This window comes from Haematobia irritans, chromosome 3 (genome assembly GCF_050003625.1).
Source record: "Haematobia irritans isolate KBUSLIRL chromosome 3, ASM5000362v1, whole genome shotgun sequence".
Taxonomy (NCBI): Eukaryota; Metazoa; Arthropoda; class Insecta; order Diptera; family Muscidae; genus Haematobia; species Haematobia irritans.
In genome coordinates this window covers 81528105-81672283 of record NC_134399.1, presented here as the reverse complement: position 1 = coordinate 81672283, position 144179 = coordinate 81528105, and positions in this window count along the sequence as shown.

Here is a 144179-nt window from a genome sequence, read left to right as displayed (position 1 = left end):
TTGCTTTTCGCTGTAAGGAAGTGTATTTGGAAGAAAAGTATATACTTTTTGTGATAAACGTTTATTCTTTTCCAGGATGTAAAAACAATTTCATAACTCAAAAAAAAAAAAACATTGTTTTCTTGCTAATTGCATTGTCCCTCACATCTTTCTCACATCCACGAGGATTTTTAGTTCTTAACCCCTTTTCCTGTAATACCAACAATGTAGAAGAAATTATACGATTTTATAAATTTTTAAAATTTTTTTTACCTTTCGCCTGGACGGAGAATCGAACCGCGGACCATGCACTTTGTAACCACTGAGCTATGTACCTGTTATGGTCATCAATAGATAAATATCCATATAAGTTTTATTTATATAGCATAGCTTGCGGCGCCCACGAACCGAATAAACAAAGTTTATTTAACAGAAACAAACATTTAGTTTTGCACCGTGGAGCAGTGGTTGCTACGTCCGACTTGCATGCCAAGGGTCGTGGGTTCGATCCCTGCTTCGACCAAAGTTTTTTTGTAGTTGTTTTTTTTACATATATTCTAGATATGTTCGGAAGATTCCGAAAAAATGTTCAACATTACATTGTACTATATTAAATTTTGAACTGTAAAATGTGTCTTATTAAAGACCTAAAGTCAGAAAAGAACAGTGTTTGATATAAACGAAATGGACTATGTTGTTGTTTCAAAAATAACTTTTTTTATTGAAGAAATAAAAATTTTGTAACAAACGAATTTTTTTGGTGATAAAAGTTTAAAATTTTCGAAAAAAACTAGGAAAAACACGACTAATGTACGCGTTAGAATTGTTGTTGTATCCTGGAAACCAGTTTCTGTAAATTGTCACATGTTGTAGTTGACTGTAGAAACAATAAGCATTGTTCGACTGTTCACCACTTAGGTGAATTCTAACAAATTAGCTTTCTAAAAATAAATTTCGTGTTGTTGCATTACTATGTAATAAAACGAAATAAAAATAAGATTAAGGGACTTGTAAGTTATATGAAAAGATGATGTACAGTGGGAGAAAAGATGATTCAGTTTGTAAGAGGAAATTTCCCAAATGTTTTCTCCATAAGGAGTGAGCATAAAGGGCCCAAAATTGAGTTATCTCTCCCAGCCAGATCTATACTAAAGGCTGCGGAAAGGTTCATTCGCCCGCACCGAAACATGTACAGTCCAGGCGTGTATAGATTTGTATCTGGCGTTTCCTTTTCAATGGCTCTATTAACCATGTTCCCTAATCTATATCTGTCCATAAAGCTCGAAAAATAATTGTATAATTAGATATAATACATTTGGACGTCAATTGCCTGTTTCGGTACCAGGCTAACATGAAATATAATTTTCGACGCAATTCAAAAAATTCTAACAAAAGAAAAACGTTTTCGGTACACGTTTTCCAAACGTTTTCTTTCTTTGCGTGTATGAAGAGTCATCGAGTCATCTTATGCAAATCCTCATCTAAATGCTCGAGAAATAAAAATGGGAGTTCGGTCAACATTTAGTCAAGAGATAAAATTGACTTGTTGATCAAAATGCGTTGCTGTTCCGATATGAACTCTATTCTATATGTACGAGCTATGGGATATATTTTCAAAATCAGTGATGTACGCAGATGAGTCCTTACGAAATAATTTCACAATAGTAAAAAATTTCATAGGAAAAAGAGTAAATTGTAAAGAAGCTCTTGGGCCATCCAAATAAATTCCGTGGAATAAAGAGGAGGAAAGTTTTTTTTTATTTTTGAGAATCTCTGTACTTCATTAAGCCTATTTTAAGGATGTAGAAGTAAAGAATTTCATATAAACCATAGTTCTTACTCTGATAATTATACTGAACAGATTTCGAAAATTCCCCAAAATTTGTGGAAAACACCACCACCTCCTCCCCAAATCCCCAACTCAAAAATTTTGTCCCCATCCACGAAAAAATCGGAAGATCGATCCATAAATGGGGGCTATGCCAAAATATGGACTGATACACATCATATTCCGCTCACCTCGTTGTGGTATTAAGCACCTATAGATACAAAATTTCAGGCAAATCGGATAAAAATTTTTAAAACCTGAACCGATGTAGCCCATCAACGAACTTGACTTGTCTGCAAACAAAAAACTAATGTGTGCTCAGATTCCAGGACGATAGCGCTATTATTGAAGGCTGTAGCGTGGTTCTACACACCACAACGTGCTGTCGTGCTAATTGGAATAATGCGGGTAAAAATCTCCAAATTTCAATTAAACGAATTTACTTGTAGACCCATTATATCCCAGCAAAAAAAAAATTGGAAGTTGTTCCACAAACATTTCTTATAAATCGCATCTCAGAATCCCTCATCAATCATTTTCCACTTCCAATGCAGTCCTTTCGGACAAGTCCACAATCGTTTCTTTTAAAGCGCATCACGGGATCCCCTCCAGATTTTTTCCACTTACGATGCAGTCCTTTTAGATAAGTCTTAGAAAGTACGGAATTAGGCCGTTTTAAATGAGAATTTAAGTTTTGAAAAATTAAAATTCGTAAAAAATAGAAAATTTAAAAAATGTCTTTTCTTACTTTAAACTTCTTCTAAACACTACCATCCACAATCGAATTACTTGAGTTGCGGTAACGCTTGCCGATGGCAAGGAATCTTAAAACCTCCTAACACCGTCTTCTAAATTGTAAGTAAGTCCATACGTGGTATATATTAAATTAAAACAAGTATATACGGCCGTAAGTTCGGCCAGGGCGAATCTTATGTACCCTCCACAATGGATTTCGTAGAAACTTCCTCTAAACACTGCCATCCACAATCGAATTACTTGAGTTGCGGTAACGCTTGCCGATGGCAAGGTATCTTCAAACCTCCTAACACCGTCTTCTAAATTTTAAGTAAGTCCATACGTGGTATATAAATTAAATAATTAAATAATTATTAAATTAAAATAGACCGATTAAAAACGTATATAATTCAGTTTGACAAAATTTTCTATAGAACTAAAATTTTTACAAAATTTTCTATAGAAATAAAATTTTTACAAAATTTTCTATAGAAATAAAATTTTGACAAAATTTTCTATAGAAATAAAATTTTAATAAAATTTTCTATAGAAATAAAATTTTAACAAAATTTTTATAAAATCAAAATTTTGACAAAATTTTCTATAGAAATAAAATTTTGGTAGATTATTTTTGCCTCGAGTAGCAACTATAATTATGAACCGATATGGACCAATTTTTGTGTGATTGGGGATCGGCTATATATAACTATAGACCGATATGGACCAATTTTTGTATGGTTGTTAGCGGCCATATACTAACACCACGTTCCAAATTTGAACCGGATCGGATGAATTTTGCTCCTCAATGAGGCTCCGGAGGTCAAATCTGGAGAACGGTTTATATGGGGGCTATATAATTATGGACCGATATGGACCAATTCTGGCACGGTTGTTAGAGATCATATACTAACACCATGTACCAAATTTCAGCCAGATCGTATGAATTTTGCTCCTCCATGAGGCTCCGGAGGTCAAATCTGGAGAACGGTTTATATGGGGGCTATATATAATTATGGACCGATATGGACCAATTCTGGCACGGTTGTTAGAGACCATATACCAACACTATGCACCAAATTTCAGCCAGATCGGATGAAATTTGCTTCTCTTTGACCCTCCTCTTTGAACCGATGTGGAACAATTTTTGCATGATTGTTAGAGACCATATACCAACACCATGTACCAAATTTGAGCCGGATCGGATGAAATATCCTTCTCTTAGAGGCTCCGCAAGCCAAATCTGAGGGTCGGTTTATATGGGGCCATACGTAAAAGTGGACCGATATGGCCCATTTGCAATACCATCCGTCCTACATCAATACACGGATGAAAAAGACTGTTTTTCATATGTTTGGCTATAAACATTATATGTTTGGAACACAAATTTTTAAACACAATATTTTTAAGTGCAAGCATATAATGTTCATAAACTAGCATAAAATGTTTGGGACATATATGTTAATATGTTAGAACATATCATGTTTGGGACATAAAATGTTTGTAAATATAATATGCTTGGATGCAAACATATATTAATTTAGAAATAGCCTATAAACATATATGTGTTTAGTAGCTTGGAGCGCTATTTAACAGGGAGCGATATTGAATTAAGTTGGTGGTTGTTGCTTGTTATTACAAAATTAACATTTTATTTTTCCTTGGGCAATTGATCAGCTACTTCTTTGATCCTTACAAACTGTGTGGTCCGCTGTTCGAATCCCCGTCCGGCAAAAGGTAAAATTAAAATAAAAACAAGTATATACGGCCGTAAGTTCGGCCAGGCCGAAGCTTATGTACCCTCCATCATGGATTGCGTAGAAACTTCTTCTAAACACTGCCATCCACAATCGAATTACTTAAGTTGCGGTAACGCTTGCCGATGGCAAGGCATCTTAAAACCTCCTAACACCATCTTCTAAATTGTATGACAAAATTTTCCATAGAAATAAAATTTTAACAAAATTTTCTATAGAAATAAACTTTTGACAAAATTTTCTATAGAAATAAAATCTTGGTAGATTATTTTTGGCTCGAGAGGCAACCATGATTATGAACCGAATAAAATTTGAAATAAAATTTTGACAAAATTTTCTGTAGAAATAAAATTTTGACAATGATGAAAATTTTATTATGAACCGAATAATATTTTAACAAAATTTTCTCTAGAAATAAAATTTTGACAAAATTTTCTATAGAAATAAAATTTTGATAAAATTTTCTATAGAAAAAAATTTTGGTAGATTATTTTTGGCTCTAGTGGCAACCATGATTATGGACCGATTTTTGTGTGATTGGACCAATTTTGGTATGGTTGTTAGCGACCATATACTAACACCACGTTCCTAATTTGAACCGGATAGGATGAATTTTGCTCCTCCAAGAGGCTCCGGAGGTCAAATCTGGAGAACGTTTTATATGGGGGCTATATATAATTATGGACCGATATGGACCAATTCTGGCACGGTAGTTAAAGATCATATACTAACACCATGTTCCAAATTACAACCGGATTGGATGAAATTTGCTTCTCTTGGAGACTTCGCAAGCCAGATCTGGGGATCGTTTTATATGGGGGCTATATATAATTATGAACCGATGTGGACCAATTTTTGCATGGTTGTTAGAGACCATATACCAACATTATGTACCAAATTTCAGCCGGATCGGATGAAATATGCTTATCTTAGAGGCTCCAGAACCCAAATCTAGGGATCGGTTTATATGGGCGCTATATATAATTATTGACCGATGTGGACCAATTTTTGCACGGTTGGTAGAGACAATATACCAACACCATGTACCAAATTTCAGCCGGATCGGATGATATATGCTTCTCTTAGAGGCTCCACAAGCCAAATCTGGGGATCGGTTTATATGGGGACTATATATAATTAAGGACCGATATGGACCAATTTTTGCATGGTTGTTAGAGACCATATACCAACACCATGTACCAAATTTCAGCCGGATCGGATGAAATATGCTTCTCTTAGAGGCTCCACAAGCTAAATCTGGGGATCGGTTTATATGGGGGCTATATATAATTATGGACCGATATGGACCAATTTTTGCATGGTTGTTAGAGACCATATACCAACATCATGTACCAAATTTCAGCCGGATCGGATGAAATTTGCTTCTCTTTCAGGCTCCGCAAGGCAAATCTGGGGATCGGTTTATATGGGGGCTACATATAATTATGGACCGATGTGGACCAATTTTTGCATGGTTGGTAGAGACCATATACTAACACCATGTACCAAATTTCAGCCGAATCGGATGAAATTTGCTTCTCTTAGAGCAATCGCAAGCCAAATTTGGGGGTCCGTTTATATGGGGGCTATACGTAAAAGTGGACCGATATGGACCAATTTTTGCATGGTTGTTAGAGACCATATACCAACACCATATACCTAATTTCAGCCGGATCGGATGAAATATGCTTCTGTTAGAGGCTCTACAAGCCAAATCTGAGGGTCCCTTTATATGGGGGCTATACGTAAAAGTGGACCGATATGGCCCATTTTCAATACCATCCGACCTACATCAATAACAACTACTTGTGCCAAGTTTCAAGTCGATAGCTTGTTTCGTTCGGAAGTTAGCGTGATTTCAACAGACGGACGGACGGACGGACGGACGGACGGACGGACGGACGGACGGACGGACGGACGGACATGCTTAGATCGACTCAGAATTTCACCACGACCCAGAATATATATACTTTATGGGGTCTTAGAGCAATATTTCGATGTGTTACAAACGGAATGACAAAGTTAATATACCCCCATCCTATGATGGAGGGTATAAAAAATCATAAAATTGAATAATTTCTTCAACAATGTTTGTATTACAGAAAAAGGTGCTAAGAACTAAAAAATCTCGTGGAAGTGAGAAAGATGTTGGGGAATATACAATTGCACGGTTGAAAAAGACTGTTTTTCATATGTTTGGCTATAAACATTATATGTTTGGAACACAAATTTTTAAACACAATATTTTTGAGTGCAAGCATATAATGTTCATAAACTAGCATAACATGTTTGGGGCATATATGTTAATATGTTAGAACATATTATGTTTGGGACATAAAATGTTTGTAAATATAATATGCTTGGATGCAAACATATATTAATTTAGAAATAGCCTATAAACATATATGTGTTTAGTAGCTTGGAGCGCTATTTAACAGGGAGCGATATTGAACTAAGTTGGTGGTTGTTGCTTGTTATTACAAAATTAACATTTTATTTTTCCTTGGGCAATTGATCAGCTACTTCTTTGATCCTTACAAACTGTGTGGTCCGCTGTTCGAATCCCCGTCCGGCAAAAGGTAAAATTAAAATAAAAATAAATCATAAAATTGAATAATTTCTTCTACAATGTTTGTATTACAGAAAAAGGTGCTAAGAACTAAAAAATCTCATGGAAGTGAGAAAGATGTGGGGGAATATACAATTAGGCAGAAACAAAATTTTGAGCATTCAGGTCGAAAACCTATGTTGTTAGCACCTATATTACCTGTTTATTTTCATAATTCATTATGAATGTAAATATATAAATAAATAAATAAAATTTTGAGCACAATATTATTTGGGAGAATTTTTTTAAGCATATAATATTTTTGGGTGCAAAATGCTTCCAAACATTATATGTTCACATAATAACATATTGTGTTTTGGAAGACAACATTATTGAATTTGGATGCAAAAATACAGAATGTTTGGAACTTAGACTACCCAAGCATATATTGTTTAGACCAATTTGCTTTCAAACATATTATATATTGGAAGAGATCAAACATATAAATGTTTGGGCAATACCCAAAAATATATATGCTTGAAGCAAAATATGTTTGGGAGTATATGTTACAGAAGCGATTTTTTGTGAGCGTGTGGGCAGAAACAAAATTTTGAGCATTCAGGTCGAAAACCTATGTTGTTAGCACCTATATTACCTGTTTATTTTCATAATTCATTATGATTGTAAATATATAAATAAATAAATAAAATTTTGAGCACAATATTGGTTGGGGGAATTTTTTTTAAGCATATAATATTTTTGGGTGCAAAATGCTTCCAAACATATTATATGATCACATAATAACATATTGTTTTTTGGAAGACAACATTATTGAATTTGGATGCAAAAATACAAAATGTTTGGAACTTAGACTACCCAAACATATATTGTTTAGACCAATATGCTTTCAAACATATTATATATTGGTAGAGATCAAATATATAAATGTTTGGGCAATACCCAAAAATGTATATGCTTGAAGCAAAATATGTTTGGGAGTATATGTTACAGAAGCGATTTTTTGTGAGGGTGTAGCAACTACTTGTGCCAAGTTTCAAGTCGATAGCTTGTTTCGTTCGGAAGTTAGCGTGATTTCAACAGACGGACGGACGAACATGCTTAGATCGGCTCAGAATTTCACCATGACCACCACGATCTTAGAGCAATATTTCGATGTGTTACAAACGGAATGACAAAGTTAATATACCCCCCATCCTATGGTGGAGGGTATAAAAATTATAAAAATTATTTAATTTTTTAATTCCATCCAAAACTCTGAACCCGCATCATACCTTAAGAAGTGATGCAAATTTAGTCCAACGACTGTTGAAATTGTGGAGATCTGTCCTATTACAAGCCCATGTCAAATTAATTCTGCGCCAATTTTGCACCACTTTCGGCTTCAAAAAGAACATTTTCATTACTTTTTTGGCGACGCTTGTTTGCTGGGTGTATACCCCGGTTTTGCTGTGGTGGTGAACGAGTCTTTATTAACAACCAACTCCATCTAACTAATCTCCCACTGTGGCGAACAATTTCGCCCCAGCAAATATTTGTCACACTAATTTAGTTCTGTTTTTTGTGCTCCTATAAAGGTGGAGAGTACATTCGAAATAAAAACAGATCATTACGAGTGTTGGTAGATATCCACTCATGTATTTTCACACATAAGAAGATTTTTGTAGTATTTTTTCTTTAAATATCTTTAACGATTATTTTGTCACATAAAAACGGAAAATATAACAAATTAACCAAATACGATCGCATGAGTTTGTGGAAAAAGATCGATCGAAACTCAGACGACGCCACAACTGGCACATTTCTACCCATCAAAAAAAAGAAATGGGCAATGGGGTTGGTTGATCTCTACTCCGGTGATGGCTAATGCTGAATTTTGTTCACAATGAGAACAATATAATCTCAAGGTCCATGGTTGGATTTGAAAGGCCTTAGAGTTCATTGTTTTTACAATTGGGTTGGGCCCCAAAGTGGTACATATTCGATTACTAGTCTTCTAATATTTAAAGTTTAATTCCAAAGATAGTTATTGTTTGTTTGTTGTTGAAGCTAGCATTTGATATGGGGTAGATTTTTGATTTTTTTTTGTATGGTTCCATATAAATAGAATAAAAATACGATATAGTTATAGTTATAGTTTTTTTTTTTTTATAATAAAATTAACATTTTCACAAATAATTGATTGTACCGCATATTATAGTTACTTTAAGTATTGAATTTAAAAGGGTTTTATTCTAATGATTGCCTTGGAAATTGGCGTAATGTATCACTAATGGACCTATCACAGGACTCTAGTACTTGGAGTCCAGTACTTTATCGCAATTTTTACACTTTTATACAATTTATTGATTTAGATACTCTCTTGATATTAACGTATAATGGATTTACAAATTTTCTGAAAAATCAAATTTTTCTCTTTCGGATGGAGAGTTTATCCCAGGTCCTTTGGTTTGGGCGTTAACCCAAAGAATACGGAGCTAGTGGTCTTCACTAGAGCAAGGAAAACCACCGGGTATAAGGACCCACAATTTCAAGGGACGAGATTGAGTCTCTCCACATCGGCCAAGCATTTGGGAGTTATTTTGGACTCTAGACTGAACTGGATGGAAAATACTGCAGTCCGTCAAAAGAAGGTATATGCGGCACTTTTCACGAAAAACAATACGCTGGAAACATGTATCGCCATCTTCAACATATATCTGGCGATACATTTTTTCGATATGTCCATTGAAGACGTACCGATAAAATCTCCATCGAGTAATCAAAAGCGTCAAATCATTTTGTAAAACTGGACCAGGGTATAGGACATCATTCAGGCTAAGACCACTTGACGACGGACAAGACGCATTGAACACTACTCTTACTTTAGTCGAAGTACTTTGGGGCTTAACAACGGCATGATGAGGTAAGTAAAATGATGTATCCGAATCCTACTGCTGCTTGACCCCAACCATATGACCAAGAAGTGCAAATTCACCTAATACCTCATCGTAAATTTTCTTCAATGCCGGTCGTTTTAGTAGCGAAGTCTCGTTGCGAAAAACTTGACGACACAAGTGACACAACATAACGGCCGTTCGGTAGGCGTTTAGTTGTCCAAACGTAGTAATCTTCATAATATTCATCTTCTGCTGTGACCCGCGATGCCATCGGTGGTTCCTCCAATTTCCAAAACTTCTCCAACTGCTTATCTAGATTTACACTCGTACAAAAAGAAACGCAGGTGGTGAAAATTGCACTCCGACACTCTGTGCCATCAATCAATGGCCCTGTCAAAACCCATCCAAATATTGTACTTTAGGCAACGAGAGACCCCAAAATATCGCGACGGACTCCATCCAGAAGAATCTGAGGAATCTGTGTTTATGCAAGCTTGTCGGGGAACACTGGGGGATAAAGCCATTCCTATTCTACTTGCTTTTTACAGCGGTTATACGACCAGTAGCCACCTATGGCTTCCACGTCTGGTTGACCATTACGACACATCGGAACCATATACAGAAATTCAGCAGGATAAACAGTACGGCTCTCATTTACATGACTGGTGCGATGAGGACAATGGCCACTTACTCGGAAACACGGTCTGCAAGCACACTGAACTTGTTGCTTCAGTTTGACAACGCTTAAGGACGGACTATATGATGACTCGGCATGTATATGAGCGCAAGCTAAGATTGATTATCCCAAGTATAGACGACTGGAAGGAAAAGCTTATACTTTATGTAGAGCTGAACATTTATACGGACGGAACGAAGATGGCTGAAGGCACTGACAGTGGTATCTACTGCGAGGAGCTGGGAATCAGGGAGTCATATGGAACGGACAACACATTGCCAAAGCTGCGGAGCTGCTGTTGATGAGGCCGATATTCAGACGCGATATCTGCTTTTTCACCCACAGTCAGGCAGCAATGAAGGCCTTAGATAATACGAACATAACGTCGAAGGTAGTCAGCCGCTATCGTAGAGAACTCAGAGAAACTCTGTGCTGGGTACCTGACATTATGGAATAAGGGCAATGAGGAGGCAGATGTGCTGGCTAAGGAAGGTGCACGCGGCATGGATAACATCGTCACGGACGTTTTTCTCCCGCTATCTTTATATACTTACAGGGTCAAAGTTAAATATAATGATCTGTGGAAAGAACGATTGTCTTCTTCTGTGGGTTGCGACCAGACCAAGCTGATATGGAACGACAAGAGTAGTAGGAACTGAGGATTTCTAATGGCGACGAATAGATGGGATTTAAGACCTTTAATAGGAATTATAACAGGACCCAAAACACTTGGGAAGCATATGGTAAGGATTGCCTTAATGGCCGATGATATTGGTAGATGGTGCCTTGACCCGGAGGCTACAGAAGACTCTTACCACTTTCTGTGTCCGGCATTATCTTTTAGAAGAAACAAGATACTGGGTTCCATTTTCTTTCCTTATTACTGAGGTACGGGACTGTAATCTAAAGGATATACTCGCCTTTATCAAGGCTTCTGGATGGGAGACTTAGTGAACCGTATTCTTTCAAGAACGCAAAGGAGATGTGACCAACGCTGGCAGTGGAAGACAGATGTCGAAGAGGAAAGAGGAAACAACCATGAGGAATCACAATGGACCAACATGGTCTAAGTGGACACCATTTTTCCTTTCTACGGATTTGGTGTCATCCTCTATAACCTAACCTAACTTAAGTTGTGTCAGGACATGTCTTTTGGAATTACTCCAAGACGTGCCCTAAAGTGTAAAATTACCCCGTCAATGACCGATCAATTAGATTGACCGGTCCCTCCCATACGTTTAGACCAGAACTGGGACTGGTGTATACATACCAGGAACTAGACCTCTACATGTCCTATAAACCGATTCCAGGATTTGCCTTAGGGAGCCTCTTGGAAGAGTCCACATAGGTCAATTTTTATATATAGACCCCATATAAGCCGATCCCCAATCGAACTTCGGAACCTCTTGGAGGAGTACATGTTATCAGATGAGGTTGAAATTCGGTGATGGTAGTATATGTCAGCTAAAAACCATTCCTAAATAGATCAAAATGAGGTTCCAAATTTGACTTTTGGAACCTCATTTAAAAGCAAATTTATTGCTATTCGTTTGAAATTTGGTACGTGATGTTAGTATGTAATTGATACAATTAATTTTCTAATCAAATTAAATAGAATTATCCCAATTAACATTTTGATTTAATGTATTTAATCAAAAATCGTAAAACCGAATTGTTATTAAAAGTTGAGGTCCGAAAAAAATCCCAGCAAAAAATAAAAAAAGTTTAGTTGAGTTTCGGTATACGATAAAGTAGGCAGTGCATCTACACGGCATGAATCGGTGGCAATAACATAAATGAGTAATCAAAGTATCTTATGATCATTCGTTTACGTTATTGCAACCAATTCATGCAGTATAGATGCATGAAAGGTAGTGCTGTTTTCATTCACGCCAACAATGCTTTACTCAAGATTACATATCACTTCTAAACAATATTTCTATTAAAATGAGCAATTATATCAGCCCTTTGTAGAAGCTGCTCTAAATCGGGACATCGCCCAAAAAAAGCTGCGCTGATTCGGTTGTTTTGTAAGCAGTTGGTACTGCATCTCTCCCTTACAATCCTGCTGAACTATTGCTCCATTTTTTTCTGAGTAAATAAAATAAATTTCAAACAATTTTTTTCGGGAATAATTCGTTTCTATATACGTACTCTTCATTGGTTCATTACAGAAAAATCCAACTATAATTATAAACAAGTATTTACGGCCGTAAGTTCGGCCAAGCCTAATCGTATGTACCCTCCACCATGGATTGCACAGAAACTTGTACTAAAGACTGTCATCCACAATCGAATTACTTGAGTTGCGGTAACACTTGCCGATGGCAAGGTAAGCAGAAAAAAACATCACCAGAATATTTCCAATTAAAAAGTTAATTGAAGTTGAATGTTTTTTCAATTAATAAATTAATTGATACAATTAACTTTTTAATCAAGGTAGAAACATTAGGTTAATTAAGTCAATGATTGAAAATTTTAAAATTTTTAATTAAAAAATTAATTGATAGAATTAACTGTTTAATCAAATTCAGAAGACGAAGTCAGTTAAAAAAAGCGATGAACATTTCTTAATCAAAATAAAAATTCTAAGCCACTTCAGAAAGTAGTTGAAAATAGTTACCTTTTTAAATAAAAAATTAATTGGGGTTTGCATTCAAAATCAATTAAATTTTTAATTGAATCAATTAAAAAATGAATTGAAAATTGCTAATGACATCAATTAATATTTTAATCAAGGATTTTTTCTATGCCCAATTAAAACTGTGATTGATACTATCATTTTCGTGATTGAAGACATTTCAATTAAAAAATTAATTGGATCAATTAATTTCGTGATTGAATCAGAAATTATATATTATATATAATATTTTTTTTTGTGTATCTTAAAACTTCTTAACACCGTCTTCTCAATTATAAGTTAGTCCATACGGTGTATATATTAAACAAAACAAGTATATATGGCCGTAAGTTCGGCCAGGCCGAATCTTAAGAGGGATCGGACTGGTATGGACCAATTTTGGCATGGTTGTTAAATATCATATACTACCACCACGTACCAAATTTCAACCAGATCGGATGAATTTTGCTTCTCCAAAGGGCACCGGAGGTCAAATCTGGGGATCGGTTTATATGGTGGTTATATATATTTATGGACTGATATGAACCAATTCCTGCATGGTTGTTGGATACAATATACTAACATCACGTACCAAATTTCAACCGAATCGGAGGAAGTTTGTTCTTCCAAGGGGCTCCGGAGGTCAAATCTAGGGATCGGTTTATATGGGGCTATATATAATTATGGACCGATTTCGACCAATTTTTGCATGGGTGTTTGAGGCCATATATTAACACCACGTACCAAATATCAACTGAATCAGATGAACTTTGGTCTTCCAAGAGGCTCTGGAGGTCAAATCTGGTGATCGGTTTATATGGGGGCTATATATAATTATGCACCGATGTGGACCAATTTTTGCGTGGTTATTAGAGACCATATATTAACACAATATACCAAATTTCAGCCGGATCGGATGAAATTTGCCTTTCTCAGAGGCTCCGCAAGCCAAATCGGGGGATCGGTTTATAGCAGGCTATATATAATTATTGGCCGATGTGGACCAATTTTTGCATAGTTGTTAGAGACCATATACTAACACCATGTACCAAATTTCAGCCGGATCGGATGAAACTTTCTTCTCTTAGAGGCTCCGCAAATCAAGTCTGGGGATCAGTTTATATGCCAAATCCGGCCAAAACAGTACGGAACAACCGTGTTTCTTCAGGAAAGACAGCAACCGTTTATTCAAACACTCTTTCACGTAAATTTCTTGGTTGACAGTCCCGGCAGCTATGAAAATGCTGCTTTTCAAGCCACAGGTACATATGGCTTGCGAACTTTGACAGTTTTATGTGCTTGAAAATATCTGTTACCTTTCCCCTTCCTTTTGCCGTATAAAACTCCTGTCTCGGAAGCTGCTTGTAGTCGGCTTTGACGTAGGTTTCGTCGTCCATTACCACGCAGTCAAACTTCGTCAGCATCGTCGTGTACAGCCTCCGGGATCGCGCTTTGGCCGTCGTATTTTGTTTATCATCGCGATTTGGAGTCACTACCTTCTTGTAAGTCGATAGTCCGGCTCGTTTTTTGGCTCGATGCACGGTTGTAGACGATACACCCAGCTTATTTGCGGCATCTCGGAGAGAGAGGTTAGGGTTTCGCTTGAAACTACCGGCAACTCTCTTTGTCGTCTCAGCGGCTTCCGGTTTTCGATTTCCCCCCGATCCAGACTTCCTGGCTGTCGACAAACGTTCCCCAAACACTTTAATTACATTTGTAACGGTTGATTTGGCAACTTTTAGCGATTTTGCCAGCTTTGCGTGCGAGTAGCTCGGACTTTCGCGATGCGCGAGCAAAATTTTGATACGCTGCTCTCCTTGCTTGGGCGGCATTTTGACAACTGAAGAGTGAATTCCAAAATCTAAATAGGAGCAACATTCTACACACACACACCTTCCAAATGAGGGGTGTTCAGGTTTTTTAAATGCAAAATTGAAAGAAATACGTCAAGTTTATATTGACCAAATTTTGACCTTATCACCCTTTACAAAACAACCGAATCATCGCTGATTTTTGTGGGCGATGTCCCGATTTAGAGCAGTTTCTACATAGCGCTAAAATAAATATCTTTATGCACTGAGAATTAAAACATTTTCATTAGTAAGAGATTGAAATAGTATCTAATCACATAGTTTTGAAAATAATATTAAATTAAATTAATATTAATTAAAACAAGTATATACGGCCGTAAGTTCGGCCAGGCCGAATCTTATGTACCCTCCACCATGGATTGCGTAGGAACTTCTACTAAAGGCTGTCATCCACAATCGAATTACTTGGGTTGCGATAACACTTGCCGATGGCAAGGTATCGTAAAACTTTTTAACACTGTCTTCTAAATTGTAAGTTAGCCCATACGGGGTATATATTAAACAAAAAAAGCCGATTAAATACGTATATAATCTAGTTTGACAAAATTTTCTATAGAAATAAAATTTTGACAAAATTTTCTATAGAAATAAAAATTTGACAAAATTTTCTATAGAAATAAAAACTTGACAAAATTTTCTATAGAAATAAAATTTTGACAAAATTTTCTATAGAAATAAAAATTTGACAAAATTTTCTATAGAAATAAAAACTTGACAAAATTTTCTATAGAAATAAAATGTTGACAAAATTTTCTATGGAAGTAAAATGTTGACAAAATTTTCTATAGCAATACAATTTTGACAAAAATTTCTATAGAAATAAAATGTTGACAAAATTTTGTATAGAAATAAAATTTTGACAAAATTTTGTATAGAAATAAAATGTTGACAAAATATTCTACAGAAATAAATTATTTACAAAATTTTCTATAGAAATAAAATTTTGACAAACATTTCTATAGAAATAAACTTTTGACAAAACTTTCTATAGAAATTAAATTTTAACAAAACTTTCTATAGTAATAAAATTTGACAAAATTTTCTATGGAAATAAAGTTTTGGTAGATTACAAAATTTTCTATAGAAATAAAATTTTGACAAAATTTTCTATGGAAATAAAATTTTGACAAACATTTGTATAGAAATAAACTTTTGACAAAACTTTCAATAGAAATGAAGTTTTGACAAAACTTTCTATAGTAATAAAATTTGACAAAATTTTCTATGGAAATAAAGTTTTGGTAGATTATTTTTGGCGATATGGACCAATTTTTGTGTAATAAGTCATCGGCTATATATAACTAAAGACCGATATTGACCAATTTTTACATGGCTGTTAGAGGCCATATATTGACAAAATGTACTAAATTTCAACCGTATCGGATGACTTTTGCTCCTCCAAGAGGTTCCGGACGTCAAATCTGGGGACGGTTTATATGGGAACTATATATAATTATGGACCGATATGGACCAATTTTTGCATGGTTGTTAGAGACCATATACTAACACCATGTACCAAATTTCAAGTGGATCGGATGAATTTTGCTCTTCCAAGAGGCTCCGGAGGTCAAATCTGGGGATCGGTTTATATGGGGGCTATATATAATTATGGACCGATATGGACCAATTTTTGCATGGTTATTAGAGGCCGTAAACTAACATCAGGTACCAAATTTCAACCGGATCGGATGAATTTTGCCCCTCCAAGAGGCTCCGGAGGTCAAATCTGGGGATCGGTTTATATGGGGGCTATATATAATTATTAACCGATATGGACCAATTTTTGCATGGTTGTTAAAAACCGTATACTAAGACCACGTACTAAATTTCAACCGCATCGGATGAATTTTGCTCCTCCAAGAGGCTTCGGTGGTCAAATCTGGGGATCGGTTTATATGGGAGCTATATATAATTATGGGCCGATATGGACCAATTTTTGCATGGTTGTTAGAGGCCGTATACTAACATCAGGTACCAAATTTCAACCGGATCGGATGAATTTTGCCCCTCCTAAAGTCTCCGGAGGTCAAATCTGGGGATCGGTTTATATGGGGGCTATATATAATTATGGACCGATATGGACCAATTTTTGCATGGTTGTTAGAGACCATATACTAACATCAGGTACCAAATTTCAATCGGATCGGATGAATTTTGCTGCTCCGGGAGGCTCCCCAAGCCAAATTTGGGGATCGGTTTATATGGGGGCTATACGTAAACGTGGTCCGATATGGCCCATTTTCAATACCATCCGACCTACATCAATAACAACTACTTGTGCCAAGTTTCAAGTCGATAGCTTGTTTCGTTCGGAAGTTAGCGTGATTTCCACAGACGGACGGACAGCCGGACAGACGGACAGACGGACGGACGGACAGACGGACAGACGGACGGACGGACGGACATGCTTAGATCGACTCAGAATTTCACCACGACCCAGAATATATATACTTTATGGGGTCTTAGAGCAATATTTCGATGTGTTACAAACGGAATGACAAAGTTAATATACCCCCATCCTATGGTGGAGGGTATAAAAAGGCCGATTAAATACGTATATAATCTAGTTTGACAAAATTTTCTATAGAAATAAAATTTTGACAAAATTTTCTATAGAAATGAAACCTTGACAAAATTTTCTATAGAAATAAAATTTTGACAAAATTTTCTATAGAAATAAAAATTTGACAAAATTTTCTATAGAAATAAAAACTTGACAAAATTTTCTATAGAAATAAAATGTTGACAAAATTTTCTATGGAAGTAAAATGTTGACAAAATTTTCTATAGCAATACAATTTTGACAAAAATTTCTATAGAAATAAAATGTTGACAAAATATTGTATAGAAATAAAATTTTGACAAAATTTTGTATAGAAATAAAATGTTGACAAAATTTTCTACAGAAATAAATTTTTTACAAAATTTTCTATAGAAATAAAATTTTGACAAACATTTCTATAGAAATAAACTTTTGACAAAACTTTCTATAGAAATGAAATTTTAACAAAACTTTCTATAGTAATAAAATTTGACAAAATTTTCTATGGAAATAAAGTTTAGGTAGATTATTTTTGGCGATATGGACCAATTTTTGTGTAATAAGTCATCGGCTATATATAACTAAAGACCGATATGGACCAATTTTTACATGGCTGTTAGAGGCCATATATTGACAAAATGTACCAAATTTCAACCGTATCGGATGACTTTTGCTCCTCCAAGAGGTTCCGGACGTCAAATCTGGGGACGGTTTATATGGGAACTATATATAATTATGGACCGATATGGACCAATTTTTGCATGGTTGTTAGAGACCATATACTAACACCATGTACCAAATTTCAACTGGATCGGATGAATTTTTCTCTTCCAAGAGGCTCCGGAGTTCAAATCTGGGGATCGGTTTATATGGGGGCTATATATAATTATGGACCGATATGGACCAATTTTTGCATGGTTATGAGAGGCCGTAAACTAATATCAGGTACCAAATTTCAACCGGATCGGATGAATTTTGCCCCTCCAAGAGGCTCCGGAGGTCAAATCTGGGGATCGGTTTATATGGGGGCTATATATAGTTATGGACCGATATGGACCAATTTTTGCATGGTTGTTAAAAACCGTATACTAAGACCACGTACTAAATTTCAACCGGATCGGATGAATTTTGCTCCTCCAAGAGGCTCCGGTGGTCAAATCTGGGGATCGGTTTATATGGGAGCTATATATAATTATGGACCGATATGGACCAATTTTTGCATGGTTGTTAGAGGCCGTATAATAACATCAATTACCAAATTTCAACCGGATCGGATGAATTTTGCCCCTCCAAAAGTCTACGGAGGTCAGATCTGGGGATCGGTTTATATGGGGGCTATATATAATTATGGACCGATATGGACCAGTTTTTGCATGGTTGTTAGAGACCATATACTAACATCAGGTACCAAATATCAATCGGATCGGATGAATTTTGCCCCTCCAAGAGGCTCCGGAGGTCAAATCTGGGGATCGGTTTATATGGGGCCTATATATAATTATGGACCGATATGGACCAATTTTTGCATGGTTGTTAGAGACCGTATACTAAGACCACGTTCCAAATTTCAACCGGATCGGATGAATTTTGCTGCTCCGGGAGGCTCCCCAAGCCAAATTTGGGGATCGGTTTATATGGGGGCTATACGTAAACGTGGTCCGATATGGCCCATTTTCAATACCATCCGACCTACATCAATAACAACTACTTGTGGCAAGTTTCAAGTCGATAGCTTGTTTCGTTCGGAAGTTAGCGTGATTTCCACAGACGGACGGACAGCCGGACAGACGGACAGACGGACAGACGGACGGACGGACGGACATGCTTAGATCGACTCAGAATTTCACCACGACCCAGAATATATATACTTTATGGGGTCTTAGAGCAATATTTCGATGTGTTACAAACGGAATGACAAAGTTAATATACCCCCATCCTATGGTGGAGGGTATAAAAATGAATAAAGTTGACCAAAAATGGACTAAATTCCGTTTGGTCCGACTGTCGGACCAAATTTAAAAATGCAAAATCTTTTGGACCAATATAGATCCAATCGGACCATATGGCAACGCAGGTTGGGGATATACTCAGTGTTGCCATTTTGGTCCGATCGGAAAATTGGTCTAAAAAATTATTAAATTTTAAATTTGGTCCGATGGTCGGATCAAATGGAATTTGGTTAACTTTGGTTCATTTTCGTCAAATCGGTAATTTTTAAAAAATTGGACAAAATTTTCTGAAGAAATAAAATGTTGACACAATTTTCTATAGAAATAAAATTGTAATAATATTTTCAGTAGAAATAAAATGTTAACAAAATTTTCTATAGAAATAAATGTTTGCCAACATTTTATACAGAAATAAACTTTAAAAAAAATTGTGTATGTATTTGCAATTATGCACAAATGTTTTAAAAATTTTATTTAGAAATAAAATGTTGGCTACATTTTCCATAGAAATAAAACTTTGGCTAAATTTTCTATAGAAATAAAATTTTGTCTACATTTTCTGTAGAAATGGAACTTTGATTAAATTTCCTAAAGAAATGAAATTTTGTCAACATTTTCTTAGAAATAAAATTTTGACAAATTTTTCCATAGAAATAAAATTTTGACAAAATTTTCCATAGAAATAAAATGTTTACAAAATTTTCTATACACAGAAAAAAAAATCACGAAAATTTTTCCAATTAAAATGTTAATTGAGTTTTAAAAAATATTCAATTAAAAAATTAATTAATTCAACAAATTTTTTAATTGAAACAAAAATCAATCACAAAAATTAATAGTATCAATTAATTCTTTAATTGGATCAATTAATTTTTTAATTGATACTATCATTTCTGTGATTGAAGACATTTCAATTAAAAAATTAATTGGATCAATTAATTTCGTGATTGAACCAGAAAAACATTTTTTGTGTGTAGAAATAAAATTTTTACAAAATCGTCTAAAGAAATAAAATATTGACAAAATTTTCTATAGAAATAAAACTTTGACAAAATTTTCCATAGAAATAAATATAAATAAAAATTTGACAACATTTTCTATCGAAGTAAATTTTTTAAAAAAAATTTTAACTTTTAAAATAAAATTTTATTTAGAAAAATGTTCCGCTGGTACGAATTTTGGTCCAATTTTGGAAAAATGTTGGTCCAAAATAAAAATTCATTGTGGCAACGCTGGATAAGCTGCAAATTAAAATCGTAGACGAGTATTTGACAATGTGCGTGAGCATGAATGTATTCTTGCATATACATACGTTGTATGTGTGAGTGTGTGTAAATATGTTTGTCATAAAACGAAAAAAACTTAAAAAAAAAATAAACAAATAAAAAATAATCCAAAAACGAAACAAACACAACAGATATCACCAATAAATGTTTATTTGTCTTGGCACACGAAATAGTAACGGCAAAAAAATCTAAAAAACCGACATCATAAAGAAGGAAAGGGAAAATGAAGATGTGCCGCTCCATCTTCGTCCATTGCATTGAAAAGGGTAACGACATTGTAGCACCCTAAATAACTTCAAGTGGACGGTAAATCCGAATAACCACCCAGCAAAAAAGAAGTCGCCAAAAAAGTAGCGAATATGTTGTTTTTGGATCCGGAAGTGGTGCAAAATTGGTGCAGAAGCGATGAATTTATCATGGACTTGCCATAGGACGGATGTCCACCATTCCAATAACCGTTGTACTGAATTTGCATCACTTCTTAAGAAGTGATTTGAATTCAGCGTTTTGGATGTGAATTAAAAAATTTTGTAATATTTTGCCAAATAAATAATTTTTATACCCACCACCATAGAATGGTGACGGGGGTATAATAAGTTTGTCATTCCGTTTGTAACACATCGAAATATCGATTTCCGACTATATAAAGTATATATATTCTTGATCAGGGAGAAATTCTAAGACGATATAGCCATGTGTCGTCTGTTCGTCTGTCTGTCTGTCTGTCTGGCTGTCTGTCTGTTGTAATCACGCTACAGTCTTCAATAATAAAGCAATCGTGCTGAAATTTCGCACAAACTCGTCTTTTGTGTGCAGGCAGGTCAAGTTCGAAGATGGACTATATCGGTCCAAGTTTTGATATAGTCCCCATATAAACCGACCTCCCGATTTGGGGTCTTGGGCTTATAGAAACCTTAGTTTCTATCCAATTTGCCTGAAATTGGAAATCTAGAGGTATTTTAGAACCACAAAGAGGTGTGCCAAAAATGGCGAGTATCGGTCCATGTTTTGGTATAGTCCCCATATAGACCGATCTCCCGATTATATTTCTAGGGCTTCTAGAATCGGTAGTTTCTACCCAATTCGCCTGAAATTGGAAATCTAGAGGTATTTTAGCACCATAAACACGTGTGCCAAAAATGATGACTATCAGGTGATATTTAGGTATAGCCCCCATATAGACCGATTTCCCGATTTTACTTCTTGGGCTTCTAGAATCCGTAGTTATTATCCAATTTGCTTGAAATTTGAAATCTAGAGGTATTTTAGGACCATAAAGAGGTGTGCTAAAAATGGTGAGCATCGGTCCAGGTTTTGGTATATCCCCCATATAGACCTGATATGGGGTCTTGGGCTTATAGAATCCGTAGTTGTTATCGAATTTGCCTGAAATTGGAAATCTAGAGGTATTTTAGAACATTAAAGAGTTGTGCCGAAAATGGTGAGTATCGGTCCATGTTTTGGTATAGCCCCCATATAGACCGATCTCCAGTTTTAACTTCTTGGGCGTCTAAAATCAGTAGTTTTTATACAATTTGCCTGAAATTAGAAATCTAGAGGTATTTTAAAACCCTAAAGAGGTGTGCTGAAAATAGTGAGTATCGAACCATGTTTTTATATAGCCTCCATATAGACCGATCTCCAGATTTTATTCTTGGGCTTATAGAAACCGTAGTTTTTATCCAACTTGCCTCAAATTGGAAGTCTAGAGGTATTTTAGGACCATAAAAAGGTATGCCGAAAATGGTGAGTATAGGTCCATGTTTTGATATAGCCATCAGATAGACCGATCTCCCGATATTACTTTTCTTCTTCTTCTAGAAACCGTAATTGTTGTCCACTTTGCCTGAAATCGAAAATCTGGAGGTTTTTAGGAATATAAATAGGTGTGCAAGAAATGATTTTATTTTTTAGGCTTCTAGAATCCGTAGTTTTTATCTAATTTGCCTGAAATGAGAAATCTAGAGATATTTTAGAACCTTAAATATGAGAGCCGAAATTGGTCCATGTTTTGGTTTATCTCCCAAATAGACCGATCTCCCGATTTTACTTCTTGGGCTTTACATGACATTTTAAATCTAGAAGTATTTTAGGAACATAAAGAGGTGTGAAAAATGTTGAATATCGGTCCATGTGCACTGATAATGAAAATTGCTTGAAAACTGAATTATAGTTCCAGATTTTACTTCTGGTAATCACTTAAAAAATGGGGGTAAGAATCTACAGATGTTAGATTTTAAATCAAGGCGTTACTTCATCGTTTATGATTCCTCTAAAACTCTAACAAATGTGGTTCTTATAAATCCAGAATCTGATCTAGTCGTCATAGGTAAAATCTTTGAATTTATCTTCGGGAAGTGTACTGGTTGAGCTGATCTGCTTGTCATCAAATCCCCCAGAAATTTTCACAGGAAACTATAATATTTGATTCATGGTGGTGGGTATTTAAGATTCGGCCCGGCCGAACTTACGGCTTTATATACTTGTTATAATTTTTTTTATGATATTTAAAGCTTTCTACTGCTTGTCTGAAACGTTTGACCTTAAATATTTTCAAAAATTTGCAAATTTTCAAGACTGGATTTAGCATTTTCGTCGACAAAATTTTAATAATTTGTACCATTGTATTAATTCGTAATCTGTTTTTAACATATTTGAGACAAAAAAAGTTACAATTATGCATGGAAAATATAAAAAAGCGAGTTATAAAAAATTGAATTAAAAGCACTTCTTGCACCGAAAAAAAATATTGTCGTGAGGCCAACGATTTCATGTCCTTAAACTACGAATAAAAATTTTGCTAAGCATAGAAGACGCATTTTTCTAATATAACGTTTTTTTCTTTGTTCAAAAGTCAAAGTAAAATTTTCAATGAAGTCGTATTGTCCTTACAATTAAGTGATTTGACTTAAAAATGGGTATTATAACATCAAAGAAAAAACTTTTGGGCTAAAGTCAACATGCCTTTAATAATTAAGAAATTGTCTTTAAATTTGTTGCCTTTTTGGAACTTGACTACAAAGCAAAAAATCGTTCATAAATAGGACATGTTTTCCAACACTTTACTTTAAAGACATTTTTACTTCAAATATAGCATAATTTATACTGAAAGTCGAGTCTGTATTTGGAAAATAAAGTTGTCGTTAACTGGTTTTTAAAGCACTTTGATAGCATATGAAGAAAAAAAGCTGAACAAGTATAAACGGCCGTAAGTTCGGCCAGGCCGAATCTTATGTACCCTCCACCATGGAGGACTGTCATCCACAATCAAATCACTTGGGTTGCGGTAACACATGCCGATGGCAAGGTATCTTAAAACTTCTTAAAACCGTCTCCTCAATTGTAAGTTAGTCCATACGGGGTATATATTAAACAAAACAAGTAAGGAAAGTCTAAAGTCGGGCGGGGCCAACTATATTATACCCTGCACCACTTTGTAGATCTAAATTTTCGATACCATATGACATCCGTCAAATGTGTTGGGTGCTATATATAAAGGTTTGTCCCAAATATATACATTTAAATATCACTCGATCTGGATAGAATTTGATAGACTTCTATAAAATCTATAGACTCAAAATTTAAGTCGGCTAATGCACTAGGGTGGAACACAATGTTAGTAAAAATATATGGGAAACATTTAAATCTGAAGCAATTTTAAGGAAACTTCGCAAAACTTGATTTATGATTTATCGCTCGATATATATGTATTAGAAGTTTAGAAAATTATAGTCATTTTTACAACTTTTCGACTAAGCAGTGGCGATTTAACAAGGAAAATGTTGGTATTTTGACCATTTTTGTCGAAATCAGAAAAACCTATATATGGGAGCTATCTAAATCTGAACCGATTTCAACCAAATTTGGCACGCATAGTTACAATGCTAATTCTACTCCCTATGCAAAATTTCAACTAAATCGGAGCAAAAAATTGGCCTCTGTGGGCAATTGAGTGTAAATCGGGCGAAAGCTATATATGGGAGCTATATCTAAATCTGAACCGATTTGGCTGATATTTTGCAAGTTTTTCGAGACTCATAAAATATTCGGATGTACGGAATTTGAGGAAGATCGGTTGATATACACGCCAATAATTATAAATCTGAACCGATTTTTTCCAAAATCAATAGGGATCGTCTTTGAGCCGAAACAGGACCCTATACCAAATTTTAGGACAATCGGACTAAAACTGCGAGCTGTACTTTGCACACAAAAATACATCAACAGACAGACAGACGGACAGACAGACGGACATCGCTAAATCGACTCAGAATTTAATTCTAAGCCGATCCGTATACTAAAAGGTTGGTCTATGATTACTCCTTCTTGGCGTTCGGAAGGACATGCTTAGATCGACTCAGAATTTCACAACGACCCAGAATATATATACTTTATGGGGTCTTAGAGCAATATTTCGATGTGTAACAAACGGAATGACAAAGTTAATGTACCCCCCATCCTATGGTGGAGTTTTTATCTAATTTGCCTGAAATTTGAAATCTAGAGGTATTTTATGACCATAAAGAGGTGTGCCAAAAATGGTGAGTATTGGTCTCCCGATTTTATTTCTTGGACTTCTAGAATCCGCAGTTTTTATTCAATTTACCAGAAATTGGAAATCTAGAGGTATTTTAGAAACATTAAGAGGTGTGCCAAAAATAGTGAGCATCGGTCAATGTTTTGGTATGGTCCCCACACAAACCGACATCCCGATTTGGGGTCTTGGGCTTATAGAAACCGTAGTTTTTATCCAATTTGCCTGAAATTGGAAATCTAGAGGTATTTTAGGACCATAAATAGGCGTGCCGAAAATGGTGAGTATCGGTCCATGTTTTGGTATAGCCCCCCGATTTCCCGATTTTATTTCTTGGGCTTCTAGAATCCGAAGTTTTTATCCAATTTGCCTGAAATTGGAAATCTGGAGGTATTTTTGGACCATAAAGAGGTGTGCCGAAAATGGTGAGTATCGGTCCATGTTTTGGTATATCCCCCATATAGACCAATCTCCCGATTTTACTTCTTGGACTTATAGAAACTGTAGTTTTTATCCAATTTGCCTGAAATTAGAAATCTAGAAGTATTTTATGACAATAAAGAAGTGTGCCGAAAAGGGCGAGTATTGGTTCATGTTTTGGTATATCCCCAATAATGACCGATCTCCGGATTTTATTTCTTGGGATTATAAAAACCGTAGTTTTTATCCAATTTGTATGAAATTCGAAATCTAGAATTATTTTTGGATCATAAAGAGATACGCCGAAAATGGTGAGTATCGGTCAGGTTTTAGTATAGCCCCCATAAGAACGATTTCCCGATTTAACTCTTTGGGTTTCTAGAAACGGTAGTTTTTATCCGATTTGCCCGAAATTTCACTTCTTGAGGGTATAGAAGGCGCACCGATCATGAAAATTGCTTGAAACTCAATGTAAAATTTCCAGATTTTACTTCTCGGGTGAAAATCTACAGATTTAAGATTTCAAATCAAGACGTTATTTTATAATTTTCTTGCACACTTACAAGAGATCTTAATGATTCCTCTAAAACAAAAATGGTTCTTACAAATCCAGAATCTGATATAGTCTTCATAGGTAAAATCTTTATCTCCGGGAAGTGTATGGTTGAACTGCTCTGCTTGATTTGTCCTCAAACCCCCCTGAAATTTCAAAGGAAACCCTAACATTGAATTCATGGCCGTATATACTTGTTTTAAATAAATTTGTCCTTAGATGGCCGGTAGATTGCGTGTCCTAAAACTTCGGTGGCATAATCTTTCATATTATGTCAATATTTTTTTTTTTTGGTATGGACTTTGAATAAGAGCTCGAAGCATTAGCCACATTGTTTGAGATTTAGGTTTTCTCATAAAAATGTTTTTTATTAAAAACCCCCCAAATGCTTAGGTTTACAAATTCAGTAAAGTTGGTTTAGGGTGTGATATACACCCTCCAAAAAATCGCTTCTGTAACATATACCCCAAACACATTTTGCTTCAAGCGTATATATTTTCAGCATTGGTCCAAACATAATATTGTTTGTGTTGTTCAAACATATTATGTTTCACTTTAGGGCATACACAGGTAGTAAAAAATTTTAATGAAATTTTCTTTGTGTGGATATATTTTTAAGGCGCCAATTGGTTACTTCCATTATTTTACTTGCAGCATACTCTCTAGGTCTCCCTTTCTAAACACATACATGTTTATAGGCTATTTCCAAATTAATATATGTTTGCATCATACTATATATACAAACATTTTATGTCCCAAACATAATATGTTCCAACATATATGTCCCAAACATGTTATACTAATTTATGAACATTATATGCTTGCACTTAAAAATATTGTGTTAAAAAATTTGAGTTCCAAACATATAATTTTTACATCCAAACATATGAAAAACAGCCGTTTTCGTCCGTGTAGTCGCCCCCTTTCGACTTTCTAATTTGCTCACAGGTATAATTTTTCTGAGCATATTCTAAACAGAGATAGACTGACAAACTGCAAATGCTACTGGGCTTTCGATTTTTTGTCATCTTACAAATTCAGGTAGTTCAAATGATCTGAATCATATATATGTCACTATACAATAGACCTGTTGGCTTTTAGTACTGAATGTTTGTATAAGCATCATCTCATCAGTGCAAGTCGCGTCGGTGTTGCCAGATTGCATTTTGATAAAGTGCCGTTTTTTCGATTCACAATAGCAACTTATTGTGACTAATTTATCGAATAACATGAAATTCAAAATGGTACAGTGTCATAAATAATTACAGCTGTAAATATTTATTACTTTTTAAACACATTAAAAATGTAAGATTTCACATGTTTTCTGTGACTTTTTTTAAAAAGCTGATGACAGTGTTGCATATTTTTGGAGATGTAGTCTGTTTTATTTTAGTCCGTCACGGCTTAGGGTATCCAGTACAGCCCTTATGGCAAATCAAATAGACCCTCTTCGTACAATGTAGGGCATAATATGGATGTAGCTTGGCTGCCTCGGCATATATTTTGTGAATATAGTTTTTCATTTGGATATAACTGTATATTTGTTTCCTTTGATTTATTAATTCAGCCATGCGGCCACGACATATTCTACCACCAGTGCCAACGACAAAACAAAATTATTTCTCACTTCATCTCACCCTTTCGACGCCACCCATTTCCGCATTAGCTTCACATAAACGGTGAGTCCAATTCAAATTTTCATACAATGTTGCCACATTGATAGCCACAGATCATAATAGCAACACTGTTAGAATACAAACAAAAATTCATTCACTTCATTATGAACCGATTTTTTTAAGATCATTACTTGATCGTGTCTCTCGGTGATGAGGCCGATGGTGATCTATGTCTGGGATGCATGGTGTTTGTTGTTGCCGCCTAGTCTCACGTCATAATTTTTGTTTTTGTTCCGTTCCCAATGTCTGTATGATTGTCTGTCTTTTGGTGAATAAGATCAGCCATAGCACCAACAACAACACCAAAGAATTCTGACAACGAAAAGTCACATTCAACATCCCATTGGAACCGTTTGTGAATCATTATAGATTTAGACATTATCTTTTTTCTATATTTTTAATCTTTTGCGTGTAGTACATCGACATATTGGTCTCAGATACACGGTTGCCACACGTGCCAAAAATAATCTACCAAAATTTGAAGAAAATTTTACCAAAATTTTACCAAAAATCTACCAAATTTAAAAAAATCTTAATTTATTTTGAAGCTTTTGATCAAGTTTTTGTGGTTAATATGATTTTTTTTTTCTTCAAAAGAATTTTTTTACTATTTTATTTTAGATGCTTATTTCAGTATTTGCAATATCATATATTTTGATATCTCCTAGTAGCGACAATTTTATGGGTACACTCTTAGAAAAATATGTTTTTCAACACAATTTATTTAAGTGCAAACATGTAATGTTCCTAAACTAACACTAAATGTTTGGGACATCTATGTTAATATGTTAGAATATATTATGTTTCGGGCATGAATGTTTCATAAAAATCATATGTGTGAATGCCAACATATATGAATTTACAAATTTCGACTAAACATACATATGTTGTGATATTTTATTCAAAGCGACAGAGAGAGAGAGTATAGAGAAAGAAATAGAGATGGAAACCGGGAGAGTTGACGAAAGATATCAACATAACACACCGAAAGAATCAAAAGAGAACAATTTCTGTGAAACCGCTTGCATGTTGTTTCGGAAAACTGTTTTATGATAAGGCCAAAAATTTGATATGCTTAAGTCTAAATATTATTTAATTTGAATAAAGAGAATGGACATTCCGAACCAAGAGAATAGACATTTGAAAAACAAACAGCATACGTTTTCGCCTTGAGAGCAGCATTTTATGTATGTGTGGACATGTGTTTTGTTTATCATTTTGGCATTATGGGCACAATTTTTTTCTTGGTTCGTTAAAAGAAATCAGTGGTCTTCATAAAAATAACAAAAAGGGCACTATACTCTTTTTAGAGTTGGGACAGTAAAATGAAATAAGGAGGAAATAGTGAAAAATTACGCAGTAAAATGTATAAAAACAAAGTTTAGTTCCTCTTTTTTAATAAGTAGTCCACGAGGAGTTGACGGACATCTTCAAATATAAAAGCGGGCATTAAGTTCGAGTTTTGCAGCTAAAACAATTTAAAAAGTTTATTTTCTTTAAAATGAATTATTAAAGCAAAATAAAAGGCATTTTAGAGCGACGGTGTTAAATGCTAGTAAAAAACTGTTCACGCCTAACGAAATTTATGTTTATATTATAAAATTATTTATGTATGTTTATACTCGACTCCACGTTCTTCTTTTGTTAGAGTTTTTGAATTCCTTCCAAATTTTAAAGTTTTGTACCAAAAACAGTTTTTTGTTACAAAATTGTTATTTTTGCAATAAAAAAATAATATTTTAAATCGGTCAATTTCGTTTATATCGAGCACTGTTACTGACTATAAATCTTTAATAACCCACATTTCGAAGTTTCATTATAAAAATTTAATATAGTATAAATATAAATGTGTAAATTAAAAAAAAAACAAAAAAAATGTTCGGTCGGACCAGGGATTGAACCCACGACCCTTTGCATGCAAGGCAGACATGCTAACCACTGCTCCACGTGGCAAACAAATGTATGTTTCTGTTAAATAATGTTATGTTTGCATGGGCTCGTGGGCGCTGCAAACTATGCTATATAAATGTAACTTATAACGATAATTATCTGCTGGAGACCATAACAGCTACGTAGCCCAGTGGATAGTGTGTTGGTTTACAAACAGTATGGTCCTCGGTTCGATTCTCCGTGCAGGCGAAAGGTAAAATTTAAAAAATTTATAAAAGTGAATAATTTCTTCAACATTATTTGTATTACAGAAAAAGGTGCCAAGAACTAAAAATTTCGTGGAAGTGAAAATTACGACAATGTTAGGGAATGAGCACAATCGTCTTTGGGAAAAATTCTTCCAAGCATATAATATTTTTGGGCTCAAAATGCTTCCAAACATATCATATGTTCACATAAAACAAACATATTAATGTTTCGGCAGTATCCAATAATATATGTGCTTCCTGCAAAATATGTTTGGAACATATGTTAAAGAAGCGATTTTTTTTTGAGGGTGTATATACATATCCTTTGAATTGCAAATGTGTCGAATTTTAAATGTTACAACGATTTTAGTTTGCACCAGCAACTACTATTTCTCAATGGATTTTGATATTATGACGCGAAAATTAAAATTTTTAATGATATTGAAATTTGGACAATATTTAACTTCCATAGAATTTTTTATTAATAACTTTTACTTCTATAAAAAAATTTTGTTAAAATGTTATTTCTATAGAAAATTTTGTTAAAATTTGTACTCCTATTAAATTTTTTTTCAAAATTTTTACTCTTATCGAATATTTTGTCAAAATTTTTCTTTACTATAGAAAATTTTATAAATTTTAACTTGTATAGAAATTTTTGGCAAATTTTTTACTTCTATATAAAATTTTAAAAAATGTGTTTTTAAAGAAAATTTTGTCACCATTTTATTTGCTTTTCTAGAATATTTCATCAATTTTAACTTCTATAGAAATTTTTGGCAAATTTTTTACTTCTATATAAAATTTTGGTAAAATGTGTTTTAATAGAAAATTTTGTCAACATTTTATTTAAATAGAAAATTATCAAAATTTTATTCTGTAGAAAATTTTGTCAAAAATTTTACTTCTGTAGAAAATTCAAAATTTTTAAAAATTAAAATTTTTAATTATATTGAATTTATAGAAAATTTGGACAATACAGTAATCCCTCGACTTACGTCGTGAATTGTTCCGGAATTTGACAACGTTAATCGAAACGTCGTAAACCGAATTAAAAATTGTCCATTTAATTATATATGCATGTGTATGTGTAATAATAAAAAACTTCAAAAATAAAGGAAATTCAATATTTTATTTCTTAATAAATAAATAAATTAATATATATGTACATAAAGCATACATAAAAACAAAAAAATAACAATTCATTATTCAAAAATATCAGGGTTCAAAAAATAAGTTAATAAACAAATGAAAAACCGTTACGTTGCATACATATAAACAACATATCGCCACTTCGACAATTCGTTAGCTTAATGTGTAAAGGTGCTAAGTCAACCTTTTACAAAAAAATGGATACATAGTTTACCAAAAAAAAACAAGTATATACGGCCGTAAGTTCGGCCAGGCCGAATCTTATGTACCCTCCACCATGGATTGCGTAGAAACTTCTACGAAAGACTGTCGTCTACAATCGAATTACTTGGGTTGTGGTAATACTTACCGATGGCAAGGTATCTTAAAACTCCTTAACGTCGTTTTCTAGATTGTGAGTTAGTCCATACGTGGTATATATGTTATTAGACAACGAGGTATATGGACGATATGGACTTTTGCACGGTACGTAGAGAGCCAGAATTGAAATATGGGGGTCGCTTATATGGGAGCTATATATAATTATGAACCGATGTGGACCAATAATGTTGAAGAAATTATTCAATTTTATAATTTTTTTTTTTAAATTTTACCTTTCGCCTGGACGGAGAATCGAACCGAGGAATATACAGTTTGTAAGCCTACACACTATCATCCGATCCGGCTGAAATTTGGTACATGGTGTTAGTATATGGTCTCTAACAACCATGCAAAATTGGTCCATATCGGTCCATAATTACATATAGCCCCCATATAAACCGATCCCCCGATTTGGCTTGCGGAGCCACTAAGAGAACCAAATTTCATCCGATCCGGCTGAAATTTGGTACATGGTGTTAGTATATGGTTTCTAACAACCATGCAAAAATTGGTCCACACCGGTCCATAATTATATATAGCCCCCATATAAACCGATCCCCCGATTTGGCTTGCGGAACCTCTAAGAGAAGCAAATTTCATCCGATCCGGCTGAAATTTGGTACATGGTATTGGTATATGTTCTCTAATGCCCATGCAAAAACTGGTCCACATCGGTCCATAATTATATATAGCTCCCATATAAACCGATCCCCCGATTTGGCTTGCGGATCCTCTAAGAGAAGCAAATTTCATCCGATCCGGCTGAAATTTGGTACATGGTGTTGGTATATATTCTCTAATGACCATTCAAAAATTGGCCCATATCGGTCCATAATTATATATAGCCCCCATATAAATCGATTCCCAGATTTGTCCTCCGGAGCCTCTTGGAGGAGCAAAATTCATCCGATCCGGTTGAAATTTGGAACATGGTGTTAGAATGTCGTCTCTAACAAACACGCAAGAATTGGTCCATATCGGTCCATAATTATATATAGCCCACATATAAACCGTTCCCCAGATTTGATCTCCGGAGCCTCTTGGAGGAGCAAAATTCATCCGATCCGGTTGAAATTAGCAACGTGGTGTTAGTATAAGGCCGCAAATATACATGCCAAAATTGGTCCATATCGGACTATAGTTATATATAGCCGATCCCCAATCACACAAAAATTGGTCCATATCGGTTCATATTCATGGTTACAACTAGAGCCAAAAATAATCTACCAAAATTTTATTTTTATGGAAAACATTGTCAAAATGTTATTTCTATAGAAAATTTTGTCAAAATTTTATTTCTATAGAAAATTTTGTAAAAATTTTATTTCTATAGAAAATTTTGTAAAGATTTTATTTCTATAGAAAATTTTGTCAAAATTTTATTTCTATAGAAAATTTTGTCAAAATTGTATTTCTATAGAAAATTTTTCCCAAATTTTATTTCTATAGAAATTTTTTTCCAAATTTTACTTCTAAAGAAAATGTTTTCAAAATTTTATTTCTATAGAAACTTTAAACTTAATTATATACGTATTTAATCGGTCTTTTTTTATATATCGGCCTTTTTAATATATACTACGTATGAACTACCTTGTAATTTAGAAGACGGTGTTAGGAAGTTTTAAGATACCTTGCCATCGGCAAGTGTTACCGCAACCCAAGTAATTCGATTGTGGATGACAGTTTTCAGTAGAAGTTTGTACGCAATCCACAATCCACAATCGGCCTGGTCGAACTTACGGCCGTATATACTTGTTTTTTTTTATTTCTATAGAAAATTTTGGCAAAATTTTATTTCTATAGAAAATTTTATTAAAATTTTATTTATAAAGAAAATTTTGTCAAAATTTTACTTCTATAGAAAATTTTCTCAAAATTTTACTTCTATAGAAAATTTTATCAATTTTAACTTGTATCGAAATTTTTGGCAAATTTTTTACTATATATAAAATGTTGAAAAATGTGTTTTAATAATAATCTTATTACTTCTATAGAACATATATATATATATATATATATATATATATATATATATATATATATATATATATATATATATATATATATATATATATATATATATATATATATATATATATATATATATATATATATATATATATATATATATATATATATATATATATATATATATATATATATATATATATATATATATATATATATATATATATAGAAAATTTTGTCAAAGTTTTATTGTGTAGACATTTTTCTAAAAAATTTTAACTTCTTTAGAAATTTTTGTCAAAATGTTTACTTGTTTATCAAATTTTGTTAAAATTTTATTGTTATAGAAAATTTTGTTACCATTTCTATAGAAAGTTTTCCTAATATTGTATGTCTATAAAAATTTTTGTCAAATTTTTCTATAGAACATTTTATTTATATTTATTATTATTATTTACTATCGAACAAATACATAGAATTACGCAAGTAATAGAGAATGCCTTTGAACAGAAGGAAGTATGCTCAGCAATATTTTTAGATATCTCAAAAGCTTTTGATGGAGTAGTGCATACATCTCTAATAAGGAAAATAAATACCATTCTCCCAGACGATATTTGTAAACTTATGAAATCATATTTAACTGATAGATATTTTCGGATTAAGAACAGTGGAGAATTCTCTGACTTATACCGAATATCTTCAGGAGTACCACAAGGCAGCATACTAGGACCTATTCTATATCTTCTTTACACATATGATCTACCGAATGACGAGCATAGTGTACTCGGAACCTTCGCAGATGATACAGTTATCTTGTCAAAAGGCACAGATACATCAATATCAACAAGGAAACTTCAACACACTGTTACAAAGATTGAAAACTGGACAAGGAAATGGGGGCTAAAATTAAACCACTCTAAATCAATCCATGTAGACTTCACTTACAATAATATAGATTATAAACCTATTTTCATAAATGGTAATCAAGTACCAGTTGCAAACTCGGCAAAATATCTTGGAATGACTTTAGACGCCAAATTGAAATGGAAACCACACGTAAAGTTGAAAAGGAAACACCTTGATATAAAGTATCGGCAATTAAATTGGCTTATGGGTAGAAATTCTAGACTCTCCACTCAGAACAAATTAATGATTTACAAGCAAGTACTAAAGCCAGTGTGGACATATGGAAGTCAACTCTGGGGCTGTGCCAAAGACGAGACTATTAATATTATTCAAACATTCCAAAATAAAGTATTGAGGAATGTAGTCAAAGCGCCATGGTACATACGAAATACGGATTTACACCGAGACCTCAAAATAAATTCAGTGAGAGACGAAATAACTCTTCTGGCAAAATCCCACGAAAAAAGACTTATTTCCCATAAAAATGAGGAAATCCCAAATCTCTTAGATGACAAACAAATACTGCGTCGATTGGGACGATTCAAGCCGAATGATTTGAAGCAGCGTTTCACCCAGCAAATAGATTAAACAAACTAATCTAAGCTGCATTTAACTTATAATTTAACCTAAATAAATTACTAGTTAGTCTTACTTGAAATTAAAGACTAGTTGTAGTGCATATATTTAAGCAATCGTTTTATGTTTAAATGATAAATAAAAAAAAAAAAAATAAAAAAAAAAAAAAAAAATTATTATTTATATATCAACATTTCATTTATATAGAAAATTTTGTAAAAGTTTTATTGTATAGAATGTTTGTCAAAAATTTTACTTCTATAGAAAATTTTGTCAAAATGTTTACTTTTTTTATCAAATTTTGTTAAAATTTTATTTTTATAGAAAATGTTGTGATCATTTCTATAGAAAGTTTTCCCCATATTGTATGTCTATAGAAATTTTTGTCAAAAATTTTACTTCAATAGAACATTTTTGTCAAAAATTTTACTTCTATAGAACATTTTGTCAATTTTAATTTCTATAGAAATTTTTGTCAAAATTGTTATTTCTATATAAAATTTTGTTAAAATTTTATTTTGATAGAAAATTCTGTCATCAATTTATTCCTATAGAAAATTTTATCAATTTATTTTTAGAAAATTTGATCAAAATTTAACTTCTATAGAAATTGTTGTCAAAATTTTTACTTCTGTAGAAAAATTTATGAAAATTTTATTTCTATAGAAAAATTTTCTCAAGATTTTAAAGATCTACAGAAACTTTTTTCAAAATTTTATATCTGTAGAAAATTTTCTCTAAATTTTATATGTATAGAAAATTTTCTCTAAATTTCTATGTATAGAAAATTTTCTCTAAATTTTATTTCTATAGAAAAATGAAGTACCTCTTAATTGTGGAGGAATAGTTTGCAAACTCTTCAAGAATTCTACCAATCTACCAAACAGTAAAAAATACACAATTTTTTGTAGAATTCTATTAAATATGGCAACAGTGTTCAGATCCCCTTAAGAATATGTATTTTGCGTTGTGGTTAAATTCTGAGTCGATATAGCGATATCCGTCCCTCTGTCTACTACTATTGACGAAATTCATCCTTCTGGAAAAGAAAAAATGAATTAAAAATAAAGTAAAAATCGCCAAATTATTACCATTTTAAATACGCTGTAGTTCATTCTTACTATTTTTAACGAAAAATTTATTCTGCTTTAGTTAGCATTGAACTGCTAGTATTTGAAATTTTACTGGCATTTAGTATAATAATTTTGAGACATACGTGGAATAATGAAAAATTCGTTGGGCTGGGGAAAAATTCTTACAAAATTAAAAAAAAAAAAAAAAAAAACAAGTATATATGGACGTAAGTTCGGCCAGGCCGAATTTTATGTACCCTCCAATCCATGCATAGAAACTTGTACTAAAGACTGTCATCCACAATCGAATTACTTGGGTTGCGGTAACACTTGCCGATGGCAAGGTATCTTAAAACTTCTTAACACCGTCTTCTAATTTGTAAGTTAGTCCATACGGGGTATATATTAAGCAAAAAAGAGGCCGAATTTTCTATAGAAATAAAATTTTGACAAGACTTTCTATAGAAATACAATTTTGACAAAATTTTCTATAGCAATAAAATTTTACAAAATTTTCTATAGGAATAAAATTTTGACAAAATTTTCTACAGAAATAAAATCTTAACAAAATTTTGTATATAAAAAATTTTGACAAAATTTTCTATAGTAATAAAATTCTGACAAAATTTTCTATAGAATTAAAATTTTGGTAGATTATTTTTGGGGATCGGCTACATATACCTATAGACCGATATGGCCCAATTTTGGCATTTTTGTTAGCGGCCATTTATTAGAGCAATGTACCAAATTTCACCACGTACCAAATTTCAAACGGGTCGGATAAATCCTCAAATCTGGGGATGGGTTTTAATGGGGGTTATATATAATTAAGACCGTTATGGACCAATTTTTGCATGGTTGTTAGAGACCATATACTAACACCACGTACCAAATTTCAACCTGATTGGGTTAATTATGTTATGCTATTCCAAGAGGCTCCAGAGGTCATATCTGGGGATCGGTTTATATGGGGGCTACATATAATTATGGACCGATATGGACCAATTCTGGCACGGTTGTTGGAGACCATATACTAACACCATATTCCAAATTTTAACCCGATCGGATGAAATTTGCTTCTATTAGGGGCTCCGCAAGCCAAATCTGGGGATCGGTTTATATGTGGGCTATATATAATTATGAACCGATGTGGACCAATTTGTGCATGGTTTTTTAGACACCATATACCAACATCATGCAGCAAATTTTAGCCGGATCGGATGAAATTTGTTTCTATTTGAGCTTCCGCTATCCAAATCTGGGGATCGGTTTATATGGTGGCTATATATAATTATGGCCCGATGTGGACCAATTTTTGCATGGTTGTGAGAGACCATATACAAACACCATGTACCAAATTTCAACTTGATCGGATGAATTTTGCTCCTCCAAAAGGCTCCGCAAGCCAAATCTGGGGATCGGTTTACATGGGGGCTATATGTGATTATGGACCGATTTGGACAAATTTTTGCATGGTTATGAGAGACCATATATTAACACTGTGTACCAAATTTCAACCGGATCGGATGAATTTTGCTCCTCCAAGAGGCTCCGCAAGCCAAACCTGAGCGTCGGTTTATATGGGGGCTATACGTAAAAGTGGTCCGATATAGCCCATTTGCAATACCATGCGACCTACATCAATAACAACTACTTGTACCAAGTTTCAAGTCGATAGCTTGTTTCGTTCGGAAGTTAGCGTCATTTCAACAGACGGACGGACGGACGGACAGGCTCAGAATTTCACAACGACCCAGAATATATATACTTTATGGGGTCTTAGAGCATTATTTCGATGTGTTACAAACGGTGTGACAAAGTTAATATACGGGGGTATCCTATGGTGGAGGGTATAAAAATGAAATCAAACTAAATTAATTTTTGGCAATAAAGACAAGTTAATTTTAGCATCAGTTTTACAACTAACTTTTTTTCTGTACCATGAGAATCTATTTGAGCAGTTTGTGAATATATAAAATTATAGGGCTTGCTTGCCAAAGTTGTTAGGTGATAAGTTACACCTTCGATTGGCCGCCGTAAGCGAATATAAATACCGAATATTATCGGGAAAATATCCTAAAGACGGAACGTGGTATTGGTCAGACAAATATTTCGATCGCAGACCATGAACATTCCAACAGGACTATGGTCGCTTTCCGCTCGTAGTCATCGACCGTGGGGTAAAATTAGGTATCGAATATGATCGAAAAATATTCTAGTCAGACAAAGGACTCAATACCATCGCACTTACCGCTCGTCTACAAAGAATGACTTAAAATGTTTTGTTACATCTTGGGGGAGGAAATTTCAACCGATCTGGTTAAAATTTTTTAACTGAAAAAAAAAACAATTCACAGATTTGACGAGAGCCTTCTGGAAAATGTGCCCATATCGGCACATATGTACTTATATATATCCCTCTTGTGAATCCATTGTCATATTTTAGCTATTATCTTTTTTGGCATCACAGTTTTAAACTTCTGACGCACGGTTCATGTTTTGCTTCAGTTTGGTCTATAATTTCACCTTGAGTCTTATAAGCGAACAACACCTGCAAATTATTGATATTTATGATCATAATGCATTATCTGTTAACCCTTTCACTACCGAAATAAACCTAATGTTAAAAACTTTAATTTTACTTCTGTTTCTACTTGTACTAACAGCATGTAGAACAAAAATTGTCATTTTGAGAACCTACTTCATTCAATTCAAGAGCTATATGGGCTTGTTCTGAAAACTTAATTCTAGAATTGTGACCAAATGGCCTTACGAAAATAAGCGCTATTTGGCCTATAATATCGTTCAAAGTCTGAGAAAAAAAATACAAAAAGAATTCGAAAAAGTATCTGCTAAAGTTTTTGTATGAATGTCCATTTACTAGAAACATGCAGTAGAAAAATTGTCTCAAATTTTCGTATTTTTTGTTTATTGTTAAAGAAATTTATAAAAATGTATTTTAGTGCTCACCAATATGGAAAATATTTATAGCTAATTTAGGTTAAAGCCACTACTTTAAAATAACATCGAGGAAAAAAAATCGAAACTAAGTGGGAAAATAGAATTTGGTGTCTTTTTCGAATGTCCTTCTAAGTGGACATCGGTAGTGAAAGGGTTAAGAAAGTTCATTGCGCGTTGAATGGAGACAGCGATAAAGCCAATATTTTGGCTTAAAAAAGGAGTGAATGCATTCAGGAAATGTATTGGAGTGAATGCATTCAGGAAATGTTAAAGTTTGGTGCGGTTTATGTGCTGGTGGTATCATTGGACCGCATTTCTTCAAAGATGAGTGCTACCGTGAGATGATTTCCAACTTTTTTTGTCCTAATGCAAAAGTTTGACTTGCATGACATTTACTTCAAGAAGACGGTGCCAAATGACGCAACATTGAAGCATTTATTCATGAGATACCGGCGGAAACATTGGAAAGAGTAAGCCAAAATTGGACCATTTGAGACGCATTCTCCGTCAATATTTACATGAAATTATTTTCAAACATTAAATTATATGTACAATACCATTGATTTAAAAAAAATTTCATGCATTTTTCGGAATTCATGAGTTTTTTTTTGTTTGATTTTTTTTTTTTTTTTTTTTGAAAAATTTCCTATATTGCTAACAAATCACTCTCTACAGGTTTCTTAAAACGTTATGCGAAAATATAGGTATTCTTCTTCTACGTAGTCGTCGATGTAGGGTAATTAACCACAACGTTATTAAATGTTATGAATAATCAATTATTTCAATTATAAACTGGCATTCGAATGATTCAAATGATGGAAAGTCCAAGAGAAAAAAATCGACACGATAACAGCATGGAATTCGCGCGGAATTCGAATGCTTTCCTGATTAAAGGTCTATGCACATATGTGGTTTAGACGATTCTAACCACAAACTAATAATTGTTCGATAAAACAGAAACAAAAATGTACTTTGTGATTAGGATCTAATCGGATTGACGCATTATAGTGTTATTTGAGAGTCATTGCGTCATTGAGTCATTACGCATAAAAAAACAATTTTAGACTTCAAGTCTAATTTACACAGATATAACGACAAATGTTCATTAAGATAGTGAAAAGTTTCATTTATAGTATGAAATGTTTCATTATTTACGAAACTGTTCCGTTAGTGTATCTCTACTCTAATATCGGAATATTTACCTATAGGAGAGTTCTATCGAAATAGTAATCTTTGGCATAGCTCTCTTTTGATCTAAAATAGCCAAGATTTTAAATTTCAAGTAAATCGAATGAATTGTGGGTTCCATGCACGGTTGCCACAGTTGGTAGAATTCTACCAATAATGGTACATTCTATCCTGTTTGGTTGATTCCTCTCCAACTAAGGGGCGCAATTTTATATAAAAAGAAACTTTTGACAAAAATTTCTGTAGAAAGAAAATTTTGATAACATTTTCTGTAGAAATAAAATTTTGACAAAATTTTCTGTAGAAATAACATTTTGACTATAAAAATAAAATGTTAACAAAATGTTCTATAGAAATAACATTTTTTCTATAGAAATAAAATTTTGACAAACTTTTGGAAATAAAATATTGACAAAATTTTCTATAGAAATAAAATGTTAACAAAATTCTTTATAGAAATAAAATTTTGACAAAATTTTCTATAGAAACAAAATTTTGACAAACTTTTCTATAGAAATAAAATTTCGACACTCTTTTCTGTAAAATTTTGACAAAATTTTCTATAGAAATAAAATTTTAACAAAATTCTCTACAAAGTCAGTAAGTCAGCATGTTTAAAAATGTTCTCGTTTTAGAAATTCAATTTTGACAAAATTTTCTATAGAAATAAAATTTTGACAAAATTTTATTTCTATAGAATAATCAAGTCAGCATCTTTAAAAATTTTCTCGTTTTAGAAATAAAATGTTGACAAAATTTCTATAGAAATAATATTTTAAGAAAAGTGTTTAGGCAAATAAAAAGTTAACAAATATTTCTATAGAAATAAAATTTCGACAACATTTTCTATGAAAATAAAATTTTGACAAAATTTTCTATAGAAAGAAAATTTTGACAAAATTTTCCGTAGAAATAAAATTTTGACAAAATTTTCTATAGAAAAACATATAAACGGACCTTCAGATTTGGCTTGCGGAGCCTCTAGGAGAAGCATATTTCATCCGATCTGAAATTTGGTGCAGATTGTAAGTATATGGTCTCTAACAACCATGCAAAAATTGGTCGCCATCGGTCCATAATTATATATAGCCCCCATATAAACCGTTTCCCAGATTTGGCTTACCGAGCCTCTAAGAGAAGAAAATTTCATCCGATCCGGCTGAAATTTTGTACATGGTGTTGGTATATGGTCTCAAATAACCATGCAAAAATTGGTCCACATCGGTCCATAATTATATATCCGATCCCCAGATTTGGCTTGCGGAGGCTTAAAGAGAATCAAATTTCATCCGATTCGGCTGAAATTTTGTAAATGGTGTTGATATATGATCTCAAATAACCATGCAAAAATTGGTCCCCATCGGTCCATAATTATATATAGTCCCCATATAAACCGATTCCCAGATTTGGCTTGCGGAGGCTTAAAGAGAAGCAAATTTCATCCGATTCGGCTGAAATTTTGTACATGGTGTTGATATGTGGTCTCAAATAACCATGCAAAACTTGGTCCCCATCGGTCCATAATTATTTATAGCCCCCATATAAACCGATCCCCAGATTTGACCTACGGAGCCCCTTGGAAGAACAAAATCCACCCGATGCGGTTGAAATTTAGTACGTGGTGTTAGTAAATGGTCTCTAACAACCATGCACAAATTGGTCCATATCGGTCTATAGTTATATATAGCCGATCCCCAAAAATAATCTACCAAAATTTTATTACTATAGAAAATTTTGTCAAAATTTTATTACTATAGAAAATTTTGTCAACATTTTATTACTATAGAAAATTTGTACACCATTTTACAACATTTTGTCAAGATTTTATTTCTGTAGAAAATTTTGTCAAAATTTTATTTCTATAAAAAATTTTGTCAACATTTTATTACTATAGAAAATTTTGTCAAGATTTTATTTCTATAGAACATTTTGTCAAAATTTGATTTCGGTAGAAAATTTTGTCAAATTGTATTTCTATAGAAAATTTTGTCAAAATTTTATTACTATAGAAAATTTTGTCAAAATTTTTTTTCATTAGAAAATTTTGTCAAACTGAATTATTTACGTATTTAATCGGCCTTTTTTGTTTAAAATACAACCCGTATGGATTAACTTACAATTTAGAAGACGGTGTTAGGAAGTTTTTAGATACCTTGCCGTCGGCAAGTGTTACCGCAACCCAAGTAATTCGATTGGGGATGACAGTCTTTAGTACACGTTTCTATGCAATTCATGGTGGAGCGTACATGAGATTCGGCCTGGCCGAACTTACGGTCGTATATACTTGTTTTAGCTAACATAAACTCCATACTGAATATTATAATCTGAAAACGTAATTGTTACGAATTTATGAAAAAAAATCCGCTACCGTGACTCGAACCTGGATTATCAGCTCCATACGCACAACCAACAGAGTTGCCATAATTACGTCTAAAGAATATTTTAAGACTTTTAATGACCCATGGACGAAACCGTGAACATTCCGTTTTGTTTTTTCGTGAACGTTTCCGTTTCATTTTGTTACTTTCCGTTCACGATGTTGTTACGTAATTTTTTATATTAGTGTAAATAAGATTCCATCTGACCGAACTTTCGGCCGTATATACACGTTTGATTCTTTTTAACAAACTTATTTTTCCTTTTTATCATCCCTTCTAACACACCCTTTAATCATCATTAATATCAAAAGTAAAAAAAAAAATGCAGGAAATATGTATGCCTCGAGTGGGTAGTTGAATGGACAATCTGTACGATGATGATACCTTTTGCCAATTTACCCAATTGACTATAAAAGTCATAAAAATTTATTACCTCTGAAAAAAATCTATAAATATTCCGCTTAGAATTCTTTGCAAGAATTTCATTTCTGTTATTTGGCCAAATTAATCGTCCAAATGTTGTATGACGACGTCGAAAAATTACATGCAATTTATTTTCTTTTCTTGAATTGGCTCCCCGGCTATTGAGAATTGACCGAGTAAACAATGGCGAATAGGTGGCAGGGAAGGTAATGCGTTTCTCACCTCATTATCGAATACGGCAATACGTCTTGAAGCTGGCATGCCAGCTATGGCGGTGGTGATCATGACAACGAAACTTGCTTCATTTATTCACAATATCGAAAAGGAAATTGCTGTGTGTGTGTTCGTAGAGAATGTACCTATATTAGAAAAGACTAAATGTAATAGGCGTTAGCAGAACAAATCTCAGCAATATTATCGCTAATAGAGGAACATGCAGGAAATAATTGTGGTGCATGTTCTTGTTTTATTTTACTCTTAATCTCCGTTCTCTTATCTTTGCAGTTTGTAAAGGGAAATCGTTGCAAATTTTGGGAATACAAAAATCATCGTCGGTGGTTGATCCTACACTGAAAAAAAATATTTACGTGATATTAAAGATTACGCAATCTAAATTTTAGGATGCGAAATTTACAAAAATATTAAGGACAAATTTCTTTAAAATAATGAAATTTTGATTAAAACAAGTAAGTAAAGTAGAAAGTCGGGCGGGGCCGACTATATCATACCCTAAACCACCATTACAGAATTAGTAATCATAAGCATTTATGGGGTAACATATAGGTCTGGGAGATAAACCGCAGTTGCATATTTAAGAAAATTAAGGGGCACATGTCTATGGGTGCTTTGTGTCAATCTGACTATAGCTCATAGTCAATGTTGCCAGGGAAAATGTTCGGTTTACCCTACAAGGACAAAAAAAGTTCCCTACTTTCCCATACATTCCCAAACAATTTTCCCTACTATATTTTTCGTTAAATTTAAAAAATTTTACAAAACAAAAATGGTTCTAAGTACTTTATTATCTTAAAACATGAATATGCAACGTATTTAACTTAGAATATAAATTTGTATTACCACCACGGTTGCCACAGTTGGTAGAATTCTACCCAAATTAGTAATCTTTTTTGTTAAATCTCTATAAAAATAAAATTTTGGAAAAAGTTTCTATAAACAAATTTTTGTGAGAAATTTTTCTATAGAAATAATAATATAGATCAAGCCTTGCCGGCTTCTAATTTCCTCGTCTAAATGTAAAAATTATTACAAATTGTGTTGAGTGAAAATGTCCTACATTGTGGCCCTAGGACCCTACAAGACGCTAGAAAAACCCTACATGTAGGGAATTTCCCCTACTTCTAGCAACACTGGCTGTGTTGATATTGCACCTACGGAGTCAGTATGCCACTAATATTGAGCCCATTATTAAAAAAAGAGAAAATCGTTAAATTAGTGTGGGTAATAAATACAAATTCGTAAAAATCGAGCAATATTCTTATGTAAGAGCTACAAGTACGTATAAGTACGATCGGCTAGTACATCAAAATTTGAGTAACATTGGTTAATAAATAAGAGTACTATGGCCAAATTTGCTAAAATCGAGCGATGCATATATATGGAAGCTATATCTAAATCTGAACCAATTTGCATAATATTTTCCGGTTTTGATTAATACCACAAAAGGTTACCTTGTGCAAGATTTGAGTAAGATCAGTTAAGAAATGAGGCCTGTATGGTCAAACATAAGGTTATTAGGGGCGAATTTTTCAAAATCGGGTGATACATATATGGGAGCTATATCTACATCTGAACCGATTTCTATGAAATTTTGCACATATAGTTAGTACTATAGGGGACTGGATCTAGCCAACTTTTAGTAAGATCGGTTAATAAATATGGGAAGAGATTACCTTGTGCCAAATTTGGTGACGATCCGTTTGAAAAAACGCGCAACGTGACCCCATTTGTCGAAATCGGGCGATACATATATATGGGAGCTATATCTAAATTTGATCCGATTTCTTCCAAATTCAATAGCGTTCGTCCTTGTGCCCAAAAAACTCGCTGTACCAAATTTCATCAAAATCGGTTAATAATTGCGACCGGAATCCTGTGAACAACAAATACATGGACAGACGGACGGACGGACACCAAGCGCTAGATCGACTCAGGAGGTGATTCTGAGTCGATCGATATATATTTTATGGGGTCTAAAATCAATATTTCTGGTAGACACATTTTTTGGCCGATCAAACTTATTATACCCAAACCACTATGTGGTTTAGGGTATAATAAAGTTTATAATCTTTGCCTCAAAAAATTTTTAAATTAAATTTAGGACACAAATTTTGTGAAATTGCCTCCCTCCGTTAAAGTCACATGTCTTCCTTAAAGTAAAGAAACACATTTTTGATTTAAAGAAATTCTCCTTAAATTAACTGAAATATTGAAACTTTAAATTTAAGATAAAAACCCTTCAAATATAAGCTAAAACTTATTTTGAGGATTTATCGTGTGTGGTTTAAATTTTCTTTGGAATTAAGAAAACAATTTTTACTTTGAAGTACCGTTATAATTTGGATTTAGAAACTGACATTTGTTTGTACGTGAGTACTTTAATTAATAAACCGCGAAAATAGAATGAAAATTTTATAAATGAGGTATGTATTCTAATTTTAATTTTATTGGTCCTAGATTTAAAGCCAGATAGGTCGCTAACAAATTTCTTTATTTTAAAGAAGCCGCATCTTTGGCTCGGAATCAATACCAAAATCCAAGGTCAAAATCTTTGGATCCAAGTAAACTTTTTTTTTTGAGTGTACACACAAAATTGAAGTGAACGCACCATGAAAGAAAATATAGATTTATTTGAGAAAATTTTAAATAAAATAGTTTGATGTAGTGGTCCCGCCCGACTTTCTACTTTACTCACTTGTTTTTCTTATTATACCCATCACCATAGAATGGTGACGGGGGTATAATAAGTTTGTCATTCCGTTTGTAACACATCGAAATATCGATTTCCGAATATATAAAGTATATATATTCTTGATCAGGGAGAAATTCTAAGACGATATAACGATGTCCGTCTGTCTGTTGTAATCACGCTACAGTCTTCAATAATAAAGCAATCGTGCTGCAATTTCGCACAAACTCGTCTTTTGTCTGAAGGCAGGTCAAGTTCGAAGATGGGCTATATCGGTCCAAGTTGTGATATAGTCCCCATATAAACCGACCTCCCGATTTGGGGTCTGGGGCTTATAAAAACCTTAGTTTCTATCCAATTTTCCTGAAATTTGAAATCTAGAGGTATCTTATGACCACAAAGAGGTGTGCCAAAACTGGTGAGTATCGGTCCATGTTTTGGTATAGCCCCCATATAGACCGATCTCCCGATTATATTTCTAGGGTTTCTAGAATCGATAGTTTCTATCCAATTCGCCTGAAATTAGAAATCTAGAGGTATTTTAGCACCATAAACACGTGTGCCAAAAATGGTGACTATCGGTTGATGTTTATGTATAGACCCCATATAGACCGATTTCCCGATTTTACTTCTTGGGCTTCTAGAATCCGTAGTTATTATCCAATTTGGTTGAAATTTGAAATCTAGAGGTATTTTAGGACCATAAAGAGGTGTGCTAAAAATGGTGAGTATCGGTTCAGGTTTTGGTATATCCCCCATATAGACCGATCTCCCCATATGGGGTCTTGGGCTTATAGAATCCGTAGTTTTTATCCAATTTGCCTGAAATTGGAATTCTAGAGGTATTTTAGAACAATAAAGAGGTGTGCCGAAAATGGTGAGTATCGGTCCATGTTTTGGTATATCCCCTATATAGAACGATCTCCAGTTTTTACTTCTTGGGCGTCTAAAATCTGTAGTTTTTATCCAATTTGCCTGAAATTAGAAATCAAGAGGTATTTTAAAACCCTAAAGAGGTGTGCTGAAAACGATGAGTATCGGACCATGTTTTTATATAGCCCCCATATAGATCGATGTCCAGATTTTATTCTTGGGCTTATAGAAACCGTAGTTTTTAGCCAACTTGCCTCAAATTGGAAATCTAGAGGTATTTTAGGACCATAAAAAGGTATGCAGAAAATGGTGACATGGTAGGTCCATGTTTTGATATAGCCGTCAGATAGACCGATCTCCCGATATTACTTTTTGGGCTTCTAGAAACCATAATTGTTGTCCACTTTGCTTGAAATCGAAAATCTGGAGGTTTTTAGGAATATAAATAGGTGTGCAAGAAATGATTTTATTTTTTAGGTTTCTAGAATCCGTAGTTTTTATCTAATTTGCCTGAAATGAGAAATCTAGAGATATTTTAGAACCTTAAATATGAGAGCCGAAAATGGCGTGTATTGGTCCATGTTTTGGTTTATCTCCCAAATAGACCGATCTCCCGATTTTACTTCTTGGGCTTTTAGAAACCATAGCTTTTTTCAAATTTGCATGAAATTTTAAATCTAGAAGTATTTTAGGAACATAAAGGGGTGTGCCGAAAATGGTGAATATCGGTCCATGTGCACACTGAAAAAACAGTGAACCCTTTTCCATTGCAAAATGAACTAAACTGTAGTAATATTGACCATGATTTAGCCCTTAAGATTTTTTTCAACTTGTCTAGTTTATAATTTTCTTAAATTTTAGTTCATCTATAACATTGTAGTTTAGTTCATTTTTACAACACCATAAGATTTATATACACCTACCAAGTTAAAAAGTCAGTATTATTTTGGTTTACTTGCTTATTTTGTGGGAAACCCGATAATAAAAATTGGTTAACAGTCTCTTTAAAATGTCGACGACTAGACTATGTTTAAATCAATCATTCCACAGTATAGAGAAATTAAATAATTAAAGGAACAACAAACCGTTTTACTATTATGAGAATTTTCATACATTAAAATTAAACTATCTTTAAGCAAAAGTACTTTATTATAAAAACTTATGATGAAAGTTCTTAATACAATGTTTTTTGTGAATAAAAATTATAAACACATGGAAAAGAGAGTAGTTCATTTGAACCCACTGTTTGGACATTTTGACTTATCCTTTTTTTATTCATCGTAGGTAATTTTTTCACATATCTTGCTGGAAAAATGGAAACAATAATGAAAATTGTTAAAAATTAATACCATGTAATGATATATAATTTTTAATTCTTCATTTTAGCTTGTAACTTTGGGGCATTTTATCAAATGGTGTAAGGAATTGAACTTTTCTTTGGAAAACGTATCTCATAAAATTGGTACCTGAAACAATTAGAGAAATAATGAAGTATTCTAAATAAACTCATAAAACTGTGTTGTTATCGATGTGAAGGATAAAATAAAATAAATATTCTAGTTGAAAGAAAGCCAAAGTTTTAATATAAAACTTACCAATTCTCTATTAAATTGTACGCTGAGGGGAAATATAAAAAGTTGTCCAAATTTATTTGGGTTACTCTGAAATTAAACATTAAATAAAATTATTAAATAACTTTTCAAAAAATGTAATGAAAAAATAATAATATGCATAAAAAACCAAATATTCTTGATATTCCTAGACAGTCATCAAAATGACGACACGTAATTTCATTTTCGATTTAAAATGCATTTTAGTCTATTGGGAAATGGTAAATTTAAGTTGTTTTATACTACTTAAAACCAAATTGAATAAGAAAATAAATGCAAGTTTGGTTCACTTTTTCGCTCACGATGAAAATTATATCGTCTTGAAATCAGCCGTAGTCAAAATGACGAAGGATGACGTTAATGTACAAAAAATAAGGATGGCTGTCCAGGGTTAAAAGAAAGTTAAAGAAAACTTACCAATTCACTATTAAATTACAGGCAAAGGAGTACTAAAAATGTGTCCAAATTTTAAGGGGTTATTCTGAAATTAAATATTTATTTTTACATTAAAAATATTACATTAGTTTCCAAAAAAATTAATTAAAGAAATACTAAAATAAGGTATTAAAAACCTGTAATTTTGATGATTAAAAGGTCATAAAAACGTAAATATTCTAGTTGAAAGAAAGCCAATTTTTAAAAGAAAACTTACCAATTCTCTACCTTTTTAAATTTGTTTGAATCCGTCTGGAGTTGCTCTGAAATTAAATATCGCTTTTACAACAAAGAAAAACATTAAACTGGTTTCAAAAAAAAAAAAATAATTAACAAATAATAATATACATAAAAAATATTCTTTTCAAAAGAAAGCCATATTAAAAAAATACTTACCAATTTATGAATAAACTATACGCTGAGATATAACAAAAATTTTCCAAATTCATCTGGAATTGAATATTAATTTTTTACATAGAATAATAAAAATTTCAATACACTTTCAATTTCAACATATTTTACTAAATATTCTTAATATCTTTTTTCTAAACTACCGATAAAATATTAATAACTTTCATTTAAAAGGTTTAATAAACAAACACCAATATATGACTCAAAAATCCAAAATATTCCATGCCTTTATATTCCCTTGTTGCATACCTACTTAACAGATGCAACAGCCCACGCCAACGCCAACTATACAACTGAAGCATGCCAAACAAAACCAAGCAAAGCCAAAACATTCCTACAACAACAAAAACACATGTGCCTTTATTGAAAACAACACCTCATCCAGCCAAAAACCATCAACGAATAACAAACACACACACACAAGCCACTAAATGAACAAAAATAAAAACAACCCCACGCTCATGTATACACAACAAAACTCAAGTAACATCATCTTTACATTAATCACATTCCACTATTCCGATAAAGATCTCTGTACTATGCATTAGTTCATCGCATCTGCTGACAATTTACTCTAAGAATAATATTCGTAAAGGCGTAAAGTGTATGAGCGATGAAACGTTTAACTTAAAATTTGCAAAATTTTCATGAAATGTTATCTACCATTTTTGACGAAAATGTCTATAAATTTAATTACATGTGAACTAAAAATATTTCATTGTGTAATTTTTTACCAACAATTATTAACTATAGGAATAGTCAGTAAGAAATTGCTATCCACTTTCAAGTTCATTTTTCGTAAAAAAATATTTTCTCATACAAAAAAATCTTATAGTAAATTGCACTTATTATTTAGAAAATACTTTACATTTCACAAGTAGTTTTATAGCATGACAAACGAATTTTTAACTACCAGTTAAGAAATTTTTTAAGGAAATTTCCATCGTATTTTGTAGGCCATGAACTAAACGATTGCTACTTAGAATTTGTAAAATTTCCTTTCGAGTAGTTAATTTTCGTTCAAGATACGAAAAATGAACTAAAATTCTGGAAAATTCTTGTAATAAATTATTGTAAAAATCTTCTTAAATTTACGAGACACTTTTTTTTCTGTGCACTGATAATGAAAATTGCCTGAAACTGAATTATAGTTTCCAGATTTTACTTCTGGTAATCATTTAAATAATGGGGGTAAAAATCTACAGATGTTAGATTTTAAATCAAGGCGTTATATCATCGTTTTCTTGCACACTTGCACACGATGTTTATGATTCCTCTAAAACTTAAACAAATATGGTTCTTATAAATCCAGAATCTGATCTAGTCTTCATAGGTAAAATCTTTGAATTTATCTTCGGGAAGTGTACTGGATGAACTGATCTGCTTGTCATCAAATCCCCCAGAAATTTTCACAGGAAACTATAATATTTGATTCATGGTGGTGGGTATTTAAGATTCGGCCCGGCCGAACTTACTGCTTTATATACTTGTTTTTAGTTCACGTCAATAAAGTAAGCAAAAATTTAAATTCAAATAAAATATATATTTGCTCATATTGGGCAAAATTTAACTAAAATCAATTAATTTTCATGAGCAATGGAATCTGTCAATTGACAGTTCTATCGTCAAGCTTGACATTTTTGAGGTTTTGTGCGATTATATTTTAAATAAATAATAAAATAAATTTCGACTTTCATTTTTTCAACTTTTGACAACAATGCATCGATGAACTTAATTAAATATTTTGCGACGAATCAAAATCCTATGACGACAATAAATAGGACTGCACTTATTTATATGATAGGCGCTATGAGGACCACAGCCACTGACGCTTTGGAGGTACTGATGGAAGTTTGCGATTTATACGTAAGGAAAGCAGTAGAGTTGACACTTATGAAACTAAAGAACTTGGACACGCTGGAGAGTACTGTCCGCAGGCATACTGAAATTGCAGTACTTCTTAGGCGGAAATTTCTACGATCACAAAAGCGGCTGAGTCGCTGTTGATGAGGCCGTTATTCAAAAGCAACATCAGCTTCTTCATCGACAATCAAGCAGCTATAAAAACCTTATGCAGTGCTGACATAAGGTCTAAGGTAGACAGCCGCTGTCAGAGAGAACTCAAGGTTCTCATTGAACAGCATAATATAACTCTGAGTGCCTGTGCACTGTGCAATAACAGGGAATGAGGAGGCAGATGTGCTGGCTAAGGAGGGCGCTCGTGGAACGAATAATGCCATAGCGGACGTTTTTCCTCAACCATCTTCTTATCATTCCAGGATAGAAGTCAAATATGGTAAACTATGGCGAAGAGGTTGGGTCTCTTCGGAAAGTTGCGAGCAAGTTCATATGGGACGAAAAAAAAACGCAGATATTTTAAAGTCGATGAACAGAGAGAAATTACGGCCTGAAGTTACAGAAGATTCGTACCTCTTTCTGTGTCAGTGTCCAGCATTATCCTTTCGAAGAAACAAGACACTGAGCTACTTTTCTTTCAATCTCTGACTGATCTGCGAGAGTGCAGTTTAAGGAACATACTTGCCTTCATCAGGGCCTCTGGTTGGTTTTTCTAAGATTTATTTTATAGCAGACGGACAAGTGGAATCTCTGAGACTACTTCGAAGGAGACCACATTGAAAGGGAGAAGCTGGAGATTACATAGAGGATCAATGTGGTATGGACCTATGGTTAGGTTAGGTTATGTGGTAGCCCGATATATCAGGCTCACTTAGACTATTCAGTCCATTGTGATACCACAGTTGTGAACTTCTCTCTTATCACTGAATGCTACCCGATTCCATATTAAGCTCAATGACAAGGGACCTCCTTTTTATAGCCGAGTCCGAACGGCGTTCCACATTCCAGTGAAACCACTTAGAGAAGCTTTGAAACCCTCAGAAATTTTACCAGCATTACTGAGGTGGGATAATCCACCGCTGAAAAACTTTTTGGTGTTCGGTCGAAGCAGGAATCGAACCCACGACCTTGTGTATGCAAGGCGGGCATGCTAACCATTGCACCACGGTGGCCCCTTTCCGATTGAAACAAGCTATCGACTTGAAACTTGGCACAAGTAGTTGTTATTGATGTAGGTCGGTTGGTATTGCAAATGGGCCACATCGGTCCACTTTTACGTATAGCCACAATATAAACGGACCCTCAGATTTGGCTCGCAGGGAAAAAATTTGGCTGCAATGAAGAGGTGATCGCCGAAACTGAGGCCTATTTTGAGGCAAAACCGAAGTAGTACTAGCAAAATGGTATCAAACAAGTAAGGAAAGTCTAAAGTCGGGCGGGGCCGACTATATTATACCCTGCACCACTTTGTAGATCTAAATTTTCGATACCATATCACATCCTATATATAAAGGTTTGTCCCAAATACATACATTTAAATATCACTCGATTTTGACAGAATTTGATAGACTTTTACAAAACCTATAGACTCAAAATTTAAGTTGGCTAATGCACTAGGGTGGAACACAATTTTATTAAAAAAATATGGGAAACAACAATTTTAAGGAAACTTCGCAAAAGTTTATTTATGATTTATCGCTCGATATATATATATATAAATATATATATATATATATATATATATATATATATATATATATATATATATATATATATATATATATATATATATATATATATATATATATATATATATATATATATATATATATATATATATATATATATATATATATATATATATATATTAGAAGTTTAGAAAAATTAGAGTCATTTTTACTACTTTTTGACTAAGCAGTGGCGATTTAACAAGGAAAATGTTGGTATTTTGACCATTTTTGTCGAAATCAGAAAAACATATATATGGGAGCTATATCTAAATCTGAACCGATTTCAATCAAATTTGGCACACATGACTATATTACTAATTGTACTCCTAGTGCAAAATTTCAACCAAATTGGGCAAAAACTCTGGCTTCTGGGGCCATATAAGTCCATATCGGGCAAAAAATATATATGGAAGCTATATCTAAATCTGAACCGATTTCAATCAAATTTGGCACGCATAGCTACAATGCTAAATCTACTCCCTGTGCAAAATTTCAACCAAATTGGGCCAAAACTGTGGCTTTTAGGACCATATTAGTCCATATCGGGCGAAAGATATATATGGGAGCTATATCTAAATCTGAACCGATGTCAATCAAATTTTGCACACTTGACTATACTACTAATTGTACTCCTAGTGCACAATTTCAACCAAATTCGGCCAAAAATCTTGCTTCTGGGGCCATATAAGTCCATATCGTGCGAAAGATATATATGGGAGCTATATCTAAATCTGAACCGATTTGGCTGATATTTCGCAAGATTTGCGAGATTCATAAAATATTTGGATGTACGGTATTTCAAGAAAATCGGTTGATAAACACGCTAACTATGACCACATCGGGGATAAATATATATGGTAGCTATATCTAAATCTGAACCGATTTTTTCCAAAACCAATAGCGATTGTCTCTGTCCCAAGAAACGGCCCTCTGCCAAATTTGAGGACGATCGGACTTAAATTACGAGCTGTACTTTGTGCACAAAATTACATATACAGACAGACGGACGGACAGACAGACATACAGACGGACATCGCTAAATCGATGTCCGTCTGTATTCTAAGCCGATCGGTATACTAAAAGATGGGTCTATGACCACTATTTCTTGGCGTTACATACAAATGCACAAAGTTATTATACCCTGTACCACAGTAGTGATGAAGGGTATACAAATTGGAAGGTCGTTATAATTGTTGTATCGCTCTTGAAGGGGAATATGTTGAATAATAAAAACGAATTTTGACAAAAAAGATGTTTTTCTTTGTTAGACCGGGGACTTATCAGCCAACCTGTTAGGTTCATATCCCAGCGGGATGATTTTTTTTATTTTTATACCCTCCACCATAACCATTGCACCACGGTGGCTCCCTATAATGGTCTAAGTGAACATCAATTCAACACAAAATTGATCTCATCCTCTACAACCTAACATAACCTAACCTTGGCGATGAAACTCCGTCAAGGACCAGCGATTGTATAGTGAATTCAACCAACGTCGTAGTTCCCTCCAAGAATTTCGTGAAAGTCATAAAAAATCAGTTGTTCATTGGTTCAATGGTTTTAGAAGTTGTGAGACAACTGATATTGCAAGATCGTCATGTGACCTATAGTGAGTTTGAAACAACCTTAGGAATTAGTGGGATCAGCATACATTAAATATTGCATGAACATTTGACCGCAGTGTTGGATCCCACACTGTTTGTCAATCGCTCCAAAAAAAGGATCTATCAATTACTCGTTGGGTGTTCCAAAATGAGCCAAATCTAACAAAAGTTTCTGAGCACGAAGCACTTCTAAGCAAATTTTCTCTTTTTCGGAAAAACTGACATGTCGCAAACGTAGAGTCAATTCTGAGTGGTACAAAATCATTTGTTTGCCAGTTGTCTTCCAAGAAATCAGGAAAAACCAAATTTTCTCTTTTTCGGAAAAACTGACATGTCGCAAACGTAGAGTCAATTCTGAGTGGTACAAAATCATTTGTTTGCCAGTTGTCTTCCAAGAAATCAGGAAAAACCAAAGACGGACGACATTCTTCACAACGACAATGAGGGCTTTCACACATCGGCTCAAACAACTGAATGTTTGACCATCGATAGCCTTGACTTCGCACCGAATGAATTATTCATAATGCATGTTTTGGAGATACCTCAACCAGAGTAGCAAAAGTGTATAGACCTTAGGGGGAAATATGTTGAAATACTATTAAGCTATTTCGATGATTAATATTTGTTTTTTTTTTCTTCTAATTCCTAAATATAAAAGGCAACCCTCGAAAAAGGGGGAAAGTACTAAATAAAGGTAGTAGAATTTTATATTCGATTCTTATTCAATATCACTTCCACAATGCATTGCCTTAGGCAAAATTGCGGGAACTTTCATTGCCATCAGCAAAAATGCAGATAGTGTGCTCCCAATTCCATCACTTACATTTGCGTGTTGCGGATGCAAAACAGCAACACTGGTCATATACTCATGAGGCAAATAGCATAGCACACTATACATGAATGTTGTACTTGGATATGTGTATGTGCTATGATATAAAGTCTTCGGTGTACGTGTGCATGCAATCTCCAAAGAGATCATTTACCCATTTACAGTGAAGGTAGTGAGTGGCATATTCATGTTGAGGGTCTACTTCTGCCTCGGTAGCTGTGCATGTTGTTATTTGTGGTGCATTATTGTCTAAAAGTTTAGCCCCTCGTTTTTTTTTTTTTTTTTTTTTTTTTTAGAGAAATGGTACTTGCGGCATTGTTCTACACCCTGCATGCAATGTTGTGGCACATGGCACACACAGTGATATTGCCAAACGAACAATCGCGTTCAATCGTTCGGTCAAATGCTGAGTAATGTGCCGGTTATTTGTTGCATGTGTATGTGGTGTGAGTGTCGAGAGGTTGTTTTTTTTTGCGACTTTACTCAGACAATTCGCCCGCTTGGCAAATGATCTCAGGCGATTGTTGTTTTCTTTGCCGGATAGTTTGTTTGGTCATTTCATTCTTTTTTGTTGTTGTTTAGTTCGATGTGTTACGATTCAATGGGAGCCTATGTAACGATCAATTTGTGTTTACATGCAAATTAATTGGCGGCAACAATTAAAAAAATGCTTGATTATTGTATACAAACATACACACATATGGTGTGGTGTTGTCAACTGAATATGCATATATAGGAGAGAAGATTCCAAAATGTTGGAAATGAAATCGAACAATTATAAAGTGAAGCCAAAAGGACTCTCGATATTATTGCCATATTCCTGCATATCGAACGAAACCGCAGTCGAAACAGAAGCAGTCACACGAATTTGAATCAATTTGGATTTTTCTATTCTTGAACGTTCTTTTCGATTGTATGGTAAAACATTGATTATCAAAACTGATAAAACCAGCCAATTGCTCTCAAATCGATGAGGAGAAGAGAATTACAAGACGGTGCTTCGCCGGGAATGGGCCAAAATACCGCAAAGCGACTTTCGTGCAGCGTTGTTGTTGTTGCTGCATCTACTGGATGAGCCCAGAGTGAAGTAGATGTCCGGTCTATCGGCTTTGTAAGACACGCGAAGAGATGCCTCGTAATGTGAGGCGATTGTCCACAATTCGGACAAACTTCTTGAATAGCGGGGTCCAGAATGGAGAGGTAACAAGTACCTGGAGATGACAGATCTAAAGCTGTCATTGTCGCTAACAAGTGGTTGTCTTTCCACAGCACAACGCTGCACTGGTAGGAATACATAGCCTTCTGAACTGTTGCCGTGTGTGTCGACCCCCAATACCGTCCTTATTCCCTCAACTCTCTTGGCGCAGATCAAGTGGTTTATTGACGGAATAAATTCGAATCTAATGGACTTCTGTCGTTCGATTGATACCCTTCTGGATGTGGCATGGTTTGGGTGGTTTACCAAACCATATCAGGGGCTGGTGGGTGAGGAGGGTACAGTATTGCCTCGCCGATAGCATTTGGACTCATGTTGCAGATGCTGTTCTGCGCCACAGTACTTTGCACCGTTTGAAGATTTCTCCATTGTGTGTCTCTAATACTGAGAGTGCAAACGTGCCCGCATAATCGGTAAGGGCAGGACCAATAGACTCGTAGGTCCTTTGTATCGTATCTTTATTTTTTCCCCAGGTGCTACCAGCCAATGTCTTCAAGATCTTCTTTCTATTCCCAACGTTTTTGGTTACCATTTTCGCATGTTTTCCAAAGAGGAACAGGCTATACTCTGGCCACGAGTTCCAAGTTCACTTCCTTGGTCGACGATGTGAAAGTAGTCGCTGTCGATTTAGGAGCAGAAAGTTTCAGATTCTGTCGACAGGGAAGTCCCTAAGTACAGGGAGGTAGTCATTAATACTAATCCTTTGTATCGTATCTTTATTTTTTCCCCTAGGTGCTACCAGCCAATCCCTTCAAGATCTTCCTTCTACTCCCAACGTTTTTGGCTACCATTTCCGCATGTTTTCCAAAGAGGAACAGACTATCAAATGGCACACAAAGAACCTTGGTGTTCTTGCTTGTGGGGATACTCTGGCTACGAGTTCAAAGTTCACTTCCTTGGTCGACGATGTGAAAGTAGTCGCTATCGATTTGGGAGCAGAAAGTTTCAGATTCTGTCTACAGGGAAGTCCCTAAGTGCAGGGAGGTAGTCATTAATCTTCACCTCAAGCTCCCTGATGTCCCCACCTGATACGACTATGGAACAGTCGTCCGAATAGGTTATCATCTTCACCTCAAGCTCCCTGGAAAATATCTTCACCTAGGGGTGAAGATATTTTCCCTCTGAATTCCACATAGGACGGTCTGCAAACCACCTCTTAATATTATTAAGGAGAGAAGTTCCCATAATATCCCCTAAGAGGCTTGTGTGGTTCAATGTATCGAAAGCGACAGGTCTAACGCTACAAGAATCGAACGTTTAGGTGGCCTCTTACTATTCAATCCATCTGCAGTGTTGGTTGTCAATTCACACAAGCAAATGTTCATACTCCTGCCCGTTCGAAAACCATGCTGATTTTCTGCCAACATTATTAGGGAGAGAAGTTCCCTTAATATCCCCTAAAAGGCTTGTGTGGTTCAATGTATCGAAAGCGACAAGTCTAATGCTACGAGAATCGTACGTTTATGCGGCCTCTTACTATTCAATCCATCTGCAATCTTGGCTGTAAATTCACACAACGCAGTGGTCGTACTCCTGTTCGATCGAAAACCATGCTGATTTTCTGCCAATATTAAATGTTCTGTGAAGTAGGACAGTAAAATAGCTTCCATAATCTTCGTAACGGGGAAAGAAGAGTACGATACGAGTTTCCAAACATTGCAGGTATGGGCCAGAAACCTAGCACCATTCTCTCCACTGTGTTTCAACATCCTCGTAGCCAAGCCATCTGGGCCAATTGCTGTGAAGCTTTTGACGGCCTTTATCGCATGGAGCACACGCTCCTGACTGATAACCATCGGGGAGATGTCGTGCCTGAGTGCACGGAATACTCGCCTTTGCGTTCTGTTTTCACGATCTGCTATCTGGGGGTGTTCGACGAATTGTCTGCAAAAAGCATTCACTACACGGTTGTCATCCTTCGGAGTTTGCCCATCAAACGAAATAGAAATGTTATATTTTCGTTTTGGGAACGAGGTGTTCCGGATCGTAGGTGACAACCGTTTGGATCCAAGATCAGACTCCTCCATAGGCTTGCGACACTTTTCCCGCTTGTGGGTGGCTACAAGCCGGTCGATCTCCGATCTTAGCGAGACTATCAGCCACCCTGTATATGACCCTTGAACCTCTATGATATTACCCAGTATTTTGGTTTAGTCTTATTTAGTTTCAAAGAAAATGTGAAAATCTAAAAGTGCCAACAAAACCTCATCAGCAAACTTTGTCCAAGAAAGCAATGGGTTCTACCGAGAACATTTTTTGGGTCTTAAATATGGTTGCAAAAATTTTTCAAATTTTGGCCCTAATATGCTTATCATTTTGACGTTCCATAAAATATTAAGAGTGGACCTCGTATGATGCACTTCGGTCAAATTTTATGCATCATTCATTGTCGTTGTCTATGAAAAGGGAATTCGTTTGACATTTGGGGTGTTGCTTTCGTTCTCAACGGAACGCTCAGCGATTCTTAGCTTCATTGCCGTTTTCTGTCGCCGTCTCCGCTACGTTACATCGTTGGCACGGTCATCATCAACAAATTAATATTAATTTTTCCCCTCTGTGTTGTTTGATTTTGCGCGTTTCGCTTGTCGATGTGTTATTGGGTTTATGGATGAATGCTTCTATGGTTCGATGCTGTTGTTGTTGCTTTAGCATTTTACCATTTTTATCAAACGAAAACTTAAGCAGTTTTAATTAATTGTACATATAAATAAAAAGGTATTTAATTCATTCATAGATTTTTTCGATTGAGTGTACATTAAGTCACTCAGATCATAGACATTAGGATGTTCCGAGAACTTTTAGAATGATAGCCAAAAAGGATCGAAAACCAAAAACACCGTACGAAATTCGGTTCATATATCGGCAGTGTTTTTGTACACCTTCATATGGATGTAATGGATGCCACAGGGCCGCATGAGTGCCCTGTGGCTTGTCTAGATGTGGCAAATTTTGCAATCAGCGGTTAGAAAATCTGGGTTACATTCCTATAGTCTATTTAATATAGATTTGGGATCAGGAGAGTTTACCCTAGGTGTTGGCGGTATGTCTTTCTTCTCGACTCCAAAGTGACTCCTTTCCAAATTTCACCAATTATCATCAACGCAGGTTTAAAATAATCCAATGAACTCTGGTCCGAAAGTGGGATTAGCTCAAATGTTGCCTTCGAATAATTTGATCTGGCATCTTTGTAAGCACATGAGAAAGACTGAATGTTCAATATAAATAACGAACACCATCTTCTCCATCCTACCCATTAAAAAGGCCAGCCTTCCAATCAGCGGTTGGAAGATCTGGATTACATTCCTATAGTCTATTTAATATAGATTCCGGAACAATAGGATTTGCAGTTATCCATGCATTTGTTCTTTGTCGAGCCGATAAGTCCTTCTCCCGATTAACTCTAAAGCGGCTCTTATCCAAACATCGCCAATTGGTATCATATCAGCTTTAAAAGAGTCTTTAGACCTCTTTCCCATAAGATTGGAAGGAGTTTCAAGTTTCTCCTTGCTTTTCATTCATCATCGCTGTGGCCTTCAGATAATATCTTCCCTCTAGTGGTTAGTTTTGCCACGTCATCGCTAACCGTCGTAAATTGGATTCGCCAAGACAGTGATATTGACGCCTTTATTTACACTCAAACCAGAATGAGAATCTCTACCTCCTTTCTGAGGGCAGAAGGAACTAACCTCACCTGCCCATTTTCATCTTCCTTATGTCTCTTGTCAATGACTACATAGCTAGACTTTCTAGTAGCATTATCTTCGGCCACAGGTGCCGAGTTACCCACACGTATAGAAGTTGAGTTTGTAACTCTTTTCACAATTAGAAGTGCCAAGTTTCCCACACCTTTATGAGGTCTACAATTGCCTGATCTCCATGCTTCATGACTCGCAGATTGATCACTGACCGTCGGCACTGGGTCCACGCCCCCTGTGGAGTTAGAGAATCATCGTTTCGTTTAATATTCATTTAGGTTTTTTGTTTCAGTTTTGGTCCGTGGGAGCCTGATCTAAACATCGAGTCAGAATCAGATTCCCTACCCCCTTTCGAAGGTAGAACGGAACTAACCGCCCCTGAGCTTCTTTGGCTATATGCCCAGTCTTTCTTGTTGCATTCTCTTCGACAACAGGTGCTGAGATGTCCACACCTATGGAAGTTGAGCTTGTAACTCTTTCCTCAATAACAAGTACCAAGTCTCTCCCACCTGTATGAGGTCTACAATTGTCTGATCTCGATGCTTCGTGACCCGTAGATTGATCTCTGGCCGTCAGAATTGGGTCGCGTCCCATGTGGAGTTAGAGTTTCATCGTTCCGTTTAATATTCTTTCGTTTTTTTGTGTGTCAGATTTGGTCCGCAGGAGTCTCTAATGAGTCTCCTGAGATGGATGCTCTAAAACGTCCACCTTGGTGATATTCTCTACCTCCTTTCGGAGTGCGGAAAGGAATTTACCTTCCCTGATCCTCTTCATATTCCTCATGCTTCTCGCCAATGGCTACATAGCTAGTCTTTATTGTAGTATTATCTTCAACTACAGTCCCAAGGTACCCATAACTATAGAAGCTGTGCATGTAACTCTTTGCTCAACTATAAATAATAATAAATAAAAAAAAATGCAAAGTCTCCCACACATGTAGAAGGTCTACAATCGACCCTACGTGACTCGTAGATTGATCACTGGCCGCTAGCACCGGGGTACCTCCCCCTGTGCGTTAAAACTATCATAGTTCCGTTAATTTGATGGATGCTTCAAAGCCTCCATCTATGCCTATATCCGCCACTTGGGGACACGCCTGGCAGGAGACTGACTCGAGAGTAGATACTTCCCTTGCTAATGTTAGTAATCACACGACAACCTTTTGTAACTGAGGCAAACAATCTTTAGTTATTTGTAGAAGATCACAAAGCATCCGACCCAGGGATACATTAATTAGAACGTTGCAATATTTATAACCGAAGTATGATAATAACGATTATCATCTATCTGTAAAAATTAAGATGCTTTGTAATCCAATATATCAGTTTATAGCCTATCCGAGTCTGCACTTGGTTGCCAAAGATGGACAATATGAACCAATTATCAGATGGACTAGTCTTTACGTCATTATCTTTAGTTTTTTCTCTATATTCTCTCGCCCAATCAGTACCAAATATATGAAAAACACTCTTCCTTTCAACTTTAATTTCATTTCCCTGGGACATTCTAATAAACAATCTCTCTCATAGTTCATGTTGAGACCACAATACCATTTGCTCTCTTGTATTTGGCAATGCTGCTCTTTGATGTCGTTGTTATTTTTTTTTTTGCTTTCTAGTCGATTGTCCAATACGAGGCATTAACAACTTCATTATCATATCTATTCATAGTAGAACTACGTCAGACTCTGCACGACAACGGCGCCGCCGCCCGAAGATACCAAACGAAAAAAAAAATTGAAAAGATCTCAGAGTAATGGACTGGCGACCATTAATAACCGCCTGAACTGAAACAATTCGAAAACACGATATACAAACATTAAGCATTTGAACCTGAAATATATATGCGTCGAACTAAAACAAAATAGCTAGGTACTACAACTAAAAGATAAAAGTAAAAAAAATGAATGGTACATAACATACGGGATTGAAATTATCGGACGCGGTAGAAAATACAATAAAAAGTGTAATTTATACACTGAAAAAGAAAATAATATTTTTTCGGATTCAATCCCGAAATTAATCTATCCAATTACTTTTTAATTGAAACATTTAGCAGCGTCAATGATATCAATCACCAATGCCAATTAATCAAAATTAATCTAACCTGTTCATAGTTTTATTGAGTGATTAAATTTCAATAATTTTTAGCTATTGTTTTTATTTTTGAAAATTAAATTTAAATTGCAAAATATTGATAATATTGTTTAAGCCACTTGTGGCAATTACTACTGAGGTCTTAAATATTTACATGACTTCTATTATTCCAAATAGGGGTATTGTATATAGCTGCATACACTAATGGAAAAAACATACCTTCCAAAATCGTGAACGGATGGTAAAAAAATGAAAAGGAAACGTTCACAAAACACTAAAACGGAATGTTCACGGTTTGATCCACGATTTCATGAACGGCTCTCGTTTTTATTTAGCCATGAAAAGTCTTAAAATATTTGTTAGACGTTCTTATGGCAACTTCGTTGGTGGTGCAATATGTTAAGGCGAATGTTAACCACGGTTGACACTTGTGCCAAAAATAATCTACCAAACTTTGAAGAAAATTGTACCAAAAATCTACCAAATTTAAAAAAAAAATCTTATATTGAAATTTTTTATCAAGTTTTTGTGGTTAGTATAAACAACAATAATATTTTTTCTTGGAAAAATCTTTTTTTTATTTTAGCACTTTATTCCATTATTTGCAATATTATGATTAACGACAATTTTTTGGATGTATAAATATCCCTTGAATTGTATCGAATTTTAAACGTTTTAAAGATTTTAGAAGATTTTGTCAAAATTTTATTTCTATAGAAAATTTTGGCAATATAGTATTTCTATAGAATATTTTGTCAAAATTTCATTTCTATAGAAAATTTTGTCAAAATTTCATTTCTTTAGAAAATTTTGTCAAAATTGTATATCTATCGAAAATTTTGTCAAAATTTTATTTCTATAGAAAATTTTGTCAAAATTTTTTTCCATAGAAAATTTTGTCAAAATTTTATTTCGATAGAAAATTTTGTCAAAATTTTATTTCCATAGAAAATTTTGTCAAAATTTTATTTCTGTAGACAATTTTTGTTAAAATTTTATTTCTATACAAAATTTTGTAAAAATTTTATTTCTATAGAAAATTTTGTCAAAATTTTATATTTATAGAAAATTTTGTCAAAATTTCATTTCTTTAGAAAATTTTGTCAAAATTTTATTTCCATAAAAAATTTTTGTTAAAATTCTATTCCTATTGAAAATTTTGTAAAAATTTTATTTCTATAGAAAATTTTGTACAAATTTTATTTCAATAGAAAATCTAGTAAAAATTTTATTTCCATAGAAAATTTGATCAAAATTTTATTTCTGTTGAAAGTTTTTGTTAAAATTCTATTTCTATAGAAAATTTTGTCAAATTTCATTTCTATAGAAAATTTTGTACAAATTTCATTTCTTTAGAAAAATTTTGTTAAAATTTTATTTTAATAGAAAATCTTGTCAACATTTTATTCTATAAAAAATTTTGTCAAAATTTTATTTCTCTAGAAAATTTTGTCAAAATTTTATTTCTGTAGAAAATTTTTGTTAAAATTCTATTTCTATTTTATTTCTATAGAAAATTTTGTCAAATTTTTATTTCTATAGAAAATTAGTCAAAAATTTATTTCTCTAGAAAATTTTGTCAAAATTTTATTTCTATAGAAAATTTTGTCAAAATTTTATTTCTATAGAATATTTTGTCAAAATTTTATTTCTATAGCAAATTTTATCAAAATTTTATTTCTATAGAATATTTTGTCAAAATTTTATTTCTGTAGAAAATTTTTGTTAAAATGTTGTTTCTATACAAAATTTTGTCAAATTTTTATTTCCATAGAAAATTGTGTGAAAATTGTATTTCTATAGAAAATTTGTCAAAATTTTATTTCTATAGAAAATTTGTCAAAATGTTATTTCTATAGAAAATTTTATTTCTATAGAAATTTTTCTCAAAATTTTATTTCTATAGAAAATTTTTTCAAAATTTCATTTCTATAGAAAATTGATGTACCTCTTAGTTGGAGAGGTATATTTTGCAAAATTTACCAAAACATCAAGAATTCTATCATTCTACCAAACAGTAAAAAAATTACTTTATTAACTTTGTCACTACGATTGTAACATATCGAAATATTGGTCTCAGACCCAACAAAGTATAAATATACTGGGTTGTGGTGAAATTCTCAGTCGTCCGTCTGTCCGTCGAATTGAAACTTGGCACAAATAGTGGTTGTTGATGTATGTCGGATGATATTTCAAATGGGCCATATCGGACCTTTGCTAAGTATTGCATAACTCGCTTTCCCGGGTTTAGGTATAAAGACTACCCTTACCTCCTGCCAGAATTTTGGAGTATATACGAATCTAAAGCATGCAGTATAAATTTCGGCTAAGCGGGGCATTATATAGTCCATCTTTTAAAGTAGTACCGGAAATATCCAATCAGGTCCTCGGGCGACTTAAATGGTAAGACGCTTTTTATATCCCCTTTGACCATTTCATGTGTTATGATAATGTCTTGGCTGCCCTCGCCTTCCGTTTGTACCAGTAGCTCCTCCCGGTCTGATACACATCCCCATATTGTTTCGGGTATACATATTGGGTTTAGATGGGAATTTCTTCATTATCGAAGTCTCGGCAACGCTGCCTATTTGGCAGCAATATAACTTCTAGGAATTGCATTTTCTTGTAATTTTATTGTGTTCTCTTCTCGATCTCAGGAAGAAAAGCATACTTTCAAAAAGAAAACAAGTAAGGAAAGCCTAAAGTCGGGCGGGGCCGACTATATTATACCCTGCACCACTTTGTAGATCTAAATTTTCGATACCATATCACATCCGTCAAATGTGTTGGGTGCTATATATAAAGGTTTGTCCCAAATACATACATTTAAATATCACTCGATCTGGACAGAATTTGATAGACTTCTACAAAATGTATAGACTCAAAATTTAAGTCCGCACTAGGGTGGAACACAATGTTAGTAAAAAAATATGGAAAACATTTAAATCTGAAGCAATTTTAAGGAAACTTCGCAAAAGTTTATTTATGATTTATCGCTCGATATATATGTATTAGAAGTTTAGGAAAATTAGAGTCATTTTTACAAACTTTCGACTAAGCAGTGGCGATTTTACAAAGAAAATGTTGGTTTTTTGACCATTTTTGTCGAAATCAGAAAAACATATATATGGGAGCTATATCTAAATCTAAACCGATTTCAACCAAATTTGGCACGCATAGCAACAATGCTAATTCTACTCCCTGTGCAAAATTTCAACTAAATCGGAGTTAAAAATTGGCCTCTGTGGTCATATGAGTGTAAATCGGGCGAAAGCTGTATATGGGAGCTATATCTAAATCTGAACCGATTTCAACCAAATTTGGCACGTATAGCAACAATGTTAATTCTACTCCCTGTGCAAAATTTCAACCAAATCGGAGTTAAAACTTGGCCTCTGTGGTCATATGAGTGTAAATCGGGCGAAAACTATATATGGGAGATATATCTAAATCTGAACCGATTTCAACCAAATTTGGCACGCATATCTGCAATGCTAATTCTACTCCCTGTGCAAAATTTCAACTAAATCGGAGCAAAAAATTGGCCTCTGTGGTCATATGAGTGTAAATCGGCCGAAAGCTATATATGGAGCTATATCTAAATCTGAACCGATTCCAACCAAATTTGGCACGCATAGCTACAATGCTAATTCTAGTCCCTGTGCAAAATTTCAACCAAATTGGGGTAAAACTCTGGCTTCTGGGACCGTATTAGTCCATATCGGGCGAAAGATATATATGGGAGATATATCTAAATCTGAACCGATTTCAATAAAATTTGGCACACTTGACTATAGTACTAATTGTTCTTCTTGTGCAAAATTTTAAGCAAATTAGGGTAGAACTCTGGCTTCTGGGGCCATATAAGTCCATATCGGGCGAAATATATATATGGGAGCTATATCTAAATCTGAACCGATTTCTTCCAAAATCAATAGGGATCTATTCTGAGCCAAAACACATACTTGTGCCAAAAGTCGATTGGACTAAAACTGCGACCTAGACTTTGATTACAGAACTCAAGAGCCCACCCTGAGCATTTTTGCCAAAGACACCATGTGTCTATCTCGTCTCCTTCTGGGTGTTGCAAAAATATGCACTAACTTATAATACCCTGTTCCACAGTGTGGAGCAGGGTATAAACACTCGGATTGTCAAAAGTTCAAAAAGTTAAAAATCCAAAAAATAGGCAAAAAAGAATAAAAAGTTAAAAATACAAAAAATAGAAAAATAGAATAAAAAGGAAAAAAATCAAAAATGTCTGTATATATTCTCTCTGAATTTTTTTGTTAATTTTCCAATAGATCCTTAAAAATCACCCTTTATAAATAGAGCTGTGTGAATACGAATATCATTTTCTTCATAATTTCCAGTAGTATACAAGGGATAAAATAAGAAAATCTAATGGACTATCTGAAGAAAGTCAAAAAATGTTTGTCGCAACCATGTTATTTTCTCGAAGAGTATCTATTGGCTTTCAGTGACCATGTAACTGTTTGCTGAGAATACATTAGTTTTGCGATAAAAATGTTCCGTGTCCATGGTACAAAATATCAGTTTGCTCTTGAAACATGTTTGGGGTAATCATATTCCTTCTCTGCGTGTACTGTATGGAATTTCTTCAATTGTAGTGATTCGGAAGTTTATTATTTAATTGTTAGAGTTAATAAAAGAAACTTTAACCCGACTAAAAAGGAAAATTGATATTTGAAAACCGTTAACAGAAATTAGTTTCTAAATATCTCTTCTTATAAAAAATTGGATATAATGTCATGTGTGCGGATTTGTTTGAAGAATTATTGAGGCGTCATTTTATGTTCCATGTCCATAGTCCAAAAATAACATTTTACTCTTGAAACATGTTTGGGGTGATCATATTCCTTCTCTACGTGTACTGTACGGAATTTTCTCAATTGTAGTGATTCGGAAGTTTATTATTTATTTGCTGGAGTTATTAAAAAAAACTTTAACCCGACTAAAAAACAGAATTGATATTAGAAAAACGTTAACAGAAATTAGTTTCTAAGTATCTCTTCTTCAAAAAATTTGAATATAATGTCATGTGTGCGGATTTCTTGGAAGAATTATTGAAGCGTCATTTTATGTTCCATTTATTTGCTGGAGTTATTAAAAAAAACTTTAACCCGACTAAAAAACGGAATTGGTATTAGAAAGCCATTGACAGAAAATTGTTTCTCAATATCTGTTCTTTAAAAAATTTGGATGTAATGCCGTGTGTGCGGATTTCTTGGAAGAATAATTGAAACGTCTTTTTAAGACATTGTTTTAAATTATTTCGAGGCACTTTTCGTTCATTTTATCAATTTTTATTCTAGTTTAAATACGATAGGGATTTATATCTATTCCACAGCCCTGCAAAAACTACGCCACTGTTAACCAAAGAAAGGTAAATAGCTTGCGTGTTTTAAAGTAATCGAGAAATTCTATTTGAAGGAAAACAAAAACAAGAATCAACATAACAAATTTTGTATTCCAGTATAGTTATTCATCGCCACTTGGCATTTGCTTCCAGTCACAACCAACTACCTTGTATCTAGCTTAAATCCTCAAAGAAGATTCAATTTGCTACGAGTATATCAGTCTTACTTGGGCGTCGTAAATCTCTGATCCACCTGTATACATATCTGTGGAGAGCCGCCAGCTAATATAAACATAAAAGAAAAGTAATATCAACAACAGCAAACATTATAATTTATTATTATTAACAATATTGTATGTTGTTGTTTATAAATGTACGAAAGGCGAAAAGTTGTTCCGTTTGTTTGGCGGGCTGGTGTTTGCGTTTTGGTGCTTTTGTTTTCATCTTTCTCCTCATCGATTAAAATTAGACAACTGCTAATGGGGATGTTGATGTGATTTTTATTAGCTTCACTGATCTCCAGGCAATGTGTGGGGCGCTAACCAGTCAGTAAGTTAGCTAGCTAGCTAGCTAACTAGCCACTTGGCCCGTCGAAACACACTAAGGAGACTTAAGAAGAAAAAATATCGTCTAATATGAATTATACGCAAATTGGCCCAAAGCTAAGATTTAAAAATTGATTGATCAAGCCGCCACTCTGCAACTGGCTCTGTCAATATCATCACAGACAATTGATGTTGATAACGAGTATAGGGATATAAAAGTCGAAAATCGATATTTTTTTGTAATGTTCAAATTCGACTTCTCAACTTTTGATGTTTTTGCAAAATCGATTCAAATCGTCTTTGTATGTTAGAAAAAAATTCGACTATTCGACTTTCATATAAAAAGTCAAAAAGTCCACATTAGATTAAGAGGTGAAGGTGATAGAAGTGTTTCTATTGTAACTCTTAGGGTATTTGTAGACGATACCATTTTTTTAAATTATTTTAAAATTAAATTATTTTGAAAGTTACAAAAATGTACAGACATACAGTGAATATAGATGTATAAAATATCGGGATTAACCGCAGCTCATAAAATTAAAAACGGCAACAAATAAATTTTTTCGCTTTTTTAAAATAGTCGACTTTTTGTATTTTTAAAAAAGTGGTAAAACAAAATTTAATAAAGTTGAAAGATCAAAAATTCCAAATTCCAAACTTTTACAAACTTTAAAAGTTGAAAGGAAAAAAATTATTATTTTTTTTTTAAATTTTCGAAGTTTTAAAAAGTGGGAAAACTCTGAAATATTTCAATTTTAAAAATATCTAAAGTTAACCTCTGTTGTTTAAGCTACTATTGAAGTTTAGTCAACGCATGGTTTTAAGCTGAAATTAAAACGAAAAATTTACCTTCAAAATTTCTAAAAATCGGGTTTTCCAATTTCTAAATAACTTAAAAAATAGAAAAGCAAAAACTTAAGGAAAAAGACTTTTTAAAATTTCTAATTTTAAACATTTTTAAAATATCTAAAGTCACAACTATGATTTTTTCAAAATTTTCAAAAAGTTGAAAAATTGATTTTTAAGTTTTGAGAAAAAAAATACAAAAGTAAAAAATTCGTTAAATCGACTTTTCGAAAATTTGAAAACAAAAATCAAACTGATGAAAAATTAGACACTTCCAAATATTGAATAAGTATCCACGGCCGTAAGTTCGGCCAGGTCGAAGCTTATGTACCCTCCACCATGGATTGCGTAGAAACTTCTACTGAAGACTGTCATCCACAATCGAATAACTTGGGTTGCGGTAACACTTGCCGATGGCTAGGTATCTTAAAACTTCCTAACACCGTCTTCTAAATTGCAAGGTAATCCATACGTGGTATATATTAAACTAAAAATTGCCGATTAAATACGTATATAATTAAATTTTACAAAATTTTTTATATAAATAAAATTTTGGCAAAAGTTTCTATAGAAATAAAATTTTGACAACATTTTCTATAGAAATAAAATTTTGACAAAATTTTCTATAGAAATAAAATTTTGACAAAATTTTCTGTAGAAATTAAATTTTGACAAAATTTTCTATAGAAATAAAATTTTGACAAAATTTTCTATAGAACAAAAATTTTGACAAAATTTTTTATAGAAATAAAATTTTTAAAAATATTTTTGAGTGTTGTTGACCTATTTTATATTTATTCTGATTATTAATTTTGTTCGGCTTGAGGTCATAGAAACAATCGATTATTGATTTGTTTTAATATTTATTTCCAATATTTCGGTTAGTGCCACTAACCATCTTCTGGGATTTTGTATCTACATAAAATACAAAAATTAAATTACATTTAATGTTCACAAAAATCACAATTGTTATTGAAAATATATTTTATCGAAAAATAACTAACTTGAGTTCTTGTGCTGCTGTTTGTTTTGCAATTCACCGTACACTAAACTTCGTTTGTGTCGATGCTTGTTTATAATATGTCGATACATTCTGGCGCATTCTTCCGTGTCTTTTTTGAAATTCATTCTTTTGTCAGGAGAGAGATCTATTATATTGAGCATCTCAAGAGTGTATCTTCGTCTATGATTATTCTCTTGAGGAAGTATCTCGACGTCTGTGAAGTTGGGCTTGTGTCCTGTTGTTGCACAGTGAGCTGCAAGTGCTGTTTTTTGCTCTACTGATTTGTCTACAACTTTAAGGTCTGATTTATGCGACGAAAGTCTTGTCTTAAGTTTGGTCATTGTAGTGCCAACATATGCCATTGGGCATATGTTGGACTTGTCTCCATTACATTTAATTTTGTACACTATGTTACTCCTGTCCTCATTCTTTATTTTTGACTTTGTGTTGCTGAATAATTCCTTTACTGTTCTCGATGTGCGTGAAGCAATTTGAATCTTGTCCTTGTTATATACGTCCGATTTGAAAAAACGCTCTGAGAATCCTTCAACGTAAGTCATGGGTTTGTATGACTTATCCTTATTATGGTCCGGCTCTTCAATAGTTGTAGTTTTAATGTTTTCGTCAAGTTGCTTCACGCACATCGAGAACAGTAAAGGAATTATTCAGCAACACAAAGTCAAAAATAAAGAATGAGGACAGGAGTAACATAGTGTACAAAATTAAATGTAATGGAGACAAGTCCAACATATGCCCAATGGCATATGTTGGCACTACAATGACCAAACTTAAGACAAGACTTTCGTCGCATAAATCAGACCTTAAAGTTGTAGACAAATCAGTAGAGCAAAAAACAGCACTTGCAGCTCACTGTGCAACAACAGGACACAAGCCCAACTTCACAGACGTCGAGATACTTGCTCAAGAGAATAATCATAGACGAAGATACACTCTTGAGATGCTCAATATAATAGATCTCTCTCCTGACAAAAGAATGAATTTCAAAAAAGACACGGAAGAATGCGCCAGAATGTATCGACATATTATAAACAAGCATCGACACAAACGAAGTTTAGTGTACGGTGAATTGCGAAACAAACAGCAGCACAAGAACTCAAGTTAGTTATTTTTCGATAAAATATATTTTCAATAACAATTGTGATTTTTGTGAACATTAAATGTAATTTAATTTTTGTATTTTATGTAGATACAAAATCCCAGAAGATGGTTAGTGGCACTAACCGAAATATTGGAAATAAATATTAAAACAAATCAATAATCGATTGTTTCTATGACCTCAAGCCGGACAAAATTAATAATCAGAATAGAAATAAAATTTCTACAAAATTTTCTATAGAAATAAAATTTTGACAAAATTTTCTATAGAAATAAAATTTTGGGAAATTATTTTTGGCTCGAGTGGCAACCATGATTATGAACCGATATGGACCAATTTTTGTGTGATTGGGGATCGGCTATATATAACTATAGACCGATATGGACCAATTTTGGCATGATTATTAGCAACCATATACTAACACCACGTTGCAAATTTCAACCTGATCGGATGAATTTTGCTTCTCCAAGAGGCTCCGGAGATCAAATCTGGGGAACGGTTTACATGGGGGCTATATATAATTTTGGACCGATATGGACCAATTTTTGCATGGTTGTTAGAAACTATATAGTAACACCACGTACCAAATTTCAACCGGATCGGATGAATTTTGCTCCTCCAAGAGGCTACGCAAGCCAAATTTGAGCGTCGGTTTATATGGGGGCTATACATACGAGGGCAGTTCGGAAACTTCTTAGCCTGGCACAAAAAGCGCGGTATAAACAGAAAAAAGTTAAGTGTTTTGGAAACTTCCATCTCTGTTATGAACACATATTAAATTTTGTTTCGATCTGGCAAATCTTTCATATAGAAACAGGTGTTCAAAAAAGACGCATCCGCAATTTTTTTTACAATGGAAAAATTAGAAATGCGCGCTGTCATTAAATATTTACATAAAAAAGGGTTGTCGTAACAAGAAATTCATAATGATATGGTGAATGTGTTAGGTGAAAGTGCTCCTTCATATGCAACATCAAAAATTGAGTTGCTGAATTTAAACGTGGTCGTACAAGTATTGAAGATGAACCACGTAGTGTAAGTCCAAAAATAGCAACAACAACAGAAATTGTAGAAATTGTGGTATTACATGATCGACGAATAAAAGTGCGTGAAATTGCTAATATCATGGGCATCTCAAATGATCGAGTCCATTTAATTTTGCATGAAGAACTACAGATGAAAAAGCTTTCTGCAAGATGGGTGCCGCATTTGTTAACAGTCGATCAAAACCGCATAAGAATGAACATTTCTCAAGCATGTTTAGATCGTTATAAGTGAAATAAAATGGATTTTAAGCGCCGTTTTATAACTGTTGATGAGACATGGATCCACCACTATACTCCAGAGACAAAAGAACAATCCAAACAATGGACCGAAGTTGGTGGAAGTGCCCCAAAAAAAGGCAAAAACAATTCAATCAAAGGTATTTTATTGATTGACTATCTGCAAAAGGGTAAAACAATAAATTCACTATTGCAATTAAATGTACAAATTCGAGAAAAACGTCCTGGCTTACAACATAAAAAAATAATTTTTCATCAAGACAACGTACCAGCGCACAGGAGTGTTTTAACAATGGCTAAAATCAACGAATTTAAGTACGAGTTGCTTGACCACCCTCCTTATTCTCCTGATTTAGCTCCCAGTGACTTTTACTTGTTCCCAAATCTAAAAAAAATCTTTGCTGGCAAGCATTTTACATCAAATGAAGATGCAATTACAGTTGTAAACCACTATTTTGAAGACCATGAGGAAAACTATTTTAATCAAGGGATAGAATTGCTAGAAAAGCGTTGGACTAAGTGTATTGAAGTTTCAGGAGGTTATATTGAAAAATAAAAATATTTTTGAAAAACTACTATTCTCTTTCATTGATAGGCTAAGAAGTTTCCGAACCGCCCTCGTACAAGTGGTCCGATATGGCCCATTTTCAATACCATCCGACCTACATCAATAACAACTACTTGTGCCAAGTTTCAAGTCGACAGCTTGTTTCGTTCCGAAGGTAGCGTGATTTCAACAGACGGACGGGCGGACGGACATGCTTAGATCGACTCAGAATTTCACCGCGACCCAGAATACATACTTTATGGGGTCTTAGAGCAATATTTCGATATGTTACAAACGGAATCACAAAGTTAATATACCTTCCATCCTATGGTGGAGGGTATAAAACGACTCTTCAAAAATCCCCAATTTTTCAAAATTTGGATTTTTTAAAGCTGAAAAAAGTTGAAAGCTCCGAAAATTGCTTTATAAAATTTTGAAAAGGTTGAATTTTTTTCGAATATTCCAAATTTTAAAAAAGTCAAAAAATCGAAAATTCGAATTTTCCATATTGTGAAAATGTAGAAAACTCTTCGAGTTTATAGGTTAATAGGTCTTACAAAATTTTGCAAGAATAAAAAGAGAAGAGCGAAAAATGCGAAAAACCCAACTTTTCCAAAATTTCAAGTTTTACAAAAATGTATTTTGTAAAATTTTAAAATGCCGAAATATCGAAAAGATGATGTATTCGAAAAACCGACTTTTCTAGAATTTCAAATTCAGTCAAATGTTAAAAAACAAACCCAAACGATCGAATATTTGACTTTTTCAAACATTGAAATAGTAAAAAATTAGAAATTCCGAAAAAACTGAAAACCCTACATTTCCAAATTTTTAAAAAAATCGATTAATCGACTTTTTCAAATTTAAAAAAATCGATTAATCGACTTTTTCAAATTTTTAAAAAAGTATAATCGTGGAAGTTCTACTTGTCCAACTTTTGACTTTTCGAAATCTTTCCAAATAAAAGAGTCGTCGTAAACTCGAAAATTCGAAACTTTTGATTCGGTTTACAATCCCTAACTGAGTATAAATGTTCGGTAGTTTGAAAAAAATGTTCATTCATTCCCGAAACACGATCGTTAATGTGGAGAGTCAAGTTTACTAATGGTGTTGTGCGTATGAGTCTAAATTTGTTTTAGAGGGGGGCTTTTGCGTGTGTCCGTCTGTCTATGCATGTATACCGGCAAAGTGATAGCCAATCGATAGTTATGACTCAAAGAGCTTAAGGGCTAATAGTATATAAATAAATTAGGCTAAGACAATTTTATTTAAAATATTGGACATTAGGGAATATATTTTTTTTATTTCCAGCATTTTTGTTTTTTTTCGTTTTTATTGGTTTTTAATTTTAGATGTAACGTGATGAAGTATTTTTTCTAGACAATTATTAACAATTATACTATTTAGTACTCAAATATAAAGTCCCATTGTTGGTGAAGCGAATGCAAAACACATGTAGAAAATATTCACAACACTTGAATCTGAATAAAAGATCACCAAATTACCTTGAAGACTTTGCACCATTTGCTTATCAATGAATCAGGAATTCTGGAAAAAAATAAATAAAATAAATTTAAATACAAAATAAAATGCAATGATGACATTTAAACTTAAAGAAAATTTTAATACAATATAACAGGACGTGCTATTTTTTTAGTTTTGAAGTTTTGATCCCAAATAAATTTGCATTCAAAAAAAGTTTACTTGGATCCAATGATTTTGACATTCCTTAAGAATTTTGATATTGATTCCGATCCAAATATTCGGCTTCTTTAAAATAAAGAAATTTTTTTAGGAAATAATTATTTTTTGCGTGTACATAAGTTGTCGTAGGAAACATTTTAGCTGTAACAGCTTAAATATTCCACTTAATTGTGAATATCACATTTTAATGGATTTGTAAATGTTTTTGTTTATTGATTTATTTCTTATGAAGTCATATTTATTTTAATGTAATAAATTTTATAATTTCTTTCTCTCAATTAACTCGTATATAGTTAAAAACCTATAATGGAAACGAATGCACTAGCAGGTAGACCCGTATAAAGTAAGTTTTTATATGCATCCAATGCAAAATAAACTAACTATCAATTTTAGGTTTGGTATAGTGGCAAGCTATATACAGTTAAATAATTAATAAATCAAATTTTCAGTTTAAATTAAGTGAACATTTTACATAGTGTATGTAATGTCGGACACCTTTTCGAAATCCTACGGACAATTTTTGATACCTATATGTAGAATTACATTATTTTCGTTTCCAAAAGTTGTATTTTTAATAAAGTGGCTAACAGTACGTTTCCGTTAAATAAAGTTTCTTTACATGGGCTCATGGGCGCCCAAAATTATGCTCTATAAGCGATAGTTGTCTGTTGATGAAAATAACAGCTACGTAGGCCAGTGGATAGTGTGTTGGCTTACAAACTGTATGGCCCGCCGTTCGATTCTTCGTCCCGGCGATAGTTAAAATTAAAAAAATATATAAAACCAAATAATTTCTTGTCATTGTTTGTATTACAGATAAAGACCATAAATAATACTCTTTGAAATGTGAAAGATGTGAGAGAAGATGAAATTTGCACACACAAAAACAAAAGTTTTTTGAGTTAGTTTTTATACCCTCCACCATAGGATGGGCGTATATTAACGTTGTCATTCCGTTTGTAACACATCGAAATAATGCTCTAAGACTAAAGTATATGCATTCTGGGTCGTGGTGAAATTCTGAGTCGATCTAAGCATGTCCGTCCGTCCGTCTGTTGAAATCACGCTAACTTCCGAACGAAACAAGCTATCGACTTGAGACTTGGCACAAGTAGTTCTTATTGATGTAGGTCGGATGGTATTGCAAATGGGCCATATCGGTCCACTTTTACGTATAGCCCCATATAAACGGACGCTCAAATTTGGCTTGCGGAGCCTCTAAGAGAAGCATATTTCATCCGATTCGGCAGAAATTTGGTACATGATGTTGGTTTATGGTATCTTACAACAACGCAAAATTGGTTCACTTCGGTCCATAATTATATATAGCCCCCATATAAACGAACCCCCAAATTTGGCTTACGATTGCTCTAAGAGAAGCAAATTTCATCCGATCCGGCTGAAATTTGGTACATGGTATTAGTATATGGTCTCTAACAACCATGCAAAAATTGGTCCATATCGATCCATAATTATATATAGCCCCTATATAAACCGATCCCAGATTTGAACTCCGGAACCTCGTAGAGGAGCAAAATTCATCTGATCCGGTTGAAATTTGGTACGCGGTGTTAGTATATGGTCTCTAACAACCATGCAAAAATTGGTCCATATCGGTCCATAATTATATATAGCCCCCATATAAACCGATTCCCAGATTTGGTTTGCGGATCCTCTAAGAGAAGCAAATTTCATCCGATCCGGTACATGGTATTGGTATATAGTCTCTAAGATCCATTGAAAAATTGGTCCATATCAGTCCATAATTTATATAACCCCCATATAAACCGATGCCCAGATTTGAACTCCGGAGCCACTTGGACGAGCAAAATTCATCCGATCCGGTTGAAATTTGCTACGTGGTGTTAATATATGGCCGCTAATAACGATGCCAAAATTGGTCCATATCGGTCTATAGTTATATATAGCCGATCCCCAATCACACAAAAATTGGTCCATATCGGTTCATAATCATGCTTGCCACTCGAGCAAAAATAATCTAGCAAAATTTTATTTCTATAGAAAATTTTATCGAAATTTTATTCCTATAGAAAATTTTGTCAAAATTTTATTTCTATAGAACATTTTGGCAAAATTTTATTTCTGTAGAAAATGTTGTCAAAATTTTAATTCTATAGAGAATGTTGTCAAAATTTTAAATCTTTTGAAATTTTGTTTAAAATTTTACTTCTATAGAAAATTTTGTCAAAATGTTATTTCTATAGAAAATTTTGTTAAAATTTTACTTCTATAGAAAATGTTGTCAAAATTTTATTTTATCAAAATTTTATTTCTATAGAAAATTTTGTCAAACTTAATTATATACGTAATTAATCGGCCATTTAAGTTTAATATATACCACGTATGGACTACGTGGTATATATTACGGTATTAGGAAGTTTTAAGATACCTTGTCATCGGCAAAAGTTACCGCAACCCAAGTAATTCGATTGTGGATGACAGTCTTCAGTAGAAGTTTCTACGCAATCCATGGTGGAGGGTACATAAGCTTCGGCCTGGCCGAACTTACGGCCGTATATACTTGTTTAATTTAATATACACCACGTGTGGATTACCTTGCAATTTAGAAGACGGTGTTAGGAGGTTTTAAGATACCTTGCCATCGGCAAGCGTTACCGCAACCCAAGTAATTCGATTGTGGATGGCAGTGTTTAGAAGGAGTTTATACGCAATCCATGGTGGAGGGTACATAAGCTTCGGCCTGGCCGAACTTACGGCCATATATACTTGTTTTAATTAAATTTTTCATAACTCACATTTTTATACCCTCCATCATAGGATGGGGGTATATTATTATACCCTCCATCATAGGATGGGGGTATATTAACTTTGTCATTCCGTTTGTAACACATCGAAATATTGCTCTAAGACCCCATAAAGTATATATATTCTGGGTCGTGGTGAAATTCTGAGTCGATCTAAGCATGTCCGTCCGTCCGTCCGTCCGTCCGTCCGTCTGTTGAAATCACGCTAACTTCCGAACGAAACAAGCTATCAACTTGAAACTTGGCACAAGTAGTTGTTATCGATGTAGGTCGGATGGTATTGAAAATGGGCCATATCGGTCCACTTTTACGTATAGCCCCCATATAAAGGGACCCTCAGATTTGGCTTGTGGAGCCTCTAACAGAAGCATATTTCATCCGATCCGGCTGAAATTTGGTATATGGTGTTGGTATATGGTCTCTAACAACCATGCAAAAATTGGTCCCCATCGGTCCAAAATTATATATAGCCCCCATATAAACCGATCCCCAGATTTGGCTTGCGGAGCCTCAAAGAGAAGAAAATTTCATCCGATCCGGCTGAAATTTGGTACATGATGTTGGTATATGGTCTCTAACAACCATGCAAAAATTGGTCCATATCGGTCTTTAATTATATATAGCCCCCATATAAACCGATCCCCAGATTTGGCTGGTGGAGCCTCTAAGAGAAGCTTTTTTCATCCGATCCGGCTGAAATTTGGTACATGGTGTTGGTATATGGTCTCTAACAATCGTACAAAAATTGGTCCACATCGGTCCATAATTATATATAGCCCCCATATAAACCGATCCCCAGATTTGGCTTGAGGAGCCTCAAAAAGAAGCAAATTTCATCCGATCCGGCTGAAATTTGGTACATGATGTTGGTATATGGTCTCTAACAACCATGCAAAAATTGGTCCACATCGGTCCATAATTATATATAGACCGCATATAAACCGATCTCCAAATTTGGCTTGCGAAGTGTCCAAGAGAGGCAAATTTCATCCAATCCGGTTGTAATTTGGAACATGGTGTTAGTATATGATCTTTAACAACCGTGCCAGAATTGGTCCATATCGGTCCATAATTATATATAGCCCCCATATAAAACATTCTCCGGAGCCTCTTGGAGGAGCAAAATTCATCCGATCCGGTTCAAATTAGGAACGTGGTGTTAGTATATGGTTGCTAACAACCATACCAAAATTGGTCCAATCACACAAAAATTGGTCCATATCGGTTCATAATCATGGTTGCCACTAGAGCCAAAAATAATCTACCAACATTTTATTTCTATAGAAATTTTATTTCTATAGAAAATTTTGTCAAAATTTTATTTCTATAGAAAATTTTGTCAAAATCTTATTTCTAGAGAAAATTTTGTTAAAATTTTATTCGGTTCATAATAAAATTTTCATCATTGTCAAAATTTTATTTCTATAGAAAATTTTGTCAAAATTTTATTTCTATAGAAAATTTTGTTCAAATTTTATTCGGTTCATAATCATGGTTGCCACTCGAGCCAAAAATAATCTACCAAGATTTTATTTCTATAGAAAATTTTGTCAAAAGTTTATTTCTATAGAAAATTTTGTTAAAATTTTATTTCTGTAGAAATTTTTGTCAAAATTTTCTTTCTATAGAAAATTTTGTCAAAATTTTTATTTCTACAGAAAATTGTGTGAAAATTTTATTTCTATAGAAAATTTTGTTAAAATTTTATTTCTGTAGAAAATTTTGTCGAAATTTTATGTCTACTTTGTCAAACTGAATTATATACATATTGGATCGATCTTTTTTGATTTAATATATACCACGTATGGACTTACATACAATTTAGAAGATGGTGTTAGGAGGTTTTAAGATACCTTGCCATCGGCAAGCGCTACCGCAACTTAAGTAATTCGATTGTGGATGGCAGTGTTTAGATGAAGTTTCTACGCAATCCATGATGGAGGGTACATAAGCTTCGGCCTGGCCGAACTTACGGCCGTATATACTTGTTTGATTTAATATATACCACGTATGGACTTACATACAATTTAGAAGATGGTGTTAGGAGGTTTTAAGATACCTTGCCATCGGCAAGCGCTACCGCAACTTAAGTAATTCGATTGTGGATGGCAGTGTTTAGATGAAGTTTCTACGCAATCCATGATGGAGGGTACATAAGCTTCGGCCTGGCCGAACTTACGGCCGTATATACTTGTTCATATTTATACCCTAAACCACATAGTGGTTTGGGTATAATAAGTTTGATCGGCCAAAAAATGTGCCTACCAGAAATATTGATTTTAGACCCCATAAAATATATAGCGATCGACTCAGAATCACCTCCTGAGTCGATCTAGCGCTTGGTGTCCGTCCGTCCGTCTGTCCATGTATTTGTTGTTCACAGGATTCCGGTCGCAATTATTAACCGATTTTGATGAAATTTGGTACAGGGAGTATTTTAGGCACAAGGACGAACGCTGTTGAATTTGGAAGAAATCGGATCAAATTTAGATATAGCTCCCATATATATGTATCGCCCGATTTCGACAAATGGGGTCACGTTGCGCGTTTTTGCAAACCATCGTCACCAAATTTGGCAAAAGGTAATCTTTTCCATCGCCCTTCAAGTCTGCAAAATTTCATCCAAATCGGTTCAGATTTAGATATAGCTCCCATATATATGTATCGCCCGATTTTCCCAAATTTGGCCACAAAACCCTTATTTATTAACCGATCTGACCCAAATTTGGCTAAATGTGGTCTTCTATAGCACTTACTATATGTGCAAAAAATCATCGAAATCGGTTCAGATTTAGATGTAGCTCCCATATATATGTACCGCCCGATTTTTCTAAATTTGGCCATAAAACCCTTATTTATCAACCGATCTGACCCAAATTTGGCTAAATGTAGTCTTCTGTAGCACTTACTATATGTGCAAAAAATCATCGAAATCGGTTCAGATTTAGATATAGCTCCCATATATATGTATAGCCCGATTTTTCTAAATTTGGCCATAAAACCCTTATTTATTAACCGATCTTACTAAAAGTTTGCTAGATTCAGTCCTCTATACACACAAAAAATTATCACCAAGATTTTTTCAATTAAGCACTTAATTGAATTTGGAAACGGATTCAATTAATATGTTAATTGATTCAATTAATTATTTAATCAAATCCGAATAAAAACCAATTAAAAAAATGATTGATATATGTTACGTTTCCAATTAAAATGTTAATTGATTCAATCAATTTGTTAATCAATTCGGAAATAATTTTCAATTACAAACCTGATTGAAATTTTTTCCGTTTCCAATTACACATGTGATTGATCCAATCATCTTTGTGATTGAAACTGAAGAATTTTGAGCAATGGAAAGAGCGAAAAGAGAACAAGAGAACAAGAGAATGGGTATTTATTCAACAATGTATGATGGAGAGATCAGTCTGTGGAAGTAACTCGTAACGAACGGTTGGGTTTTTGTTTTTAGCGTAAATTGAAAAACATGATTGGCGACATTCTGTCTGCTGCATTCAAAATGTGTGCATAAATATTTTGAACGCAACAATAAATCATAGCAAAGGGTTGAAATAAATAAAGTGTGCAACAACAAACGGCCACGTGGTAAAGGTTTGAAAAAATATGTGACAGAACGCATTTGAAATTACCTGTGTTTGTGTTTTGTGGTATTGTAAAAATGGAAAACAATCTACATTTATTGAAGGTAATAAATTGTGAAATGTGAATACCGTTGTCCATTGAAGCCTGTTTACATTAAACGGACTAAAGTAATATATTTTCTATTCATTTCTTTTTGTGACCAATTTTATTTCGTGAAATTAACCAATCAATCCCATCAACTTCATCATTTTATCAAATATATAATAATATGTTTGCAATAAAAAATGGGTACCGTATTGATCTTTTAAAATTATAAATTTTTTTCACTCCTAGTTTTCTTAAAACCAAGAGCGGTATGGGTTTGTTGGAAGATTCACCTTGAAGTTGCGAAGTAGCGTTGGCATTAAATTGCATTTTTGTTTTACCTGTCTTTTTCAGTTTGAACCCAAGTAGAGAGCAGTATATTTGGTATATAAACTAATGAGCTGAATTATGTAATGGTAAAAAGTTCTTTCTTTTGGATTTAAAAATATGAAAAATATCCGAAAATAATAAAAATATGTATTTTCCATTTATATTTTTTTCTATTTCCAGAATTTGCAAAGTATCATCAATATAATACCAAATATTACATTGCTTTCCCATTATTTTTGTCTTTGATTGCTTCAAATTTTAATAGACGATTTTAATGTGTGGAAATTTTGGAAAGGAATTGTTACTAAAATTAAATTACCGAGCTCCTTAATACACCTTTTTATGTTAAAAGACTACAACTGCAAAAGAAGATTATAAATCTGCAACCTGGAACTAAGAATTGAACTTGATATTCTATGCAGGTAATGTTTAACAAAATTAACTTTTAATTGAACAAAATTAAATTCGAATTATTCTGTTTACTTTCAGAAAAACTAATTTAGCTTACAGGTTTATTGGAAATCTAGGCGCATCTACATATTAGAAGGAACATGGTTATTATTATAAGGAAGATTTATATAATTTATTTTTTCACCCTATAGTTGTTATTGATAGTTGTTCTAACATAACTTACAAATAAAGGGTGATTCTTTTGAGGTTAGGATTTTCATGCATTAGTATTTGACAGATCACGTGGGATTTCAGACATGGTGTCAAAGAGAAAGATGCTCAGTATGCTTTGACATTTCATCATGAATAGACTTACTAACGAGCAACGCTTGCAAATCATTGAATTTTATTACCAAAATCAGTGTTCTGTTCGAAATGTGTTTATCGACAAATTTTGTTCAGCGATGAGGCTCATTTCTGGTTGAATGGCTACGTAAATAAGCAAAATTGCCGCATTTGGAGTGAAGAGCAACCAGAAGCCGTTCAAGAACTGCCCATGCATCCCGAAAAATGCACTGTTTGGTGTGGTTTGTACGCTGGTGGAATCATTGGACCGTATTTTTTCAAAGATGCTGTTGGACGCAACGTTACGGTGAATGGCGATCGCTATCGTTCGATGCTAACAAACTTTTTGTTGCCAAAAATGGAAGAACTGAACTTGGTTGACATGTGGTTTCAACAAGATGGCGCTACATGCCACACAGCTCGCGATTCTATGGCCATTTTGAGGGAAAACTTCGGAGAACAATTCATCTCAAGAAATGGACCGGTAAGTTGGCCACCAAGATCATGCGATTTGACGCCTTTAGACTATTTTTTGTGGGGCTACGTCAAGTCTAAAGTCTACAGAAATAAGCCAGCAACTATTCCAGCTTTGGAAGACAACATTTCCGAAGAAATTCGGGCTATTCCGGCCGAAATGCTCGAAAAAGTTGCCCAAAATTGGACTTTCCGAATGGACCACCTAAGACGCAGCCGCGGTCAACATTTAAATAAAATTATCTTCAAAAAGTAAATGTCATGGACCAATCTAACGTTTCAAATAAAGAACCGATGAGATTTTGCAAATTTTATGCGTTTTTTAAAAAAAAAAAGTTATCAAGCTCTTAACAAATCACCCTTTACAACTGTAAGTTATGTTAGAACAAAACACAAATGACAAGAAACAAATTTATTTGTCTATTGCATAATTCAAAAAATAATAAAATATTAAATATTTTTTTATAAGAAACACATATTTTCTTTTATTTCAAAAGAAAAAACAACTAAATACGATTTTGGGGTCGCAATATATACATTTTTTGATCGAAATTTATAGCCAATTTCAATTAATTATTTAATTGAATGAATCAAATAGTTGATTGATTTTTGTCGCGAAATTAATTAAAATTTTAATTGATTCAATTAAAACTGTGATTGAATTTTATGTTAAAAATCAATCACGTTTTTAATTGATTCAATCACACAATTAATTGATTCCGTGACAAAAGTCAATTAAATTTTTAATTAAAAATCGTGTTGGTTTTCAATCAAAATGGGTGATTGATACTATCATTTTCGTGATTGAAGACATTTCAATTAAAAAATGATTGAATCCGCGATTTTCGTGATTGAAATCAAAAAAATTTTTTTTGTGTGTAGTACTAACTACATGTGCAAAATTTCATCGAAATCGGTTCAGATGTAGATATAGCTCCCATATATGTATCACCCGATTTTGAAAAATTCGCCCCTAATAACCTTATGTTTGACCATAGAGGCCTCATTTCTTAACTGATCTTACGCAAATCTTGCACAAGGTAACCTTTTGTGGTATTAATCAAACCCGCATAATATTATGCAAATTGGTTCAGATTTAGATATAGCTTCCATATATATGCATCGCTCTATTTTCCCAAATTTGACCATAATACTCTTATTTATTAACCAATGTTACTCAAATTCCACATTTTGATGTACTAGCCGATCGTATTTATACGTACTTGTAGCCTTTACATAAGAATATTGCTCGATTTTTACAAATTTTGATTTATTACCCACACTAATTTAACGATTTTCTCTTTTTATACCCACCACCATAGGATGGGGGGTATATTAACTTTGTCATTCCGTTTGTAACACATCGAAATATTGCTCTAAGACCCCATAAAGTATATATATTCTGGGTCGTGGTGAAATTCTGAGTCGATCTGAGCATGTCCGTCCGTCCGTCCGTCCGTCTGTTGAAATCACGCTAACTTCCGAACGAAACAAGCTATCGACTTGAAACTTGGCACAAGTAGTTGTTATTGATGTAGGTCGGATGCTATTGCAAATGGGTCATATCGGTCCACTTTTACGTATAGCCCCCATATAAACGGACCCCAACATTTGGCTTGCGAGGCCTCTAAGAGAAGCTAATTTCATCCGATCCGGCTGAAATTTGGTACATGGTGTTAGTATATGATCTCTAACAACCATGCAAAAATTGGTCCACATCGGTCCATAATTATATATAGCCCCCATATAAACCGATCCCCCGATTTGGCTTGCGAGGTACCTAAGAGAAGCAAATTTCATCCGATCCGGCTGAAATTTGGTACATGGTGTCAGTGTATGGTCTCTAACAACCATGCAAAAATTGGTCCACATCGGTCCATAATTATATATAGCCCCCATATAAACCGATCCCCCGATTTGGCTTGCGAGGCCTCTAAGAGAAGGAAATTTCATCCGAACCGGCTGAAATTTGGTACATGGTGTCAGTGTATGGTCTCTAACAACCATGCAAAAATTGGTCGACATCGGTCCATAATTATATATAGCCCCCATATAAACCGATCCCCCGATTTGGCTTGCGAGGCCGCTACGAGAAGCAAATTTCATCCGATCCGGCTGAAATTTTGTACGTGATGTTAGTATATGGTCTATAACAACCATGCAAAAATTGGTCCACATCGGTTCATAATTATATATAACCCCCATATAAACCGATCACCAGATTTGACCTCCGGAACCTATTGGAAGACCAAAATTCATCTGATTCAGTTGAAATTTGGTATGTGGTGTTAATATATGGCCTCAAACACCCATGCAAAAATTGGTCCATATCGGTCCATAATTATATATAGGCCCCATATAAACCGATCCCCAGATTTGACCTCCAGAGCCCCTTGGAAGAGCAAAATTCTTGCCATTCGGTTGAAATTTGGTACGTGATGTTAGTATATGGTATCCAACAACCATGCAGGAATTGGTTCCTATCAGTCCATAATTATATATAGCTCCCATATAAACCGATCCCCAGATTTGACCTCCGGTGCCTTTTGGAGAAGCAAAATTCATCCGATCTGCTTGAAATTTGGTACGTGGTGGTAGTATATGATATTTAACAACCATGCCAAAAGTGGTCCATATCAGTCCATAATCGTACATAGCCCCATATAAACCGATCCCGAGATTTGGTTTTGGAACCTCTTGGAGGAGCAAATTTCATCCGAGTGAGTTGAAATTTGGTACATTGTGCTAGTATATGGTCGTTAACAACCATGCCTAACTAGGTCCATATCGGTCTATAGTTATATATGGCCCTCAGACAAATCGATCCCCAATCACACAAAAATTGGTCCATATCAAGTTCATAATTGTATATAGCCCCCATATAAGCGACCCCCATATTTTAATTCTTGCTCTCTACGTACAAAAAGTCCATATCGATTCGTAATTATTTGTAGACTTAACTATACATAACTTTATTGTCTAATATATACCATGTATGGACTAAATCACAGTCTTTCGTAGAAGTTTCTACGCAATCCATGGTGGTGGGTACATAAGATTCGGCCTGGCCGAACTTGCGGCCGTATGTACTTGTTTAATAATGGGCTCAATATTAGTGGCATACTAACTCCGTAGGTGCAATATCAACACAGCCAGTGTTGCTAGAAGTAGGGGAAAATCCCTATATGTAGGGTTTTTCTAATATTTAGCGTCTTGTAGGGACGTAGGGCCACAATGTAGGACATTTTCACTCAACATAATTTGTAATAATTTTTACATTTTGGTGGCTCTAGAGGAGGAAATTAGAAGCCGGCAAGGCTTGATCTTTAATAATGTGTGGTAAACTTTATTCCTGTAGAAAATTTTGTCAACATTTTATTTCTATAGAACATTTTGTCAAAATTGTATTTCTATAGAAATTTTTTTCAAAATATTATTTCTATAAAAAATTTTCTCAAAATGTTATTTCTGTGGAATTTTTTCTCAAAATGTTATTTCTATAGAATTTATTGTCAAAATTTTATTTCTATAGAAAAAATTCTCACAAAAAATTGTTTATAGAAACTTTTTCCAAAATTTTATTTTTATAGAGATTTAACAAAAAAGGTTACTAATTTGGGTAGAATTCTACCAACTGTGGCAACCGTGGTGGTAATACAAATTTATATTCTAAGTTATATACGTTGCATATTCATGTTTAAAGATAATAAAGTACTTAGAACTATTTATGTTTTGTAAATTTTTTTAAATTTAACGAAAAATATAGTAGAGAAAATTGTTTGGGAATGTATGGGAAAGTAGGGAACTTTTTTGTCCTTGTAGGGTAAACCGAACATTTTCCGTGGCAACATTGACTATGAGCTATAGTCAGATTGACACAAAGAACCCATAGACATGTACCCCTTAATTTTCTTAAATATGTAACTGCGGTTTATCTCCCAGACCTATTTGTTACCCCATAAATGCTTATGATTACTAATTCTGTAATGGTGGTTTAGGGTATGATATAGTCGGCCCCGCCGGACTTTCTACTTTACTTACTTGTTTTTTACTAACATTGTGTTCCACCCTAGTGCATTAGCCGATTTAAATTTTGAGTCTATAGATTTTGTAGAAGTCTATCAAATTCTGTCCAGATCGAGTGATATTTAAATGTATGTATTTGGGACAAACCTTTATATATAGCCCCCAACACATTTGACGGATATAATATGGTATCGAAAATTTAGATCTACAAAGTGGTGCAGGGTATAATATAGTCGGCCCCGCCCGACTTTAGACTTTCCTTACTTGTTTTAATGGGTAATTTTAACTTTTTTGTTTCAGATAGGTTAGAAACAGAGTAAGAATTAATAAAGTGGTGCAAATTATTAACAGTTTGTCGACAAAAATGCTAAATCCATTCCACAACAAGTATATACAGCACTAAGTTCGGCCGGGCCGAATCTTAAATACCCACCACCATGAACCAAATATTAGGGTTTCCTTTGAAATTTCAGGAGGGCTTGAGGACACTTCCCGAAGATAAATTTAAAGATTTCACCTATGAGGACTATATCAGATTCTGGATTTATAAGAACCATTTTTGTTTGAGTTTTAGAGGAATCATTAACATCTCTTGTAAGTGTGCAAGAAATTATAAAATAACGTCTTGATTTGAAATCTTAAGTCTGTAGAAGTAAAATCTGGAAATTTTACATTGAGTTTCAAGCAATTTTCATGATCAGTGCGCCTTCTACACCCTCAAGAAGTGAAGTCAGTCTATATGGAGGCATTACCAAATGGACCGATAAAAACTTAATCCGATACACGTTTTTGTGAGCCTAAAATACCAGAATATTTACAATTTCAGGCAAATCAGATAAAAACTACGGTTTCTAGAAACCCAAGAAGTTAAATCGGGAGATCGTTCTTATGGAGGCTATACTAACATATGGACCGATACTCACCATTCCTCTTTATAGTCATAAAATACACACCTCTTTATAGTCATAAAATACCTCTAGATTTCAAATTTCAGGCAAATTGGATAAAAACTTCGATTTCTATAAGCCCAAGACCCCAAATCGGGAGGTTGGTTTATATGGGGACTATATCAAAACATGGACCGATACTCACAATTTTTGGCACACGTATTTGTGGTCCTACAATACCTCTAGATTTCCAATTTCAGGTAAATTGAATAAAAACTGCGGTTTCTATAAGCCCAAGAAGTAAAATCGGGAGATCGGTCTATATGGGGGCTATACCAAAATATGGACCGATACTCACAATTTTTGGCACACGTATTTGTGGTCCTACAATACCTCTAGATCTCCAATTTCAGTTAAATTGAATAAAAACTGCGGTTTCTATAAGCCCAAGAAGTAAAATCGGGAGATCGGTCTATATGGGGGCTATACCAAAACATGGACCGATAATCAACATTTTTGGCACACCTCTTTATGGTCATAAAATACTTCTAGATTTCAAATTTCAGGCAAATTGGATAAAAACTACGATTTCTATAAGCCTAAGACCCCAAATCGGGAGGTCGGTTTATATGGGGACTATATCAAAACCTGGACCGATATAGCCCATCTTCGAACTTGACCTGCCTGCAGACAAAAGACGAGTTTGTGCAAAATTTCAGCACAATTGCTTCATTATTGAAGACTGTAGCGTGATTACAACAGACAGACAGACAGACGGACATCGTTATATCGTCTTAGAATTTCTCCCTGATCAAGAATATATATACTTTATATAGTCGGAAATCGATATTTCGATGTGTTACAAACGGAATGACAAACTTATTATACCCCCGTCACCATTCTATGGTGGTGGGTATAAATATTTGAATCGAAGAAAACATGTATAGTTTGTTTTCTTTTGTTTTTCTGTGTTAAATACGACATTAAGTTCTTTGGCATTTCACCCTAGTATAGGTCTTACTGGTATAAGCATCCATTTGATTTAAAACCATTAGCCGATGGATTTGTTCATTGTGTATATATTAAATTGCCATTAGTGGATGGTGCGATATAAATTCATAAAGTTCATAATGTTTTTAAAATTTTAAATTAATATTATCTTAAAAACAATTAGACCCTGATAGAGTTGTTAAACAGCACTGCAGCAATATTTATTTGCAGTAGCAAACAAGCTAAAAGCTGCAGTAGTAACCGTGTCAAAATGGTGTTAAAAAAGCGTAAAGAATTCGAGCTAGAATTGCGACAACGATTCCGCCTTCGATTTGCATAAAAATTAGTCGCATGTGATATGCGAACAAATGAATAAACCAATCTGGATTCCCAACAAGTTGACAAATTACACGATTTACACTCCTGACATCATGTAAACAGCATTCACGCTAATGCAAAAATTAACTAGCGAGTTGCTTAATACGACAATTGCGGCGGCGGCGGCGGCTGCGGCTGCGGCGGCTTATATATTCACACGTTTAATATGCAAATTAGTTGTGCCGCCTCTGAATCTCCCCATCGGCATGTGGTGACTACCACAATTAATGGGGATCTTAATGTCAGAAAACTATTTAAATAAGTCATTAATCATGGTGCTATGAATTTTATTTGGAATTTGCAAAAATATCCATATAAAAATTCCTATGAAAAATTCTGAAAACCGATTTGCATAGAACACGAATAAGCTTAAAATGAATCTGGAAACGATATTATATAAATATTCAAGTAAAGATGTTTCCGTACTTGATTTAAGGACAAATGTCAATGGATTAGAAAGGAAGCTTAGCTTACAACTTCCTGATCATATTTAAAAGTTGTCTGATCAGGAAGTTGGATAGATAAATAGTATTTGAACTCTAACCGTATCGTGATCACGGTTTATGGAATTTTACAAAAATGGTAGATTGTCTGAAAGATTCGTAGATTTTTTGATGTTTTGGTAGATTTTGAAAAATATTCCTTTCCAACTATGGGGTACTCAATTTTCTATAGAAATAAAATTTTGACAAAAATTTCAATAGAAATTTAATTTTCACAAAATCTTCTAGAAATAAAAGTTTGACAAAATCTATAAAAATAGAATAGATAATATGAAAATAAAATTTTGACAAAAATTTTTATGAAAATGAAATATTCACAAAAATGTCTATAGAAATAAAATTTTATGGAAATAAAATTTTAACAAAATTTTCTATGGAAATAAAATTTTGACAAAATTTTCTATGGAAATAAAATTTTGACAAAATTTCTATGTTATGCAAATAAAACGTTACAACACTTTTTATAGAAATAAAATTTTGACAAAAGCTTTATAGAAATAGAATTTGTCAAAATCTATCGAAATAAAATTTTTACAAAATTTTATTCCCATATAAGATTTTATCGAGATTTTATTTCCTATTGAATGTTCAATGCAACTAAACCTTTGACAACATTTTTTATTGAAATAAAATTGTGATAAAATCTTTTATAGAAATAGATATAGAAATGAAATTTTGGGAAAATTTTCTATGGAAATAAAATTACCACAAAATCTTCTATGGAAATAAAATTTTGAAAAAATTATCTGTAGAAATAAAATTATGACAAATTTTTCTTTAGAAAAAAATCTCGTTAAAATCTTATATGGAAATAAAATTTTAAAAAAATTGTCCATGAAAATTAAATGTTGGTAAAATTTTCTATGGAAATAAAAATTTGAACAAAAATTTTATGGAAATAAAATGTTGGCAAAATTTTCAACAGAAATAATATTTTGACAAAATTTTATATGGAATTAAATTTTTTGCAATTTTTCTGTAGAAATAAAATTTTGACAAAATTTTCTGTAGAAATAAATCTGCGACATAAAATTTTGACAAAATCTTTTCGAAGTAACATTTTTGCAATATTTTCTATAGAAATAAAATTTTTGCCAAATTTTCTATAGAAATAAAATTTTGACAAAATTTTCTACGGAAATAAAATTTTGACTAAATGTTTTATGGAAATAAAAATGTGACAACATTTTTTATAAAATTTTGACAAAATTTTCTATGGAAATAAAATTTTGAAAAAATTTCTATGCAAATGAAATATTCTCAGAAATTTCTATAGAAATAAAATTTTGAAAAAAAAAATTTTACGGAAATAAAATTTTAACAAAATTTTCTATGGAAAAAAAATTTTGACAAAATTTTCTATGGAAATAAAATTTTGACAAAAATTTCTATGCAAATGAAATATTCACAAATTTTTCTATGGAAATAAAATTTTGACAAAATTTCTATGTTATGCAAATAAAACTGTGACAACATTTTTTATAGAAATAAAATTTTGACAAAAGCTTTTATAGAAATAGAATTTGTCAAAATCTATCGAAATAAATATTTTACAAAATTTTATTTCCATATAAGATTTTATCGAGATTTTATTTACTATAGAATATTCAATACTACTAAACCAGTGGCAACATTTTTTATAGAAATAAAATTGTGATAAAATCTTTTATAGATATTGATATGGAAATAAAATTTTGGGAAAATTTTCTATGGAAATAAAATATTGACAAAATTTTCTATGGAAATAAAATTTTGAAAAAATTGTCTATAGAAATAAAATTTTTACAAAATTTTCTTTGGAAATAAAATCTCGTTAAAATCTTATATGGAAATAAAATTTTGACAAAATTTTCTATGGAAATAAAATTTTTGAAAAAAATGTCTATGGAAATAAATTTTAGTTTCATATAAGATTTTATCGAGATTTTATTTCCTATAAATATTTTCTATAGAAATAAAATTAAAAAAAAATTGTCTATGAAAATTAAATGTTCGTAACATTTTCTATGGAAATACAAATTTGAACAAAAATGTTATGGAAATAAAATGTTGGCAAAATTTTCAACAGAAATAATATTTTGACAAAATTGTATATGGAATTAAAATTTTTGTAATTTTTCTGTAGAAATAAAATTTTGACAAAATTTTCTGTAGAAATAAATCTGCGACTTACAATTTTGACAAAATCTTTTCGAAATAACATTTTTGGAACATTTTCTATGGAAATCAAATTTTTGCCAAATTTTCTATAGAAATAAAATTTTGACAAAATTTTCTTTGGAAATAAAATTTTGACAAAATTTTTTATGGAAATAAAACTGTGACAACATTTTTTATGGAAATAAAACTGTGACAACATTTTTTATAAAATTTTGACAAAATCTTCTATCAAATTAAAATTATTTTATTTATTTATTTATTGTTTATTTTAATCATACAGTAAATGTATGATAAAAAAGAAAAGGGAAAAGTAGCATTGGCTGCTAAGGCCATCAGCTACGAATTAAAAATTTTGCAACGTTTTCTATGGAAATCAAATGTTTGCCAAATTTTCTATGTACATACAATTTTGGCAAAATTTTCAATGGAAATAAAACTGTGATAACATTTTTTATAGAAACAAAATTTTGACAAATTCTTCTATCGAAATAAAATTTTAACAAAATTTTCTATGGAAATAAAATTTGGACAAAATTTTCAATGGAAATAAAACTGTGACATTTTTTAAAGAAATAAAATCTTGACAAAATCTCCTATTGAAATAAAATGTTTGCAACATTTTCTATGGAAATAATATTTTGAAAGATTTCGTATAGAAATAAAATTTTAACAAATTTTTCTATTGAAATAAAATTTTGACAAAATTTTCTGTGGGAATAAAATTGTGTCAAAATTTTCTATGGAAATAAAATTTTGGCTAAATTATCTATGGGAATAAAATTGTGGCAAAATTTTTATAAATTCAATACCTTTACAAATTTTAATATTCGTGTTAGGTCATTCTATAAAATTCCATTGTAAGTTCTCCCTTTTTGTAGAAGTAGTAACTTTCCCTTGTTGGTGCCAGCTAAAATCGTTAAAATATTTAAAATTCGACACATTTACAATTAAAGGAATATTTATACATTTATATACAAAAGCGATCAACAAAAAGATTCCAAAACGGACAAGCCTCCGCTAGAGTCAGAAGTGAACAGATATCCTTACGAAGCCGAAAGAGACATAAAAAATGCAGACATTGACGAACTTCGTATGCTAGAAGTTTCTACAACCTCAAACCACACCAAAGCAAAGAGATCTGTGAAAAAGAAATTCTTGATGACTCAATTGCCTGTTAAAACCAAAGACAAAACTCTATGCAATGTGATGAAAATGTGCACCATAATATTTGGGGAATTAGTGATATTAATTCAAGACATTTCTGAGTGTTTCACAGTTTCATCGTAATATTTAATCGTAATGTTTAATGCCATTCGGACTCGGCTATAAAAAGGAGGTCCCTTGTCATTGAGCTAAACATGGAATCGGGCAGCACTCAGTGACAAGAGAGAAGTTCACCACTGTAGTATCACAATTGACTGAATTGTCTAGTTGAGACTGCAATAAAGGTCTGCCACTAAACCAACCTAACCGAAGTGAACATAGCTTCTCAGACCATCGCTATATCAGTTTTTAATTGGGTGTTCATACCTGTCTCCACCAAATGCGAGGGTAGCTGATTGGGATAAGTATAGGGATTTGTTCATTGTGATGATGGGGGAGATACCAGAGTCACATATGCTGGATATTGTATACGCGGTGGAGCGGAAGGTTTTCAAAATCTCACAGAGCGCGTCTTAGAGGAAAGCCAAGAGAGAAAACTCGACCGCCATGTTGGTCTAGGAAATAAAGTAATACCATGAAATACTGCAGGAAGCTCTTTAACATGAAAATGTTCACTCACCCTCAAACAAAATCGCTTCTGTAACATATACACCAAACACATTCTGATTCAAGCATATATATTTTCAGGATTGTTCCAAACAAAATATTGTTCAAACATATTATGTTTCACCTTACACACAAAGAAAATTTCATTAAAATTGAGCCAACGAAAATTTTTCATTGATACAACGAAACATTTTCATTAAGACAATGAAACTATTCGTTAATAGTACGAAACGTTTCGTTGACTAACAGAAAATTCGTTATAATAACGAAAAATTTCATTATATCAATGAATTTGTTTCATTAGCTCAATTTTAATGACGCATTTCACTAATATAACGAAACTTTTTCTACCAGTGTAGGGCATACACTAGTACAATGAAATTTTATTTGTGTATATATATTTTAAGGCGTCAATTGGTTACTTCCATTCTTTTACTTTCAGCATTCTCTCTAGGTCTATCTTTCTAAACACATATATGTTTATAGGCTATGCTAGTTTATGAACATTATATGCTTGCACTTCAAAATATTGTGTTAAAAAGTTTTATTTCCAAACATATAGTTTCTACACCCAAACGTATGAAAAACAGTCCTTTTCGTCCGTGTAGAGCTTCAGAGGACTGCAACGCTTACAAAATGAATCTGAGCGGGAACTGAGAAAATCTCAGCATAACTCTTGGAATGACCACTATAGTCTGTCAAAACAAAACAGTTAATATCGAATTTATTTCTCAGCAATTAACTGTATCACAGTCGCATTATATTTACATTACATTGCACAGTGGTTCCAAATTGCATTTTTTGGAAAATAATTCTGCAAAATACGAATACAAGTTTTTTAAGCTGAAATGTTTTCCAATATGTTTGATTCTTCAGACTGTACAAACTTCTCTGGGTACATGAAAAAGTTCGACGATTATACTTAAAGCCCGTGGTTTTTTGCAGAGTCCCATTAATGCAGATATCGGGAGTTATATCTGGCGTTCCATAACTAGTGTGCAGTTTAAGTTTTAATGGACACCACCTAGCAAAAATGACTCATTCTTTTAGAAGCTTATCTGAACATGACTATTCCCAAGACCATTTGTCGATTTTCGAAAATATCCATTGCTTGAAGTAAATTCTACATCAAAATCTAAAGTGCAATTCTATTTTCAATAATTGAATGGATTGTGATCCATTGTGGATTGATTGTTTTCAATTGATAATGGAACTACTTCCTTCTGGAGCAAACAAGAATTTGTTGTGGAAGCCTGATGTCTCTATAAAAAGAATCGATTCGAGAAGCAGAATGACAAGTAGTACCACCAAATTTAATTAAATCCCTATTGCATTTTCATTTTGGAAAATGTTTTGCTGGGAATATATGTGCAAGCGGTATGAGTTTGCAGGTAGCTAGCGGTACACTTATCAAACTGGTCGACTGCTGAAGTACCGGCCCTATAGACCACAACACCATACAGCATTATGTGTCTAACCATATACATCCAATGCACAATTTTCGGTTTGAGTAACCTCTTCTCCTTATTCCAGTTTTCCACGAGAATAAGGCTACAGCGCATTCACTTTCTTCAATATTCAGCTGCCTGTCCAAACTAAATCCGAAGTATTTTGCACCCACACTAAAGGTAATTTAGGATGGCCCTTAAATGTGAAAGAAACGAAATCTATGAAGAGTAGAGCTCTAATATTGGCCCACTGTTTAGTGCGACATATTGGCTTGTTTATTATCAGTAAATTCTTATTTGTATCTAATTCATTGAATAAAATCAAGAGCAATTAATAATAATTGAACTGCTTTACAATACAAGTGAGTAGTCAGTAGTAATAAAACAAAAAAACGAACATAGAAATAAATTAAAGCCATAAACCACTGGCCAGTAGCTTGGAGTCTATGAATGTTCTGGTTTGGGTCGAGCCTCACAACTGGAGAGATTCCACAAAGACTTTATCACACATCCAGCTACTTTACTTACAGTCTATTTATTTATTGTGAACACTTGGTCATTTAGTTCAGTCTAATAAACAGTTTGTCGCAACAAAGCCGTGAGAAGTGATAATATTTTTCAATTCTTCCATTTCTATATGATGCTATAGAAAAAAAAATAGAAATTACAGAAAAAAAGAAACGACACTCAAAAGGCCATTTTCAATAAATTACAACAATTTCTCATTAATTTATTATTTCTATGTTGTAATTTATTATGGGAAAATAAGAAATAAAATATTCATTTAATAATATTCAATAGCATGTGGTCATTGTTGAAAAAGAAAAATTAATTAGGCAATTAATATGGTTCGCTATAAAGACCATTCCAAATACCATAAATCAGCAGAAAATGAGAGGATATTTTTAGCAGTTCCTAGGGTACAGCGGTAGTCTGTTATTATACCCTCCATCGTAGCATGGGGTTTATACTAACTTTCTCATTACGTTTGTACACGCATAGAATAAGAATGTTCACCTCTTAGAGCAAAATGTTAGTTTTGGTTGGGGAACATAGAACATTTTTGCCTCAAAAATCTTGTTTTCTCGCCAAAAATGGTTGTCCAAATAAGATACATAATATCAAAGAAGATAACATGGTTGCGACAAACATGTTACATGTTCACCATCCAAAAATAATATTTTGCTCTAAGAGGTAATCATATTCCTTCTCTGGGTGTAACACATCGAAGTATTGGTCTAAGACTTGGTCTGTCTCGCAGTGAAATTCTGAGTAGATCTAGCAATGTCCGTTTGTCCGTCTGTTGAAATGCGAACGAAAAAAGCTATTGAATTCGAAAAAAAGCTATCGACAAGTAGTTGTTATTGATGTAGGTCGAATGGTATTGCAAAAGGCCCATATCGGACCACTTTTAACCCATTTCCTGTCATTGTCATGTACTCGCTTGAGTACACAACATTGGCAATATTTAATCTCGCAGTATTTTGTTTATAAAGGAAATTAGGCAACGTTTCTTTTTGTTTTATTTTTTATGCTTTTTGCTTTTTTTGTTTTTACGTTTTTTTATATTTTTTAACTAAAATTAAGTGTAAATATATAAATGAATGTAATTTGTTTTTATTTTAAATGGCCTTGGCGTGTAATGGGTTAAGAACAGGTCCATTTTATAAACCTACTCCAGATTTAGCTTCCGAGCTTCATGGAGAAGCAAATTTCATTAACTCCGATTGCAATTTAGTACGGGATGTTAGTACGGTTGCCTCTCGTGTCAAAAATAATCTACCAAAATTTTACCAAAAATCTACCAAATTTAAAAAATGTTATTTTGAAGTTGTTGATCAAAATTTTGCGATTAGTACGATATTATTAACAATAGTATGACCTAAAACGTAAATGAAATTTTTTAAAGATATTTTTATAGAAAATGTTCTCAAAATTTTATTTCTATAGCAAAGTTTGTCAAAATGTTATTTCTGTAGAAAATTTTGTCAAAATTCTAGTTCTATACAAAATTTTGTCAAAACTTTATTTCTATATAAAATTTTGTCAGAATTTAATTTCTAACGACAAACTTGTCAAAATTTTATTTCTGTAGAAAATTTTGTAAAAATTTTATTTCTATAGAAAATTTTGTTTTTACAAAATATTTTTTTTTATTTTATTTTCTATATTTTTCTATTTTATTTTTATACAAAATTTTGTAAAAATTTTATTTCTATAGAAAATTTTATTTCTATAGAAAATCTTGTCAAAATTTTATTCTTATTGAAAATTTTGTTAATATTTTATTTCTGTAGAAAATTTTGTCAACATTTTATTTATAAAAACGAGTATATACGGCCGTTAGTCCATCAAGGCCGAATCTTATGTACCCTCCACCATGGATTAAGCGGAAAGTTCTAATAAAAACCAAAATCGAATTACTTGGGTTGTGGTAATACTTACTAAACTGTAAGTTAGTCCATACACAGAAAAAAATATCGCCAAAATATTTCCAATTAAAAAGTTTATTGAGGTTGACCATTTTTTCAACTAAGAAATTAATTGATACAATTAACTCATGCACAGAAAAAAATTTCACGAAAAATTTCCAATTAAAATTTTAATTGAGTGTTAAAAAATATTCAATTAAAAATTTAATTGAATCAACAAAGTTTTTAATTGAAACAAAAATCAATAACAAAATTAATAGTATAAATTAATTTTTTAATTGAATCAATTAATTTTTTAATTTACCTTCAATTAATTTTTTAATTGATACTATCATTTCTGTGATTGAAGACATTTCAATTAAAACATTAATTGGATCAATTAATTTCGTGATTGAATCAGAAAAACATTTTTGTGTGTGATAGAAACATTAAGTTAATTAAGTCAATGATTGAAAATTTTAAAATTTTTAATTAAAAAATTAATTGATACAATTAACTTTTTAATCAAATTCGGAAGACTAATTCATTTAAAAAATGCTGATTTTCTTAAATTTTTAATGTAAATTTTAAATGTATTTCAAACAATCATTTCTATATATATATATATATATATATATATATATATATATATATATATATATATATATATATATATATATATATATATATATATATATATATATATATATATATATATATATATATATATATATATATATATATGTATATATATATATATATATATATATATATATATATATATATATATATATATATATATATATATGTATATATATATATATATATATATATATATATATATATATATATATATATATATATATATATATATATATATATATATATATATATATATATATATATATATATATATATATATATATATATATATATATATATATATATATATATATATATATATATATATATATATATATATATATATATATATATATATATATATATATATATATATATATATATATATATATATATATATATATATATATATATATATATATATATGAGGTGATCATATTCCTTCTCTCCGTGTACATCACTTTTCACCTGGGTCCATAATTGTTAACAGCCCCCATATAAACTGAACCCCCGATTTGACTTTGAGAAAAAACAAATTTGATCCAATTCCGTTTAAATTTGTTACGTGATGACAGTATATGCTCTCTAATAATCATATAAAATATTGGTCTATTTAGATTTTAATTCCGGAGCTTCGTGGAAAAACAAATTTCATCCGATCTGGTTGAAAATTGGACACTAATTAGCATGCGAAAATTGATTCATAGCATTTCATAATTAGTCATAGAGTCGTTGCATATGTTTGCAACACCCAGAAGGAGATGAAATAGACCCATGATCAGAGAATGAAGCCAGCCCATTTTTGTCAGCGGAGGCTGACACAAATTTTTTTTCCCTCCGGCGGCGGCGGCTTGATTAAGCCGATATAAATTTGTCTATTCGTCCGCGTACAATTACCTATTGTAAAATCAAGTTGAAATTATCCGAATGTTAATGAGATTAGTTGTACAACCAATCTTACAATCACATTTATAATTCATTTCAAATTTTCTGAGCTAATACCTCATTCCCATTAGACTTCTAAAATCTACATTAATTAGATTTCAACTGTCATTTGCCTTATAAAAAAAGAGATTTCAAATTTTGGTCGAGATGAGTCGACATAGTCGGCGGTGGCTTCGACTGGTAAAAAGTGGTCGACGGCGGCGGCGCCTCCGCGTCTTCATTCTCTGCCCATGATGTCTTTGGCAATATTGCTCAGGGCCGCCCCCTAATCGATCTAGCTATGTCCGTCTGTCTGTGAACAGTTTTAGTCCAATCGACTTCAAATTCGGAACAAGTATGAATTTAGGGACAAAATAGAATATTATTGCTTTTGGAAGAAATCGATGCAGATTTAAATATAGCTATATATACACAAAATTCCAATTTTTTTAATACTTTTCGAAAAGAACTTTGTAGGATGTGGAAAATATGGGGAGAGAATTTCTGGATGTAACGTAATGTTTGTGGAAATATCTATAACCAACAGGAGAGTCATATGTCCAAAATTTTGTTCGGGGGAAAGGCATTTTATATTTGGGTGTATTTTTAGTTAAAATGCACTAAATTCTTCTAAATGGGAATCTGAGACACTACAACTAACACTAACCAATTATGAAACAAACGAGTTTTTCTCTCCGTGTGTGGTAATTCTTAATAATTTATTTTAATAATATTAATTTATATAAATTTCATGTAAGATATGGTGAGTCTGCTCCATTAATATTATGGACTTGAGGTTCACAGCTAATTAATTTTATTTTCTGCGAATAGCAGTGTTTGTAACACGTTTGGTCTTTTGACGATGACCTTGATGGTATGTAAATTTCTGGAGGTGTTCTATTAATCAAATTACATTTGGTGACATCGAATTTGTTTTAGTTTTGATTTCTATTTAACGTTTTGTTCTTACCGAATTTTCGTCATAAATATTATTGGCCGATTAATGTGATCGAAAAACATGTTCACATCTATTAGGTTCAATAAAGCCGCTAAAACGATCTACGAAGTAAAATGAAATCTCTGTGAGGTGGACACTCACGGTCGCCTAAATTTTGTCCATATTTAATAGGTGTCCAGTTATGAGAGATTAATTTTAATGTATTAATATCGCAAACGTCCCCAGATAACTTTCCACTTTTTGGGAAGTGTCTGGTTTTCAGAGTATCGACTTTTGAGAGGTTTCACTGTATATGGGATTTAGCAGCAAACCGTTGAGGATGTTGTATCCAAAGTCTGTCATATGGGAATTTGGCTTTACAAACTGTGAATAAGAAGAAATAATAGACAAGAAATTATTTTAGCAAAACCACAAAGATTTCCTTTATCTTTATTAAAAACAAATCAAAAATCAAGTAAACACGACCGAAAGTTTGGCCAGGTCGATTCTTATGTACCCTAAACCATGGATTGCGTACAAAGTTCTACTAGAGAATGTTATCCACAACCGAAATACTTGGGTTTATGTAACAGTTACCGATGTTTTCTAAATTGTCTGTTAGTCATATGGAGCTTTTGTTAGATAACAAGCCAGTATAAATACCTATATAAACCTGATTTCTTAAAGATAAATCTTGGGGGGTCGGTTTATATGAGAGCTGTATATATTTATGGACCGATTTGAGCTAATTTTTTTCGGTTGTTAGATGTCATATACTAACGTCACGCACTAATATTTACCCAGTAAGTCAAATCTGGAGATCGGTTTATATAGAGATATGGACCAACTTTCACATGGTTATTATACCCTCCACCATTGGATGGGGGTATATTAACTTTGTCATTCCGCAACACATCGAAATATTGGTCTAAGACCCCATAAAGTATATATATTCTGGGTCGTGGTGAAATTCTGAGTCGATCTGAGCATGTCCGTCCGTCTGTCCGTCCGCCCGTCTGTTGAAATCACGCCAACTTCCGAACGAAACAAGCTATCGACTTGAGACTTGGCACAAGTAGTTGCTATTGATATAGGTCAGATGGTATTGCAAATGGGCCATATCGGTCCACTTTTACGTATAGCCTCCATATAAACGGACCCCCAAATTTGGCTTGCACACCCTCTAAGAGAAGCAAATTTTATCCGATCCGGCTGAAATTTGGTAGATGGTGTTAGTATATGGTCTCTAACAACCATGCAAAAATTGGTCCACATCGGTCCACAATTATATATAGCCCCCATATAAACCGATCCCCAGATTTGGCTTGCGAAGCCTCTAAGAGAAGCAAATTTCATCCGATCCGGCTGAAATTTGGTACATGGTGTCAGTATATGGTCTCTAACAACCATGCAAAAATTGGTCCACATCGGTGCATAATTATATATAGCCCCTATATAAAACGATCCCCCGATTTGGCTTGCGAGGCCCCTAAGAGAAGCAAATTTCATCCGATCCGGCTGAAATTTGGTACATGGTATCAGTATATGGTGTCTAACAACCATGCAAAAATTGGTCGAAATCGGTCCATAATTATATATAGCCCCTATATAAAACAATCCCCAGGTTTGACTTCCGGAGCCCCTTGGAAGAGCAAAATTCATCCGATTCGGTTGAAATTTGGTACGTGGTGGTAGTATATGGTATTTAACAGCCATGCCAAAAGTGGTCCATATCAGTCCCGATCCCGAGATTTGGCTTTGGAGCCTCTTGGAAGAGCAAATTTCATCCGAGTCAGTTGAAATTTGGTACATTGTGCTAGTATGTGGCCGTTAACAACCATGCTTAACTAGGTCCATATCTGTCTATAGTTATATATAGCCCTCAGATAAATCGATCCCCAATCACACAAAAAAATTGGTCCATATCATGTTCATAATTCTATATAGCCCCCATATAAGCGACCCCCATATTTCAATTCTGGCTCCCTGCGTACCGTGCAAAAGTCCATATTGATTCGTAATTATTTGTAGACTTACCTACACATACCTTTTTTGCCTAATATATACCACGTATGGACTAACTCACAATTTAAAAAACGATTTAAGATACCACAACCCAAGTAATTCGATTGTTGATGACAGTCTTTCGTAAAAGTTTCTACGCTATCCACGGTGAAGGGTACATAAGATTCGGCCTGGCCGAGCTTACGGCCATATATACTTGTTATTAACTATTTTCAGTTACTTTCTTAACTGACTTAGTGTTTTCAGTTTGATTAAAAATTTATTGTTAGAAAAAAACTTTTTAATTAAAAATTTAACAAATTCCCATCACTTTTTTTAAGTCCAATTAACTTAATGTTTCTATCTTGATTAAAAACGTAATTGTATCAACTTTTAAATTGGAAATATTTTTTTCTGTGTAATGTAATGTAATGAAGGAAAGTTTATAATTTGCTTTAAAAATGTTTTCCTTTAAGTTTAGGACAACAATTTTGAGAATTTGCATCCCTCCGTTAAAATCGTATATCGTTGAATTAAGCCAAATTTTCCATAAAGTAAAGAGACATTTTTGATTTTTAAGAAATCTTCCTTCGTAAATCAAATGAAATATCGAATAGTCGATTTTAGATAAAAACAAGTACATACGGCCGTAAGTTCGGCCAGGCCGAAGCTTATGTACCCTCCATCATGGATTGCGTTGAAACTTCTTCTAAACACTGCCATCCAGAATCGAATTACTTATGTTGCGGTAACGCTTGCCGATGCCAAGGTATCTTAAAACCTCCTAACACCATCTTCTAAATTGTATGCAAGTCCATACGTGGTATATATTACATCAAAAAAGATCGATCCAATACGTATATAAATCAGTTTGACAAAGTAGACATAAAATTTTGACAAAATTTTCTACAGAAATAAAATTTTAACAAAATTTTCTATAGAAATAAAATTTTCACAAATTTTCTATAGAAATAAAAATTTTGACAAAATTTTCTATAAAAAGAAAATTTTGACAAAAATTTCTACAGAAATAAAATTTTAACAAAATTTTCTATAGAAATAAACTTTTGACAAAATTTTCTATAGAAATAAAATCTTGGTAGATTATTTTTGGCTCGAGTGGCAACCATGATTATGAACCGAATAAAATTTGAACAAAATTTTCTATAGAAATAAAATTTTGACAAAATTTTCTATAGAAATAAAATTTTGACAATGATGAAAATTTTATTATGAACCGAATAAAATTTTAACCAAATTTTCTCTAGTGGCAACCATGATCATGAACCGATATGGACCAATTTTTGTGTGATTGGACCAATTTTGGTATGGTTGTTAGCGACCATATTCTTACACCACGTTCCTAATTTGAACCGGATCGGATGAATTTTGCTCCTCCAAGAGGCTCCGGAGGTCAAATCTGGAGAACGTTTTAAATGGGGGCTATATATAATTATGGACCGATATGGACCAATTCTGGCACGGTTGTTAAAGATCATATATATACACTAACACCATGTTCCAAATTACAACCGGATTGGATGAAATTTGCTTCTCTTGGAGACTTCGCAAGCCAAATCTGGGGATCGGTTTGTAAGGGGGCTATATATAATTATGGACCGATATGGACCAACTTTCGCATGATTGTTAGAGACCATATACCAACACCATGTACCAAATTTCAGCCGGATCGGATGAAATTTGCTTCTCTTTGAGGCTTCGCAAGCCAAATCTGGGGATCGGTTTATATGGGGGCTATATATAATTATGGACCGATATGGACCAATTTTTGCACGGTTGGTAGAGACCATATACCAATACCATGTACCAAATTTCAGCCGGATCGGATGCAATTTTCTTCTCTTTGAGGCTTCGCAAGCCAAATCTGGAGATCGGTTTATATGGGCGCTATATATAATTATGGACCGATGAGGACCAATTTTTGCACGGTTGGTAGAGACCATATACCAATACCATGTACCAAATTTCAGCCGGATCGGATGCAATTTTCTTCTCTTTGAGGCTTCGCAAGCCAAATCTGGAGATCGGTTTGTAAGGGGGCTATATATAATTATGGACCGATGTGGACCAACTTTCGCATGATTGTTAGAGACCATATACCAACACCATGTACCAAATTTCAGCCGGATCGGATGAAATATGCTTCTCTTAGAGGCTTCACAAGCCAAATCTGGGGATCGGTTTATATGGGGGCTATATATAATTATGGACCGATATGGACCAATTTTTGCATGGTTGTTAGAGACCATATACCAACACCATGTACCAAATTTCAGCCGGATCGGATGAAATTTGCTTCTCTTTTAGGCTCCACAAGCCAAATCTGGGGATCGGTTTATATGGGGGCTATATATAATTATGGACCGATGTGGACCAATTTTTGCATGGTTGTTAGAGACCATATACCAACACCATGTACCAAATTTCAGCCGGATCGAATGAAATATGCTTCTGTTAGAGGCTCCACAAGCCAAATCTGAGGGTCCCTTTATATGGGGGCTATACGTAAAAGTGGACCGATATGGCCCATTTTCAATACCATCCGACCTACATCGATAACAACTACTTGTGCCAAGTTTCAAGTCGATAGCTTGTTTCGTTCGGAAGTTAGCGTGATTTCAACAGACGGACGGACGGACGAACGGACGGACGGACATGCTTAGATCGACTCAGAATTTCACCACGACCCAGAATATATATACTTTATGGGGTCTTAGACCAATATTTCGATGTGTTGCAAACGGAATGACGAAGTTAATATACCCCCATCCTATGATGGAGGGTATAAAAAGTATATGCAGCAGTAAGTTAGGCTGGGCCGAATCTTAAATACCCACCACCATGAAATCAACTATTATAGTTTCCTTTAAAATTTCAGGAGGGTGTGATGACAGATATTCTCCCAAGCAGAGCCGTTCAACTAGTACACTTCCCGAAGATAAATTTAAAGATTTTACCATGAAGATTATATCAGATTTTGGATTTATAAGAACCATTTTTGTTTGAGTTTTAGAGAAATCATTAACATCTCTTTTAAGTGTGCTAATTGGTGAAGTTTGGGAAGGAGCCGCTTTGGAGTTAGTCGATAAAAAAGACATACCTGCTAAACCTAGAGCACATGCATGGATACCGGCAAACCCTCCTGATCCTGAGTCAATACTAGAGAGACTAAAAGAATGTAACCCAGATCTTCCAACCGCCGATAGGAAGGTTGGTCGTTTGGATGAGGTGGATGGACCAAGACGACATGTGGTGTTTATATTAAACATAGAGTCGCTGCCACATCTAGCCCAGACCCAAGGACGCGTAAGTTATGGCTTTCATGATATCCATATGAAGGTATACAAAAGCGATCAGCCAAAGGATACCGAAACGGACAAGCCTCTGGTAGAGTCAGCAGTGAAAAAATCTCCTAGCGAAGCCGAAGGAGACATAAAACCTGCAGACTATGGCGAAAATCATAGGCGGGAAGTTTCTACAGGCTCAAGCCTCACCAAAGCTGAACCGCGGATTGTTGCGAGAGTAACCGAGATCTGTGAAGAGGAGGCCCTTGATGACTCAATTGAAGCGGCTGATGTGACGGTGGTTGAAAATTTGGATGGTTCTACGGTTCCTCCAGATAAATCTTCACCATTGTAAGGCCGCTTGTGCTGCCTTAAAAGTTCTCCTGATGAAAGGAGACATAGATATAGTTCTTATTCAAGAACCATACATATATAAGAACAAGATCTGTGAATTAAGCACTCCGGGTTTCAAACTTTTGCATAATACCGCTAACGATATAAATCGAGCATGTATAATTGCTAAAAACGAACTAAACTTGTTTCTGCTTCCTTCATTCATCAATGCAGACACTGTCGTAGCCAGTCTAGAGATATCCACATGCAAATATTGGGTATCTTCGGTCTACATGGGACATGATAGGGAGATGCCACCCTGTGCCGTTAAGACCTTAGTTGAGGAGTCACTAAAAACAAAGACAAAACTCATTATGGGATGCGATGCAAATGCACATCATAGTATTTGGGGAAGTAGTGATACTAATGCAAGGGGAGAGTCGCTAATAGAGTTTATTTTGCGTACTAACCTGGTAGTTTGCAATAAGGGAGATGCACCAACCTTCGTCACCAGGAACAGACAAGAGGTTTTGGACGTAACGTTGACCTCTCCGGAACTGAATGATAAGATATCTGAGTGGCAAGTTTTGAGGGAACATAGCTTCTCAGATCATCGCTACATCAGTTTCAGATTGGCTGTTCGTACTTCAAAGACCATATTTCCGCCAAATGTTAGGAAAGCTGATTGGAATAGGTATAGGGAATCGTTCAATTTGATGATACCGGAAGTGCCGGAGACAAATATGGGCACTGTGCAAGATATCGAACACGCAGTGGAGCGGATTACTAAGGCCTTCAACATTTCACTGAAAGCTGCATGCCCTAGAGGAAAGCCAAGGGGAAAAAATCGGCCGCCATGGTGGACTACGGAGTTAAATAATATGAGGAAATCCTGCAGGAAGCTCTTTAACAAAGCAAAGTCCACAAGAGCTCCGGAGGATTGGGACACTTACAACATGAATCTGAGAGAATATAAACGAGAACTGAGAAGGTCTCAACAAAACTCTTGGGATGATTACTGTAGCAGTATTGAGAATACGTCAGAGGCTTCCAGACTGCGGAAGGTACTAGCATCCACTAACACCGGTTTCATTAAAACACCGGAGGGAAATTGGACAACGTCCAGTGAGGAGACGTTGGAGGTACTTTTGGACACACACTTCCCTGGAAATCAGACGGTTGAACCATGTTCCGGCGGTGTAACAGAGGCTCAGCGATCATTTCCTATCGAGGAAATTGTGTCGGAATCTAGAATAAAATGGGCTTTAAATCCCCCGGACCTGATGGAATTACTCCGGCGGAGTTACAGGCAGTGGCTGAAAGAATTATCCCCTGGTTGACGGTGATATATAAACAATGTGTAAACTTAGCATATATTCCAGAAAAGTGGAGGGAAACAAAAGTCGTCTTCATACCTAAAGCAGGAAAAGCCTCTCACTCGAGTGCGAAGGATTTCCGACCAATCAGCTTATCCTCATTCCTACTTAAGACCCTGGAGAGGATGGTAGACATGTATCTTAGAACTAGCGTGGATTCAAGTTTGCTCTCGAAACGACAGCATGCATACTCGAAGGGCAGGTCTACTGAGACCGCATTGCATGAACTGGTCAGCTTTATTGAAAGCTCACTATCTGTCAAAGAATACACAATCGTGGCGTTTCTAGACATCGAAGGGGCGTTCAATAATGTCCATCCGAGCTCGATATTAAATGGACTGACAACTCTGAATGTTGATCCAGGTATACTTAGGCTGTTAGACGAACTTCTAATAAAGAGACGTATTTCAGCCACACTAGGGCAAGCAAACATACAAAGGTATGTGAACAGAGGCACTCCCCAAGGAGGAGTTCTATCACCTCTTCTTTGGAATGTTGCTATAAACAACCTTCTGGTTTCTCTAGAAAAAGAAAGGATAAAAGTGGTGGCATACGCAGATGATGTGGCGCTAGCAGTCAGGGGAAAATTCCCATCCACAATCAGAGATATTATACAGAGAGCTCTCCGGATGACTGAGAAATGGGCGAAAGATAATGGTCTTGGTGTAAATCCAGCAAAGACAGAAATAGTCATGTACTGCAAAGATCGCAAAACTCCCACGGTTAGGCCCATTTCCTTAGGGGGTACTGAAATTCCCTTTGGTGAGTGTGCAAAATACCTTGGCGTTATTTTGGACAGGAAGCTGAATTTTAGGCTTAATATTGAAGAGAGGTCGAGAAAAGCCACGGTAGCTTTGTCCTCGTGCAAAAAGGCAATAGGGAAAAAGTGGGGACTAAGACCAAAAATTGTGCATTGGCTATACACGGCAGTGGTTAGACCTATAATGCTATATGGTGTTGTAGTCTGGTGGCCGGCACTTCAGAAACCGACTTGTTTAGATAAAGTTCAGCGTATGGCGAGCTTATGTATCTCAGGCGCATTTAGTAAGACAGGAACAGACTCCCTTAATGCCATGCTACATCTATTGCCTTTAGACATTTTGGCCAAACAGTCAGCTGCAACAACGGCTGTGCGGTTGCGCGAGCTATCGCTGTGGTCGGAAAAAATGTACGGTCATAGTTCGGTCCTCAAAGTAATGCCAGATGTGCCTAACGTAGTGGATTACACCCTGGCAAAACCACTTTTCGACAAAAAGTTTGAAACTCTAATTCCCAACAGTGAGGCGTGGTGTACACAGACCCCGGGGAATAAAAGATATATAGATTTCTATACTGATGGCTCCAAATTGAATGGACAAGTGGGGTCGGAGTATATTCTAAAGGTCTGGAAATTCGAATAGCGAAAAGATTACCTAATCACTGTAGTGTTTTTCAGGCTGAAATATTGGCAATAAGAGAGGTGGTGAATTGGCTGAGAAGTAATGTTCCAACAAATATTGGCATTAATATATACTCAGACAGTCAACCTGCAATAAAATCCTTGGACTCTGTGTTCTTTAACTCAAAAACGGCCATAGACTGCCGCAAATCTCTCAACGAGATGGCTGAGCAGTACAATATTCACCTAATATGGGTGCCTGGCCATAGGAACATACCGGGGAACTGTGAAGCAGATGTGTTAGCAAGGCTAGGAACTACCTTACATATTCCAGGGGAACTAGAATCTGTTGGTATGCCTCTGGCCACCTGCAAGCTCTTACTGCGTGAGAAGGCTGTTATGATTGCCAATATACGATGGGAAAATTGCAAGGGTTGTAACGACACCAAGCAAATATGGCCCCATTTAAACTTAAACCGCACACTAGATATGCTAGTGTTCTCAAGGCGTCAGATAGCACTCCTAATATCTACTATAACGGGTCGCTGCCTGATAGGCGAATTTGCAAAAACTATAGGTGCGAAGTATAATGACTATTGTATAAGCTGTCATGACGTGGAGGAAAAGGAATCAATGAAACACCTCTTAAGTGAGTGTCCTGCTTTTTGTGTAAGGCGTAAGCGAATTTTAGGAGCATATAGCTTTAGATTACTGGCTGACCTGGAAAACGTTAACTTAAGCAGTTTGTTAATGTTTTTGGAGCAATCTGGTTGGTTCCACAAAAGTAAATAATAGTGAAGGTTCAGTGGTTAAGACTAGAAGTGCCTATATGTAATAGGTAGTTTTAGTTAAATGTGGTATCACAATGGACTGAATAGTCTAAGTGAGCCTGAAATTTAATCGGGCTGCCACTTTAACCTAACCTAACCTAACCTAACCTAAGTGTGCTAGAAAATGATGAAATAACATCTTGATTGGAAATCTTAAATCTGTAGATTTTCACCCCCATTATTTAAATAATTACGAGAAGTAAAATATGGAAATTTTACATTCAGTTTCAAGCAATTTTCATGATCAGTGCGCCTTCTACACACTCAAGAAGTGAAATCTATATGGAGACCTTACCAAATGGACCGATAAAAACTATACCGATACACGTTTTTGTGAGTCTAAAATACAATTTCAGGCAAATGGGATATAAACTAGAAACTCAAGTAGATCGACTAAGATCAATCTTAATAGGGCTATACTAAAACATGGACTGATATTCACCGTTTTCGGCACACCTCTTTATGGTCCTAAAATACTTTTAGATTTCAAATTTCAGGATAATTGGATAAAAACTACGGTTTCTAAAATCCCAAACAATAAAATCATTTCCTATTAATGGGTCTAAAAAAACCTACAGATTTTCGATTTCAGACAAATTGGATAAAAACGACGGATTCTAGAAGCCCAAGAAATAAAATCGGGAGATTGGTCTATATGGGGGCTATACCAAAACATGGACCGATACTCACCATTTTTGGCATACCTCTTTATGGTCCTAGAATACCTCTAGATTTCAAATTTCAGGCAAATAGGGTAAAAAAACTGATTCTAGAAGCCTGAGAAGTAAAATCGGGAGATCGGTCTATATGGGGGCTATTCCAAACCATGAACCGATACGCACTATTTTTGGCACACCTCTTTATGGTCCTAAAGTAACTCTATATTTCAAATTTTAGGCAAGTTGGATAAAAACTACGGATTCTAGAAGCCCAAGAAATGAAATCGGGAGATTGGTCTATATGGGGGTTATACCAAAACATGGACCGATACTCACCATTTTTGGCACACCTCTTTATGGTCATAAAATACCTCTAGATTTCAAACTTCAGGCAAATTGGATAAAAACTACCAAGACCCCAAATCGGGTGGTCTGTTTATATGGGGACTATATCAAAACCTGGACCGATATAGCCAATCTTCGAACTTGACCTGCCTGCAGACAAAAGACGAGTTTGTGCAAAATTTCAGCACGATTGCTTCATTATTGAAGACTGTAGCGTGAATACAACAGACATACAGCCAGACAGACAGCCGGACAAGAATATATATACTTTATATAGTCGGATATCGATATTTCGATGTGTTACAAACGGAATGACATACTTATTATACCCCCGTCACCATTCTTTGGTGGTGGGTATAAAAACATCAAATATAGAATAATACTTATTTTGGTGATTTAGCATTTTTGGTTCATAGTTTTTTATTTTATTAATGTATTGTTTTTGAAATGCTAGTAAAACAAGATTTTTATGTCTTATAATTGACAGTACAAGCTTAATTTTGACAAATCAATTCGATACGAATATCAAAAAGGAATATTCTAATATATAACAAGTATATACGGCCGTAAGTTCGGCCAGGCCGAAGCTTATGTACCCTCCATCATGGATTGCGTAGAAACTTATCTAAACACTGCCATCCACAATCGAATTACTTAAGTTGCGGTAACGCTTGCCGATGGCAAGGTATCTTAAAACCTCCTAAAACCATCTTCTAAATTGTATGTAAGTCCATACGTGGTATATATTAAATTAAAAAAAAAGATCGATCCAATACGTATATAATTCAGTTTGACAAAGTAGACATAAAATTTTGACAAAATTTTCTACAGAAATAAAATTTTCACAAAATTTTCTATAGAAATAAAAATTTTGACAAAATTTTCTATAGAAAGAAAATTTTGACAAAAATTTCTACAGAAATAAAATTTTAACAAAATTTTCTATAGAAATAAACATTTGACAAAATTTTCTATAGAAATAAAATCTTGGTAGATTATTTTTGGCTCGAGTGGCAACCATGATTATGAACCGAATAAAATTTTTACAAAATTTTCTATAGAAATAAAATTTTGACAAAATTTTCTATAGAAATAAAATTTTGACAATGATGAAAATTTTATTATGAACCGAATAAAATTTTAACAAAATTTTCTCTAGAAATAAAATTTTGACAAAATTTTCTATAGAAATAAAATTTTGACAAAATTTTCTATAGAAATAAAATTTTGGAAGATTATATTTGGCTTTGTGGCAACCATGATTATAAACCGATATGGACCAATTTTTGTGTGATTGGACCAATTTTGGTATGGTTGTTAGCGACCATATACTAACACCACGTTCCTAATTTGAACCGGATCGGATGAATTTCGCTCCTCCAAGAGGCTCCGGTGGTCAAATCTGGAGAATGTTTTATATGGGGGCTATATATAATTATGGACCGATATGGACCAATTCTGGCACAGTTGTTAAAGATCATATACTAACACCATATTCCAAATTACAACCGGATAGGATGAAATTTGCTTCTCTTAGAGACTTCGCAAGCCAAATCTGGGGATCGGTTTATATGGGGGCTATATATAATTCTGGACCGATGTGGACCAATTTTTGCATGGTTCTTAGAGACCATATACCAATATCATGTACCAAATTTCAGGCGGATCGGATGAAATTTGCTTCTCTTTGGGGCTCCGCAACCCAAATCTGGGGATCGGTTTATATGGGCGCTATATATAATTATCGACCGATGTGGACCAATTTTTGCACGGTTGTTAGAGACCATATACCAATACCGTGTACCAAATTTCAGCCGGATCGGATGCAATTTGCTCCTCTTTGAGGCTTCGCAAGCCAAATCTGGAGATCGGTTTATATGGGGTCTATATATAATTCTGGACCGATGTGGACCAATTTTTGCATGGTTGTTAGAGACCTTATACCAACATCATGTACCAAATTTCAGCCGGATCGGATGAAATTTTCTTCTCTTTAAGGCTTCGCAAGCCAAATCTGGGGATCGGTTTATATGGGGGCTATATATAATTATGGACCGATGTGGACCAATTTTTGCATGGTTGTTAGAGACCCTATACCAACACCATGTACCAAATTTCAGCCGGATCGGATGAAATATGCTTCTCTTAGAGGCTCCGCAAGCCAAATCTGGGGATCGGTTTATATGGGGGCTATATATAATTATGGACCGATGTGAACCAATTTTTGCATGGTTGTTAGAGACCATATACCAACACCATGTACCAAATTTCAGCCGGATCGGATGAAATTTGCTTCTCTTTTAGGCTCCGCAAGCCAAATCTGAGGATCGGTTTATATGGGGGCTATATATAATTATGGACCGATGTGCACCAATTTTTGCATGGTTGTTAGAGACCCTATACCAACACCATATACCAAATTTCAGCCGGATCGGATGAAATATGCTTCTGCTAGAGGCTCCACAAGCCAAATCTGAGGGTCCCTTTATATGGGGGCTATACGTAAAAGTGGACCGATATGGCCCATTTTCAATACCATCCGACCTACATCAATAACAACTACTTGCGCCAAGTTTCAAGTCGATAGCTTGTTTCGTTCGGAAGTTAGCGTGATTTCAACAGACGGACGGACGGACATGCTTAGATCGACTCAGAATTTCACCACGACCTAGAATATATATACTTTATGGGGTCTTAGAGCAATATTTCGATGTGTTACAAACGGAATGACAAAGTTAATATACCCCCATCCTATGATGGAGGGTATAATATTTAAAAATATTGGATAATATTTTATAATAACAAAATTAATTAATTTAATCAGAACAATATTAAGAGAGAAATATGAAAAGTTCGTTTTTAAATATTTTAGCATTGCTAATAGGTTTTATCCGAGATGGCAAATCATTTCGAAATTAAGAAAACTTTTTAACTTAGAGGTATCATTAAATATCTCAACAACAACCGGGTATATTCATTAGCAGAAGAAAAGAGAAAAATGTTGATTTTCAATCTTTCCTACAGTACGACTTTATAATAAATGTGATTTCCATCCTCAATACTAAAAAGATTCCGAATAAAAATGTTACTGTCATTGGCGATCATATGACACAAAATCATAATGCCCATAATTTAATCAGTCCACCAGTTATTATTATGTTTATTGGCCAGTGGTCTATATTTGTTTACGTTGACAAACTACTTAGCCGGTCCTAGGCTAACTTTTGTTTACCGCCCAAGTTGAGTGGCTTGGAGTGATGTGAATCAATTAAATTGATAGGAACATAATTACTCGTTGTCGACGTCGTCGTCGTCATCGTCATCATATTTCGATAGTTCATATCACCAGTTGTGGTTGTTGCCAGTTTTCCCGGTTATCAGTTAAATGAATTGTGCTGCTGTTGCCGCAATTGGTAGTGCTCAGACGGTGGTGTTTGGTGGAGCTGCTATCACCTCACTTCTTGTTATGGGCCATTTCGTCTTAATTGGTTTTTGTTGTTAACACCAAATTTGTCGATAATGGGTTTAGTAGTCGTCATAATTATTTCATCGCCTTTCAAAAGATAAAGACTCCCTCCACCCAAATACTCGGGAGGGTGCTTAGAAGGTTCTTTCAACAGGTGCAATTTGATTTTGGGGTATTTTGAGGGGATTTCCGTTTATCAGTTTGTTTTGTACATTGATGTGATTAGAGATTCATTAAGAACATTGGCGACAGGTCCCCTGTGACACATTGAGACCATAATACGGGGGACTTAAGTTTCGATTGTAGGGTATTTGTTTGAATTTCGTAAGTGATTAGAAGACAGAATTGTGATAAAAAAATATTCACAAGCCAAATTGGCTCCAAATAAGGGGTTATAAAAGACAAATTTCATGGGTTCATTAACGTTCGAGACTGTTTAGCAAACAAACAAAAATCAATTGAGTTAACTTAATAACCTAGATGCGGGGCCTATATGTGGTGCAGGTTATATTACTTGCGATGCTGAAAACTTAACAAATATCTGGACGATTTTGAATTGGATCCCCCATCGGATACCGTTAACACGGAAATCATAGAAAAACTACGCTCAGAGAATGAATATGATCACCTCAAACATGTTTCAAGAGCATAAAGGGTGATACGGTCAAAATTTGGTCAATATAAACTTGACGTATTTCGTTCAATTTTGCATTTAAAAAACCTGAACACCCCTCATTTTGAAGGTGTGTGTGTGTGTAGAATGTTGCTCCCATTTTGATTTTGGAATTCACTCTTCAGTTGTCAAAATGCCGTCCAAGCAAGAAGAGCAGCGTATCAAAATTTTGCTCGCGCATCGCGAAAATCCGAGCTACTCGCACGCAAAGCTGGTAAAATCGCTAAAAGTTGCCAAATCAACCGTTACAAATGTAATTAAAGGGTTTGGGGAACGTTTGTCGACAGCCAGGAAGTCTGGATCGGGGGGAAATCGAAAACCGGAAGCCGCTGAGGCGACAAAGAGAGTTGCCGGTAGTTTCAAGCGAAACCTAACCTCTCTCTCCGAGATGCCGCAAATAAGCTGGGTGCATCGTCTACAACCGTGCATCGAGCCAAAAAACGAGTCGGACTATCGACTTACAAGAAGGTAGTGACTCCAAATCGCTATAATAAACAAAATACGACGGCCAAAGCGCGATCCCGGAGGCTGTACACGACGATGCTGACGAAGTTTGACTGCGTGGTAATGGACGACGAAACCTACGTCAAAGCCGACTACAAGCAGCTTCTGGGACAGGAGTTTTATACGGCAAAAGGAAGGGGAAAGGTAGCAGATATTTTCAAGCACATAAAACTGTCAAAGTTCGCAAAGAAATATCTGGTTTGGCAAGCCATCTGTACCTGTGGCTTGAAAAGCAGCATTTTCACAGCTTCCGGGACTGTCAACCAAGAAATTTACGTGAAAGAGTGTTTGAATAAACGTCTGCTGCCTTTCCTGAAGAAACACGGTTATTCCGTACTGTTTTGGCCGGATTTGGCATCTTGCCATTACGGTAAAAAGGCCATGGAGTGGTACGCCGCCAACAACGTGCAGGTGGTTCCCAAGGACAAGAACCCTCCCAACACGCCAGAGCTCCGCCCAATTGAGAAATACTGGGCTATTGTCGAGCGGAACCTAAAGAAGACCAAAAAAACTGCTAAGGACGAGCAGCAGTTCAAGGCAAACGGGCTTTCTGCGGCGAAGAAGGTGGACAAGGTGGCTGTACAAAATCGGATGGCAGGTGTCAAGCGTGAGGCCCGGCAATTCGGATTTGGAAAAGCGAAAGCCTAACTGAATATTTTTCCTGAATTTTATACTAATTGAACTTGAAAAAGAAATTTAATTTGATTTTCTAAATAAACGATTTCACCGATTTACACGCGTTTTCCCTTGACCAAATTTTGACCGTATCACCCTTTAACATTATTTTTGGACGGGGAACATGAAACATTTTTATACCCTCCACTATAGGATGGGGGCAGTGCTACCAATTTTGCCGATTTATCGGCATTTTGACGATTTTTTACTCAAAAAATAGCAAACGCTGATTTTGCGATTTTTGCCCCAAAAATGACGATATTAGCTCCGTTTTACTGGAAGTCGTCGAAATTGCAAGGTTTTGCGAGGAATTTCTTATATAAAGTAGTTATACTTAATTTCTCACCTAAAGTATAGTATAGCACAAAAATTAAGACCATTATTAAATTCGATTAAGGAGGTTATTCTGAGCCGATCGGTATATATTTTAAAATCAGATCAAAATTATCAAGTTAATGTAATTAACTTAATTCGTTATACGTTTATTATGGAAATGCATAGTTGTGCATATTAATTTTCTTTTTTCTATGTGAAATAAATATTTTTGTGCTGTTTTTAACCAACAAATATGTTTTATTTTAATATTATTCATATTATAAAAACTGACGATTTTTTTTGAAATTTCATTGGCAGCCCTGGACTTTGTCTTTCACTTTGTAACACATCGAAATATTGATCTCAGATCCCACAAAGAACACTCAAATGAGGGGGCTCTATTGCCAACTTAACTTCACTTCAATTCATGAAAATTAGTCCATTTTTCTTAAATTTTGCCCAATGTGAGCAAACGTTCCTTATTTGAGTAATTTTTGCTTACTGTAATGACGTTAACTAAAAATAAGAAAAACAAGTATATACAGCAATGTTCGGCTGGGCCGAATCTTAAATACCCACCACCATGAATCAATAGTTTCCTTTGAAAATTCTTCGTTGTAGCATTTTACTTGACAATACATATATAGAATTTCAGGGGGGTTTGACAACAGATATTCTCCCAAGCAGGTAAGTTCAACCAGTACGCTTCCCGAAGATAAATTTAAGGATTTTACCTATGAAGACTAGATCAGATTCTTGATTTATAGGAACCATATTTGTTTGAGTTCTAGATGAATCATAACCATCCCGTCTGGAGACTTTTACACCCCCCTTGATTACGAGAAGAAAAAACCAAAAAATTTTACTTTCAGTTTCAAGCAATTTTCATGATCAGTGCGCCTCAAGAAGTGAAATCGGTCTATATAGAGGCCTTACCAAATGGAGCAATAAAAACCAACGATACAGGTTTTTGTGTGCCAGTATATTATTTCAGGCAAATCGGATAAAAACAACTCCCAAGGAGTTAAATCGGGTGATAGGTCTATATGGGAGAGTATGCCAAAAACATGAACCGATGCACACCATATTCAGCACACTTAATTGTGGTTCTGAAAAACCTACAGAATCTAGACCCCAACCTGTACCGATATACAATATATTCGGCACACCTATTATTTCAGTCAAATTAGATAAAAGCTGTGGTTTCTGGAAGCCCAAGAAGTAAAATCGGGAAATCGGTCTCTATGGGAGCTATACCGAATCACGGACCAATACAGACCATTTTTTACACACCTATTTTTGGACCTAAGATACTGCTAGGCAAATTGAACAAAAACTATGGATTCTTTAAGTCCAAGAAATAAAATTGGAAGATCGGTCTATATGGGGGCTATACTAAAACATGGACCGATACACATCACTTTCAGTGCACCTCCTTATGGTCCTAAATTACCTCAAGATTTCCAATTTCCGGCAAATTGGACAAAAACTACGCTTTCTAGAAGCCCGTTTACATTCGGGAAGTCCGTTTACATTGGGCCAATATCAAAACCTGGACCGAAGGATATGGTCTTAGAATTTATCCCTGATCAAGAGAAGAGGATGGCATTAATTTTGTGTTTATTTGATGTCCACTCATAAGCGTAGGAAGGCCTCTGGGGAGGGGGCTTAGACCCCCCAGAAAAAATTTAGCCCCCCAGAATTTGAAAACCTATTTACGATTTTACATTTTTATAGAAATTAAACAAGTATATACAACCGCACAAAGTTCCGCTAAAGACTTTCATGCACAATCGAATTACTTGGGTTGTGGTAGCAGTTGCCGATGGCAATGTTTGAAGTCTGATATTTAGGAAATAGAGCTGTGATTGAACTTATGGTTTCGTTGAATAACTAACAGCCTGTTTCTGTATGTCGAACGAGTTCAATCGATCGACTGAAATGCATCGAAACAGCTGTTTTTTGGTTATAAATTCATCTGTTTGTTTCCATTTTAGTCGATCCACAGAGCTCATTCGACATACATAAACAGGCTGTAAAGCTCCTTTATTATATTGTTTAGTCTGGTTTAGTCATCTTAATTAAAAAATAGTAATTGGTATTAAAACTATTCTTTCATAAATTAATATCTTAATAATGCTGCAAAAAAGCGTCGCCAAAAAAGAAGTGAAAATGTTCTTTTTGGGTCCGGAAGTAGTGCAAAATTGGCGGAGAAGCGATGAATCTAATAGGAACTCGTCATAGAACGAATGTCCACCGTTTCAACAGCCGTTGCAATAAATTTGCATCACTTCTTACGGTGTGATCCATATCGTTGTGTGATATTTTCCCAAATAAATAATTTTTATTTATCGTTTTTTATTTGATTTTTGGTCTAACTTTTGTTAGAATTATATAAATATTCATAAAGACCTCGAGCTTCAAGAAACATTAATTTATAATAATTTTTATATTTTTTTATGATTTTTAATGCATTCTAACGCTTGTTTGAATATTTTCAAAAATTATCGATTTTTCTATAATGGATTTAGCATTTTTGTGGCAAAATTTGAATAATTTTTACCATTTTATTTATTCTTACTCTTTTTTTAAACTATTTGAAAAAATAAAACAAAAATTACGCATTAAAATATGAAAAAAACTGAAGTAAAAAACTTCCTATGTAGTTAATATAATTAACTTCTTTGTGAGGACATTTTTGGAAGTGCTTTTAAAGTTGTGCCTCTAAAACAAATTTTTTGCTGGGAAAAGTGTGGAACTACTTTTAGTTGCTTTATTATATATTATTTTGATGTCTATTTTTGTATTCTTTTTATGAAATAAAACGATAAATGAACCTATAAGTTCAGTCTATAAATTTTTAGCTAGGGGGGGCTATAGCCCCCCCTAGGAAAATTGTCTAGCTACGCTAATGTGTCCACTTAGACCAATATAGGTCCATTGTGATTCCTCGATTTAATCTTTCCATTTTGTTCTTTCCGATGTGGTCCCCTTTGGAATAGTTCCCGAATATTCCACCTGTCCGTCTTTTTTAAAAGAAATCTTAGAACAACCAACCAGAGGCCCTGATGAAGGTAAGTATGTTCCTTAAGCTGCACTCCCAGGTGGGAGCCTGAAAGAAAAGGAGCCCAGTATCTTGTTTCTTTTAAAAGATAATGCTGGACACTGACACAGGAAGTGGTACCAGTCTTACGTAACTTTCGGGTCCACACACCATCAACAGATATCATCTTCTTAACATATGTTTCGCAAGTGTGTTACGTCCTGTTATGATGCCAATCAATCTCCGTTAATTGACATTAAAATTTCCCAGTTCTTTCGGTTATTTTTGTCTCATATCACTTGGTTTGCTCGCAACCATCCGAAGAGACCCATGGTCTTCGCCATAGTTCATCATATATGTCCGATAGGACATTATCCATTCTATGAGCGCCCTCCCTATCCAGCACATCCGCTTCCTCATTTCTATTATCCCACAGTGACCAGGTACTCAGCACAGAGTTATATTATGCTGTTCAGTGAGAACCTTGAGTTCTCTATTAAAGCGGCTGACTACCTTAGGCCTTATGTCAGCACAGCATTATGCTTTTATAGCTGATTGACTGTCGATGAAGAAGCTGATATCGCTTCTGAATAACGGCCTCATCAACAGCGACTCAGCAGCCTTTGTGATCGCAGGAATCTTTGCTATCACTATTCAGTGTGTAAAACTCCCTTATTTCCGTCTTCCTACTCCTCCATACTTGGTATATTATGAGTCGGTTTGTGATGATAAACATGATCCGTGGTCATATGGTCCGTCACTATATATAGTCTGAAATCGATATTTCGATGTGTTACAAACGGAATGAAAAACTTATTATACCCTCATCACCATTCTATGGTGGTGGATGGGTATAAAAATATACCAGTTTGTGTTTTTTCGTATTTATATTTTTAATGAGAATTTTCAATTAGTTCTTCTTCAAACTATTTTCTAGGATAATTGATTTAAATTGCCTTCATATGTAATTTTAGGTTGGAGCAAGACATTACGCAGCATCTCAACATTATTTCTTGTTTTTTTTTTCAGATGTCATAATGCCTTCATTTAATTAGTCTCAATTTTCAAAACATATCGTAAACTAATTGCATCGCAGACGTTCTACATAGAACTGTTTTGTGGGTGACAATTCATTTAGAGAGAAAATTCAAAGACGTTGTTCATTTAAGATTTTTTGGTGAATTAGCATAGGATAAATAAAAACACATAACATCCCAGCAAAAAATGCGTCGCAATTTCAACAGCAGTTCCACTGAATTTGTATCACTTCTTGAGGTGTGATGCTAATTCAGTGTTTTGGATGTAAATTACAAAATTTAGTGAATTTTTATAATTGTTTATAATTTTTAATGCAATCCAACTTTTGAGGTCAAACATTCTCAAAAATTCAAAAATTTTCTGGAATAGATTTAGCATTTTTTCGAAAAAATTTTAATAATTTGTGTAACGAAGCTTTCGTTACATGTATTTATTATACCCTGCCCCACACTGTGGAACAGGGTATTATAAGTTAGTGCATATGTTTGTAACACCCAGAAGGAGACGAGATAGACACATGGTGTCTTTGGCAATAATGCTCAGGGTGGGTCCCTGAGTCGATATAACCATGTCCGTCTGTCTGTCCGTCCGTCCGTCCGTCCGTCTGTCTGTGAACACACTTTTGTGATCAAAGTCTAGGTCGCAATTTAAGTCCAATCGCCTTCAAATTTGGCACATGTTCCTAATTTGGGTCAGAATAGAACCCTATTGATTTTGGAAGAAATCGGTTCAGATTTAGATATAGCTCCCATATATATCTTTCGCCCGATATGGACTTATATGGCCCCAAAAGCCAGATTTTTAGCCGAATTTGGTTGAAATTTTGCACTAGAAGTACAATTAGTTGTATAGTCAAGTGTGCAAAATTTGATTGAAATCGGTTCAGATTTAGATATAGCTCCCATATATATCTTTCGCCCGATATGCACTAATATATTCCTAGAAGCCAGAGTTTTGGCCCAATTTGTTTGAAATTTTGCACAGGGAGTAGAATTAGCATTGCAGGTATGCGTGCCAAATTTGGTTGAAATCGGTTCAGATATAGATATAGCTCCCATATATATCTTTCGCCCGATATGCACTTATATAGACCCAGAAGCCACAGTTTTATCCCGAATAGCTTGAAATTTTGCACAAGGAGTACAATTGGTAGTATAGTTATGTGTGCCAAATTTGATTGAAATCGGTTCAGATTTAGATATAGCTTCCATATATATTTTTCGCCCGATATGGACTTATATGGCCCCAGAAGCCAGATTTTTGGCCCAATTTGGTTGAAATTTTGCACAAGGAGTACAATTAGTAATATAAATTTGATTGAAATCGGTTCAGATTTAGATATAGCTCCCATATATATGTTTTTCTGATTTCGACAAAAATGGTCAAAATACTAACATTTTCCTTGTTAAATCCCCACTGCTTAGTCGAAAAGTTGTAAAAATGACTCTAATTTTCCTAAACTTCTAATACATATATATCGAGCGAAAAATCATAAATAAACTTTTGCGAAGTTTCCTTAAAATTGCTTCAGATTTAAATGTTTCCCATATTTTTATACCCTGCGCCACACTGTGGAACAGGGTATTATAAGTTAGTGCATATGTTTGTAACACCTAGAAGGAGACGAGATAGACACATGGTGTCTTTGGCAATAATGCTCAGGGTGGGTCCCTGAGTCGATATAACCATGTCCGTCTGTCCGTCCGTCCGTCCGTCTGTCTGTGAACACACTTTTGTGATCAAAGTCTAGGTCGCAATTTAAGTCCAATCGCCTTAAAATTTGGCACATGTTCCTAATTTGTGTCAGAATAGAACCCTATTGATTTTGGAAGAAATCGGTTCAGATTTAGATATAGCTCCCATATATATCTTTCGCCCGATATGCACTAATATGGATCCAGCAGCCAGAGTTTTATACCGATTTGCTTGAAATTTTGTACAAGCATAACACATAGTCGTATAGTCACGTGTGCAAAGTTTGATTGAAATCGGTTCAGAATTAGATATAGCTCCCATATATATCTTTCGCCCGATATGGACTTATATGGCCCCAGAAGCCAGATTTTTCGCCGAATTTGGTTGAAATTTTGCACTAGGAGTACAATTAGAAATATAGTCAAGTGTGCAAAATTTGATAGAAATCGGTTCAGATTTAGATATAGCTCCCATAAATATCTTTCGCCCGATATGGACTAATATGGTCCTAAAAGCCAGAGTTTTGGCCCAATTTCGTTGTAATTTTGCACAGGGAGTAAATTTAGCATTGTAGCTATGCATGCCAAATTTGGTTGAAATCGGTTCAGATTTAGATATAGCTTCCATATATATTTTTCGCCCGATATGGTCTTATATGGCCCCAGAAGCCAGAATTTTTGCCCAATTTGGTTGAAATTTTGCACAAGGAGTACAATTGGTTGTATAGTCATGTGTGCCGAATTTAATTGAAATCGGTTCAGATTTAGATATAGCTTCCATATATATTTTTCGCCCGATATGGACTTATATGGCCTCAGAAGCCAGAGTTTTGGCCCAATTTGGTTGAAATTTTGCACTAGGGGTACAATTAGTAATATAGTCATGTGTGGCAAATTTGATTGAAATCGGTTCAGATTTAGATATAGCTCCCATATATAAGTTTTTCTGATTTCGACAAAAATGGTCAAAATACCAACATTTTCCTTGTAAACTCGCCACTGCTTAGTCGAAAAGTTATAAAAATGACTCTAGTTTTCCTAAACTTCTAATACATATATATCGAGCGATAAATCATAAATAAAATTTTGCGAAGTTTCCTTAAAATTGCTTCAGATTTAAATGTTTCCCATATTTTTTACTAACATTGTGTTCCGCCCTAGTGCATTAGCCGACTTAAATTTTGAGTCTATAGATTTTGTAGAAGTCTATCAAATTCTGTCCAAATCGAGTGATATTTATGTGTATGTATTTGGGACAAACCTTTATATATAGCCCCCCAACACATTTGACGGATGTGATATGGTATCGAAAATTTAGATCTACAAAGTGGTGCAGGGTATAATATAGTCGGCCCGCCCGACTTTAGACTTTTCTTACTTGTTTTTTACCAAAATTGTGTTCCACCCTAGTGCATTAGCCGACTTAAATTTTGAGTCTATAGATTTTGTAGAAGTCTATCAAATTCTGTCCAGATCGAGTTATATGTAAATGTATGTATTTGGGACAAATCTTTATATATAGCCCCCAACACATTTGACGGATATGATATGGTATCGAAAATTTAGTTCTACAAAGTGGTGCAGGGTATAATATAGTCGGCCCCGACTATATTTCCTTACTTGTTTATTATGTAACATATTATTTAGATATATTGAAGTTGTATGAACTATAATTATTTGAATTCAATAGTATGTTATTCCATTTCATATTTCTTTCTTTATTGTTACAACAAAACACATCAGCCTACAATTTGTTACACTCATCACTCTCAAAACTTGCTCCAGAAAGTCCTATTCAATTCTCTTATATAACGCAAACGCTCTTATACTGAATTACCTCATCACTACAAGTATGATTTTCTTCATACTCTCTTGTCACAGATACACCTACTCATAGTCATACTCATACATCACAGATACTCATGATCCAGTGATAGCATATTTACCCATCGACTGATCACCTACTCTTCAGTTGGGCTTAGGCTGTCATCGTGTGTGGACAGTCACGACAAGTATGCGACAGCTTCGGTGGCAGCCACACTAGCATAGCCTAGCACGACTCAAGTAGTGGTGTACAGGGCGCTACTGGTTTTTACAGCCATATTACCCAGACACTGGTTGGCATGGGGATGCTACTGGTTCCAACGGCCGTAGATCCCAGGCACCATAGTTGTAGTGTACGGGGAAAACTACTGGCCATAGATCCCAGACATTTGATGAACTAATACAATAACTATTAAAATTCTATCCACATAAAAATATTTTTATCCCTTGACAAAGGAATTCGAATCTGGTTTTCAAGCTTTCTGGTTGTCTCGCGGTCGTTGTGATCTGTTTCCTACGATTTGCTGAGTTATTGAAATTTATTTTATTGTACACAAATTATTATATAAATTTATTTTTTGAATTCACTAAGAAATTTCTGCTTGTCTTTTGAATCCTGGAACGGCTGAGTTTTATCCTGGCGAAGTAATTGTATTTGTACCATTTTAATAGTTCTTACTCTGTTTTAACCTAAAAAGTTAAAATTACCCATTCAAATTATGAAAAAAACGAGTTATAAAAATTTGAATTAAAATAACTTCTTGTGTAGTTAAAATAAAGAACATCTTTGGGAGGACATTTCTGGAAGTGCTTTTAAAGTTGTGCCTTTCGAAGAACTTCCCAAATTTTTTGCTGGGATACAATTAACAAGACCCGGGTACCGAGTCGTACTCGAAGTATAGGGTTCGTAAAAAGAAGTACATTTTTTTAATCACAATCCACGTATATACCCAGCAAAAAAAATTGGAAGTTGTTCCACAAACATTTCTTTTAAAGCCCATCCCAGAATCCCCCATCGAGTTTTTTTCAACTTCCGATGCAGTTCTTTTGGACAAGTCCACAAACATTTCTTCTAAAGCGCATCGTGGGATCCCCCAATGTTTTTTTCCACTTCCGATGCAGTCCTTTTGGACAAGTGCACAAACATTTCTTCTAAAGCGCATCTTGGGATCCTCCAATGATTTTTTTCTACTTCCGATGCAGTCCTTGTGGACAAGTATTGCAAAGAACGCAATCAGGCTATTTAAGTGCAAATTTTGGACAATTAAATTTTACAAATAATAGAAAACTAATAAAAAAAACTAAAAAATAGAAAATAATAAAAAAAAGTAAAAAAATAATTAAAAAAAATAAATTTCATCCCCGCTGGGATTTGAACCTGTGCCGTTTGACTTTTTCGCTTCCATGGAAGTTCTTTTGAGAAGGTTATGCAAATTACGAGAATTTTTAATTTTTTTCTTGATTTTTAATGGAAAAATATATTTATACGAAAATATATGCCGAAAATAAAAAATAAAAAAAAAATTTTTAGAAAAATATTTGATAAAAAAAGTTGTCGCTGGTGAGATTTGAACCTGCGTTTCTTATTTTTTCGTTCATACTAATAAAGAACATATCGAGAAGCAATTGTAATGTTATTCCTTGGTGCGTATTACGATCATATCACAAACATTTGAATTGAGCTTTCGACGCTTTATGTTCAATGGCGTTTGTGGCTGAGTGTGCTAAGGCATTCTGTTATGGTGCCAGCAAACCCAGGTTCAACCCCTGGTCGGAGCGAAAAAGTTTTTCAAATTGTAAAAATTAGATAATAGGAAAATAATTGTGTAATAAAACATATGGATGAAAAAAAAGTGAAATTGGTTGAAAAAATTTTTTTGTTTTTTTCGCTTTTTAAATTTCTTCATTCAAATTAACTTCCACGGCACAACTTCTAAAGCAATGCAAAGCAAGGATCCAAAAAGGGAGTACTTCCGTCCTATGACAAGCCCATGTAAAATTCATTGGAGATGATCCAAGTTTGCACTACATCCGGATCACAGATTGGGGATCCAAACTACTTTTTTGGAAGCTATTTTTTTTTGCTGGGTACTCACAAAGAAAAAATATTTAAAGTAATGAAAATGTTCTTTTAGGATCCGGAAATGGTGAAAAATTGACGCAGAAGCGATGAATTTAACATGGGCTTGTCATAGGACGGAAGTCCTCCATTTCAACATCCGTTGCACTGAATTTGCATCACTTCTTTAGGTATGAACCGAATTCAATGTTTTGGATGTAAATTAAAAAATTCTGTGATATTTTGTGAAATAAATATTTTTATAATTTTTTATAATTTTTAATGGATTTTAACGCTGGTCGGAAACGTTTGACTTCAAATATTTTCAAAAATTCACAATTTTTTCAGATTGGATTTAGCATTTTTTTCGACAAAATTTAAATGATTTGTACCATTTTATGAATTCTTACTCTGTTTTTAACCTATTTGAAACAAAACAAGTATATACGGACGTAAGTTCGGCCAGGCCGAAGCTTATGTACCCTCCATCATGGATTGCGTAGAAACTTCTTCTAAACACTGCCATCCACAATCGAATTACTTAAGTTGCGGTAACGCTTGCCGATGGCAAGGTATCTTAAAACCTCCTAACACCATCTTCTAAATTATATGTAAGTCCATACGTGGTATATATTAAATCAAAAAAGATCGATCCAATACGTATATAATTCAGTTTGACAAAGTAGACATAAAATTTTGACAACATTTTCTACAGAAATAAAATTTTAACAAAATTTTCTATAGAAATAAAATTTTCACAAAATTTTCTATAGAAAGAAAATGTTGACAAAAATTTCTACAGAAATAAAATTTTAACAAAATTTTCTATAGAAATAAACTTTTGACAAAATTTTCTATAGAAATAAAATCTTGGTAGATTATTTTTGGCTCGATTGGCAACCATGATTATGAACCGAATAAAATTTTAACAAAATTTTCTCTAGAAATAAAATTTTGACAAAAATTTCTATAGAAATAAAATTTTGACAATGATGAAAATTTTATTATGAACCGAATAAAATTTTAACAAAATTTTCTCTAGAAATAAAATTTTGACAAAATTTTCTATAGAAATAAAATTTTGGTAGATTATTTTTGGCTCTAGTTGCAACCATGATTATGAACCGATATGGACCAATTTTTGTGTGATTGGACCAATTTTGGTATGGTTGTTAGCGACCATATACTAACACCACGTTCCTAATTTGAACCGGATCGGATGAATTTTGCTCCTCCAAGAGGCTTCGGAGGTCAAATCTGGATAACGTTTTATATGGGGGCTATATATAATTATGGACCGATATGGACCAATTGTGACACGGTTGTTAAAGATCATATACTAACACCATGTTCCAAATTACAACCAGATTGGATGAAATTTGCTTCTCTTGGAGACTTCGCAAGCCAAATCTGGGGATCGGTTTATATGGGGGCTATATATAATTATGGACCGATGTGGACCACTTTTTGCATGGTTGTTAGAGACCATATACCAATACCATGTACCAAATTTCAGCCGGATCGGATACAATTTGCTTCTCTTTGAGGCTTCGCAAGCCAAATCTGGAGATCGGTTTGTATGGGGCCTATATATAATTATGGACCGATGTGGACCAATTTTTGCATGGTTGTTAGAGACCATATACCAACACCATGTACCAAATTTCAGGCGGATCGGATGAAATTTGCTTCTCTTTTAGGCTCCGCAAGCCAAATCTGGGGATCGGTTTATATGGGGGCTATATATAATTATGGACCGATGTGGACCAATTTTTGCATGGTTATTAGAGACCATATACAAACACCATGTACCAAATTTCAGCCGGATCGGATGAAAAATGCGTCTGTTAGAGGCTCCACAAGCCAAATCTGAGGGTCCCTTTATATGGGGGCTATACGTAAAAGTGGACCGATATAGCCCATTTTCAATACCATCCGACCTACATCGATAACAACTACTTGTGCCAAGTTTCAAGTCGATAGCTTGTTTCGGTCGGAAGTTAGCGTGATTTAAACAGACGGACGGACGGACGGACGGACGGACATGCTTAAATCGACTCAGAATTTCACCACGACCCAGAATATATATACTTTATGGGGTCTTAGGGCAATATTTCGATGTGTTACAAACGGAATGACAAAGTTAATATACCCCCATCCTATGATGGAGGGTATAAAAAGTTAAAATTACCCATTAAAAGTGTGAAAAACCAAGATATAAAAATTTGAATTAAAAGAACTTCCTGGGTAGTTAAAATAAAGAACATCATTGGAATGGCATTTTTGGAAGTGCCTTTAAAGTTGTGCCTTTGGAAGAACATCCATTTTTTTTTGCTGGGTCATTCGACTTAAAACTGGGTATCTTCACATGAAAGAAATTTCCTTTAAATTTGTCATAGATTGTCATAATAAGGTTTTAAGTGCACATTATATTCGGCCCAGTCCGATTTTCCATAAATTAAATGTTCATTTGTTAATGGAGCGCCTTTCTGGCACCCTTTCAGACACTATGCAAATGGCAAAATTGCTTTTAATTTCATTCCCAATATCAGAGCAAACAATGATTAGTTACCGTTGGCGCTTTGAAAAGACCTCTTTGGTCGTCATCAAATGATGACGATGATATCGTCACTATATAATTTTATTTTGGGTTGCGTAATAATTTTTATACCCTCCACCATAGGATGGGGGTATATTAACTTTGTCATTCCGTTTGTAACACATCGAAATATTGGGTCGTGGTGAAATTCTGAGTCGATCTGAGCATGTCCGTCCGTCCGTCTGTTGAAATCACGCTAACTTCCTAACGAAACAAGCTATTGACTTGAAACTTGGCACAAGTAGTTGTTATTGATGTAGGTCGGCCATATCGGTCCACTTTTACGTATAGCCCCCATATATACGGACCCCCAAATTTGGCTTGCGGGGACTCTAAGAGAAGCAAAATTCATCCGATCCGGCTGAAATTTGGTACATGGTGTCACTATATGATCTCTAACAACCATGCAAAAATTGGTCCACATCGGTCCATAATTACACATAGCCCCCATATAAACCGATACCCCGATTTGGCTTGCGGAGCCTCTAAGAGAAGCAAATTTCATCCGATCCGGCTGAAATTTAGTACATGGAGTAAATATATGGTCTCTAATATCTATGCAAAAATTGCTCCTCATCGGTCCATAATTATATATAGCCCCCATATAAACCGATCCCCCGATTTGGCTTGCGGAGCCTCTAAGAGAAGCAAATTTCATCCGATCCGGCTGAAATTTGGTACATGGTGTTAGTATATGGTTTCTAATGAACATGCAAAAAATGGTCTACATCGGTCCATAATTATATATAGCCCCCATATAAACCGATCACCAGATTTGACCTCCGGAGCCTCTTGGAAGACTAAAATTCATTTGATTCAGTTGAAATTTGGTACGTGGTGTTAATATGTGGCCTCAAACACCCATGCAAAAATTGATCGAAATCGGTCTATAATTATATATAGCCCCCATATAAACCGATCCCCAGATTTTACCTCCGGAGCCCCTTGGAAGAGCAAAATGCATCCGATTCGGTTGAAATTTGGTACGTGATGTCAGTATATGGTATCCAACAACCATACAGGAATTGGATCATATCAGTCCATAATTATATATAGCCCCCATATAAACCGATCCCCAGATTTGACCTACGGTGCCTTTTGAGAAGCAAAATTCATCCGATCTGGTTGAAATTTGGTACGTGATGGTAGTATATGATATTAAGCAGCCATGTCAAAAGTGGTCCATATCAGTCCATAATCATATATAGCCCCCATATAAACCGATCCCGAGATTTGCTTTTGGATCCTCTTGGAGGAGCAAATTTCAGCCGAGTCAGTTGAAATTTGGTACATTGTGGTAGTATATGGCCGTTAACAACCATGCCTAACTAGGTCCATATCGGTCTATAGTTATATATAGCCCTCAGATAAATCGATCCCCAACCACACAAAAATTGGTCCATATCAAGTTCATAATTGTATATAGCCCCCATATAAGCGACCCCCATATGTCAATTCTGGACAAACTCATCTTTTGTCTGAAGGCTGGTAATGTTCGAAGAGTGGTCATATCGATTGATATTTCGATAAAACCCCGTTCCGCCGCTTTGTCATTTTGAGCACATATACACATATTTTTATTCGATTTTTGTCGAATTGCAAATCAACACACATTTTTTTTGATTCAATCACGAAATTATTTGTTCCAATTAATTTTTTAATTGAAATGACTTCAATCACGAAAATTGTATATCAATCATAGTTTTAATTGGGCATAAAAAATATTTGATTAAAAATTAAATAAAATTTCAATTAATTATACCCTGCGCCACACAGTGGAACAGGGTATTACAAGTTAGTGCATATGTTTGTAACACCTAAAAGGAGACGAGATAGACACATGGTGTCTTTGGCAATAATGCTCAGGGTGGGTCCCTGAGTCGATATAACCATGTCCGTCTGTCCGTCCGTCCGTCCGTCTGTCTGTGAACACATTTTTGTGATCAAAGTCTAGGTCGCAATTTAAGTTCAATCGCCTTAAAATTTGGCACATGTTCCTAATTTGGGTCAGAATAGAACCCTATTGATTTTGGAAGAAATCGGTTCAGATTTAGATATAGCTCCCATATATATCTTTCGCCCGATATGCACTAATATGGATCCAGCAGCCAGAGTTTTATACCGATTTGCTTGAAATTTTGTACAAGCATAACACATAGTCGTATAGTCACGTGTGCAAAGTTTGATAGAAATCGGTTCAGATTTAGATATAGCTCCCATATATATCTTTCGCCCGATATGGACTAATATGGTCCTAAAAGCCAGAGTTTTGGCCCAATTTCGTTGTAATTTTGCACAGGGAGTAAATTTAGCATTGTAGCTATGCATGCCAAATTTGATTGAAATCGGTTCAGATTTAGATATAGGTTCCATATATATTTTTCGCCCGATATGGACTTATATGGCCCCTGAAGCCAGAATTTTTGCCCAATTTGGTTGAAATTTTGGACAAGGAGTACAATTGGTTGTATAGTCATGTGTGCCGAATTTAATTGAAATCGGTTCAGATTTAGATATAGCTTCCATATATATTTTTCGCCCGATATGGACTTATATGGCCTCAGAAGCCAGAGTTTTGGCCCAATTTGGTTGAAATTTTGCACTAGGGGTACAATTAGTAATATAGTCATGTGTGGCAAATTTGATTGAAATCGGTTCAGATTTAGATATAGCTCCCATATATAAGTTTTTCTGATTTCGACAAAAATGGTCAAAATACCAACATTTTCCTTGTAAACTCGCCACTGCTTAGTCGAAAAGTTATAAAAATGACTCTAATTTTCCTAAACTTCTAATACATATATATCGAGCGATAAATCATAAAAAAATTTTGCGAAGTTTCCTTAAAATTGCTTCAGGTTTAAATGTTTCCCATATTTTTTACTAACATTGTGTTCCGCCCTAGTGCATTAGCCGACTTAAATTTTGAGCCTATAGATTTTGTTGAAGTCTATCAAATTCTGTCCAAATCGAGTGATATTTAAGTGTATGTATTTGGGACAAACCTTTATGTATAGCCCCCAACACATTTGACGGATGTGATATGGTATCGAAAATTTAGATCTACAAAGTGGTGCAGGGTATAATATAGTCGGCCCGCCCGACTTTAGACTTTTCTTACTTGTTTTTTAATTGATTTTGCTAATTATAATTAATTGGTGTTGATTGCAAAACTTAATTAATTTATTGAAATAAAAACGTAACTATTTTCAATTACTCTCTTATCTGACTATGTATTTTTAATTTGATTGAAAAATTGATTGTTTCAAATAAACTTTTATTTAAACATTAAAAAATGTTCATTATCTTTTTAACTGATTTAGTCTTCCCAGTTTGACTAAAAAGTTAATTGTATCAATAAATTTTTAAATTATTATTTTTTTTAATTTTCATTAAAACTTTTCAATTAAAAATTTAATTGGTTCAACAAATACTTAGATTGAAACAAAAATCAATGACAAAAATTAATAGTATCAATAAAATTTTTAATTGGATCAATTAATTGTTGTTGTTTATATTGGTGATTGATACTATCATTTCTGTGATAGAAAACATTTCAATTAAAAATTAATTGTATAAATTAATTTCTTGATTGAAGATAAAAACTATTGTTTCCTTTATACGAAAACCTAAAACTCAACTCTTTGTTATTATTTATATTCATAAATATTATAAATAAATTATAAATAAATATTATAAATAAAAATAATAAAAATTCAAATTAACCACAGTGTGTCATAGGTTTTGTGATACAATGTTGCTAATTGGTTTAGGAAATCCAATATTTTGAGAGCTTCTTGAATTGAAGTGTCCATTTTAAAATTTCTAAAAAAAAAATCAGCAAAGGAGCACACAAAACTTGGTGGATAATTTAATTGGAGCATAACAAAACTTAAATTTTATTAATAGCAATTATTCACATCATAAAAAACGAAACAGAATGGACAATAAGATTTGGAAATATAAAGATGGCTATCCCATAATCATGTTGAGGCATGAGAAACAAAAACACAGCTCATCTCCAATCAAATTTGAACACAAAATTTTTTCATCTGAAACTCGCAATCCAAGACTGGAGTCTTATGACGGATAAACCAATTGTGCATGTAAGAATAAAAGATAGGGCTCCATGACATCTGAGATGAGTGTATGTTATGATTATGTCGTCGTAATGCTTAGGACTCCCATCCAGCAAAAAGACTTCTTTCCCATCATTAAAATCATAACTTGAATAATTTCGGCACTGGATTTTTTAGTTATCAATCAACACCTTTGATAAAATCTTAAATAAAATCTAAAAGACAAAACAACAACTCAACTTTCAAGGAAATTTGAGGAAAAAATGTTTTGCTTTTTTTATGTACCAAAAAAAAACACAATACAACTCCCAGCATCAAATGAGATCTACATAGAAGTAAAGACCACACTAGCCACCAATAAGGCCAGTATCAAACAATCTGTGAAATTCAATATTTATGACACCTACAACAAAAACAACAACTGGGCATAGGACTGGGAATTAACGCAGTACAAAAAAAAACAAACAATCAAAACACAAAACTATCACAATTCACACTCTGTATAGGGTTGACCACCACCAATGGGAATTAAAAATCCCAGGGAACCTTCCTAGATAGGGATTTATATATTTTTCAGTGTAACACAACTACAACATACCTTATGGGCTACTTAAAACTAAAAGCAAGTAATTAATAAATTATTAATAGTATTAAATTAAATTATAAAATTAATTCAATTTTGTATACCCTCCACCATAGGATGGGAGTATATTAACTTTGTCATTCCGTTTGTAACACATCGAAATATTGCTCTAAGACCGCATAAAGTATATATATTCTGGGTCGTGGTGAAATTCTGAGTCGATCTGAGCATGTCCGTCCGTCCGTCCGTCCGTCCGTCCGTCCGTCTGTTGAAATAACGCTAACTTTCGAAAGAAACAAGCTATCGACTTGAAACTTGGCACAAGTAGTTGTTATTGATGTAGGTCGGATGGTATTGCAAATGGGCCATATCGGTCCACTTTTACGTATAGCCCCCATATAAACGGACCCCCAAATTTGGTTTGCAGACCCTCTAAGAGAAGCAAATTTCATCCGATCCGGCTGAAATTTGGTACATGGTGTAAGTATATGGTCTCTAATAACCATGCAAAAATTGGTCCGCATCGGTCAATAATTATATATAGCCCCCATATAAACCGATCCCCCGATTTGGCTTTCGGAGCCTCTAAGAGAAGCAAATTTCATCCGATCCGACTGAAATTTGGTACATGGTGTAAGTATATGATCTCTAATGGCCATGCAAAAATTGGTCGAAATCGGTCCATAATTATATATAGCCCCCATATAAACCGATCCCCAGATTTGACCTCTGGAGCCCCTTGGAAGAGCAAAATTCATCCGATCCGGCTGAAATTTGGTACATGGTGTTAGTATATGGTCTCTAACAACCATGCAAAAATTGGTCCACATCGCTTTATAATTATATATAGCCTCCATATAAACCGATCCCCTGATTTGGCTTGCAGAGCCTCTAAGAGAAGCAAATTTCATCCGATGCGGCTGAAATTTGGTACATGGTGTTGGTATACGTTCTCTTATTACCATGCAAAACTTGGTCCACATCGACCCATAATTATATATAGCCCCCATATAAGCCGATCCCCAGATTTGACCTCCGGAGCCTCTTAGAGGAGCAAAATTCATCCGATCCGGTTGAAATTTGGAACATGGTAATAGAATGTGGTCTCTAACAAACACGCAAGAATTGGTCCATATTGGTCCATAATTATATATAGCCCCCATATAAACCGTTCCCCAGATTTGATCTCCGGAGCCTCAAGGAGGAGCAAAATTCATCCGATCCGGTTGAAATTTGCAACGTGGTGTTAGTATAAGGCCACTAATAACCATGCCAAAATTGGTCCATATCGGTCTATAGTTATATATAGCCGATCCCCAATCACACAAAAAATGGTCCATATCGGTTCATAGTCATGGTTGTCACTCGAGCCAAAAACAATCTACCAAAATTTTATTTTTATAGAAAACATTGTCAAAATGTTATTTCTATAGAAAATTTTGTCAAAATTTTATTTCTATAGAAAATTTTTTCCAAATTTTATTTCTATAGAAAATTTTGTCAAAATTTTACTTCTATAGAAAATGTTGTCAACATTTTATTTAGTCAAAATTTTATTTCTATAGAAACTTTAAACTTAATAATATACGTATTTAATCGGTCTTTTTATACCCTCCATCATAGGATGGGGGTATATTAACTTTGTCATTCCGTTTGTAACACATCGAAATATTGCTCGAAGACCCCATAAAGTATATATATTCTGGGTCGTGGTGAAATTCTTTTACGTATAGCCCCCATATAAAGGGACCCTCAGATTTGGCTTGTGGAGCCTCTAACAGAAGCATATTTCATCCGATCCGGCTGAAATTTGGTACATGGTGTTGGTATATGGTATCTAACAATCATGCAAAAATTGGTCCACATCGGTCCATAATTATATATAGCCCCCATATAAACCGATCCCCCGATTTGGCTTGCAGACCCTCTAAGAGAAACAAATTTCATCCGATCCGGCTGAAATTTGGTACATGGTATTTGCATATGGTCTCTAACAACCATGAAAAAATCGTTTCATATCGGTCCATAATTATATATAGCCCCCATATAAACCGATCACCAGATTTGACCTCCAGAGCCTCTTGGAAGACCAAAATTCATCTGATTCAGTTGAAATGTGGTACGTGGTGTTAATATATGGCCTCAAACTCCCATGCGAAAATTGGTTGAAATCGGGCCATAATTATATATAGCCCCCATATACACCGATCCACAGATTTGGCCTCTAAGAGAAGAAAGTTTCGTCCGATCCGGCTGAAATTTGGTACATGGTGTTAGTATATGGTATCTAACAACTATGCAAAAATTGGTCCCCATCGGTCAATAATTATATATAGCCCCCATATAAACCGATCCCCCGATTTGGCTTGCGGAGCCTCTAAGAGAAGCAAATTTCATCCGATCCGACTGAAATTTGGTACATGGTGTAAGTATATGATCTCTAGTGGCCATGCAAAAATTGGTCGAAATCGGTCCATAATTATATATAGCCCCCATATAAACCGATCCCCAGATTTGACCTCCGGAGCCCCTTGGAAGAGCAAAATTCATCCGATTCGGTTGAAATTTGGTACGTGATATTAGTATATGGTATCCAACAACCATGTAGGAATTGGTTCATATCAGTCCATAATTATATATAGGCCCATATAAACCGATCCCCAGATTTGACCTCCGGTGCCTTTTGGAGAAGAAAAATTCATCCGATCTGGTTGAAATTTTGTACGTGGTGGTAGTATATGATATTTAACAACCATGCCAAAAGTGGTCCATATCAGTCCATAATCATATATAGCCCCATATAAACCGATCCCGAGATTTGGTTTTGGAGCCTCTTGGAGGAGCAAATTTCATCCGAGTCAGTTGAAATTTGGTACATTGTGCTAGTATATGGCCGTTAACAACCATGCCTAACTAGGTCCATATCGGTCTATAGTTATATATAGCCCTCAGATAAATCGATCCCCAATCACACAAAAATTGGTACATATCAATAATTGTATATAGCCCCCATATTTCAATTCTGGCTCCCTACGTACCGTGCAAAAGTCCATATCGATTCGTAATTATTTGTAGACTTACCTACCTTTTTTGTCTAATATATACCACGTATGGACTAACTCACAATTTAGAAAACGATTTAAGATACCACAACCCAAAGTTATTCCATTGTTGATGACAGTCTTTCGTAGAAGTTTCTACGCAATCCGTGGTGGAGGGTACATAAGATTCGGCCTGGCCGAACATACAGCCGTATATACTTGTTTTTTTTTTTTTTGCTTCATGCACCTAACCGTGTGTCAACTCGTGTGTAGGACTCCGTTACAATTGGTTTGCGGCTAAAATCAATTTCTCTTCCCTCGGGGTATGATTGCGGAAACGATTTCCCATTATTTCGAGGTGAACCCCAAGTGGTCCTTGACCATCTCCTTCTAATCCACATCCAGATTCAAGCTTATATTACTCATGTCGTAATGTCCATGTCAATCTATTTTCTGCAGAGAACATGTTCCACAAATCGCCCCAAGGCCTGCCAGTTACTCTCTCTCTTTTTGTACCATTTTCTACATTACATTTCTCAGAGAAACATTTCCAATTTCATCTTCTGCCGCTGTCCGTCGCTCTCCTCATCGGTTTCATATAAATAATGTATGTTCAGCATCATCCGCGACCTCTTCTTCTTCGTTCTCCGATCTGCATTTCCCCATACGATGCCGATACTTTGGAAAGAATCCGTAACAAGAGTAACATACATCTGAGTCATGTAATGCGTTACTTCCCCATATATTATCTCTCATCAGTTATAACTCGTTGTGTCCATCTGCCCTTTGTCTCGTTCCTGTCATCTATCTTCGGTCTCTTGTCAAATGCTCGGTATCAAGCCCGTCGGCATTGTTGTTTAGCCTCGAAAACCTTTTACCGCTCAATCGCCTGGAGGTCTATTGCGATCGTTCCTGCTATCACTAATGTGGCTTCCCTCGATACCTTGCGCTATGCTGAAGCGATTCTCAGAGCTGTCGTTCTTTGTACTGAAAACAGCTTTTTCGCTTTAGTCCGTCTCTTTAGAGTCGACGCCCAGATCTCACATCCATAGAGCAGTATACTGTCAGACATATCCATGAGTATCCTACTTCTGCTTAGAAGAGGGCCTCCTATGTTTGTCATCAGCCTGCTCAGTCGCGACGTTATCGTAGCAGCTTTCTCCATTGCGTACTCTATCTGCTTGGAGTACGTTAGTCCAGCCTTAGTCCCAAGTACTTCGATTGACTGCTTTGTTGCGATTACCATGTCGTCTATGTGCATCTTTATTTCTAGGGTCAGACGCAGTCTCGTTAGTAGTAGCAGTTCGGTCTTTTGCATGGCTTATTGTAAACCATGCGTGTCTAACCCGTCTTTCGCGCGTATCATGGTTTGGGGAAGTTTGCATTGCATTCTCGCTTTTATCACAGCGGCTATGTCATTAGCGCAGCCAACAAGGAATGTATCATCTGGCATGGACATCTTCAGTATCTCATCGTATATTGCGTTCCAGAAACCTGGCCCAAGGATTGAGCCTTGAGCGGCACCTCCATTCTTCTCAGGCCATGTATATCAAAACTCGTTCCTTTAGATAGTCTTTCAATATTCTCGTCAAATATATCGTTATTTGAAATATCAACTCTAGGGTATATATTACGTCTGCCCACCTTAGGCTGTTAAAAGCGTTTTTAATATCCAGTGTCACCCGGACGGTGTCTGATACTTTCTTAAAGGCTCCAAGTGTCGATTTTCAAGGTCTAAATACATATTATATCGCGGACAGACCCCAACAGTCCTGATAGCATCATCAAGTCTTGGTTTAATGAACCGTTCGAATAGTTTTTCAGTTGTGTCCAGCATGTACAATGATCTGTACGACGATAGCGAAGCGTTTGGTCGCCCTTGCTCTTCTGATAAGAACTAGGCTTTGTTCTTTCCAAAGTTTAGGGGCTGTTGTGCATAGCAAATAGGGTCTCGGGTCGCTTGGTTGTTATTTTCTTAATTTAATTTAATTAAAGTTCATTTAATTTTATAATAATTGGGAGCCACCGTGGTGTAATGGTTAGCATGCCCGCCTTGCATACACAAGGTCGTGGGTTCGATTCCTGCTACGAACACCAAAAAGTTTTTCAGCGGTGGATTATTCCACCTCAGTAATGCTGGTGACATTTCTGAGGGCTTCAAAGCTTCTCTAAGTGTTTTCACTGGAATGTTTAACGTCGTTCGGACTCGGCTATAAAAAGAAGGTCCCTTGTCATTGAGTTTAACATGGAATCGGGCAGCACTTAGTGATAAGAGAGATTTTCACCACTGTGGTATCACAATGGACTGAATAGTCTAAGTGAGCCTGATACATCGGGCTGCCACATAACCTAACCTAACCTAATTTTATCATTAATTTAATTAGAATAAAATTTAATATAACTCTTAATTCCGAATTCTCTATTTTCGCTTAGGGAATCTCTAACACAATGTATGAAATATGGACCGCAGTGACAAGAATTTGCCCCCTCATACAAGTGTCGAGTTGCAAGCATCTCAAATCTTAAGAGGGGTGTACCCACGGGCGTCCACAATAACCACTGACTGAAAGGCTATGTGAACAGTTCTAGACCAAGTGAACAAAAATAAAAAAAGACATCATCTCACCGCAAACATCATAATCACCACGAAGAGGCTCATTTTGGTTTGCGACGCCAAAACTGCTGCTGCGCCATCATAACTTTGTACTGGTACTTCTATTTATGACAACGACACACGATCCTTATTGATTGACATAGCACAGTGGGCGAATAATTGACTTTTAGGAATAAAATTAATGATTCGCCAAATGTGTGTATTTCATTGTGTGAGAATTTGTGTCTCTCTAAATGATAGGAAGAAAGAAACGGTAATGAAGTTAGGGATTAACTCACACATCCATCTTTGGAGAAGAGGGAAAGCGGTAAAGTTCCTCTTGCCAAGAGACGGGAGGAACTGTGTTAGGCAGTTATCAATCAAAATAGCGCATCTGGACAAATTCCCAAAGATAATCAGGCTCTGGTTAACAACAGAATCCTGTGCTACGAAATGGGTAATGAAGACGGGCGCACAGTCCAGATAACATGTTTTGATTTCAAAGGGGACTTCCTAATATTAAGACTTGGATGAAATCCCTTCTCATAGTGGAGAAGTCAATCTGAAACTGGCGAGGAAAGGCGATTGAATAAAAAATTACTAAAATCCAAGGCATAAGGTTGTTTATGAATAGAGCTCTCTTTTTTCGAGTTCGGAAAAATAAAGGTTGGCGAAAAGCCTCCCAACGAATCTACCAAAAAAATACACCGAGTCTAACCCACGGAAAAGGGATCCGTCCCATAATATACTTAAAGGGTACAGCGAGCCTATGCCGGAAATCCAACAATCGGGGATAAGAGGAAAACAGTGAGGCGACCAGCCGCCCAAAGATTTGTCCAAAAAAAGGAAGTGCGGTCAGACAGGAAGGTCAGGAATCGGGGTTGAGTTCTCCTCAAGGAATCAATTGGTAGTACAATAAATTATACTAAAGGACAATGGATGATCCAAATTAGTGTTAGAGAGGAGATATTGGACATTACCATAACTATAGAGAAACTAATAGTCCAGTTGTGGTCCAGTCCTACATCTTGACTGGACCACAACCGAATCCAACAAGATTCCGAAATAAGGCGAAGACCGACTGGGCACGATTAGGAACAAAGATAAGAATTCACCTGGAGCGATTTAGCCCATAATGTCTCCAGGTAGAGGACATTGACAAACATGTAAAGACACTAACGGGCAATGGAACACGTTCGCGCGAAATGCTAAGGTATGAACAACACGCATATGGAAACGGCCCTGTATAAGGTGAAACTTACTATAGAGAGGCTCTCTCTGTTAAGACGTACACGTTAGCTTCATGTATTGAGGAAGCTTTCAACAACGTTAGCAACCACACCCTTATCAAATCCTTAGACCAGTTTCGAGTTACCAGGTCTCAAAGATTGGATAACTCATTGGCTAAGGAATAGAAGTATAAGCTGGGGATCGTATGATGTGACCATAACGGCCAATGTAGAAACTCCGCATGGAGGTATACTATCGCCACTACTGTACACCCAAAAAAAAAGTGAACCCACCGTGGAAGAAAATGTAAGTTTATTTTAGAAAATTTTAACTAAAATAGTTTTCTAATTGCAACATGTTACAAATAAGTTAATACTTTTTGTCAAATTGAAGAAAATTTTTTAAAAATAATTTTTTTCTGTTGTTTAAGAAAATTTCATATGTTGAAAGAAAAAATTGGGTTTAAAAATGGTTAAAATGTCTTTAGCGCTGTACGAAGTTCAAGACAGGTACAATTTTAGTCAAATTTACTCACTTGAGAGACTTATGAACTCACTTATGAACTAATTTTTTTTGTAGTAAAATTGTGCACTATATTTGAATACAACTTTTTTTCTTATTTTTAGTTCACGTCATTAAAGTTAGCAAAAAATTACTCAAATAAGGAACATTTACTCATAATGAGTAAAATTTAACTAAAATCAACTAATCTTCATGAACTAAAATAAAGTTCAGTTGGCTATTAGAGATTGTAGATAAAAATGGATTTGAATCCGTCTGTTACGCAGGCGATGTTATAATACATCTGCATGGAACGGATCCTAATAGACACTGCAGGAGAGCTGAAATGGTCCTAACGATAGCATATGCCAGGACAAGGCCTAGTGACTTGAAGACGGAGAAGATAGAATACCTATTCACCAAAAGGACTAAATTGTCCAATAGATCGAACTGAGCTTTTTGGGCAAGACGATACCAGTCTGACAATATCAAATACCTAGGGATAACCTTAGAAAGGAAACTGACTAAGGCTCTAAATGGGGCCTGAATTCAAAGGTGACGCATTGGATATATGAGAGGGTAAGGGTGACATACGCGTCCATAGTCTGGTAGACAATAATGGAGAGTATGTTCAACATCCAAATTTTACAACGGTTTCAACGGACATGTTGTCTTGGCATAACTGGGACAATGAAGACCACGTCAACCAGAGCATTAGGTTAGGTAAGGTGGCAGCCCGATGTATCAGGCTCACTTAGACTATACAGTCCATTGTGATACCACATTGGTGAACTTCTCTCTTATCACAAAGTGCTGCCCGATTCCATGTTACGCTCAATAACAAGAGACCTCCTTTTTATAGCCGATTCCGAACGGCGATCCACATAGGAAAGAAACCACTTAGAGAAGCTTTGAAACCCTCTATATGCAAGGCGGGCATGCTAACCATTGCACCACGGTGGCTCCCAACCAGAGCCTTGGAGCCTATATCAAAGTATAATAAGCAAGACGGTGGGTAAAAAAAGAGGACCTATCGTGACCACAACTGCCGAATGTGACATTCTGACACCACTAAAATGGTCCTGAGAGAAGGGGACCCCACAAAATGTACCAGAGGAAATGGAATGTCCATGGTCTGCGGCCTAAATATTTGCTAGTCCGTCTTTAGGACATTTTCTCGATTAAATTGGGCATTTATTTCGATCCACGGTTTTTCGATGAATACGAGCGCGAAGCGACCATCGGCTGTTACGGCGGCCCACATAACCATCGGCGGCGCTTGATTTCTGGTATCAGATGACCTCTTTGGCAAGTAAACGCGATCATTTTGTTTGTTAACTTCTCTATTTGGAATGGATTCTCATTGGAAAAAACCAAAGTCGCCAACTGGCCACTTTCGTCCTAGCGAGGCAACTCCTTGGCTCAGTGACCTCTTGTACTAATGGGAACTTCATTGGCACTTTTCAATATGTGTTGCTCAATAGCAGTTTATTGCTAAAGGGTGATACGGTCAAAATTTGGTCAAGGGAAAACGCGTGTAAATCGGTGTAATCGTTTATTTAAAAAATCAAATTAAATTTCTTTTTCAAGTTCAATTAGTATAAAATTCAGGAAAAATATTCAGTTAGGCTTTCGCTTTTCCAAATCCGAATTGCCGGGCCTCACGCTTGACATCTGCCATCAGATTTTGTACAGCCACCTTGTCCACCTTCTTCGCCGCATAAAGCCAGTTTGCCTTGAACTGCTGCTCGTCCTTAGCAGTTGTTTGGTCTTCTTTAGGTTCCGCTTGACAATAGCCCAGTATTTCTCAATTGGGCGGAGGTCTGGCGTGTTGGGAGGGTTCTTGTCCTTGGGAACCACCTGTACGTTGTTGGCGGCGTACCACTCCATGGCCTTTTTACCGTAATGGCAAGATGCCAAATCCGGCCAAAACAGTACGGAACAACCGTGTTTCTTCAGGAAAGGCAGCAGACGTTTATTCAAACACTCTTTCACGTAAATTTCTTGGTTGACAGTCCCGGGAGCTATGAAAATGCTGCTTTTCAAGCCACAGGTACAGATGGCTTGCCAAACCAGATATTTCTTTGCGAACTTTGACAGTTTTATGTGCTTGAAAATATCTGCTACCTTTCCCCTTCCTTTTGCCGTATAAAACTCCTGTCCCGGAAGCTGCTTGTAGTCGGCTTTGACGTAGGTTTCGTCGTCCATTACCACGCAGTCAAACTTCGTCAGCATCGTCGTGTACAGCCTCCGGGATCGCGCTTTGGCCGTCGTATTTTGTTTATCATCGCGATTTGGAGTCACTACCTTCTTGTAAGTCGATAGTCCGGCTCGTTTTTTGGCTCGATGCACGGTTGTAGACGATACACCCAGCTTATTGCGGCATCTCGGAGAGAGAGGTTAGGGTTTCGCTTGAAATTACCGGCAACTCTCTTTGTCGTTTCAGCGGCTTCCGGTTTTCGATTTCCCCCCGACCCAGACTTCCTGGCTGTCGACAAACGTTCCCCAAACACTTTAATTACATTTGTAACGGCTGATTTGGCAACTTTTAGCGATTTTGCCAGCTTTGCGTGCGAGTAGCTCGGATTTTCGCGATGCGCGAGCAAAATTTTGATACTCTGCTCTTCTTGCTTGGACGGCATTTTGACAACTGAAGAGTGAATTCCAAAATCAAAATATGAGCAACATTCTACACACACACCTTCAAAATGAGGGGTGTTCAGGTTTTTTAAATGCAAAATTGAAAGAAATACGTCAAGTTTATATTGACCAAATTTTGACCGGATCACCCTTTACTTGGATTTCTATCAAATCTGGCCTTCATCTTTCGGATCATTTCTGGTGTTCTTACCGTTATATACCCTCCACCATAGCATGGGGGGTATATTAACTTTGTCATTCCGTTTGTTACACATCGAAACATTGCTCTGAGACCCCATAATATATACTTTATTCTGGGTCGTGGTGAAATTCTGAGTCGATCGAGGCATGTTCGTCCATCCGTCCGTCCGTCCGTCTGTTGAAATCACACTAACTTCCGAACGAAACAAGCTATCGACGTGAAACTTGGCACAAGTAGTTGTTATTGATGTAGGTCGGATGGTATTGCAAATGGGACATATCGGTCCACTTTTACGTATAGCCCCCATATCATCCGATCCGGCTGAAATTTGGTACATGGTGTTAGTATATGGTCTCTAACAACCATGCAAAAATTGGTCCGCATCGGTCAATAATTATATATAGCCCCCCTATAAACCGATCCCCCGATTTGGCTTTCAGAGCCTCTAAGAGAAGCAAATTTCATCCGAGCCGGCTGAAATTTGTTACATGGTGTTAGTATATGGTCTCTAACAACCATGCAAAAATTGGTCCCCATCGGTCAATAATTATATATAGCACCCATATAAACCGATCCCCCGATTTGGCTTGCGGAGCCTCTAAGAGAAGCAAATTTCATCCGATACGACTGAAATTTGGTACATGGTGTAAGTATATGAACTCTAATGGCCATGCAAAAATTGGTCGAAATCGGTCCATAATTATATATAGCCCCCATATAAACCGATCCCCAGATTTGACCTCCGGAGCCCCTTGGAAGGGCAAAATTCATCCGATTGGGTTGAAATTTGGTACATGGTGTTAGTATATGGTCTCTAACAACCATGCAAAATTTGGTCAACATTGGTCCATAATTATATATAGCCCCCATATAAACCGATCCCCCGATTTGGCTTGCGAGGCCTCTAAGAGAAGCAAATTTCATTCGATCCGGCTGAAATTTGGTACATGGTGTAAGTATATGGTCTCTAACAACCATGCAAAAATTGTTCTACATCGGTCCATAATTATATATAGGCCCCATATAAACCGATCCCCCGATTTGGCTTGCGAGGCCTCTAAGAGAAGCAAATTTCATCCGATCCGGCTGAAATTTGGTACATGGTGTTAGTATATGGTCTCTAGTTAGGTAGGTACCTACCATATGGTCTCTAACAACCTTGCCAGAATTGGTCTATATCGGTCCATAATTATATATAGCCCCCATATAAACCGTTCTCCAGATTTAACCTCCGGAGCCTCTTGGAGGAGCAAAATTCATCCGATCCGGTTCAAATGTGGAACGTGGTTTGTCAGCGGTGGATTATCCCACCTCAGTAATGTTGGTGACATTTCTGAGGGTTTCAACGCTTCTCTAAGTGGTTTCACTGCAATGTGGAATGCCGTTCGGACTCGGCTATAAAAA